The sequence below is a fragment of the Diorhabda sublineata genome, chromosome X (assembly GCF_026230105.1).
Source record: "Diorhabda sublineata isolate icDioSubl1.1 chromosome X, icDioSubl1.1, whole genome shotgun sequence".
In the NCBI taxonomy this organism is placed as follows: domain Eukaryota; kingdom Metazoa; phylum Arthropoda; class Insecta; order Coleoptera; family Chrysomelidae; genus Diorhabda; species Diorhabda sublineata.
The window spans coordinates 28110292-28211668 of NC_079485.1; the positions used below are offsets into that span (position 1 = coordinate 28110292).

General features: G+C 32.3%; 4 protein-coding genes across 9 annotated transcripts; 3 read left to right on the forward strand and 1 right to left on the reverse strand.

Moving 5' to 3' along the window:
• Positions 1 to 10181: 10181 nt before the first annotated feature.
• On the reverse strand, positions 10182 to 64350 carry LOC130451438 (stAR-related lipid transfer protein 13). 5 transcript variants are annotated; one of them, XM_056790455.1, is made up of 13 exons: positions 64213 to 64350; positions 42902 to 43006; positions 27339 to 27635; positions 24032 to 24307; positions 22231 to 22273; positions 21230 to 21301; positions 19018 to 19260; positions 15309 to 15639; positions 15004 to 15239; positions 13300 to 13608; positions 12864 to 13165; positions 12201 to 12814; positions 10182 to 10625 (listed from the first exon to the last, which is right to left on the reverse strand). In XM_056790455.1, the coding sequence occupies exons 2-13, from the start codon at positions 42953 to 42955 to the stop codon at positions 10511 to 10513; spliced, it is 2892 nt and encodes a 963-aa protein (XP_056646433.1). In that variant the 5' UTR covers positions 42956 to 43006; positions 64213 to 64350; the 3' UTR covers positions 10182 to 10510. The 5 variants fall into 5 exon arrangements, with proteins under 5 accessions (XP_056646433.1, XP_056646432.1, XP_056646434.1 ...); XM_056790454.1 differs by having other exon boundaries at positions 10205 to 10625; positions 63911 to 64311; XM_056790456.1 differs by lacking the exon at positions 64213 to 64350 and adding an exon at positions 63564 to 63923 and having other exon boundaries at positions 10205 to 10625.
• On the forward strand, positions 34032 to 42211 carry LOC130451440 (uncharacterized). 2 transcript variants are annotated; one of them, XM_056790459.1, is made up of 2 exons: positions 34032 to 34180; positions 41712 to 42211. In XM_056790459.1, exons 1-2 carry the CDS (start codon positions 34130 to 34132, stop codon positions 42102 to 42104), a joined length of 444 nt encoding a protein of 147 aa, XP_056646437.1. In that variant the 5' UTR covers positions 34032 to 34129; the 3' UTR covers positions 42105 to 42211. The 2 variants fall into 2 exon arrangements, with proteins under 2 accessions (XP_056646437.1, XP_056646438.1); XM_056790460.1 differs by having other exon boundaries at positions 34032 to 34174.
• Positions 64351 to 65448: 1098 nt separating the features above from the next.
• Positions 65449 to 77745, forward strand: LOC130451387 (endoribonuclease Dcr-1). The gene is made up of 7 exons (XM_056790366.1): positions 65449 to 66894; positions 66994 to 67834; positions 67896 to 68110; positions 68221 to 68434; positions 68656 to 69258; positions 69375 to 71227; positions 71359 to 77745. The coding sequence occupies exons 1-7, from the start codon at positions 65608 to 65610 to the stop codon at positions 71827 to 71829; spliced, it is 5484 nt and encodes a 1827-aa protein (XP_056646344.1). The 5' UTR covers positions 65449 to 65607; the 3' UTR covers positions 71830 to 77745.
• A 4070-nt stretch (positions 77746 to 81815) lies between these two features.
• Positions 81816 to 91743, forward strand: LOC130451100 (acylcarnitine hydrolase). Its single transcript, XM_056789903.1, has 3 exons — positions 81816 to 82309; positions 90173 to 90538; positions 90588 to 91743. The coding sequence occupies exons 1-3, from the start codon at positions 81898 to 81900 to the stop codon at positions 91661 to 91663; spliced, it is 1854 nt and encodes a 617-aa protein (XP_056645881.1). The 5' UTR covers positions 81816 to 81897; the 3' UTR covers positions 91664 to 91743.
• The last annotated feature ends 9634 nt before the right edge of the window (positions 91744 to 101377 follow it).

The window sequence follows — 101377 nt, forward strand, 5'->3', positions numbered from 1 at the left end:
GAACTACTTGAAATTGAATGAATAATTTATTAATTTGTAAATTATTTCATTTTAGCTCCATAAAAGGTTATTAGTTTCTCAACTAAAAATTATCAGGCAATTCAAAACAAAATTGAAAAAAGAATTTGCTCCAGTGGCATAAAAAATAGGAGGATAAAAACGGCAACTAACCCTGACATCGCGCCAATGGTTAAATTTTTCCATAGTTTGTTTATGTTAAAATATTACTTAATTAAGGAGCATATTTATCACCACATTTAAAAAAAAATTTAAAGACGTTCTTGATTTATGGCAAATTTTTTATTTAAAATTTTGAACACCCTATATCTCAGCAACTAGGCCTCGTAAGGGTTCGTATTCCCATATCAAAATGAATCATTTATTGAGAGCGTTGTCGGTCGAATATAGAAACACCCTGTATATTTCAAGCTGTTGAATCTAGTCCATGAAAGTAGTGAGAGCTGGATTCTTACATATCAAGGTCAAAGAAGGAGGAACAAGATTAAAATTATTGTTAATATTTATTTATAAAAGGGCCTATTGTGAAGGATACTTCAAAAACGAATAAAGTTTACTATTAGGATGAATGAATTTTTCAAATAATGAACAACTTCTTAGTATCTATTGAAACCATTGTTAAAATTTTTGTTACTAAAACCACAATGGAACATAATTTGATGAACAAGTATTTACTGGGTACGATATTATGTTCAAAACATCCGTGAAAACTGAGTGTCATGTACCTTTATACTTAACACGTAACAGAACAAGTCATATAAAATGCAGATATTTTTATGCAATTTTTATAAAATCTGTTTATGTTTTCAAAAATTTTCTGTATGACATTACATCTTTATATACAATGTGCTAATTTACGAAGAACCGGCAGAAATTTCGTTGCAGCCATGTAACACAAATTATAACAAATTCATATATTAAATGAGAAAATTGAAAACGTAGAGGCGGCGTAGATAAGATGGAATAAAAGGCTAGTGTGGTGGGAATTAGACATTTTTTAACTCAAAAGCAATTAGTATCGCAGAAATAAAAATATAAATTTTCGTATCGCATAAAAAATCGCAATACCTACTAAATTTGCTTTATCGAATAATAATTTAGAAACCGCCTTATTGCCTTATTTCAAACATATATACACTACACGCCGAAAAAGTATCGGATCACTATTATTTCTTATCATTGCTATTAGATAATCTTAACAGACAGAAAGTAATATAAAATTAATTTATTGTATATATGTTAAAAAAATAATTCTGTTAATACCAAATAAATTAATTTAAGTTACGTGTATTGCCTCTCGAGATCTAATTACATCAGGACAACGCCTTGGCATGCTTCTGATCAAGTCCTCCAAATAATTTTGGTCCAAATGTTCCCACCTTTTGCAGTTGTTGATATTTAGATGGTTTCAAATCTATGGATCTCACCCTTGTCCCATACATACTCAATATGGCTTAAGTCCGGGTTGCCTACAGGTCAGCTCAAAACTACAATATTTACCTTACTGGTGTAATATGTGGAACTGCCTATTAAAAGGGCATAAGGAAGAACTTGTGGCTGTATAATGCACACCTATGAGCAGTTAATGATACTATATCAAGCAGAACCAATTCTACGCGAGCCCTTAAATATATTCCACCTAACAACATGTTAGACCCTTCTCCAAAATTTGCTGAAGGTCTTATGTTGCAAGGAAAATACCTTTCATCATCTCTGCTATAAACAGGTATACTCCGTACTGAAGTACGTAAGCAAAATCTGGACTGAAAAGTACATTACCCCAATTTTGAGTATTGAGTATCTCAACTTAGCTGCACAGTTAACGAGCAATGTATATATCCCCGTATTTCTTGAAACGGTTTGATTTCAAACTGCAGCTAACTCTTGTTGAAGTTGTCTTCTTCATAAAGCTTGCAGTCTCAACAATCTATTATCTGCGAGTGTAGTTCCCGACGGCTGATTCTGCACTGGTCTTCTATCATATCCTCCGGTCTCTCGATATCTCGCCACTATCAGTTGAATGAATAATTGGCAACGTACTCCTGACTGCAATAAGTCTACGGCCATGTTCGCGTCTTGGTTGTGGCGACACGAACGTTGTGACCAGGTTGCAGTTTGTTATGTGGGTGGCCATGCTCACGACAAACCACCGCGATTGATTTTGAAAACGCTTTTATGAGCGGTTTTGGGGACGCCGCGACAAAAATGTCGATGATCAGGTCTCTTTTATGCACGCGTTTTTTGTCGCTGGTCGCGGGGCGACAAGAAACGCAGCGTTTTCTAAAAGCACGTTGTTAAATGTGCGCTTTTATGCATCGACGTCAATCAGCCACTCGCCGCCTGTGTCGCGGCGTACTGAAATCCTGTCGCGTGGAATTACAAAACTCGTCGCAACCGGCGTTTCAAAAGTACATTGATTTCAATTGGTGCTTTTGTGCAGCGCGTTTATTATCGTTTGTCGTTGTCATTTTGAACAGTCAGTTTGCAGAGTTGTGTTGATGTGTGAAGAAGTACCATGGAAAATCTGGACGTTGAATTTTTTATTGACGCAATAAAAGAAAAAACATGTTTGTGGGATTCATCATAACAAGATTACAAAAACAGGCAATTGAAAAGAGATGCGTCAAAGGAAATTAATAAAAGCATTATTTCCGAATTCAGTTAAAAATCTTGATAAGAAAAGCAGGAAATTCGTCTATTCGCTAGAGTTGTATTTTAACAACGCATTGTATATCTATTCATTTATCAGCAGTATTATCTATTAGTACAATATAAAAGTACTTACCTCAACGTCATTGATAACATATTTCCTGGTTCAAACGCAAATCCCCGTACCAACTCCAGATTTGTAATAAAAGTGCTTTTTAGCTTTTCACATAGCTCATCAAATGATCCTGTCGACATACGGTAATAATTGAAGAATTTCTCCGTGTTGAGTCTTAATTCTGCATGAAGTGTATAATATACGCCTCTGAGAAGTTTTGCACTATTAATTGGATGCACGTAAAAACACACGGATCCATTTTTAATCACTGCCGTCGTGTGGTATACTTGCAACTGTTGAAATTGATCAAATTTGAAAGTGACACGTGACAAAAAACGCTTGGATGTTGTTTCATAAAGTAACGCCGCGTTTTTTGTCGCTCCGCGACCAGCGACAAAAAACGCGTGCATAAAAGAAGCCTCATGGTAACGATCCAAACGAGGCGTTCGATATTTCAACAGCAACGTAGTGACAACGTTTCATTTAATATGTTAACGGAAAAGTTTGCGAGAAGAAGTTTAAAGTAAGAAATGTTGGATACTGAGGTATATATTTTCGTCTCCTCCGCTTTTTTCGTAAACAACAGTTTTAGACAATAGTTTGATCTAAATTGTAGTAGAAAAACGATTTGATCGCAACGTTTGTGTCGCCGCCACTAAAACGCAAGCATGGCCGTATACTATTTTTCTGAAAATTCAACTAATCGATATTTCTGTTGCCTCGTTTTTTTGTAATTTTAGTTTCTAGTGGTATAACGATAATAAAATTCCACCTGCGCTGATTTTGTAAGCAATTTTGTCATTTTTATTGGTGATGCGATACTTTCTTATCGAAGTGTATTTACGAATCAAATAAAGCTAATGTATTTTGATTTTCACTGTTAATTTGTTTATTTTTTACGATTCCTCATAAGCATATTGTACTAACTTCATAGATTATATTATTTTAAACTAAAAAATATTAAATTGTAGTAACAATAAATTGAAGACTTGCGAACTTGTAGTTAAGGTACATATTTCTAACAGACTTGTAGTTTTGTAAATTAGGGCAATAAATTTGTGATTTTGTTTACGGTAACTATTTAATGCTCTTACGGTTATAGTATACTATAGTTGTTCATCACGATTCATTAACTCCTAAAGTCGTTAAAAATATTTTAGTAGTTTATAGAAAATGCTAGAATTTAAATTATATTAGATATACAGGCGTTTCAAAATAAAATATCGTAATGGGCGATGCCTTAAAGAACTAGGTCCAGTTTACTACCGACCGTTTTGTTTATTATAGTCAAAACAATTCAACTAGTTCAAAGGTCGGCAACATTTTGAGTCAGGAGGATCAAAAATTACTAGTCACAAAGTTTCAAAGTTTTTAAACAGCCACAAATATTTATGTTGCCAATAGTAGTCGCATAAATAAGGTTTTTTAGGAAAAAAACTAACTACTACTAATAAGAAAAAATATCTATTTATTCATATATGTTTTTCACAACAAATTAAATAATATACGTACATATTTATAAGGAATTATTATATAATTACCTACAATTAAAGTAAAAAATAGTCACACTACACCCTAACTTGTACAAATTCAATGGCTTTGTATGGTTTTCAAGTAGAAAATTCCAAGTTTACTGAATAATGTCACTCGTTCTAATAAAAAAAGAGCAGTCCGCACTTCAAATGCCAACATCTTCACCTCATTGTAGCAATTTGGAAGACTGTTGCGTTACGTAAATACATTTCTGAACCTTCGATTCTTCCAACTTGCTTTTCAACTCTGTAAATTTTCCACACCACAAAGCTTTACTTTTTAAATCGATCAATTGCATTTTTGGAGATCCAGTTTCAATTTCAAATGTTTCAATGTAGATTTCGTTATTCAGCAAATTCATCTTTTTTAAATGTGCCGAAATAATGTTATTTTAGCAACCATTAGTCGCTCTTTAATTCATGGTGATTAATGCCTTTTTCATTAGGGAATGTATTTACATCATCACGTACAAAGCAAAACGTTTCAACACCTACCTTTGGAAAACCATCTCACGTTATTATTAAGAATGAGGTCGGTGAAATAGTTGATTGTTTTATACTGTAGTCGACTATCTAAAATATTTTCAATAATAATTAGTACATATCTATGTAAAGAAGGATTGTATCAAATTATTTCAGATTTATCAATTTCACTCGTTTGTGAAAAGTATTTGCCCAATTCTGATTAGTAATTACGAAGAATTATTATATTGTTCTTGTTTATTAAAGAGGCATACTTCTCATATAAATTAAGTAGAAGTACCAGGAAGACAAACGATGTGCGTTGAGATGGGGCTGAAAAGTCAGATTAAAAAACTCTTTAACGCATATTCATACCTTATAGATATACCAAAATACGTAGAATTCTCCCAAATGAGTTTTTGTGTCCCACTTCCCATTTCAACAACCTATCAATACGTGATCATACGAAATTTTATCAAATGAAATAAAACTGTAAGTCTTTTCTTTTTATCATATCGAGACTAACGAGACTAACAGGGCGACGCGCGTTTTGACTTCTCTCTCATAGAGTTAAATTAAAAATAGAGAGAGCGGTATGTAAGTGGAATTGTAATATTCGAAGAGAGAGATAGAGCATCGGTTTAATACTCTCGACTCGCTATTAAAATCAAAACTTGCTATTATCGTCAATTGCCGTTTCCACCACTTGAAACTTCAGCTTCATGGCGATCCAATCAAAATAGAGTAGAGGTAGATAGAGAGTGGTATACCTATGTTCTTTCTTTCTCTATCGGTATTTCAGGAACGATTAAACTAGGTCTCATACCTCGCTCTCACTCTCTCTCTCTCTCTGTCTTTAATATTAACTCTACGTTCTCTCCTCGTTGCATTTGATTTCTTAAAAATCCATAGAAAACTGGCAAACGTGCATTGAACGTTTAGTTATCATCAGGTTTTTGTCGTGTGAGGGGAGTTATGTAATATTGGTGATGAATAGTGTTACCCTTAAGGTAATGCGAACCCTAAGACTTGATTTAGACAGACGTCGCGGAGTGAATAACCGCAGATTTCTCAAATAAATACGTTTAGAAAATGTTGAGACGCCACGCACTATTTGAACGCCTCGAACTTATGAATCGCTACGATCTTAACCCTTTCGATGTAGGAACCTTGTGTCTTATCTTCCTTTTCTATTCTGCGGAATTGAAGCAGCTACTTACTTCATTCCATTTTCAAAATTATGGTGTTTGAAGTATGACATCCTTCTGCTTCTATGTCTCCTTTGAGACTGTCATGAATATCTTATCAATAATATTTGTTGTATATGTTGTCACAATTTTTTTCCTGAAGAACAAGCGTTCCTTTTTCTTCCTCAAGAAATCACTTTTTGACAGTTTTTTTTTCGTAAATATAGCATTCGCTATTTCGTCCCTCACAACTTGGGATTAGATTCAAATTCACTCAGTTCTCAGCCTAACATAAAAAGAAAGCTCATAAATAAAAAAACCTTTCAAAAATTAATTTTCAATACATTATCTCTTCATTTCCACACATTTTTCCGTACGTTTGACTAAAGCTTCTATCCCACTATAAAAATATGAAGTCAACATGTTCGTACGCGTCGTCTCGTCTGTTTAATTTCATCGTCGCTGTTAAATATTTTACCGCTTAACATGGTCTTCAGCTTTGCGAACCTAAAATAGTCAAACGGAGCCAGATCAGGGCTATATGGGGGGTGACCAATCTCAGTGAAGCCATATTCGTGTATACTTGCCTTGGAAAGCGATGCAGTTGGACTGGAGCATTGTCATAAAACAAGTGCTCACCTCGGCTGATTTTTTTGATAACTGCCTTAGTAAGTCAGAGTAATACGTCGCTGTCATGGTTTTATTTGATTTCTTTAATCAAAAGGATATCTTCGCAGTCCTTAAATATTGTATCCATCATTTTTTTGGTACTCTTCGTGACCTTTGCGTTTTTTGGCACGGGTTCTCTTTTCCGATGCCACTCCATGGAATCTCTTTTGAATGTGGGATCATAGGAAAAGATCATGGGTTTATTACCCGGTAAAATTGATCGGATTACATTTTCTTGATCTTCGGGCAAAGCACTAAAAATCGCTCACAACATTCTACTCGACGCTACTTTTGTACTGCGCTGAGAATTCAAGGCATCCACGCTGCACTAATGTTTGTCATATTTAAATGCTCATATAGGATCCTTAGAGCACTTATTTTGTGCTGAAACTTTTTTTGTTTAGGCTGCGGTCACTCAGAGCAATCCCTTTCACTAATTCAATGTTTTCTGGAGTAGTAACCGTCATAGGACCTCCCGTATGTGGGTCATCTACTAATAATTTTCGTTCCTAGAGAAACAGGTTAGACCAATAGTCAAATGTTGAAAATGATGGACAGAAGCCTCCATTTTGTTTTTGATTTGTGTTGGTGTTAATCCGGTATTAGTTAAAAATTTTGTATAATCGCGAAACTCAATTTGAGACATTTTTCAAAACAACGATTGAGTAGTCGTTCGAGCTCTACTATAATAAAGTGGATCGAAACAGCAAGTTGAAACTTTGTGAAAACCTTGTTAAAACTTGTCACTGACCGTATATAAAGATTTTTACGAACGCAGTCTACTTACTATACGAGTCCATAAATTCATGGATCGCACTACGTATATTCATATATATTGAGTTGAGTATAGTAGGAGTAGGAATAGAGTTGAGTGACTATTTAATTTCCACATACTTCGCCATTTTACTAAAAAGTGTACTTCACCCTGTGTCACATTGTCTCCCATCCTTAATGGAAGCTCAGGAAGAAAAAATGAAAAAAAAACGACGTTGGTGGCATACAGACCTTTTCAAAAACATGTATGGTACGGGGTTGGGTTTAAAGCCTCATGAAATTTTCGCATATTAGTAATGAAACTTCTTTCAAACGGACCAGCAGTAATTAAGTGTCGTATTTTGGAATAATTATTAACTTTTTAGCTTCATCCTAATACACACAGAAAATTTAAAAATAAATGGTTAAATAATATGCCTCAAAGCTTGGGCTTTTTAGCACAAATGATTAAATTATTTGGGAATTGCATTTTATAGGCCCCTGATATGCGGTACTATATTTTGGGACGATGTGTACTTTGTATAATTCCATTAAATTGTATTTTTATATTTGCAGTTTTTTTATTATCTATTGTTAGTTATTAAACCCACATTATGAATGTTAATGATGATTAGAGAAGTTTTATGGAATCGATGCAGAATTTTTTAGAATTTATTATTAAATTAGTACAAAAATATGAAACAAAAAATATATTTAAGTTATGTTAATCTTTTATTAAACGATTTTTTATATTTTTAGTTTACTAATTCTTTCAACCTAACTTAATACGATTTCGCTATTTATCAAAATGGGTCAAAACTTCAATTTATACTTCTTTTTTAAAACTAAAAAGAGGCCTAGAATCAAGATGATTTATCATAAAAAAGTTCTGAGTAGTAAAAAGTTGAAGAAAAATATTTATTTATGTACCAAGGATAATATAGCATGGAAATTGATAGATAATTAATTCTTAGAATAGCAGACAGATCTTAATATGAAGTGTAACGATCCTGTATTTTAATTATACTGCAAAATTAAATCAATATTCAGCATGAACGTTCAGTTTGTGCAAATATTGATAGTCATTTTTGATGTCGAAGAAGATACGAGGATAAGTTTTGAAGCAGTTATTCCAACACTACTTCTAGAGTACTTTATTATAACATGATACACATACATCGGGATGCTGAATTGTTAACTCAAATTTGACACGCGTCGCGCATGACGTCACGTTGAAATCAGAATGTTTTCTTGGCCATTGAGACTAGGTTTGAGTTATACGTATTTATTGGGTTTTTGTGTGTTTGTGAAAATTTTTGTGTTTAGCGGCTATTATAGAGTTAATCTCACTGTTATTATTATCTTTTAAAATATTGTACTTTCTATAATGAGATCCTAACGCCGTCGTTACATGCAAAAACACTAATAGAAATGTTGTAGTAATGAAATGAAAGTAGTGATTGTAAATATCCAATTTATTTTTAGTGTAGAACAGGATTAGATAAATTAAAACAACTAAAACATCATTCCATGTTGCTGTCACGCCTAACAACTTACATAAAAAGGTGAATGCCAACTTAATTTTATATTGCATAACAAAAAGAAATACCAATGAAACAGGTATTAAATACTTTGGTTTCCAAAAAAATGAAGACTTGGTGAAGCAGTGGACAGGACACTGTCGTCGACATGATAAATTTAATTTAGAATATGGTAAATAAATGTCGTAAATCACATAATAACACACAAAATTTCTATTTTTTCCAATAATTATACTTATTTTATGTTGTTGTTGATTCACTTGTAGAATTATAAACAAAACCAGTTTCATTCTGGTTGAAAATATTTAGATTCGATATCTCTTATTAATGTTTTTAATTTATTTATTTTAATTAATTTATTTTAGCGCGTATTTGTTCCATTAATTTCGAAGATAGTTCCACATAATGCAAAGTGTCTAGAGTTTAAAACATTGTTGATTTACTTATAAATAATTCAATCAAAGAAATAAATAAAATATAGCCATAAAAGGTATATCAAAAACAATATTATAAAATTATTTTATATTTTAGACAAGAAATTATATTCATAATAAGCTTTAAGAACGTGAAATTTAACTGGTAAATTCAATAATCATATATATATAGACATGCCTTTGTATCAAATGTTACTTTTGGAATCAAAATAAAGCTTTATAACAGGTACAAAGCATACATTATACTCCACATTTTGATTCCAACGTGACGTTACATTATGCGAGAGATCGCACGATTATTTAATTCGGAATGATATCGATTGCTAGCGATTCTCATCCTCCATGTTGTTTTAATTACACAATACTTACGCCAGAGTTGTTCAAAAGTGTGCAATAACAAGTGTACTAGTTCAGTTCTTTCGGTAATTTGAAGTATTTCGCAATTAAGCTAGATATTTTCGAAAATGTATGCACACCAACAACTTGCATTTAAAATTTATACTTAAATAATATAGGTTAAGAACAATTACATTTCGATTTTTGTATCCTTATGAAGACGTATTGAAGCAAATTCTTCCAATGACCCTGAATCATGGTTGAGCTTAATCTGCATAGTGAAGAAAAACTTCTTTCTGAAGATGCCACAATTATTGGAATTTCATATACTTAAGCGCTCCAAGTGCTGACAATCCTTTTAATTGGAGTGATTTGAAGTGATCACATTCAATGCCAGTTATCTGGATAAATAAACGTTTTCTTGTGGATAAGAACTAGGCACTTTTTTGTGATGTAAAAGAGGGATATTGAATAAAACAACCAAAGAGTAACAATAAGTAATGGGTGTTTTAGAAACATTGTATAATACAAAATAGACAATCCATTTATTTAAAAAAAAAATAATACAATATTTTGTCACAAATCTACTTTTTCTAAGTAATGGATAACAAAATGGAAGAGAATTTGTCTTCCTAAATTGTATAATAAATGTTGTCCAAGAGACACCCTGTACATATTTATTTACGATCTATAAAAATATATATATATATATATAATGTATAGAGTGAACTATTATAAATTTTGCTATAAAAATATAAATTGCGACTTTGTCATGTGATGTAAAAACAATAAATTAGCTAAGAATCTTTGGTATTTATACTTGGCTTTCTGGACCATTTGTATTTTGGTAAAATGAACTTTGTAAATGCTTGATAAAAACTGCACATAAATATCCATAGTTTTTGTGGTACCAATCTGGACTTCTTCCCCTAAAAAAACCATAAATTTTGATTATCATCCAAACCAAGAACATCGATTTTTAAATCTCTCAGTACATGTTGTAAAATATTCAAGTTATCTTTTATTAAAAATGTTTGGCATACCAATACATTAGGCTACTTGCCTGGTTCGAAAAAAAGAGTTTTGGATAGTTTATATACAACTTTTATTATAATTTTTTTTCAATTTTTTGATCAAATATTTATAGAGAAAAAATTATTGAAAATTCAAAAATTTTGTAGGTAGTTTAAATATTTCAGTAAGGCCGCCATATTGCGTGACATCATAGGTATAAAATAAATGCTAAACATATGGTACAAAGTAAATGCGACAGTTATTCCCCCGTTTATTCTAAAATAAGAGTCATTATTGAACTTTAATTAATCTGAAAAATGGTATATAAATCGTGTTTTGTGCCAGGATGTAAAAGTACCACGACCCAAATACCAGATAAAGTTTTTTTATGATGCCAAGAAATTTGAATATACTACAACCAAAATGGTTTGAAAGTATTGGTCGTTTTGACGATCCCGCGAGATTTGACTGTTTTTGTTGAGAGGATCATTTTAATGAAAGTAAGATTCAAATTTAATTTAATATTTTATGGTAATTAAGTTTATTATGTTTTCAATTTTTAACGTAATTATGTAATAATGTAAGAACTTTACGTATAAAAGGTTTACTCACTTTTGAGATTTATTTATAAGTAACATAAATAAAAACTGTATTATAACAGCACACGCTACGTTGCAGGCAACGATAAACTCGTTATCATCAGGCAGACAACTGCGCAATGTTTTTATTCAACCTATGACATCACAGCCGAAAACTAATCAGAATCGTTTTCATATGTAGTTAGAAATTTGAAATTTTTGCGATTTTCATTTAAATATGTAGATATTATTTTTTCACTTCGAATTAAATAATATCGTGTTTTAAATTAAATACGTAGAGTAAAATGAATAGGTATGTAATTTGACTTTATTTGACACCAGACCCAATTAACTAATAAAACACATGAAAGAAAATATAAAAATTTGGTCGTAACATTAAAATATTATTGTTACTTAGCACAGGACTGTATCTAGTACAAATAACATTCAAAGGAAAAATCGAAAAAGTCATTACAGCATTATTTATTCTGAATATCCATTAAATTGAGAATGTTCACAAACAAGGTGTTTCTAAATTCATGCGACAAAACTTGGGAGGTGATTACCCATATAAAATTATATATGTTTACTTTTTGAATCACAAAATTTCTTCAGCCTAGATATCACAGTACAAGGTGGTGAGTAAAAGTTTTTATTGATTGAAACTTATTATTTTCGAAATTCTGTGCAATACTAAATGGTAGGTATTATCTAATATTATAATAATATTACATTATAAATAAATTAGTTATTATAAAATTATATTATAGTTTTATAAAATAAAAATATCACTAAAAATGCCTGTCCATTTAATCATTTATTTTTTATTGTCAATATATAGTTTAGGAGATTTTATTATTGGAAATATAAAAAATCAACTCCCAATTTTTATTGTACGTATTTAATACTTACATGGTGTCTACCCTGGAAAAATGGATAACTCTTGATTTTCCCGATCCACAAGGTTCTACAAGATACCTAGAAGCCAATACAATGCCTCTAATGGTATTAGGTAGTTGAATTGTCCCGGGGTACTCAACGGAAGTTTCTACGATAGTACAAGAGTCTTTTGGTAATTTTGACTTCCATGTTCTTATAACGCAGTATTCTTCATTGGGTACAGGTACTATACTTTTCCTGACGTACTGAAATATTTCAGTTTGGTTATCTAGTTGCGCAATTATTTTAGCTGAAACTAAATCAGAATCCCACATATGCCGTTCTCTTAGAATTCTATGCGTGACTTCTGATGGTGGTGCTTCTATTTCTGCGGAAATCTTCCATAATCTTAGCGGTAATCCATCAGCCACTTTTTTATAAAACATTAGTATTTTTGAATTAGGACAAGGTGGGGGTATTTGCACCCAGCCCCGCGATTTCTCTTTCGTCTCTTTTAATAGGTTACTTTGACATTCGTTCAAGTACTCTCTCCAACCTCCTATATCATCACCTATATCTGTCAATAGTTTTGGTTTTATTTCTTTCATATCACTAGAATTGCACTGATTTATGAAATCTCTTGGTATCTGAAATTATTTTTTTAAGCGACCTCGATAAACATAATAATTTACATACCTTGAATATATTCTGGAAATATTTGAGGAAAAACATCAAACATTCTTGTGCTGCTTTATTTTCTGCCAATTCCTTTGGATGTGGTACTCCACCACATTGTAGAGGCTTGGAAAGAGACGCAGAATGGAATAGCGTGGGTGCTAAACACATTGCCAGATTATATTCATTCATTTGATTTAAGTCTGACCTACTAGATATATTCAATAAAAAATGTAATAGGGCTTGAAGAACTTGCACGTGCTCCTCAGGCATCAACAACAGTGCACACGTGACAGATTCCATGCGTAAAAATCCAGGAATATCTGGAAAAATTGGAAATAAAATTCTTAATCTAAGAAAAATTGTGGTATATATATATATATATATATATATATATATATATATATATGTGTGAAATTGATGAATAATACAAGGAATTATATAATAATAAACTTACATTGAAAAATTAAAACGAATGTTTCAGAAAGTTTTCCGGTAAGTAAAGTTTCAGGTAATTCACGAAAATATTGTTTCAACATGTCAGCTACGTCGTAACACTGCTCTTCACTGTAATCTATCATTGAGTTATATTCAATTTTGTTCCTTAACATTTGGATCCTCGATTTAACTCCAGATTTCCTAAATATACCTACTTGATCTGAGGCATTTTCTTGAAGCCACTGCATGGCTTCTTCGATTTGACGAGGCAAAAACCTTCCAGATCTTTGAAACGTTACTGCTAATGGAACACCGAATATGTTTCTGTCTATAAATTAATAATTAATATTAAATTACATTTGACACCTAGAAGGACACTATGAAATGGAATGCAAGATCGACTTATACAAGATATCTTGCAAATCTATCTAGTTAATACTTTTGTAAAACATATTCATCTTCTGTTGTAAATTTTGTTGGTTCGTAATTTTCGTTGCTTCTATTTATTTACTTTACTTTTAATTTTGGAGGATTAGCAAACGAATAGAAGCGACATTTTGCAGTCATCTTAAACTTAAATAAGAAATTTACTTATTACACAGTTTCAATGCAGTTATAGGAATATATTAACAAAATGCGCAGTAGAATTTGTACCAAGACTGGTTATTGATATGAAAACATGCCTTTGCTAACAAATAATTGAAAAAATAAAAAAATCCAACATATCATAAGAAATACGAGGATAGTTCAAATATAAAAAGTCGTAAAAGTAAGTGCACTGGATGTTAGACTGGTCTGTTACGTATCATTATTTGTTGTTTGGTCAAAAATAATGTTAAATCCGCAGTAATTCCTCAAAAATTACTCTAGCAAGACCCCCCAAGATTAAAGTGCATTCCACTTTCCGAAAAGGCCGAGAATTGGTGCCACATGCGCGACGCCCTAGAATAAGTATTACCGATGACAACGTCACCGCTGTAGAAACACTTATTCTGGAAGACTGACGCAGTAGTGTATGGTTGAAGAATTGGGCATCAGCGTAGGTGGTATTGGGCAAATAATTAATGAACCGCTCGGTTACCGCAAAATTTCGGGTGTCAATACTACTAAATTTTGAGCAGAAATTTCTACGTTGGGAAGTTTGCAAGCGTCTCCTGCAGCGGTATGGAGAGGAAGGAGAAAGTTTATTGAGCCGAATATTCACTACATACGAAACTTGGTTCCATCACTATATTCCTGAGAGTAAACGCACGTCTATGAAATAGAAGAAGAAAAGACGAAGGCGCACCAGTTAAAGCAAAGTTTTGAGACATGAGAGGGGTAATTGGGGTTGATTTTCTCACTGAACAACGAATTATGAATGCACAGTATTATAGTTACCTCCTAAACAACACGGTAAAACTTGTCTACATATCAAAACGACGCCATAATCTAATCCGTATCGCTTACTCGGCTTACGACGGAAACGTTGAACGAATTGGATTGGGAAACAGTGGAATACCCTCCTTATAGTCCCAATTTGTGACCATACGACTATTATGCGACTTCATGCTGACACGCCGATAGGTTTTTAAGAAAAAGGCATTCGGAAGCTTCCGGGAGAGGTAAAGGAGTAAAAAATTTAGCTCTGTAACTTGATAATAAAAATTTTTTATAGTAAAATTCCAGTTTATATTTGAACCACCCTCGTAATGGAACTTTTTGTATTGATAATTTACCTTACCTCTGTACAGCGGTGATTTATTTTTCTTTAAAAATTTGGGTAAATCCCAGTTCCATCCGGTTCTATGTGCGGGGCAGTATTTTTCCATGTGAGCTGTCAACTTCAACAGAGCTAACTTACGAAGTACTTGCAATTGAGAGGCACATAATGAATATAAATATGGTCCTTCTATTTCAAATTCAACATCTTTGTCTGGCAAATCTACATCACGGCAAGGTCCATCATTCCAAATTATTCTGAAAAAGATGATTATTCCACTGATAGAACTAGAAAAAAACAAGAAGTTAAAAAAAGGCTTTATTTACCTGTTGATTTTTATATTAGTGGTGGACCAAGTATCTGTTTTGTCCAGCGATAGAGTTCTAGAACGTCTTGACGTTCTAGGTGTCGCCTCCGAATCTGAATTGTGTCTCAAATCGGATACTTTCAATCCTTGTAACTGTGTAAGTTTATCTAGTAAATTATTTTTCTCGCATACTACGATCCCTTCTCTACGTTGCCGGTATTTTATGCTTCCCCTTTTTAGTAACGGTTCTTTTTGAACAGCCACTGGTTTATTTGGAAGTACTAGATTTTTATTCACTATTTCACTATTTACAATTGAAGATTCCTTTGGGACGTTATCACTAGAATGTTCTGAAATAAGCGGTTCGGATTATAAATTTGGCAAAAATCTTGAAATACTAAATTTATAACTTTGAAAGTAGTTGAGTTTAATTCTGTACTCAAATTCGTGATCTCTGAAGCCAATTTATATATATTCAATGATAATAGAAAAGTGTTACACTCAGGAGATAGAATTTATCGACCTTGGTTTCATGTTAACGAAATTACGATATTTGCAAGTAATATTAATTTCCCACGACCCTATAAGAAAGTGTCTATATTCATTCGATCTAGTAGCTACGAAAGTTGGTGATTTCGAACATAAGGCGTTATTTTCCAAGTTTCAAAAGATGTATCAAACCTGATATAATCAGTCGTTGTTTTTCTGCAGCCCTTATTAAATTATTGGACACCAAAACGATAAAATTAAGATCTTTCACTATAATGAATTTTATGAAAATTATAAATATAGTGATTCTAGGCTATCAAACGTAGATGAACTCTGATTTTTTCTTGATTATCAACAATAAAAATGTACAAAACAACCAGTAGGTGTAAAAAAATTTACCGAAAGTAATTATTAGCTATGTGCATTTACAAAATCCGGAGTTATATACTGGGCACAGTTTTCGAAGGTGAATGGCGAAAATCTTGGTGAATGTAGGTAGCAACTATAAGAACCCTCAAGAGACATGAGGATTGGAAACATTTTTATAACTATCACAAATAAAAAGAAATACAGTTGGTTTGTAAATAATTTGGGGGATCGTGGGAAAAATATTATTCATAACTCGCTGGAAAGTGATAAACACACTCGCTCGTTATGTGATATACTATAACGTTTACTCAGAAAAAAAGTTACTGTTTTTGGCGACTTCGTAGATGAATACATGTCTACGCGTCGACAAAAGGAGATGGTTGATGACTACTTGCACCACCTCGTTTTTACCAGTTTAAAGTTCATGGATTAGCAGCGACTAAATCTGTAGAGGGTGGTGTGATTAGGACAGTTTTCTCCTTTAGACCAGACAATTACATGACCCGCTACTATGGCCGAAACGTAGAAAAACACCTAAAAGGATCAACCCAAAAAGAATCTCGCACTATTCTTCTATACTGCCTTTGATTGTTCCAATAGGATCGAAAAGTTTCTCATTGCTTTTATAGTATTGGTAAAGTTGACAACACTTTTGATTGTTTTAGAAGCATCATATATAATTTTCAATCAATTTCAAATAATAAGTTCTAAAAAAAGTAATCAGAAATTAATTATCTTCTGAAAATTCAAATTCTAAAAGAACAGGAATGCTTGAATTGGTAACGATTTTTGAAAAATTGAATTCCCGTTGATAGGAAAGAGAATCGTAGATCCCCACTGGTTGCCGTTTTTCTATTTCCCTGTTTCTGTGCAGAATTGAAAAAGTAGCAGTCCATGTTTAAGTTTTCTCCCTAGCATCTCCTACACATTTTCTATAGAATTTGAGCCTAGTCTCCACGATAAACTATCACCATAATTCAACAATATTTGGACGTTGCGTTGTTTTACTGAGAAGACAGTAGATATATGAAAAAAGAAAGCACAAGCATTTCTGTAGGTTTTAGTGTTCGTAAAAGATGTGTCTTGGTAGCTGATTCCACAGGCTTGTACACCAACGAAAGGAGTCTCGATAAATTGACGTGCTGGGGTCTGTAGACGAATTCGGTATTCATGAGCCACGTCTGTCTGTAAAGTAGGTCTTTTAAAAACGTAAATATTTAGCATACTACAATGGCGACAAGATTATATATATATATATATATATATATATATATATATATATATATATATATATATATATATATATATATATATATATATATATATATATATATATATATGTACTATTAACAGCAATTAGAAATACATTTTATATGAGCTATTCTGTAAGCTTTGGACCTATAGGTTGGTCTTGGAAATGTCTTGATGAGACTTCTCTAGTAAGAAGGTCTCTTGGAATTTATTTGAGATTAATTGGTTAGCTTTGTTTCAATCTTCTGTTGTTTGATTCTTGGATTAGTAGCTGTAGTTATAGATCTGTCTCTTGTATTGTTGGAATACGGAGGTCTTGATGGATCAATTTGTTTGGGACGTACCATGGTGCACTGACTAGTGATCGAAGGATTTTAGTTGTCCTCGTTGTATAAGAGCAATACTAAGTTTGCTGGCACATCTCCATAATTCTTCCTTTTCCGTAGGTCCAGATGGGTATGATGACTGCGTTATATAGTAAGATTTTATTTTTTAGTGAGACTGGCGATCTTCTTCCGAGTAACCAATATAGTTCTCGGATCTTTAGGTTGATTTGCTTTCCTTCCTTGGCTCCAATTGAGTTTAGAGTCTAGTGTAATTCCAGCTATTTTATACAAGAAGTATCACAATGTTGTTAATAGTAACTGGAGGACATTAGCTTTTTCTTATGATAAATGTTATATGCTGGGATTTATTTCCGATAATATTTATTCTCCACTTTTCGAGCCACTGTCCTCATGTATAGCCAGTATCACTGTATGATCAGCAAATTTGAGGCTGGAATGTCAGAAGTAGATATCAGGTATAAGATTGGCCCAAGGACGCTGCCTTGTGGAACTCCACCTTTAATAGGTTGAAATTCAGAGGTCTCATAACGAACTTTTGTTCTGAAGGTTCTGTTTGACAGGTATGACTGAAGCAGTGTGTAGTATGAATTGTGTAGAAAGAGTTTGATTTTATGCTACAGACCTACATGCCAGACTTTAGACAGAAAGGCTGCCGACTACTCGATGACACTGTTGAACTGTGGAATGTTTGTGGCGAAATCCGAATTGGTGATCTGGAAACCTTAGATAATGTTGATAGCAGGCTGATTGGTCTGTATGATGTGACGTCCTGTAGCTGCTTCCCTTGTTTTGGAATGAGGATAATTTTAGATTTTTTTAGTTCTTTGGGCCAGTAGTGTAATCTGAATATGGCATTAAATATGTATGTTAACATTACTAAGGCTTTAGTGGATAGTTCTATAGTTTTAGATTATATGAGTAAAAAAATTGAGAGGATCTAATATACCCATATCTTAACGAAACATCTGTACTATTCGGCTTTCGGCAACAGGCTTCTTCATAAAAATTAGAAGAAAACAAATTTAAACATGTTTAAAGATGAAATATTTATTTTATAATAAACTACTCTAAATATGATTATGATTTTGTCAAAAATAAAGGTCAAGAAACTATTTCTACTGGGTGTAACTAGCACCTAACACAAAATTAAAATATCAAGGATTTGTTTAGAAGAACAAAATCATGAGAAACGTTATTCCGATCTTTATGAGATACGAGGCGTCAAAGTATATACTTTATAATTATATGAGTATTCTATAAATATCTACTTACGAATAGGTGGTTGGTAACTAGTTCTAGACCATCGTTTGATATCACTTTGATATGTCCAGTTATCTGATAAAGCACAGCACTCATCTTCTTCAGAATCATCGGTATTTACAACTTGTTTTTGCTGGTGCAAATGTGCACAACTATTTAAAATTTGTAACCTTCTAAAAAGAGAATGCAAAACGTCTGGTTCGAGTAAGGGATGATCTTGAGAAACTGTAGAAATGTCTATTGGAAACCGGTTTTCTGCAATAATTATCATGTAGATAATACAATTTTTATTTTTTTATTAACGTAAGAATTTCTTAGTGTTACATGCATCGAGAGTGTACAAATGAAAATAATTTTGTTTTGAAATTAAGATTTGCTGGTAGGTATATTCTTGTTATGTAATTCAAAGTTAATGGCGCTATTAAAGTAGTTTATAGATCTATGATTAAGATACGAAATATGCTTTAGAAAATATAATAAAATAGATGAAAAGAAAATTTTTATGACGAAAATAGTTTTTTCTAAATTTACCTAAATCTTCAATGCTTTGTACAGTCACAACCCGATTTTCTTTATATGTTGGCTGCATCAATATCAAAAATGTGTGCGGCCAAGTGTTGATTTGAATTTTTGGAAACCGATGAGAGCTCAAAGTATTACAAAATATATAAACACCACGTGTTTTGTATAGTTGCACCTATGAAGTGAACTTTCACATTTCCAATACTTATTTTTTTTGTGCTGAGTCCACTTAAAAAACACTAATTTTACTCACTACTTCCTTAATGATTCAAGAAACCCTTCTATTTCTTCTTTTCTATGTATATGCAAAAATTTTTTCTTAAAAATAGGGATTTTCGTAATTTAAACAAATATCCTTATTCTTTTGCAATTTTACTAATTTTAACTTGTCATTCACATCACTAAATCACAAAAGATTTCACAATTTCAATTAATTTTCTAACTTTCGCTTTGTTTACTGTTTGATTCAATGGTTTTGTTTGCAGTACTAAGTACCTATAACGGTTTTGTGAAGATAGAAAACTATTAAACTATTAGGCGGCAGAAAACTGTGTAAAATATTTTAGCTCAATTCGACCATCGGAGGTGTCTCAATTCACAATATCAAAATTTAATCTAAGCATCAGACACAAAAGTGAGCTAATAAAAACGTGATAAGAAGGGAATTACTAGAAAATTCATCTGATAAATCATGTATAATATATGGCAGGGAAAAGAAATTTCTTTTTTATATTTTTTGAAGTAAATTTATCAATCCATGATATTGTTCTGATTGATAATTAAAGAGGATGTTTCATGTTTCATATCATGTAGGTTTCAAATGAATGTTTAGATTTATTATTAGAGTTATTAGTGGTAATGTTGTCCCCCTTAGACAAAAAGACCTTCTAGTTAGTTTAATCAGAGTGCCAAGAATATACATTTGACGCAGGTAATTCTCGTTCAAGTTAATACCACAAGGGTTGCCTTGTAGCTTTGTTGCATCACTATATTTGTGAACATTGACGTTTGTCATTGCCAGTGGCAATTGTTGATAGTGAACGTTTAAAAGAAACAGTTTGTGCAAAATGGAAATCACCCGTGAAGACTTACATTCGAAAATTCTTTATGATTTTGATTTTAAAAAAACCTCACTCAAAAACAATGTATAGCTTCTTGCAACTTTTGGTGATCAAAAACTCTCAGAGAAGACTGTTTACAATTGGTTTAAAGAATTTCACCTTGGTCGTGGGTACTGTCAGTGATGAATGTCGAGAAGGCCGGCCAAAATCGGTTGTTATTCCGAGAAATATCGATGCTGTGCGCAACAAAAAGATCGGCATGTGACACAGATAGATAGAGATTCTCTTAGGATATCGCTTACTGCAATCCACTCAGGTTTGCATGAACATTTAGGTGTGAAAAAGATATGTTTCGCTTGCTAGCTCTCATGAAGCACGTCAAACAACTGAATATTTGAAGGATTTGTTGCCTTCTTTGTCCACACTGTCAGAAAAAAGATGCGAACAGCGATTTTCATCACCTCAAGAAGCTGTTTAAGAGAAAATCATGTTTTCACGATATTAGCTTGAGAGTGGAAAAAATATTTCTAGAATTGGTTTGAGTATATGCGATATATGTATACTCGTAGACCTCTTTATTATATTGAGAATATAAGGTAAGTAGTGATTTCTAGATATGAGGTTTAAAAAAATGCTGTTACCTTCATAAAATTGGGCATATTGAGGAAATCCAGTCGCTCGCAGCCATTTACACGCTTCGGCGGCTTCGATTTCTAAAAAAATATTCTAGGTTAGACACACAATTGAAAATAATTAAGCTTTTTCTAAAATTTTTCGAATTATGTTAATGATTGGAACGCAACATTTGAGTACAAGTTAAATGAGTAGCCAGTGCTTGGAAATCAACTTGACTAATACTTTAACCTATTGATCTATTGTGTACCCAAAACTGATTTCCAGTAAGGTGGCAGTCTGTTTGATGCCTATACGGCGTACCTCTTCTGGATTTAATAGTTACCGATGGATAGCCTCGCACTCACAGAGGAGATGTTTCTCCGATGATCTAATTCACAGAACAATGTTCAGTGAGTATACCAGTAACTTTTCTTGGCTCCTCTTTGCTTAATGAAAGGACCTTCTGGATGCATCTAGTAAGATTAAGTTGAAGTTTGAGAAATTCTATTCATGTTAAATTTTCTGTTACACGTTTAGGAAACAGCAATAAGATGTAAATGACAAACGGCATCTTACGTCAATACCAAATATAAACGAATCTTTTTCGAAAATTACGACCAAAATGTCCGAAAAACTATAATACACAAAAATACCTGTAAATTGCATTTTAATTGAAGAGGTGTATAATAAATAGTTGAGCGACAAAAAAGTGTCCAAAAATAAGCTGTTGTAAAATATGGAGTTTCGGAAATATTTTGTATATTGAATTACGTTTGGAAAACGACAAATTTGACATGTAATTCGAGAAATTATATAGTTTGAGCTGGAACGTGGATGAACAAAATCTGGAATGGGATAGATGGGATTATGCAAATATAACCAACCTGCGATTTTATGATTTCGCATGTTCCGCCATAATTGTTCAGCCTTCCGAACAGGCCAATTGTCATTTACTTTAACACTTAAACTACGAAAAAACTTATAATCCTTAACACGAATGGACATATTAGTTGAAACATCTACTCACCAGCTAGATGTCGGTCGGACTGGGAACGACACTGCTTATTCACCTGAAAATATAACGTTAATTGAGCTTGGTCAATCACCTGGATAATCTCCCTGCTGAGTTTGGAGACTTCAAAGCTTTATAGACATAACTTACTTACGCGTTAATAATATCTACATAATACCTAGTCATGATCCACAATGCAAACACTCTTATTTTTCATTTTTAATCAAAAACGAAGTACTGAAAAGGATGAGCGATATAAAGGCACAATATGTTTATCATCACTATGTAAGTACACAAGAAGATCATATAAAGGGATTATTTGTAATAATTTTTCTATTTTAATTTTAGAAACTGCTTCTTTCCTCACACAGTATTCAGATAAGTGTGGGCTTGATTGAAGATATTGACACAAAAATAATTTTTGATTAAAAATGGAGATGAGTGTTTAACTAAAGGAACATAAATATGGGAAGATTGATATGAAACAAAAACTAATGTTGTTAATAAACTCAGGAGCTCTAATAAAAATATCATAGATTTTTTTAATTCACAAACAACGACGGAATAATTTATTGAAAAGCATTGGCATTTCACTGACCATCAATAACACAACATAAAATATGTAGTATATTCCAAGATAATTCGTTTTGTATCCAATAAACATCGGGTAAATTGTAATAATACGAGGACGATTCAAACACGATTGAGACAAACGCTCTGACAAATTTATTTATTATCGAAATCATCAACAGTTGCTTTTTGGATAATTTTCTTTACTAATTACACATTTTTACCACCCCTCCGAAAGATTTTTGGTGGTTTCGAAGAATTCCTTAGCCGTGCACACAAACTCCTGAATTTTTGACCTCCTAGGGCTTCTTTCAGTGGTCCAAACATGTGGTACTCGCGGAATAATAAGTCCGGATTATAGGGATGAAGTGCTAGTATTTCCCACCCCAGTTCAGATGTTGTATCGAGCGTGAGACGCGCGGTATGACGTCGCGCGTAATCCGCTCTTCGCCCTTGATATTCCTCAGTTTCAATCGGGTTTCATGTGTGTTTTCAGAAGGTTAGAATAGTATGCAGCATTTATTGAACGTTGTGTGCGTAAGCAGTCAACGTACAACACTCCCCGTCGGTCCTAGAATGTAGTACGCGGATCTGGTCGTCTTCGCTGACTGGCGCCCCTTCTTCCTCCACTCTTTAGACGTCACGTCACGGGAGTGTAATAGGTTACCCATGTTTCATCTATAGTGAAGATTAGCGTTAAAACCGACCCCTTCCGCTTCGTATTGCCTCAGCAAGCGGCGACAAACTTCTACTACCAACACTAATGCCGAATTTAGTCGAAATTTTTCGACATTCATTCTCCGGTCCTCCAAAATGAGTTGCTCAACGCGGCGAATGTTGTCTGGTGTGCTTCTGGTCCGCGTTCGACGATCATGTGGCTCATTCGTGACGGTTTCGCAATAATCTTTATAGCTGCGTACAATTTCCTCTTTATCACACCAAAAAAACGAATGATAATACGTTGCGCAACGGCGGTCGGCCGTTGACGTTCACTCATAGTCGTAACACGTGCGAGAAACTTGCATTCAGGACCAAAAAACTATACCCAGCTAACACATAATCAAGCCGCGACCTTTAAAACATACAGGCGCGTCATCTACAGCGTTCGTCTGGATCATGTTTGAATCGCCTTCGTACTTGTAATTCAAGGTTGAGCTTTTCCTTTCGATAGAATCCTTCCAGAAATTCAATGTTATGACTACTTGTAAACTAATTCAACTTATTGTCTAAAATTGATTGAACTTACCTTATCATATTTAGTTTTCAAAACTGGCGTGGAGGAAAATTTTGAGCCTAGTATTTGTTTTCTTTCAACATTTTTCACAAACGTTGGTCTTTGTAAAGGGGACGGGGTGAGACTACTCACATCTTCAAATACTTCGTTATCTGATTCAGAACCCGAAGTGAGACATGGCGATGAGGAATAATCTGAGGCCCATGTGAGATTCGTATAACTGGGAGAAAGTGAGTTTGGTGATGTTTGGGTGCTGACGTCATTGCATATACGATGATTTTCGATAAGCTACAAAGAATTGAATATTTTATGATCCTACCCTGTTAAAATTTCAGGGCAACTCAAGCTATTATTTTCACATGTCAATGTTAAAATGAAGGGTTTGCTTTTTAAACAATAATTCATATTGGCACATAACAGATAATTACCATATAAAAGAACTATGTAAATACCACATAAAAACAAAATATTCTTATAATAACTAGAATTGCCACATATTTAAACCATTTAAAAACAAATTACGATTATTACACTAGCCGACAAGATTTTCGTAACACAGGCAAGACCTTTATTTTTAAAATTGAAATACCCGTTCTATAATAGAAAAAAATATTTATTAAACCCTAACACGTACCACTTTTCAATATCCCTGTTTACATTACCAGGTAGGTAATTTTATAAAGGGGCGGTTAATATCGATAAATTTTATGACCGAAAAAATAGCTGAACTGTATTATTCAGAATAATAACATGAAAATAACATTAAAAATTAGTATTCTGTTGAGTTTTATAACAAGTGGTTCTCTGTTCATACTGCAAAAATTGCTTATAAAGACGAAAATGTCGAGTCAAACGCGCCGCAGTTGCAAAACTTCTCCTAACAAATGTTACATTTGTGGAGATTTATGATGAAATCGCAAGCCAGGCCATTTTCCGAGAATGTGAAAAAAGCCTATTTCAATTATTTTGGTACTTTAATTGGAGACCAATACAAGTAGTGGACCCCCACGCGTGCTGTGTTAGTTGTAGCGTGTCATGGGTGGATGAATGCCTTTTGCAATTCCAATGGTATGGCGGGAACCTACTAATATTTTCAACGACTGCCGTAGGGTGCTTATCTCAGGAAGAAACAAAAAGAAAAATCCATAACTTGGTGGCTCAGTTTTATAGAGAGCGAAAAAAATATCGCAGCATGAAAAAATCTGAAGCAGGCGCGCACTTTCATTCCCAGTGGTTTGCCTACGATGCATTAGTATTTCTTCGAGACAAAAACAAAGTCCGTCCATGCAAGAAAAGTAAAGCCGTCCACCATATTCTTCCCTTTTCTTCAAACTTGGACGGACCCAACATTTACGCTTCCGTTTTCGTGAATCACCACACAAAATAAGAAAGCACGCGGTAGCAGTTAATAAGTCTTCCTCCATCATGTCACAAAACTTCAGCAGTGTGGACAGAATGTTGTACTCAACTGAATTTGAGATTCGATGAGTGCAAACATTCATTAACATTGTTGCATTAGAGAGGACAGTTTGTTTTATATCAATGTTTAATGAATTTGAACATCTACCAACTTGTTTCAACATAAAATTGTTGCCACATGTTGCTCCGGTGTGGACATACCTTTAAATGAAGCAAACCAGGTAAGGCAGTATGCTAATATTCTATAAATTCATTAAACATTTATTGTAGGAAAGTGAAACAACTAACCAGATATTATGTAATAATGATGTCACACTAGTATGTGGTATATATTAATCTATTAAAACGTCTTATGTATCTTACAAAATAAATAATGGATACGTGGATATAAATTATTCCTAGACATTTTGTAGGTGTTTTCATGATTACCTTATTATTATGAACCGAGCGATATGAAGTGACTTTTATTGAATACTTAACAATGATGCTGATGAGAACTGGTATTTTGACAGGCCAATAGATACTTAAACACAAATTCGAGTCAGGTCCGGAATGGGATCATTTGTAGCCCTCAGATAAGATTGGAAATCGAGATCCTACCATAAAGAAGTCAGTTAAGGGATCTCTAAGAATTTTTTAAAATGAAGGGCTTGAAATGTTTTAAAGCTTATAAATAATAGGAAATGCATCTAGTTTTTTACACGAATTATATGATTTTCGACTTTGTTATTTATTTGAATAAGCAATTCATAGTATTTGCAAGAAGTCACACGAAACTCATGCTGTAGAACTGCTAATAATTATAAAGGAGTTCAAAATAAAGAAAAGTCAAAGTAATTTGTGTGATAAAAATATTGAAAAACAAATTTTAGGAATCAGAAAAACGAATAACAATCGTTATAGTTATCGGAACGCATGTCAGGCAGGGTAATTGTGAGGGTTGGTGTAGTGGTAGTGTAAAAAGTGTGTTCAGTAAATGTTTAATGTAAGATATCCAATAAGTAATCAAAATTATAAATATGTTTTGGAATTAGTTGTCATGTTTTACAAAAATGGTCACTTTGCTAACAAAAAATGGAAAAAAACCGTGATGAAGCAGTATTAAAAAATCTGTTTACTCGCGTTTATCGATAACCAAATCATCGTCATTATTGACCTTGATTAAAGAAATGAAGGTCAGATAGTGTCATTGCTAGTGTAATGACAGTATGATTAGTATAAATATAACTAATAGTTACCAATATTTATGAAGCAGTACAATAGAAGTTTTAGGCACTTTTAAAGTAAAACACTCCATTTTGTAAGGTGACATATCAAGTAGTATGTCTTTCACCCGGATAAAATGCAAATTTTTTTAAAATATGCCGATTTTTATAATTGAAAAACTGAATATCTTGCATAAAATTTGCTTCACTAATTAGTATATTTGATAGGTATGTTAACAAGCAAAATTATCTCTACTAGAGCGATTAAATTCCGCGACTCTTCACGGAAGGTCATATTGAGTATCCGAAGAAAGTGAACTTTTAGACTTGAATTCTTGGTAATAATATTATTGGACATTTATTTGATGAGGAAAATTTATCTATTGACCTCTAAATCCAGGTTCTGTGTCCGCCTCCGTTGTTCATTGTTTTCGGATTGTTTTTGCTTTTCGATCTACTTTATTATTTTTTTCTATTCCGGTGAATGAAGACCCACAAGAAATTTACATTGGTGGTTGTAATATTGTTAGCAGATTGTCATTAGTGACTTTTGGGAATAGCATAATATTGAACAGTTATAATTTATCTTATAATATGATGATGACCTTATTGGCAGAAACCGAGTTTTCTATAAGCGTCGAACTCTAGAGATACAGTGAGTATCTAAAAGTTCAAGCAAATATGTATCTACTTACCAAGTGATTTTTCGATGAACCGACTTGAGGAATAACTTGATTACTATATTTATCTTTACAATTACGATCCTTTCCATTGCCATTTAGGTTATTAAAAATAGTATCGTTGTATCGAGTGTTTCTACTCAATTCGTTTTTTGCTAGCAATTCGGTTACATCTGATTCTATTTTTTCGTTTAATTTCATTAAAATCCTAATGTCGGTATCGACTTTTATTGTTTCTTCTTTCTCCTTTTTTTCGTACTTCTTGATAGTTTCGGTTTTACAGGGAACCTCAAAGACTTTTGCAATTTCATTCTACAACAAAATATCAATATTAACATTTATAAAGAATAATATGACATGGGATATTATTTTTCACTCGTTTATATCTTACGGATTTATTTGTTTCTATTCCAAGACTCGTGCAAGCCAAAGCGGAGGCGTGCGCGAAGGCGGTGGCAAACAACAGTTCTCAATTTTTAAAATGGATATCGAGGGAGCTTATTACATCGGTTTAACATACAGTAGATACTTTAATAACTATTGACACATTTACAACCTACTGTGCGTAAATGTTGATGACTCATTCCATTTTTATTTTGCTTGACTATAGTGTTAGTACTTTTAGAAGAATTAAAATTTAGTCTTCTATGGATGCATTAACAATCTATGACACATTGAAAAAACATACATTTTTGAAATATAGTAAAGTATAATTCACATACATAGAAACGAGAAGAAAACACGTAAACGATTTTAGATAAATTCATAATTTTATCTTATAAAAATCAAACTAACTGTGAAGAAATTTAATTGAAAGTTACTTTGTTTTCATATACTGAAATGCGATATTTATGGTCAAAGAATGTTTTTATGGGCAAAAGAGATTTTTATATCCGTGTTGTGAGTGTTCTATTGATTGAGATTTAATTCAACGCGGATTTGGCTTAATTAGGCCAAAATCTCGCTTCTTTTTCGATATATCGATACTTAAAGTTATAATTAAACGTAGTTCAAAATTCGCTTTATTGAACAGATGGCGTTCAATACTTACTCATGAATAATTTGATGTTTTTCATAAAAAATTGTCGGTTGTTTTTCAATATTTATAAAATAAAAAAAATATTTAATGATAGTTTGAAGATTTAATTAGTAATTTAATGTAAAAATATCCTCTTTCGAGCAAAAAGTACGTTCCGAATGCTTTCAAAAGTAATTTATTTTCGTTAGTTTTATAATTGAAACGCCAGACTACTGTAGTATTTCGCAATTATCCTGAAAAAGTTCTCTATCAATTATTTTTGCATCATTTATCCTATTTTTAACGACAAAATCAAATGAATAAGAAAAATGACTAAAAAAATCGTTCCAAATCTCCTCGCTCCGAATTTATATGCCCCCAATCGCCCCTCTCCAAACTCACCCGTTCCTCGCGGCATGTCGCTTTTGGGCAGACCAGGGTCTGGCGGCCAGTGGGCGAAGCCCCCCATAAGAATAAGAAATAATAAAACTATAATAATCCTCACGAGAAGAAAATTTTTTATGACAATTTGGGCTGTAAGAAATTCACGATTTTTGAACTTTTTGCACTTAAAGTGCACCACGAGAAGGTTAGGTTGATATATACAAATATTAAATAAAAATAAATTTTTCCAAATTCAAGTATCAATATCTCGAAAACGAAGCCAGATATCGAAAAATTTTATTCTTCATTTTCGACTTATTTTGGATCGATTTACAAAATGGCATAGTTAAATCCAGGCGCCACGAAAATCGTACTTGTGCCATTGATATAATCAAATAAGTTGTCAATTATATTTTGATAAAAACCGAAATTAAGTCGACACGTCAAAAATATTTTCTATATTTTCGAAAGCATCGCCTGTCGTTCCTGAATAATACGCGACGAATACATATTCTCCAAAAAACGTGACGTCGATATGTATCCAGAAAAAAATTAATACGTTGGCGACCCTGGAACTAAGTACACTCCTATACATGTTTAAATATCCATAAAAGGAAATGCACGTTTCAAGCAGCTTGAGCTTCGAGAATTAACAGTCTGTGGAGGAAGGTTGAAAATGGACAGTATACTACTAAAACCATCCCACATACAATCTATGGAATTTGAACTTGGTAATCACGTTTACCAAAATGAAATATCACAGCTAGATTCTTGGGGAAGCTCCTAGTTCGATCTACAATAATATGTGGAAGTGCTTTCTATTGTTAACCAATGTGGGAGCTCATTTAGATACATCAGTGAAATAAATGGCTAGATAATGCCTAGCTGCCATATTGGATCAAAGCAATAATCTCCCAAACCATCACTCAAGCACTCCTGTGCAAACGCCGCTCAACAGCAAACCTAGAATCATGTCGATGACATTTGCATGAACCTTCAGTCAAAGTATGTTTTGTTTTTTATTTCCACATTACAAAATATTATCCACATTCTTTGTCAGATGCCGGTTTTTGTAATCTACTGGAGTATACACTTATCAAAGACTTATCAAAAACATAGAAGCAAGGTTAACTTAAGAAATCAAGCAGGCAGGAACTATAAAAAACATATCCTAAAAAACTAAACTACGTCTATATCAGACAATCCTCAGACCGACAGTACTTCATACTGACAGTACTAGATAAAACGATAGAAAAAAATTAGATGTATGGAAGAGATAATTACTAGGAGGATATTAGAAGGGAAAAAGGATAAAATGGAGAAGAAGAATAAACCAAGAAATAAAGAACTTGTATGAAGAAAAATAAACCAGGAAAATTAAAAGATCCAGAGGGTAGCTGTGACACTTAGAAGAATACCAGAATCAAGAATGTCAAAGAAAAATACTGATATAAATATGACAGGAAGACGATAATAAGGGAGACCCAAAAAGGTAGTATGAGGAGGCAAAATGAGATGTAGAGAGTTCAGGGCTGGAAGGCGAAAACAAGAGATAGAAAAGAATGAAAAAATTATTACCACGCTATGGACCAAAAAAATGTTACTCTGAGAAGCTTTGCCGATGACATAGCATTGGTGGTTATTGATAAAAAGGAGATAAACTATATGGAACAAGCAAGTCTGGGAAATCTGATGATGGTGTCAAATTGGATAGAAAATAACTCTCTTAAACCAGCACCAAAGAAGACAGAAACTGAGCTACTTACTAGGGGAACCCAAATTAGTACTGTATCTTTCAACATCCACGAAACTGAAAGCAACCAAAAGATCATATACAACGTACACCAAAAAAAGTGGAATAGGAATAGGAATATAGCAATATTTGCCTTTTTCAGTGTTATACCCAATGTAGTTAACCCAAAAGCTTCCAAAAACGACTTCTAGCATCTGTTGCTCAATCACAGATCCTCTATGCTTCGCCCGTGTGGGTTTAAGTCACTAATAGAGAATGACTAAGAGAATATTAATAGGGATTCAGAAACTTCCGTCAATTCGAGTAGCTAGCATGTATAGGACAATTTCGGCTGAGGCTTTAAGAGTAATAGCCGGTATCCCCCCAGTGGAACTCTTTATTGAAGAGATAATAGCGACCAGTGCACTTAAATATTTGTACACTTGTTGGCAAGAATGTTGGGCAACTGGTACAATTCTCGATGGACTTACCCAGATATAAAATGGGTATAAATTGATCGTGTAGCGAAGTCGATTATTTCACACAAGCACTATTTGGATACGGCTGTTTAGAATCGTTCCTTTACAAGGGGATGAGATCTGTAACCGATCTTCGCTGGTTTTGTGGAAAGTTGAACGACGAAGAATACACTATTCTTTTGTCCGCGATTTCAAAATTCATATAGAGTAGTGAGAACAATCATAGAGGAGAAGGAAATAGCAATGCACTCATCGAAATAATGCAAGAGCGGTTCCAATGTGGTAAGGCATAGGAAATGAGGAAGAAATGAAGTTTTTAGTCGGCAAGAATCGATATTACCTGAAATAACATCACAGGTGTCTTATGCGAGATTTTATTTTTCTTTTGAAAGTTTTGTGATCCTGGTTATTTAAATAGATGTATACTAAAAACCACGTTTCACGACAAGTTTCTTATAATTTTGATCTTTGCAGGTGGCGATATTTACTTCACCTATTCCTTTGATATATTATTGTATAAATTTCTTGCGTCATAATTTTGTTGATATTGGCCAAAATGTACGTAGGTGCATTAAAAAATATTGAATCTGTAAATATTTGTTTTCAAGCGAACGATTCCCAGGAACTAATATAATAAGATGATAATCCAAGGTTGAATGCTTTATTTTTAAAATTGTTAATAATATTTAACACCTTTCTAATATGTATCCTATTGTTTAATTTTCTAATAGGTATAACAAAGAGTGCATTCATTATCTTACATCTTACTTTCTATAAGCACTAAGAACTATTTCTTTGAATGAATAGTTATAATTGTAGTTTATTAGCGTGTTTTATCACTTGGAATTGTACGAATTGATTCATGGAGGTATCTAATTTCAGTGGTTATCTCTATGAGATTTAAATAAAGACTTTCAGTTTAATAATTTTTTCAGTTGGGCGATCAGAGCTAAGATAATCTGCACCACGTTTGTATTCAATCAATCAATCAATATGTCGTGTGACTAACTAAGAAAAATGCATTTTTTACCAAAAACCGATACAATAATTCCAACGCTTCTCTAACTTCTCGATGCCGTAGAAGATTTTGTTGTTTGCCTCAGAACAGTCTTCAGTTCCAGCAATTGCTTCTTCATTTGCGCTAAATTTCTTACCGGCGAGCATTTCTTTGAGATCAGCGAATATCCAGTAGCCACTGTGGGCTATACGGTGGATGAGGAAGCAATTTGAAGTGTAATTCGTTCAATTCAGCCATCGTTGCCTTCGACTTGTGAATCGGTGCATTGTCTTGGTGAAACAGTGATTTTTTCATATGAGGCCGTTTTTACTTGATTTTTGCATTCAAACGAACCAACAACTCTATTCAGTATTCGCTATTGATTGTATTTCCCTTTTGGGGATATTCGATGAACAATATTCCATGCGCATCCCGAAATATTGAAGCCATAACCTTCCCAGCTTATCGTTGTGCTTTTAGACGCTTCGGACGAAGTTCATCGGCTGCAGTTAGATGATGATCGTTTTGATCTCAGAGTGAAGTGATGGATCCATGTTTCATCCATTGTCACATATCGATGCAAACATTTTTATTTATTACGTTTAAACATGGCCAAACACTGCGAAACTTGTTGTTGTTTTCGATCGACTGTGAGTAAACGCGGCACCCACTTTGAAAAAAGGTTTCTCATGATCAAATTTTTATGCATATCTTCATGGCTTCAGCTATCTCACGAAATTTCAATTTATGATTAGATATAACCAATTTGTGGACATTTCTGATGTTTTTTGGAGTAGCCTCCTCAATTGAACGACCAGAACGTTCATCATCACCACGTTAAAATTCAGTAAATCAACAACAAATAGTTCTGTTCGATGAAGCAGAGTCCGGATAACACTTTTGGAGCCATTGCTGCACTTGTACAGTATTTTTTTCATCAAAATGCAATTATAAATTAACACACGAAATTGTTTTGAATCCAATCCATTGTTTTGAAAATAACAAAAGTAGCTTCAATTGAATGGCTATCTGACTAATCGAAATGTCAATAAATAATTACAGTTTGTGATAATTTTCTTCAGAATGTCTCTTTATGGCGAACGGTTTCCTTGACATGTTCAACGATCTTAAAAGCTACATATAAGGTCTGGCTATTAAATAACGAGATTGGTTATTAAAAAAATGTTTTATTCTAAAAATTATTTTACATTCAAATATACTTCAATATACTTCCCTCCCATCACCAAACAAACTTTCCATACGTTTTTTCCATTGATCGAAGCAGTACTGGAAGTCTTCTTTGGTTAGTACCGTTAGGAGCTCTGCGTTTTTTGCTTTACCGCTTCCATCGACTTAAATCGGGTTCCTTTCAAAGCAGATCTTTTTCTAACCTTTATAACCTTTCAAGGAAATCTGGGCAGACCCGTAGATGCAAGAGCTTTTGATCGGGAGTCAGATTTTTTGGGACGTAGATAGATAAGATATCTAGATACCCAACTCACTACTCGTTTTTTACCCCACCCCTCTAGGGAGCCCTCTAAGCGCGAAGTCTCGTTATTTAATAGCCAGACCTCGTATCTCCTAAACCATGAAGTTTAACGAGTTTAACGAAGGGTACCTCTTTATTAAAAAAGAAAGAGATTCACCTACATCTTTTTTATCTTTGGTTCCTGTTAGATGTTAGGAGCAATTATACTTTTTCAAATAGCGTGAAATATATGTGACATACATTATCATATTCTAAGATTTTCATATTACTTAAAATAATCATAATATACTATTCTTTTAGTAACGTCATCATCATTAAAAATGTTCAAGGTCTGTTAATTAAAAAATGATACTTTTTAGCCTATGTTATCTCGTAATTATATGTTTTATATGGATCATCGATTGGTTTCTTTCCTTTTAATTCAATAGAACTGGTCTCTTCATACTAGGTATTTTTTAAAAACTGTTCAATATTTTCTATTATTTACTTGTGTTTTTATCGAAATTGTAATCGTGTAATGATGTCTCAGTCTTGTTAAATATTTCAAAAAATAAGCCAATTCCCTAAATCCCGCTCCTAATTCAAGTCGACCTCTGGCTATCACAATTTTTCTGCTCTAGAGACCGTAACATACTGTATTTAAACACTTTTCCTTCTTTGAGAAAAACAGTATAAAAGTATCCTTATTGCAGTTATCAAGATAAAATATGTCTGGTCCGTTAAAATGGATTTTACTACTTATTGTAGTCACAGTACGTGTAAGTAAATTTTTTTCTTTTAATTGTTGCGTATTAATGCAGTGGATCGGTAAGTAATACTTTTTTCTTTTCAATTAATAGTTTCTCCTAACTTAAATACTCCCCCCAAATACAAACTAATTATCACGTTGATGAGTAGCATCAGATTTAATCTTGTTTTCTATTTCTTAGAATGACAAAGGCAACCCCAGAATTACCATATTTTTACATAGTTTCGTGAGTTTATCGTCCAATTACTATACCCTTGTCAATGTCACTAAAAGTTTCCCAAAATAATTTCCAATTTTAAATTATATTATACGTTAGCATAACCTAAAAAAATGTTTTTTGTTTTGAAAAAATTATAAATTAAAAAACTCAACAACGAGATTTTATATTTAATCAAATCTAAAAGTAAAAAATCATTACGAAAACCAGAATAAAATGACTAAAATTGTAGTCACATTCACGCCTAGGCCCGCGAGACCCAGGCCTAGGACGGCATGATTTGAGGGGCGGCAAAATTTTTGAAATGCTAAAATTTCACAGACGGAAAATACTAAATCAATTCAGATTAATTTTTGTAAAGAATTTTTAATCACTATGTTTTCATCCACTTATCATTGGGAAACCTTAGTGCCTCCAAATTTAAAAGTTAAGAGTCTTTAACTCGTTAGTCTGCTCGACATGATGTCTTTTACACGTTAGAAAAATAATGGTCTGTAATAATTTATACACTGGAATTTATTGCTAAAAGCAGAGATGAGAAACCGACTACAAGATCTGAAGCTACGAGATTACGGCGAAAGCATTTAGTAACAGCAATTCTAGTCTTTGTTTGGAATGTAATTTTAGATCGAATCAATGTAGCTAGTAAGAAGCTTCAAGAATGTCGAGCTGCTTTATCATCCGTCTCATCTTTAGTTCTCTTGCTCTATTCCTTCAGGACATGAGAGACGGATAATTTTCTGAATATGAAGAAAAAGCTAAAACACTATACGTAGTCTAAGATTATTATCGTTATGATACTCGTCGCAAAACAACCAAAAAATTTTGTCAGGTAAATAATAGAACACCTTTTTTTGGACAAGAAACTTTCCGCATAAATGTTTAGTACCCTATTTTAGATAGTGAGTGTAAATTGGCCGGGCGGAAAAGTGCGTGGTAAAAAAAAATTTAATTTCTTCCATAATTTATCTGAAATAAATACTAGCGAATTGAAAAATATTGCCAATAAACTAGTCGACAGGAAACCTCGCGATTTCGAAGAGACATTAGGAAATGAATATATTCATTTACATTTATTCAAAGATTCCTCAGCAAATACCGCAGTTGTACTCAAAAAAATATGGAATGTATTACATTCACGTAGTCTTCGAGATGTTTACCCAAATGTTGATATTGCTTTACGTATTTATTAATTATAATAAAGACAAAGAGAATAAAATTGCTAAATGATAATATGGACAATTTGGAAAATGACAATAAAAATAATGTAAAATTATATCAACATATAAAGAAACAAAATAGAAATCGAAATGGAACAAATATTAATGAAAAATAATGGAGTCAATATCTCATAATACTATTAACGAAAGTGAATACGAAGAAAATGATATAAGCGATAATGGTACAATACTAGAAGATGAAGAAAAACAGACGGAAGTGGAATGTAATGATATAATCAACAAACTGAAACACAATGAAACAGGACGACCCGACGAAATAGTGAATGAACTAATAAAATATGTGGGAGATAACCTAAGGTAGAAAATATTCAAGATCATAGAAAGAGTATGGGAAACAGAAACAATGCCAAGAGAGTGGTCTACTGGATTGATTATACCAATAATGAAAAGAAGAAATCCCAACGTATGTAATAATTATAGAGGTATTAGTTTGCTTAATACCGTATACAAAATACTAACAACATTAATAAATGATAGACTGAAAAAAGTAGTGAAACCAGAAATTGGGGAATATCAAAAAGATTTTAGACAAGAAAAATCAACATATTATAGAACTAGTGATAGAAAAAATTATGAGCACAATGTTAATATGCAAATGCTATTCATCGACTTCAAACAACAATTCGACAGTCTGAAAGGAGGATGATTATAAAGGACATGCAAAAACTACTCTATTCCAAAAGTTTCTTATTAGATTTTTGGAGTCTCAACTAAGAGCGGTGTGATAGCGCAAGGAGTTTTGCTGACCGTAAAACCTGGAACGAAAAAAAAAATTGAAGAAAATAGACATATATTTGAAATGAAAATTTTTCGTATTCGGCTTAATGGAAAATTATTTTTGATGATCTGTTTAAGCTACCCGAAATTGAAAAAAAAATCATCAGGATACGATGAAAAATAATCATTTTTATCGCGCGCGTGATTTTATAGAGCTTACTCATTTTCTACCTACTCGAGCCGCAAAAAACGGGCTTCTACTTTTTTTTCGAATTCATTTACTGCGCCGATTATTTATTGATTTTGATCAAATCTTTTTAAAAACCTTTGGAAATAGTTATGCTTTTTGAGAAAGTACTGAGTAACGGCTCGTGGTAGCCCAAAAAACTTTGAGTTGCGTTAAAGTATTTACTTATCTAACGCGCACATTTTATTTTCAATGACCACAAATCAAAAAATATTGATAGTTATCGAATCAAACAGCATCTTATGATAAACTATAATTTTCCATTATGCCGAATACGAAAATTTTAATTTCAAATATATGCCGATTTTCTTCCATTTTTTTCAGAAGTTTTCCGGCCTGCAAAACTTCTTGCGCTATCACACCGCTCTTAGTTGAGACTCCAAAAACCTAATAAAAAGCTCGCGCACGTTATAATGTTTTCCAGTACTTTCGATCACTTTTTACGAGGGTTTCCGGCCTGCAAAACTTCTTGCACAATTAAACAACTCTTATTTGAGGTTTAATCCCCACGTTACAAAAGGTTTCACGCGCGCACGTTATGAGGTTTTTCAGCCAATTTTTCCGTTCGGGAAAACAGCCTGGCATTTTCATATCCGACCTTAAAAAGTGGCGTTTGGTGATGTACAAAGTTGGGGCCGCCAGTTTTCAAACCTTATCGACGCCCATTTTTTGTAGCCAACTCCCCGTCTAAATGACAAATAAAACATTAAGAAAGTAAAAACTAATTTCAACAAACAAACATATAATAAATTTCTTCTAATTAGTCCCAAAGAGATCTCCCATAGATTCTATATAAACAAATATTACAAACAAAATCATTTGTTTATAACACTGTTTTATGAAAATGTTTCATTCTAATTTCAAATATGTTTCCAGAATATTTGTAAACTCATTCATATTGCGTAAATTTTCTATATTCTAAGCGGCATTTCTTATTGAAATTCATTATAGTACACTTCTAACTTTTCATGTTAACTTTGTAGTTATTCATTATCTGACAGCGACACTTTATCAGAGTCTGAAGTGTCAAGGACGATGAATGACTGTGAATAAATCTCCTCAAGTTCTTGATTAAATCCACAATTAGTGGTTTGGTGGCTTGTATATTATCGTGGTTTAACTTACTGCGGTTAGAGAATGTAATGGACAAAGTACATCATTGTTTCAAAACAAGACACTTGAGATAAAACGTACACTAATTCGTTCGCAATGTACAGGGTGAAGCTTTCGAAAATTCAAATCAAAACATAAGGTGTAACGATTGCGTATTCTAAAAGTGAAAATAATATATTTGATCAAAATAAACATTTAATTATCAGATATTTTCGATTTTTGAAGATGACAATTAAATTAATATAAAATTTGTATTTTCAATAAATGTGATAATAATAATAACCTTGATCGGCTGCAACGAATAATTGTCATTATTTATTTTGTCCTATTAATTTTTTTAGTAATATCTTACGTAAAATCACTTGATTACGAAAACAAATATTTAAAATTCCCATTAAACACAATAATGTCAAGATCATATTAGTTTTTCTATTAACAAATTTCTAAATATATATGAATATTATTTATATGAATAACAAAGCTGACGTAAAAATAAAAGTTTTGCGTTTTGTTTTTGGTTATTGACATTGATAGCAAACAACTATCGAAAATTCGTTTCATGAAAAATATGATGTTTATTGTTGAGACAATTAATTAAGAAACAAATATTACCAAAGACAAGTCACATTAGCAGCTACGTGGGATGAAATTTGAAAACTATATATTGTGGAAAAATCTTGTTTGTCCAGAAATGAAACAGATGTCCATAATACAGATGGAGAAAGTAGATTGTGATTCGATTTTTATGAAACGAACCGCATCTAAAATTTAAAGTCAAATCTTAGAAATTATAAAAAAGTAATGAGCTACATTGTGTTTTTACTATCAGGTAGACTGGGTAGGGAACACCTGGCCAAATATAAATCAAAATCTTAGACGGTGAAATCTAGTTTAAGCTATTAGTTATGGTGTCATTATGATACTCATATTCTAAGGTGTTGGCTGGGTTCCACTGCTTTATCCAATTAGCAAAACACCATACGAATGATATGCAGTATTACTAGTCAGAATTTCATCGATAAAATCGTTAGGGTTTACGAAACTTAGCTTCAATAATTCGTCCGCAAAATCAAAAAAGGATCTATGAACTGGAAATACTTTGGATCGCCAACCATAAGAAAATTTAAGATTACATCCCATGGATAGAAAAGAGCACCCAGGCGATGGTGGGCCAGGTCTTGGCTAGATGGAACAAGGGGATATATCAGTTCAGCAAGAGAATTATAGGAGAAAATTTACAAAAATTAATTGAGAATGGATGAAGAAACATTAGAAAAATTCCCAAGGAAAATAAAACATAAGATAACTAAGAAATACTTGGTGAGTAGTATTAGAGAATCAGAAACTCATTTCTCCTCAGAATTGCAATGTACACGCAATAAAAATGGCATCAAATCGATAATGTTGCAAGTGCGAGAGATAATAATTAGCTTCAACTACGCATGCTTTTGATCAAGAAATATTGCGTCTTGCATTGCATTGCACGTTGTCTTGCGTCATGCCAAGCGGGGAGTGGAGTTAGAAAGTTATACGCCTTTTTTACCGGAATTTGAATTTCTTTGATGAATTAGTCTCATTTGTTTTCTTAAGGCCGATGCAAGACAACGTGCAATGCAATGCAAGATGCAATATTTCTTGATAGAAAGCATTCGCAGATGGAGTTCCGCTAACTGCATGCAATTTATTGCACGTTGTCGTGAATCATGTCAAGCGGCGTTAATAATAAGTAGTTGCATTGAAATAGAATTTGAGTTTTTTACATTTATATTTGGTACATTTTGTCTCCTCGTTATTTGTAATAGTAGCATTAACACCTACTATTGTATAATATTGTCCTGCAGACATACAAAGTATTGTACGGGAAAATGTGAACGTGATAGGAATTACTGACCTCAATTTAGGAATAATATGATGTCAATACCCTAAAAACATTAAAACTACCGATATAATGAATTCACTGTCGAACGGGGCTATTATCTCTCTTTATATTGTATTGTATTTATTTATGTTTATAGTACCAACAATGATATTTTTGAGTAATCAGAAATAATATCCATTAATTCAGTTTTTGAATCTACGCATTATGTTGTATTAAAACTTACATACAAATGAATAGATAAGGAAGATTTGCACATAATTAGGTTATTATTAATAATCAGTCAGTTATGAAATATATATACAGGGTGGTAACTTCAATTTTATATTGTTATTAAATTAAAAAGAAGCTACATACGCTTATAACAGCTTACTTCTTAATTATATATACAGTGTGTGCAGATACGAACAAAATATGTCTTATTTCCTTTATATAAAAACTATATGTAGCATTTTGAAAATGAATTAATAGTGGAAAAAGGGCCGAGGCAAGGCGATACTCTCTCTATGAACACATTTAATATTATAGTAGATACAGTAATAAGAGAAAGCACAATGCATTCCACAAGATCGAGAAGAGAAATGGGAAAGGTTTTTAGTAAATTTGCGAATAAAGAAGAAAAATTGAAGAGAAAACCATATATTTTCAAAAATATTTTTATCTAAGTAAATGGTGTAGGCTTCAATACAATGGAGGTAGGCGTTGTAAAATAAAAAACAAAGTTGCCAAGTCGATTTTTAAATTGTATATCAAATTATACAAAACAATGAAATTGGTGGCTCAAAAAGAAAAAAATAAGCTACCAAGCAAATTTTTTACAGCTGTCAAAGAGATAAGTTCCAAAACTTACAAGGTAAACTGTTTTTCCTTTTTGTTTAACTTCTAAATCAGTATTTTATACCGAAAAGAAGCCCTTACTATTAAAAATACACCAGCATAGTCAAAAAAACATAAATTATGGTCTCCGATTCAATGAAATACCAATATTTCAAATGATAACGTCATTATTGAAGTATACATTGGTGATAATAGTCGTAATAACTAAAGAATTTTTTCAGAACGTTGTCATATGACCAGAAGTGAAAAACTGAATATCAGTTTTAAAACAGACGTCCAGTAGTCCAAATCTCTCGTTTATTAAAATCTTGTAGCATTTAACATTATAGTAGAAAAAGTAAGAAGAGAAAGCACAATGCATTCCACAACATCTGCTTATAGTGTGTTAGCTAATTTTGACTATCTACACCGGCATAACCAAGTGTGCAACATCATCCACCAGAAAGTGACTAACAAGTTCGGTCTTCTCAATACGTACACACCGTATTACAATTACCAGCCTTAAAGACTGCTCGAAAATGACAATTTTAGGCTCTCACCGATAGACAGATGACGAATAACAGACCTGACATCGTGGTGGTTGATCGAAGAGTCAATTCAGTCCTTCTTGTCGATGTAGCTATTCCGAACACTCATAACGTTCTCAGCAAAAACCAGGAGAAACTGGTGGACAGCGAACATGTAGAAATAGTCCCAGTTATTATGTCAGCAACCAGCGTCGTGCCTAAAACCCTGCACGATAACATCGTCAAACTGGGATTACCAAAAAATACCTTCACAGACATCCAGAAGGCTGTAATATTGTATACTTGCCACACAGTGTGCAAGTTCATTATGTGAACCTACCCTAATCCTTTTGTTACTTGGTATCCGGGATAGGTGAATAATACAGGCTCTAAGCTGAGTAGTGCATAAGTCTAGCTAAGGCATAAATAGTAGCAGTCCAGTTGACAAGTTTACAAATTGAAGTTATAAACAAAACTGTATTAAGATTTTTGCAAATATTTCCAAAAATTAATTAAGAAGTGAAAAAAAGTTTCATCCAGAAAAGATAAACAATAAAAGTAGCCCCTCACGAAATTCTAATTCAATTATCTATAATTGTTATTATTTATTAATTGAATAAATAAATTTTGAGCCTTATTCTATTTTCTTTCTAAAACTACTAAAAATTAAATCATATTTTCAATATATTTTCTATACTGTGAGTAGAAAAATCAATCGTACTGTTAAAAATATAAAGAAAATTCGGTACAGTTTTAGGCGTATCAATGATCTTTATGTTGATTTTAGGCCCAAGAGCCACGTCGCCGAAGTTATTCGCTGTGTCCAAACGACTATTTACATCAGCAAAAACTTGAAATCGATAAATTAGATTGTACCGGTAATAATATCAAGATGAAAAAATTTGATTCTAGTGAGAGCGGTCCTTTTTGGGCAAACCGAGGAAAAAAAGATCCAGTTTATATTCGGGAACCATTGTTTGCAGAGGAACCGGGGTATGCAGAGGAACCGTACTGGATGGTTGTAAGAAGCGATAATCAGGAAGAACCATTTTTTGTCTCTAGAGGTAAAAAGGAGAACGGATTTATCAGTGGAAATTTGAGAGAAACTAGAGAGTTTTTACAGGATAATGATGTCCCTTTTTTTGCAGCTAGAGGTAAAAAATTCAAAATCAAGAATTGATTTTATCCATTTTTTAAATTTATATTTTCAAATATTAATAGTATTAAAAAGAACTTGTCTTTCACAAATTTTGTGTATTAATAATTTCATTAAATCTATTCTAAGTATTAACAATTAATATTTTGTTCTTTCTTCCTTTTCTACAACTTCCTTCGATAAAAAAGATATAGAAACAAATATACATAGATATTATGGAAATTGGAAGATAGATGTTACCGTAAGTGATTTATAGATACTGACTACCTGTAATTCATTATCACCTATAAGTTATCAATGTGAACGAAAAAAAAAATAATGAGGGGTAGAAGGTCATAAATCGTAGTCCACGATAGTCGATCTAAGTGGGTCACGATTTAATAGATTTAGTCAGTATATTTAATGAGGTTGGCAGTTCAAAGATGATAAATTAAACAAAAATTTATAATCAATGTGGAAAGATCAAAGCGTTTATTTTTAAAAATTGATTTTACGTAATACAAAGGTATTTAAGTTTATTTTGAATTGTTTCAATATCATCAATAGAGATAAAATTAATGAGTTTTACATTTTTTTCTAAATTTCACTCTAGATAGATTAATTTTCAAAAACTCGGAAAAACCGTTCCAGAACTACGAACTCTCTCCACGAAGTTTGGAACAATTTTAAATCACATGACAACCCAACTTTCAATAAGACACTGTGTATCTGTTACATTCTAAATTGTTCTTCCAATTTTGATTCTCCGATTATCACATTAATAACTTTCTTTGTAGTTTACGTATATGATAATTTGCTACGTAATACTAATTAAACATTACCTGAGATTCTTCTAAGTATTTTAAAATATCTTGATAATGGTCAGTACAGCTCATTTTTTGAATTTACTAATAAAGATGTCTTGGAATCCATATTATCAAATAAATCTGCAACAAAAAGGCATTAACAACTACTATACTTTTTAGAATGATGATTGTACACGACAATTGAAAGGGTCTTACTAGCCCTAACATTGTTATATACAAAAAATAGTAAATGAAATATTACCTAAAATAGCAAGTAGTGCGTTAAGCAGAAAGTAAAAAGTAGACGGTTCAAACTAAAAGCAAACTGAAATAGAAAGAGAGATATAGATCTCCTTGACTTAAGAAACTGGTGAAATGAGATCATATATATACAAAAGGAAGATAGTAGTAGAGATATTATAGATTAGACTACAAGAAAACAAGACGTTTATAAGAATGAGAAACTAATGGAAGATCGGTGCTAGGTGATTTAAACCAAAGCGATGTAGTCATAATGCTGCAAACATGATTTTCGAAAATTTAGTTTATTCTTAGGGTTTTGGTTAGTTTAGGAATATAAATACACTCAACAGTAAAAAAAACCGGACATTTCATATTTTTTTTATTAAAAGCTAATTTTCAGCAATATGTTTCTGTGGGTATTCTAGTTATTACAGAGAATGTAGGGTCCCTTCAGGATTAGTAAACAAGTAGATAAAACTCAGATTTGATTTATTTGTCTAGAAATTTTTCGCATATTTAAACATCTTTAATTTATTAACCAAGCCTTTTCTGTGATTACCAGACATGTTGTTTTTTATTTTTGTTCAGAATAATAGTTCTTTCAAATGTTGACATAGCTCGAGCTGAAGTCCAAGGGCAACAAAGGCAATAAACGATCGATTTATTGCGCTGTCGGTATTGAGAGACATTTAACGGCTCCTGTGGTTCGGGAAAGGCTTGAAGTGGCTCGAAATACACGTGTAAGTGCAGAGACTGCCAATCAATATTCTCATTGGACCCTGGAGCAATGGGAAACTGTTTTATTTACGGATGAGTCTCGATTTGGTCTATACCACTCGGACAATCGAGACAGAGTGTGGAGACGACCAGGAGAGCGATGTACCGCTCGTGAATTACGGCCGTTTGAAACGAGAGCAGTTATGGTTTGGAGTGGAATTAATTTCCATGCCCGGACTGAAGTGATTTTCATAAATAATGGGGCTCTGACTGCTCGGAGATACATCGAGGAAGTCCTCCTAGAGGCTGTGATCCCATTTGCTCCATTTATTGGTGAGTAATTCATTTTAGTTCAGGGTACAGAATACTTGAAACAAGTGGGAATCAAAGTTTTGCACTAGCCTCCACGATCTCCCGATATGAATCCCATAGAGAGGCATAATTTAGGGAGGCGTGTTAAACGTCGTCATCCTCCTCCTAGTGATTTAAATAAGCTCCAAATTGCTCTTCGAGAATAATGGGATACTATGCCGGTGGAGTACGTAGAATTTAATTTCTTCGATGTCTGACAGGACAGGATTAGAGTCCTTCGCCGTAGCAGATGGAGAAACACCCGCTATTAGAATTATATAAATTGTTAGAAAACCTAATAAAAATGAAAATAACGTTTTTCAAAGATGTGTTAATTTATCATTTTTTCTTTATTTTGTATTTTTTTATAAATAATCAATAAAAATTATTTACTCATCGCAGATTTTATTTAAATAACCTATAAATTAACCAATTCTTACCATTCATTGGAAAGATTAATATATTTAACAAAATTATAAGATATCTACGTGTCCGGTTTTTATTACTGTTGAGTTTACATATTTGTATTAACAACATCATAAGTTTCAGAAGAGTTTATCGACAACAAAATGCTGCAGCTGTCGGTTTATTAGTACTACTTAACTCCTTTATCTTTTTCCCGATTTAATTCTCGAATAATTTATAATAATATTTAAAAAACATGTTTATAACTTTTTCAATTATGGAATTGATAGCGACAATAAAACTTTTTTAGATACATCTACAATGATTCCTTCATTATATTTCTTTATATTATAAGATCGAAAACCCTTTAAAACGAGGTCAAAATTATATTGTTAACAATATCTACGAGGTGTTTTTTTTCCAAATCTCCTAACGGCTTTAAAGATAATATTAACAAAAATATTTTATTACCAAAACTAAATTTATTTCTCTACATAATCTTCTGATGATTAAGGCTTTTGTCATATCTGTGAATGACCTAACCAACCTTCAAGTCACTGCTTCATTTTAGAGAAAAAATGAAAATCACTCGTTGCTAGGTCGGGACTGTATAGTGGGCGTTTCTAAATTGCTGAAGGAGTCGTTGGGTTATACGAGCGCTGTGGAGACGGGAATTGTCGTGGATCCGAACAACTCCTCTTCGTTTGTTTTGAATAGCTCTCTACAAGCGTGACAAAGTTTTACAATATGAATCTGCATTAATTGTCGTTCCAGGCTCTATAAATTTCACAAGCAATACACGTTATTGGTCGCGTGTAGATTTTGAAGAACTATTCGTTCAAAGAAGTAGTTTGATAAACATTCTTTATACATCTCCAGCTAATATTTCAAAATATATTTACTACATTCGATTTTTCAATAATGACAAAGTTTGGCAAAGATTTGATAGCGAGAACTTGATAAATACTTTAGCTGAACTTAAGAACAAATTTGCAGAAAGTGGAGTAGTTCTTAGCAACCAATGAAAGAAAAATATTCACAAAATATTCCGACGAAAACAAAGCAAATTATAATCTAAATTTCTTGTTCAGCAAGCGAGGAGGAAATACATTACATAAAAGGATACCGAATAAATCAAGATTACTACTACAAACAAGACCAAAAGTTGATAGCGTTATACAGTCAAAAGAGAGTAAAGTCAATCAATTCAGTTCATCTCATTGTATCACTATATGAAGACATATCACTATCTGTTTTCTTCGGTTGCAATGATAGAAAAATATCATAGGTTTGTTTTTTTAGCAAAAAATTCGTGCTATAGAGTTTAAATGAATGTGTTCACATTGCAAAAGACCACCGCAACGCATCGCGCCGCTCGAGCTACGATCTTGTTCGTTTTTTTAAGAGGCATCGCCTTTGTGGTACGTTCATGTTTATATTTTTATTCAGTATGGAGTCGAATGCGACCAATCTATACGTTCTAGCTTTAATAAAATGAGATTATTGATCGTGAGTTATTAATATCGGAAATTCAAACCAGGCCAGCCCTTTGGAATGTCTATTTCTATTAAGTTCATGAACGCCTTGTATTTTTTTGCTTTTCTTTCTTCGCAGTCGTACTTTCTAAAAGTAATTATCATTTGGATACCAAATACCATAAAACGACGCTTAACCAATTTGAACAGGAGAACGCGCGCGATGACATCGCAAAAGCGGCATCGCTCGACGCTCACCGTTTGAGCGTCGCCAATGTGAACGTACACTAAGAGAATAAACCTCGTAACCAAATTAAGAGTCTACAAGACTACGATAAAACCGGCGAAAACTATAAGACTAATAAATATAGTCAAAGAATAACTAAGGATTTAGGATAGGAATATTCATGGACTATTGAAAGTTGATGATAATGAGTATCGAAGACATGGTAAACATAATTAAATCGAAAAGCGATAATACATTAAAAGTATGCAAAAAAGGAAGAGGATAAGGAAATTTATAGAATAAAGACCGAACAAGAAAAAACTGCTAGGAAGACCAAAAAATGAACGTGACTGAAAAAGGCAGATGTAGAACAGGAAAAAATGGAGAACAATAGTCGACGCCGTAAAACATGCAAACTGTAAATAAGTAGTAATGAAATGTGGGCTGACCTCCCACAAATTACCAGATCAGAGCACAATTTGAGCGACTAGAATTCTACATAGGATCTATGGCCTTGTATATAAAGCCTTAGTGCTCATGGTGTAGTATAGACATGTATTTTGAAATTTATATTTAAGGAAATACCGCGTAAAATGACAGAAAACATAATTTTCTTAGAAATACTCTGTACTTACTTGAAATCGCTAATCTACATTCTATAACTCACATTTACCGAGAAATTTATGAAATTTAAATCGGTGTTTAACTTCCATCTAATATTACCTGTGGTAGATACTAACATATATTTATAAAGGACTATATATTTACGGGTATGCGTAAACAAACTAAAGCCATACTGCTATGGCGATAACACTATTTGACTTAGATAAGTAAGATACATAGGCGGTCTGCAGGGCACAGTGCTTTCATTAATGAAACAGAAATATGTATATATTAGTGAATATTTAGCTGAAAGGACCATGCACGTATTTTTCACATGTTCTAATATTCGACCTTCTATTTTACTATGTATCAATCAACTGTTTTTTGTAAATAACGAAATAAATCAATTTTTGAAATTAATTTATACATAAATATAATTAATTTAGAGCGGAAACACACGTAAAAAGATTTTAATGAATTTATTTTAATGGTTTGATAGTAAAACATTTTCTTGGGTATGTGTGTGTATGTAGAGAAATGTATTAACTAAGTTAGAATTTTTAGAATCGTTGGCGATATTTATACACAACCCACTGTTCACACTACACAATACAACACTCACAATTACACTATCTGACGCGCGTTTCGATAACCAAGTTATCGTCTTCAGAGACTGGAGAAGGTAAACTGTTTACCTGTGTGACAGTGTAATTGTGACTGTTGGTATAGTGGGAGTGTGAACAGTGTGTTCAGTAGAGAAATGTAATTAGCGATTTTTTATATGAAAAAAAAATACCTATGCCACTGGTTTTAGAGTGATAGCTGTCATAAGAAGTTCACAAACATAATATCTATTAACAACAAAGTTACCCAGAGTTCGAATAAAAGTTTTTGATTACAAAAGAATACTCTGTATCAATACAAAATTTGAAAAAATTGAAAATAAACTAGTAGTGAAGAAAAAATATATTTAATCACATTTAACGTTACATGCAATTGGGTGAATAATAAGGCTTGTATATTCAAATCTCAGTTCTCATGTAAACTATGTTAATGTTTCACAGTTATTAGAGATTTCAGTGACGTACAGACCTGAAAAATTCTCTTGATAGTAGCATATTAGGATGGCCTATAAAGAAAACTCAAAAATTTTGGAAAAAATATATTTATATATATATATATATATATATATATATATATATATATATAAAATTTTCAACGTAATCTATTTTTAGCTCCTCACACTTTTCCCAGCGAAGTTCAATAAATACGTTACCATTTTTATAATAAGAATCGTCAATATAGCCATTAACTGCCGACATAACCTCTTCATTGTTGGTATGAGGTAGTAATTCAAACTTTAATTCATTAATTTTGGCCATGGCAATAACGGATGTGTGAGCTGGTGTATTGTCTTGTTAAAACAACACTTTCTTTTTAGTCAAATACGGATGTTTATGCTTTATTTCTTCGCTCAAACTTCGTAATAAGTTCGCACAATACTCGCTGTTGATAGTTTTATCTTTGTCTAGATACTCAATGAAAATTATTCCACGCGCATCTCAAAAATCCGACACCATGACCTTGCCTGCAGATGGAACGGCCTTTGTCTTTTTTGGAGTCGGTTCTCCCTTTTCGGTCCATTGTTTTGATTGTTTTTTTGTTTCGGGTGTGAAGTGATGGACCGATTTTTCATCCATGGTTATGAAACGGCTTGATTTCTGTGAAACATTGCCAAATACTCGAAAGAAATATCTTCACGACCAATTTTTTGTTCCATTATGATCAAACGCGTCATCCATTTTACACACAGCTTTCTCATGTCAAAATTTTCAGTTAATATGCGATATATCGCATTTTTTGATATGCCTACTATGTCTGCTGGCTCGCGCACTTTCAGCCGATGATCATCCACCTCCACTTTGTGGAGTTTCTTCAACATTTCTGGAGCCTTTGCCTCATTTGGTCGACCACTGCGTTGCTGGTCTTCGCAAGTCGTACGGCCTCGTTTAAACTCTGCTACTCGATATTTTATCGTTGATAACGAAGGAGTATAATATGGTTCAGCTTTTATATTAGTTGGGCTAACGCATTTCAAATAAAAGTATTGTATCACAGAACGATGACCAATTTTTTCATGTTTACAAACAACGTGGCCATCTCTAGGTCAGGTCAGGTACGTACTTCTGGGACCATCCTCGTAGATTGTGAGTCATATATAGGCTAGTTAGCAGTGGTAGATTTACCAGTAGGCTAGGTAGGCTGTAGCCTAGCGAAGCAGATTTCAAATGGCGGCAAATTTTGTTCAATTTTTTTTCGATTTACAAAATTAAAAAAAATATTGTTTAGAGAGGACGAGTTTTGAAATTTCTACAAAAATAAAAGTCAAGAAACGCTAAACGCTTTAGCTCTTTTATGTATGGAATCACACCTAATGGACAAAATTTTATATGATGATATAATTAATGATTTTGAGAATTCAAGGACCTACCAAAACAGTTTGTAATGTTGATACTTTCAAAGAAAGCGAATTCATCCAATATCATATCTTCAAAAGTCTGTACTTATGACAATATTGTAAAAATGTGAACAATTTGAAAAAGCTAGGTTGGAATCCTCCGTTTAAACTACCTTTAGATCATCGGGAAACTTATTCTTAGCCGATTCAATATTGTCCTGAGATCGACGTAAACTTTCTAACCACTAATTCAACAGCGAGGTTTAATTTTGCTGAAATTGTTTTGGAGTAATAAAACGTGTTCGATTTTAAGTGGGAATTTTACAAATATTATTTTTAGATTCTCATTATATCAACAAATGGGTTTTTCTTTGATAATAGTAATAATTTCAATGCTAATAATGCATCAGATTTTAAGATAGACTTCACTATTTCGAGTGCTAATGTATTCATTCAGCTACAATATTTAGAAACTGTTGAGTGGGATTGATTGACTAATTCTGAAATTATTAACGCATTTCACTATTTCATAATATAATTTGTTTAATTATAAAACATACACAGTTGGTGCTTATATCTTCACTAAATTGAAAGATTCCATTTAATAATAATTATAAGCATAAGTAATTACGTTTTATACAAACAGCTATTGTACAATAACGAGACTGAATTAACTTGAAGATTCCAATAACTAATGAAATTTATACTCTTTTCAACGATTTTACAAGTCAATGTCTTCTTGACTTGATATGCATTCCTCGTGTCATATGAATGAACATGAGAGAATCTGTTTATGAGTTTCCTGCAGTGATAAATGCACAAGGAGGATACGATCATTATTTTAAAAATGATTTACACTAAACCATTTCATTCCACCAAAAAAATACAACGGAAATAGTTAAGTCGATGTAATCAAAAGTCACATGTTTTTGTTGTGTTAAACTTTTTTTAATAAATACTAGAACGGATTATATACCGAGCAGGGTCTCAATAAATTATACAAATAAGAAAATAGAAAAGTCATACAAATATTACTTATGGAAATTTAAATATGGAATAACCTTTTTATTGGCAGTAACAATACTGACAAACGAAATGACATTTACATACCAAATTAAAGTTATTTGTATTAGCACAATCTTTTGGCTACCAATTATAGCAATTTTCGCGAAGGGGAAATTTCAATTTTTCTCTTAAATGAATCTTCTGCTTGGCTTGCTGTTAATAATTTGTAAAAAAGTATCTCAACTTCTGGTATACTAATGTATACAAATTTGTTAGTAGTACTATTACTACAAAACACAATACGTTATCATTGTAATATCTAGGAAGATAAGAAAATAAACTAAGAAATATTTTTATTTGTATTAGTCATTAGCGTTGCGACTCATACAATTTTTTCATTAATAGCAAAAACACTCAATTTCTTTGTAAATTATTCATTCCAGCGTCAAACAAATAACAATTATTAGTAAGGAAATAGAAACATAGATCCCCTACTAATTAGTTTAACATTTTAGGGTCAACCAATAGAAAGTAGCCCAGGGTTGGTTGCTCAACCATTGAAAATATTTTTAATAGCAAAGGTAACTCAAGTACTGTAGAAGTTCGAAATGACGATTATTCTAATCGTGTCATTTCCCGTAATTTATTAGTGACGATGTTTGTGTTGAATCATACATCAAGGTTCATAGAAATACAGTTATTTTTTCAGAAGTATAAATCAATAATATTAGTAGGAAACATTGCTGTGCAATATACGAAGAGTTGAAACAGAACTACAATCGTGTGTATAGTATTTGTCTTAGTAAAATCTTGAAGCTAGTAGTATTAGCTTGTAAATTATATATTTAGTGCTAATTAGGGGTAACTGAACCTTATAAAAGGTTATCTGAAAATGGACACAACGAGTGATAAAGCTGCTCAAGCGGTAACCCTATTGCCATAAGGTCAGAGTCAGAGAGAAGTGGCCTGTGCACTGAACATAAGTCAGTTTGGTAATTTCAGAGTTCACCATAATTACTAAGAGTAACTTTCATCAAAGACGCGGTTCCGGAAGAAAAAGATGCACATCCGCGAGAGTTGATCGATTCGTTGTCAGGACATCGCTGAAAAATATGGCCCTCACTGATGTTCAAGTCCAACAAGAGCTCTAACTAGACAGCTAGAAGAAAACTTAAAACACTTTGAGACAAAAAGGCCAGCCACTGGCCCCAAATTAACCCCAACACACCGAGTAGTCCATATTCGATTTGTCAGAGAATACGTTAATTGGACTGACCGTTTTTCTAAGTACGAAAGCAAATTTTGCCTGCATGGTAGCGATAGAACTGGAAAAAGTGTCTTTTGGAGGAGGTTCTTGGATGGTTTGGACGGGCATTTCAATGGAAGCAAAAACTGAGTTGGTTTTTATTGAAACTGGAGGTGGATTAACGGCGAACCGATACATAGAAAAAATTGAAGATTTTGGTGAAAACTTTATCCTAATTCAGGAAAATACCTGTGGACACACTGCAGGTTCCGTACGGCATTACTTACAGGATACCGAAATTGCTGCTATTGATTGGTCGGCGTGTAGCCAGGACTTAAATCGTATCGAGCATTTATGGGATGGACTTAAGAGAAAAGTTCGGTATAGAGATCTTGCATCAGCCACAAAATCCGACTTCATAACGGCGATCATTAAAGAATGGGATAGGATCGAATAATATCCAGCAAAGAAACTTATTCGATCCATGAAAAAGCGTTTGGAAGCTATTATTAGGGCCAGGGGAGGAAGCATTAAATATTGATAGGTTAATTTCAAATAAATTATTATTTTGACGAATTAAAGCTTGTATATTCTTTACTGTTAATGATAACCCTTTTTCATTGTTCAAGATAACTTTTCGTTTGATATTTTTTCTTTTCCGAAAAAAGTTAATGTCAATAATAACAATAGACAACATTCATTATGAAGGTAAAACTAATGGCTGTGAAATACTAAAATCAGAAAAATAATGGAAGCTACATGCCATAAACGACGCCGTCATATTAAAGTCAAAAGACGACTACTACAATAAAGGAATAATTTCCAAAAATATAGCATGGATATGATGAAAAAATACTAGATCCTATATCTCTATATTAAAAATATGAAGGAAATATACACACTAAATAATTAAAGTTTGGATTTCCGTAGAATTAACAAATAGGATCAAAAGATGGGTATCCATTTATGAACCATTTTGCATTACCAATGAGAGCAGTATTGAACAGAGAAAAGATTTTAAGATAAGGAAAGAGTTCGAATAAGTCTGGATAGATAATTACAAAAAAATGAAAAGCTACAAATAATGATTTACAGCTGCAAAATCTGAACCAAAATTTGGCAACGAGAGGTATTCAGAATGTTTAACTAACCTAGGATGGAAAAGAAGAATTATTTATATAAAATACTATAGTAGCTAGGTCCTCAAAGGTACTAGATAAGTCATATTCAGGAAAACATGAAATGTGAAAAAAGTTGAATGGGAGAAAGAAGGTGAAGAAGGAAAAGAAAACATGAAAGAAAAATGATAATGGAAGATCTAGGATACAAAAGTGTCGCAAAAAAGCGAGAGGTAGCAAAAGACGGAAAGGTAAAACATGAGGTTTTTGGCTGCAATCTTGTGATTCAAGACTAAAACCCTTAATTTGGCAGTATAACTCACAAGATACATGACTTTCCCTGATTTTTTATTTAAATTTAGCGCCTTTAAAATAAAGTTCCATTATCTATCGCATCGTCTCTTTAGGACTTATACAGTAACCTCCATTAAGTTCCAACACACACTTGGAGTGAAAGTTTGTTTATTTTGCAAATTGGAACAGTGAAATCAGCCTCATCCAAAGAAATGGCATGAACCTCCGGTTGGGTAAGTTTTCAGTCAATTTACTAGTATTTATCATCTGAATTCAGATTTTTTAAATTATGATTCACCTGTATTGACATGTAAACATCTGTTTTGAATAAAAATTGAATCAATTCAATTGATATTGACATAGAAAATAACGTTTTACCATCTGTATCCTATAGGATACATTGCCAATTCGGCTAATGGTTTGAACATTACTTATGATTTAGGAGAAAAAAAGTCATTACTTCAATAATTATAGTAAATTTACGTGTTATTTTTCAAAAAATCATATTAATTTCAAACAATGGAGTATAATTTAAAAAATCAGATTTATTTTACCTCAATTCAAAATTTATTTAGTTTTATTATTTTGGTTTTAATTTTATTTAGGAATTTGTTAGCATTTTTGTCTTCTCAACCTCATTTTGATGTTTTTTTTTTCGTTTTCAGACCAAAAATTTTTCATTTCAAACTTTCATTACTTCCTAAGCCAAAGGCGGACTCTGGGGATGAGGAAGAAAATGAAGAAAATTTGAAAAGTGAAGATGTATTACTTCAGGCAGCGAGCAAATTTTTAGATGTATGCGTTGAATAACGTTTTGATGCAGAGGATGCATCACAAGCTCCAGTGTCAAAAGTGTCAAAGGATAAGATGATGGACCGGTCGATTGCTGACGAACCGGTACCGGTAGATGAATTCTACACAGACCTCCTGATGAGAGATCTTTGTCCATCTGTAAGCACAATTGATCAGCAGAATGAGCCAGCAACACTCAATGATAATATAGCTACCACCTCACATCAGTCTGGAGCAACTAGTTCTCGGAGACATCAACCCCAAACCATTACTTCTGCCGGCAACCTTAAAAATGTATCCTACAAGATACATATTGCATATATCATTCAAAAATGAACTCAAATTTTTCAAACTTTGAAGTTAGCTTATTTAGACCTTAAAGAACAATTAAAAAATTTTTTTTCAATCAATAAATTAGATCGTTGCCAAATTAACAATTAACCGTGCTCATAGATTAACGAATTTGGACGAATAATGAAATCGATTTTTCAACAGAACTAATACAGGTGTTGTTGTTTAATTGTTTGGAGTTGAAACAAGTCAACAATATTTTTACAGGGGAGATGAAGTTATTTTAATACTAACTTGTTTTATCTTGCTTAAGAGCATCGAATTATGAATTCATCATGATATGAATGCTTATACCAACTCATATCAATCTTCTTTGTAGTTCTGCCCGATGAGCAATACGTTACTTTTAAATATTCGGATATTTTGGTCAAGTTTGAAAACGATTTTCAAGATAAAATCGAGTTGAAGACATACCTATGATATAATCTACTGAAAATTCACTACTATTAACACTTTATAGTATCATATATCCATCTACTATACACTGTATCTTGATTGTACTGAAATCACAACTCGATTACTGTTGAAATATATATTTCATTGAGAAGATTTTATATTTTATCTATATTTGTTTCCTCTGTTGATTCAACATTATAAATAAACAATTCTTATTAATCATAATAACTATCGATGACTAACACTGATATTCAAAGATTTTCGAGCGTTCTGCTCTGTGATTATTAGCGTTGGTATTACAGTACTGCCATGATACGTGACAAGAAAAATGCATGAGTTTTATTCGCAATAAATTCAGAAATATATTTCATAATGTTTGTTTTCTTTCACCTGCATTTATTTTATTATCTAATGATATATCGGAGATATACGGGTACTGTGTAATTGAAATCCATTATGGCATATATAAACACCAATATTCGTTGCTCGAAAGAACCCAAAACGAGCACAAGGTTTTCTCTATCAGTGTATTTATAAAAAGAAGGGAATCAATTATAAAAATAGAAAATGTCGAATGTATTTCACAATTTTTCTCAATAAAATTAAAATGATTTTAATAGTAGAGACTTAAAGTGGAAAATTTCTTATTCTTAATCTCTCAATACCTTAGCAGCCATTTGATGTAATTCGTCGTCATCACATGCTTTTCTTCTGAGCTTCAATAATGATTTCAATAGCGACATATGTAACATTACAAATGATATTTCACATTGTAAACATCATATATTCAACATATAAACAACAGTTGTTGTTCTCATGCCATAGATACAAGGTTAGATCAAAAAAACAAGGTTAATGAATTTTCATAATAGCAATTACGCTTCATCCAAATTAACTAGTATGTCACTTACTCCTAACTTTGCCAGACGTCCGGATAAAGAAAGAGAGAAATGCTTTATTGTCACAAAATGGTTACAATTTGTAGACAAAAGCTTGTAAAAACTAAAAAACAAACATAAAAATAGCTAAACCTTAAGAAAGCGTTCGACACTATAGACTGGAATATGCTCCTGGAATCGACTGGGGGTTAGAGGTCTTGTATGGAATTAGTTTAGGAGTTACCTTGAACGCAGGTACCAGTATGTAAGCTATAATAATCAAAATAGCCCGAACAAGTTTTTTTGTTTTATTGTTTAATTTAAAAAGAAGTTTTTGGTTATTTTTCAGTTGAAAAAATCTTATTTGTGCGTTTAATTATTATTTAAGAAAAATTTAATTATGTAGATAAATATATAAGTATCTAGAATTTAATTTTGATTGTAAAAAGCTTGATTTTACATACAATTTCTATCAACTTTTAAGAAAAAACATTTTTTTTTCAAGCTGTTGACAATATCGAAATTTTTTTGCTGACTGATCAATTTTTATCTTTAATAGACACGTATTTCGAGATCCTGCACACCTGCACACCTGCACACTAAATGAAATTTTGAATATATACAAAGCCCCAAAATACCTATTCTGTCAAAAGTCTGGGAAGAAAGGTTCTCAACAATGTTGATAGGCTCCAAAGAAATTGTTTTGGGTTGTAGTTTCAATTTCTTACTGACCTGAACATGTCTTTGAAACCCAAACCAGTTTTCGTTTTACAGTTTTCGAATCAAATCATATTTAAAAAATCACGAACGTAAGTAATGCATGCAGAGAATTTAACACGCATTTTTTGATCCGTTACTAGTTAAAAATTTTGTTGAGGGATCTGCTCGTATCTCTATAAATTTCAACGCTTCTATGCCGATTGAGGGTTGATAGATGTTGATTATACTGCAGGCAATCAATTAAGATTCACCTTCTTAATGACCAGGTAGTACATTTTTTAACCCAGTTTATGCTAATAGTTCATTTGTATGTATTAACTGGCTTCTTTCAATTAACATAGACTGCACAGGGCTTTTTATGTTGCAAACCTACTCAAAACTCTTTTGAACGACCAATAATCATCCATCGAATTTTAATTTCAAAGAATTTAGGAAGTATCAGGATCAGATGTTTTGACATACCGAAGTTTAAGTTAAGAAGTGAAGAAAAAGTAGAATAAATTTTTGAAATAGTAGTACTTTGTTATTGTATTGTTAAAAGCTGCTGTATCATATTGTTACGAAGAAGTTCGCAAAATGGTTCCCTAGGCCGGCCCTGTCCAGCTACTATGTAACTTTAAAAATTCGGCGAATTCGCTCAGCGTCTTTCAAATTTTTTGTAATAGGCGGAAGCGCCTTTGATGTTTCCTTTCAGAACTTTTTATTATAGCGGGAGGTTTATTTACAGTATTACTTTTAAATAATTTCTAGGAAAGTCTATTTATTTATTTCTTTGGTTTCTTTTTGTTCTAGAAATTTGTCGAATTATATTTGGGGTATATAAATAAGTTTATGTAGCGCAGTTTAGTTTAGTTTTAAATAAATAGTCGCAGTGAAAAGAACGAATTAGTAAAAGAAAACGCAGGGATTATTTAAGTAAATTATTATAAGTTAAGTGTGTAAATAAATTAAGAACGTAAGAGACAGTGTTTATTTATTCACCCCACGAATATAAAAAGTATAAATAAATACGAAAAACGATACAATCTTTTCAATAATACACATACATCGTTTATTGGGTTTGAAGATTTTTTAAAATCATTTCAGAGTTTTTTTTCCGGTACTCAAAATAATTTAAACATATGATCACGATCATAAACGTATTGCCAAGCCAAATACTAGATTGCCTTGAGAAAGATTGTGTAAGTATGTAAATGTAGCCATATAAAGAGAAATTAATATTAAAAATCGTCTTTAACAGATGCAAAGTTATTGAAAGTCTCTCTAAACTATTTCTTGATGAAAACATGTTTTAATTGTTAATAAAAATGTGTCGAAACGTTTCCTTTTCCACGGTCTAATATGTGGGAAAAGAAAATATTATGAAATACCTACTTTCTGAGAATCAGTAGCGCAACAAAATTATTTGTAAAGAAGATTTGACCAATCTTAATAATTTAATGAATTCTCATTTAACAGTCTTACAATATCGAATTTGTATTGACAAAAATAACACACAAATGATTTTATTTTTAAAAATTAATAATACATTATAATAACGCATTCTACTTTATGTTTGGTAAATATATTTTATACTTTTTCATACAAATAAAGTATATGAAAATACTTTATTTCCAACCTTTACTGTGATGCATGTGATAAAACATTATGGGTACCTACTTAACTATTAAACGTACTAAGTTGAAACGGATGATGGAAACGATTTATAATTACTGAACGAAATGCTAGATGTCAGATGTGATGTGAATGTGACAAGACAGTAGACATTCTGACATTTGTCATAGAGATTACAAGTTACAATCGACGAAATTGTACAAAAATTATCCGTTGCTTTTGTTTATAATCCTTTTTCAAGTAAATATTAATGTTTAAAATGACGAGTGATTCTGATAGTTATACACCAACACCAATGACTCCTAAAAAAGCTAAAATGACCAAAGTCTCCTAAAAGTACAAACGTGAATGGGAAAAACAATACAATTGGATTGCAAATGATCTTCAAAATAAAAGTAATGAATTTTACAATCAGTTCAGCTGGCATTGGTTGGTTATCTCTACTTCCAGCCATTGACACCCTTTTACACCAATATGTAATTATTTTATAAGTTTAGGTGATAATTGTTAAAACTAAGTGATTAAGTGATCGACAGGATCAGGAAGTTGTTGAAATTTTACAAGTCAAAGGTTGAATATATTTAATGATATAATAAAACCTCTGGAAGGAAATAATGTAACTTTACTTGATATCTGTAATATTACGGATAATTTAAGATATTAATTAAAACAAAGAAAAACTGATAAGTACTCTGGTTATGAATCAAATTAATTTTAACTTAATTATAATTGTAATTACAAAAAATTGGAAAGTCATCATCCGAAACATTCAATACATTTATCAGTAATTTTTTACTTTTTATTGATATGAATTTAATTTAATTTATTATATCACAAAATGGTTTTATTTTAGCGAAGATAACTGGCTCTCAATACTTCCTAACATGTCTTTGAAAAATGACGTTAAATTTGAACATTTTGAATGGTAATTACGAAGGCCAAGTTACGAGACATAAAGATGGACGATTTATATTCCGAGACAATAAGATCTAAAGAGATCCAAATGTTATTCACAAAAGATGATAAAGAATTTTCAAAGAAAAGTCATCATCATCAAGTCTTTCAATCCTTTGGATTATGGCTATCGCTTGTTGCACTTTAAATTTCTTTTTTGAGGTGGATTAATTCTCGTTTCCTATTTTTGTTTTCTTTATAGTTTATCGTTTATCTTGGCTGCTTTCGTTACTATTTTCAATTCCTTTCGGTTCCTGCATTTTGCCGTCCAGTTAACTATATTAAATGCTCTTATGTCCTCCTCTATTTCGTTTCTCCAAGTCTTTCTCGGCCTGCTTCTTCTCCTTAACCACATTGCGTTATTCTTTTGATCATTTCAGTTGGTTTTCTTCTCATTATATGCCTATTCCAGTTGAGTCTTTGTGCTTTTATGTATCTCACCATATTTTTTTCCTTCTACGGCTCTTTTTTTATTTCTTTGTTTACTTCCTAGCATGTCTTTGAAAATTGAGGTTAAATTTGAACATTTTGAAATGGTAATTACGAAGGCCAAAGTACGAGACAGATTAAATATTCAGATGGACGATTTATATTCCGAGACAATTTAGAGGATCCAAAGGAAATTTACTAATTCGACGAAAATTTGGTTATCGAAACGCGCCTCAGTCAGTGTAATTAAAGTGTTGGTGTAGTGTTGGTGTAAACAGTGTATTCGGTATGAATATTGACAACGGTTCCAGAAATTCCAACTTAGCTTACTAAATGTAAAAAAAATATTATTATCTTATTTACTCTCAGTTCCCGCCCCTCAGTTTTCACTATGAGAGTTTTTTCTGTGATAAATCTAAAGTGGCGATAAGAAAGAAATAGAGCATCAATAAATTTAATTAAAAACGAGCCGTTTATTTATTTGAATTTTGATTGTCAAACTAACTTTGAAAAATTTGAAAAAAGCAAAAAATTGTGCGAAAAGCACACAAAAATACGTTTTTAAGGCAATAAAAACATAAAAGTTGAAAAGTGTTTATTTTCTTCCAAATACTTTTTTAGATTTTTTTAATTCAAACCATTTTCTACGTTTATTTCATCCAAGTTGACAACCCTATCATTTCCTAAACATCTGGTATAATCTAACTTTTTTATTAATAACACGTTCTTACGTCAAAGTAGATGTCATCTTTAACTTCTTGTTTGTTTATCCAGACAGTTGATTTTTTCTTTGAAAGTTGTTTATATTTTATCACTCCTTTAAGATCTCAATAAAACTATTCTCACTGTTTGTTTTGGTGTAATGATACTCTTTATTAAATGTACGTTGAAAAGTTTTTTATCTCTTAGTGTGGGAAACTTAATAATACATTAATTATTTAATTATTGCCCCCGCATACCATATGTGTACATACTAATTTAGCGCATAGTAATTTAAATTACTATCAATTTAAGCCATTTGGCATTTGTTATGACTTTCTAAACCTTTCACATTTTACGACATCTATAATATTTTGGAGAACTGTGCACAAGAATTCATAATATTGACAAAATTATCCAAATTACGTAATGTGACACAAATTAATTACAGTGGAAAAGTTTTTGCAATAAATAATGTCACGAACTTTGCTCACAATTATAAGTACATTTCAAAAGGCGTCTCCAAATTCACACGAGAATGTCGCGAGAAAAACACGAAAAACATTAATGTGGAACCGATCTGCATAATCTTCTCTCGCTTTGTTCTCTGTTTTTATTTCTTGTTTTCGTAACAAGGAAACAGATGAAAGTTTCATTCCACACTCGCATGTTTCTAGGTAGGTACAGAAAAACTTCTTCGATTAGAGCGTAGGATTTGAGCCGGATTTGGATGAACTAACTGTCATTGACATTTGTAGAATATTTTCAAGCAAAAATTTTCAAGAATACTAATCTCAAAAAAATATTAAATTGAAATAAAAAAGCACGTTACGTAAAAAATATTAGTACGTTGATGGCATCATCTATTGATTACTTGGGCAACAGAGAGTATAAAAATAAAGTCAAGAAATCAGAAAAATCTGGGACTGGTGTCGACGAAGTTGGCCAGCTTGTTTAGTTCGTATACGAATACATGGAATCCTTGCATTAGCATGTGTTTAGAATATTGCTAGTGTATATCCAAAGAAGCTCTCTTCCTGATTCTCACTGATATTTATGCTGAAATTATCGATTGAGAATATCATATGAATATGAAACTCTAGACTAAAACGATCGAACATATAACAGTATGATTCCAATAAATTTTGTAAATCTTCTAGTTTTTTCTCTCCATATTAAGTCCATATTTCACAAGTACCAGCTGTGGACCTGATTTTTTCCCTAAATTTGTATTCTGACATCAGCATACTCATTGTTTCATATTTTCATTATCGTAGTTTTCTCGTTACTTTTTTCAATAACTATTTCTTTCGAATCTTTACCTGTTACTTCTAACCATTAATCGTTTCAATTCTTCTTGTATTACCATGTTTTTAGTTAAGCTTTCTTCAATTATTAGACACCTTCCGAATTTTCTGCGAATTTCTGGTGCAAAACAACATTGCTATACATAATCTGTACAACAGGCATTTGTGATTATTAAAATTGAATGAAGTCGCTGTCAAAGCCTTTTTTCATATGACATTTCGTCCTCTTCTGTTCACTTTGTTATTCTTACGAGATATAAGTTTTTTCGGTGGTTTCAAAGTTATATAAAATAATTTATTTCACCTTTAACACATACCTTTCCTGTATCCCTACATCGCTCAATGCGAATCTTCCATTGTTCGAAATAGTGCAGGAAGACTTTTTCGATGTTTTATCCGTTTTTGATGTCGAACGAACGTGAATCATCTTCAACATCTTCTCGGCCAACTTGAAAACGATTAAACCACTCGAAAACACGTAGACGTAATTGTCATACACTTGTTTCAATAAATAATAAGTTTCAACTGCAGTTTTTCCAAGTTTCATATGAAATTTCATAACAATCCGTTGTTCTATTTTTAGATCGATCATTTTTACGGGAAAACAAAAAAAATAGCCCCTATAAAAACGAAGCCACAGCTACAATGGTTTGTCTACAGAGACGGTAAACATCATTTATGTAATACTTCTAAATGGTCAGATTCTATAAGTGGAAGCTGTTCTGACTAAGGAAGACAGAATGATAATGCTTTTTCTATCCTCCGAGGCTCCAGCTCGCTTATGCGCATTCTCAAGAATGAATGAATATTGTCGGCACTTTAATATTGGGACATTCCTTCCCATTTAAACTGTCCATATAGAAGTATTACATACGAGGTATGGCTATTAAATAACGAGACTGGTTACGAAAAAGGGTTTTATTATAAAAATTATTCTACATTCGAACACTCTCCTTCAATATACTCCCCTCCCCTCGCCACACACCTTTCCATACGTTTTTTCCAGTGATCGAAGCAATGCTGGAAGTCTTCTATGAAGAGCGCCTTAAGGAGATCTGCCGTTTTTTGCTTTACCGCTTCCATCGAGTCAAATCTGGCTCTTCTCAATGCATATTTTATCTTCGGAAACAAAAAAAAGTTGCACGGTGCCAAATTTGGTGAGTACGACGGGTGTTCGAGCACTGAAGTGCGCTTACTGGCAAATCTGGCCGTTTTTTACGAATTCGTTTTCGCAGTGTTGCCAAAACTGATAAGTCTGAACCTCTGGAACCCATTCAATCTTCACGATACCGTTAATGTCGAAAAAAACGATCAACATTGCCTTGAATTTTGATTTGCTCTCTCGGCCCTCACTAAACCGCTTATACCACTCAAAAACACACGCACGAGATAGAGAATTGTTCCTATAGGCCTTTTGCTACAATTTATTGCACTCAGTTGGAGCTCCCTCTAGGCGCGCAGTCTCGTTATTGAATAGCCAGATCTCGTATATGGTAAAAATCGGATTCCAAAGAGTAGGCTTCAGGATAAACAGCTAACAGTCGCTAGCCTTTGGCCTCGTATTTAGTTCGATGATTTGTTAAACATTCATTTTATTCATTTTATTTATACTTCAAAGAAATAGATTCACTTTGAATTATTTTGAAAACCATTTTCGCAGATTTCCAAGAATGAATTTTGACACCCACAAATCACAAGATAATCATGAGATCATTTACACGGAATATCGAGTTACTTGCCCACATAGTCTGCATGCATTTAAAAATAATATTAAGCAGCTGCTTAAAAAATTCTACCCAATAAATTAACTGAAATTACCGTCTTATTTTTATGATAAATCTCGTTTTCAAGTCATTAGGATTTACAACCCGATGGCATAGCATTCAAGATAATTTATTTTATTGTAGTAATTACGTACGTTGGAAAAACCTTTCTTGATATTGCTATTAGTCGCTGGTAGTAGCATTTGGGAATTACTTCGCGTTTAAAAAAAAAAATTTAAAATTATTTACCAGCTGAATTAATAAAAAATGAAAATAGTTCCGTCAGTGACAGGGAGTTGTGAATGAATTCAGGATAGAGGAAACCCATATAAAAATAAACCGTTGCAGTTCTTTGAACTTTTCCAATAATTGGTGTGTTTAACTTATATAAATGTCGCTTTGTTGGTTATAAATAAATTTCATTCAGTCTAACTTGATGATTTCTGTCAAAACCAATATATTTTGATTTCAGACTAATGACATGTTTCTATATTTACTAAAAAAACTGATCACTGATAGAATATTCCTTGCACCTATTTATATTTCTAAATATATTTTGATGTGAAAAATCTGTTTTGTTTATTACCAAAGTTATCATAAAAGTTTTATTTATTATGACTGGAAATAAGATTATTTAAATAAATATCAACATACCTTGTTTATCAACGAACTTCACCTTAAAATAAGTATACTCTCGAAATCAAAAGGAATTAAGAATTTGTGGTATTTTCAAATTACCATAATCCCCTAGTTGCGCGCTATGGATCCTACCGATTCCGGTATTACAGGATTAAAAAGAGGTTTACTGAACTGACTACAACCTGCTGTTATAACTGACACCCAAAAACCCGAACAACACCATGATAAAGGTAGAAATTTAAAAACATAAATATTTATATTTTTTATGAATGTTCCCACGAATCGAGAAAATTTAAATAAGAAACAATGACATAATATATATGTTGCAAAAACGCGTTAAAACTCCTGTCGTGCCTGCTTACCTGGCCACCCATTAAAAGGTATGACGTGAATAGTTATTTATACACAAATTTGTAACTAATGTCACTATAACTATTGGTGCGATTTATTCCGCACAGGTATAATTTTTAAGCGCCAAAAAACCGAACGTTCGAACGATATTTTTAGGGATATCCAAAACTGCCGATTAAAAGCGTAGGCTATTTTATTTATAAAAAAATTTTTAGAATAGGTGTGTCACGAGTATATTAGCATCTAATTTGCCGTCGTTAATTTACCTGTCCAACCTACAAGTTACACAAATTCATTCTACGCGTGTACGTACCTCCACACCAATTGTCACATTGATTGTACATATACACAAGATAAAAAATAAACAAACTATAACTGTCTCATTCGTGCATACTTTTCCATTGCCCGAACCCTACTAGCACACTACCAATAGCAAAAGCAACTTACTGGTAAGACGCTTTAAAAGAATGGGAGGTTAAACATGAAACTCAAGTTGAATGTGCGCTGCGATACCATGTCGATTAATATGTGACTGCGATAATAATATTCTTTCTGATTATTCTGTATAGTAGAGCGCCCGCATTTTGCCCTTTTTAAGTGTAGATTAAATCTACTAACGAGGCACTTGTCTGTTATCCAGATGTACCAAATTGTACAAGGGACTGAATAACAAACATCATATAACTATTTCTAATACTCACTTGCCATAGTGATTATGAAAATTCTGTACATTGTCAAACAATCAAGGATTTAGTATAATAAATAAAATAAATTTTATAAATAGTTCTTTTTATCGGGATTTTTCAAACATGTTATATAAGGAAAATTTCACAATAATTCTTGGAATTTTGAGAGAGCACCTTATATACAAACACTGAATTATTCAATCTTTCCTTTGAGCGTCATTTCGTTTTTAATGGTTTTTTAAAAGTTTCAGCTTGTTTTTCATGTTATTGCTTTGGGTAAATTGAAGAATTCATTAATTAGATTTATAATCCGTTAATTCTCATAGACGATATTCTATTCTATCTATATTTTTTAATTATTAGTGTCAACTTCTTCAATAGATATTTAAACCATACTTTTATTGTAAATTTGCTGTTTTTATGAGATACTAATATGGATTTCACAGGGTAATTAACATCTACAAAGTAATTAATCTCTTTCAGATTTTATTGTTTTTTTTTGGAAATGGTATTTATAACACGAACGTATTGAAACAGCTGGATTTTTTTAAATTTATGTTCAAATTATTATTTCTAACAAAGTAATAATTTTATTCTTTAATATTTGAAATTTAAACGATATTTAAATAAATTTGTATTACGTGTTGTCTAAACTAGCAGGGTAACAAATATAGAAGTGATAATTCTAAAGAAAAATTACGACTTATTCTGTACACGATTCTAATTTAAATTACAGCATTAGCAAAATAACTCAGATATTATAATTTATAGATTATATTTTAATTTTTGCAAAAGTTTTTGGAGCAAAAAAGATTTTATTCAATATTATTTGGTTTGTATTATTTCCCGGGTCAAACTTTTTTAAGAAGAAGAAACTAACCTATACTTGACTAACTATTTTTGATAATGTATTGAAAACATGTATTGAAATAAAAAACAATGATTATAAAATAAAATTTGCCCATTATAAATAGACTGAACAAAAATATTAAACATTCACTTATGTTAATATTTCTATAAATATGTCAAGTTTTACGAATGAAAGTGTATATACTCATACGTTTACGCCTAAAGAATATCAAGTTGAATTGTTGGAGTCAGCTAAGAAAAAAAATACAATAATATGCTCCAGTACAAGTTCTTCAAAAGCATTTATTGTAGTTAAGTTATTGCAAGAATATTCATGGCAGATGAGACAGGAACATGGTAAAAAGGCGTTATTTATTTTAGATCCTCAAAATGTTCCTATAATGACGTCTCACGTTAAATATTTAACCGACTTGAAGTGTATAAGTATTACTAGAATAACTACAGAAATTGAATTAGAAGACTTATTTCAAAGATATCAAGTAATTATATCAACTGCAGAAATATGTATTGAAATGGTACATTCATGTCTAATAGCTGATTTCTCTGTATTTAATTTACTTGTTATTGATGATTGCCTCTATGGACAAAGACAGTCCCTTATTAAAGTTATTATGAATAAATACAACAATTTACCTGAAGGTAATAAACCACGTATACTGGGTTTAACTACAGGATTACTTAGCTCTGAGTTACAGCCAGACAGATTAGAAGCAGAACTATCAAGATTAGAAAAATTATTAAATTCAGACGTAGACACTTCATCTGAAATAGTTACTTTGATAAGATTGTCTTGTAGACCCCATGAAACTGTGATAGAATGTCCTAAGTCACAAGTGAGTAGCTTACAAAATGAAATTAAGAAGATAGTACAAGGAACCATAGATTTTTTACATGATCATAGATATGATCCTAGTGAAATATATGATGATGATTTATTAGAAGAATTTAAACAAGTTCCTGATCCACGTATTGTACCATTAGAATTACTACATAATTTCCTGGAAATACTCGAAGATATGGGCCCATGGTGTGCAGATAAAGCTGCACTATACATATTGTCAAAAATTGAAAAACTCAAAGTGAAAGTACCATATGAACGCCATTATCTTTTGTTATGTATGACATCTTCTACATTGATATCTGTTAGAGCTACATGCGAATCTTTATTTGAAAATTCTGAAGAGCTGGACATATTAAAAAAGTATTCAACACAAAAAGTATTAAAGTTTATTGAAATCTTGAAACAATTTAAACCTCCAGGGGATAAACCACCAATAAAAGAGAAAAGTCCTGATGAAAGTTCTCCAGTAAAATTCAAGGGTAGATGCAAAGGACCTAGGAGACCTCTTTTTCAAAGACCACTAACTGAAGATAATTTGTGTTCTTTAATCTTTGTTCATAATGGATATAAAGCAAAAACATTGTTTGCTTTACTTTGTGTGAGTATATTAGAATATATTTCATCTTGTTGTTGGTTATATATCTTATTTTTTTGATATTATTTTACCTACCTACATGAATGTTTTTCCCAATTTCAGACTCTTTCTCAACAAGATCCTGACTTCTGGTGGATTTCAGCTTTATTTACAGTGGAAAAAGTAGCAGATACAATAAGTGAACCTAAAGAGGCTGAAAACGAGCATAAAACACAAGAAGAAGTTCTCAAAAAATTTAGGTGTCATGAATGTAATATATTAGTGTCAACGTCTGTACTAGAACAAGGCTGTGATTTACCAAAGTGTAACTTAGTTATTAGATTTGATTTACCCAAAAATTTTCATAGTTATATTCAAAGCAAGGCAAGAGCTCGAGCATCTGATGCTCATTATATCCTTTTTGCAAATATAGATCAAATTAACATGTTTGTTGAGGACTTGGCTGAATATAATGAAGTTGAAAATACTTTGCTGAGAAGATGTTATAGTTTAGAACCTAATAAACAAGAAGAGATAATAGCAGATCTATACAGTCATTTATGCACACCCTATAAACCATTACCAGATGATGGAGCACCTAGTATTACCTTAACCAATGCAATATCGTTACTTAATAAATATTGTGCTAAGTTACCCAGTGATACTTTCACAAGGCTCACACCAATATGGAGTGAAGAGCAAACTTCTTGTGGAAAGTTTGTTGTCCATTTGAGACTCCCAATTAACTCACCTGTCAAGCAAACTATTTCTAGTCCACCAATGCCAAATAGTTTGCTCGCTAGGAGAGCAGTAGCTTTCATGGTGTGCCGCCAACTTCACAAAACTTGTGAACTTGATGACTATTTGCAACCTATCAACAAAGAAAATTTTAAAGCTACAGAAGATGATTGGGTTAACTTTGCTTTGGATGAACCTGATGATGAAAACTTGGACGTTCGACCTGGTGAGTTTTTTATTTAAAATTAAAAAATGAAATTAATATAACTTTATATATCAATTTTTAGGTACTACTAAACGTAGACAGTATTATAATAAAAGGATAGCAGATGCATTATTGAATTGTCACCCTGTAGTGGGAGAACCAACATACTTTTATAAAATTGTTATGACTTTAACTTGTCCTTTGCCTGAAGAGCAAAACACAAGGGGTAGAGAAATTTATCCTCCTGAGGATTCTCCTTTAGGATTTGGAATTCTCACATCGAAAAGGATTCCAAAGGTTTGAATTTTTGGCAGATTGAATACATCATGTTGACTAAAAATCGGATAATTTGCCTGTTTTCAATTTGGATGATTGATAGTAGAGTATTAATTTTCGTTTATTTTTAGATAAGTGCCTTTCCTATTTTCACTAGATCAGGTGAAGTTAGTGTGGACTTAGAACTAATATCTACAAATCTGGTTTTAACTGAAGAACAAATAAAAAAAACTAGAGAGTTTGTAAACTATACTTTTACAAGTGTTTTGCGATTACAAAAGTATTTGATGCTGTTCAATCCAGATGCTTCATCTAATAATTATTTAATCGTTCCTACAATCAAAAGTAAGTAAATATCTATCTGTAGATGTTTAATGGAACCTCTATAGTTACATGCTACAATAATTAAAATTTGCACTTTTTTACTTTTTTCATTATAATTGTTATTTAAATTTCTTATTGTTGTATAAAAATTTGACCAAATCTAGATTTATCTGAATTACAAAATTATAAACATGAACTATTATTTTATTTTTTGTTAATATATAGTTATGGAAATATTTTAGGGGATAATGCAGTAAAAGTCAATTGGAAATTTATAAATTTGATATTCACTCTTCTAAACAGGATTCCAGCATTCATACCTGATGAAAAAAGAGCCAACTACATTTTTAATCCTGAGCTCTACAGAGATGCTGTAGTCATGCCATGGTATCGTAACCAGGACCAACCTCAGTATTTTTATGTAGCAGAGATGTGTTCCAAGTTGAATCCTACCTCTGCTTTTCCAGGATTAGAATATGCGACTTTTGAGGAGTATTATAAAAGAAAATATGGAATTCAGATTCAAAATCTGACTCAGTGTTTGTTGGATGTAGATCATACTTCTGCACGTTTGAATTTCCTCACTCCAAGATATGTAAACAGAAAAGGAGTAGCACTACCTACAAGTAGTGAAGAAACAAAAAGAGCTAAAAGAGAAAACCTTGAACAGAAGCAAATATTAGTTCCGGAACTATGTGCTATTCACCCTTTTCCTGCTTCTCTGTGGAGGAAAGCTGTAGCTTTGCCTTGTATATTATATAGAATCAATGCTCTACTTCTAGCAGATCAGATCAGAAGAACTGTAGCTAGTGCTTTAAATTTAGGCATATGTGAATTACCTAAAGGTAAGAGTGACAATAATATTGAAAAGATTGATTTTTAGGCCAACATATATTGAATTATATAAGATATTCAGAATTAATAGCAATTTATAAAAATAATAGTCATATATCTATTTCAGAAGTTAAATGGCCATCATTGAATTTTGGATGGAACTTATCTGATGTACTGAAAAAATCCCGTGAAGAAGAGATGCGCAAGCAGCAAGAAAAGTTACTAGTAGCTGAACTCCATTTAGAAGAAAAACTACCCTCATTAAAAATAACCGAAATAAAATCAGATGATGATTTTGAAAATGGCGTCAATGATACAGATGATGAATGCAATAGTCTTGTAGAAATAAGTACCAAATGTGATGACAAATGGATAGAGATAGGGACTTGGTCTAATGAAATGGCAGGAACTATGGAATGTAATGGAAGTTCTTCCTTAATTCGTTATGCTTCACCAACTAGTTGGTTGCAGTCAGATAATAACTATGATGATTTTTCCGACAGCGAATCAGAAATACTTCAGGATGATTCTGATTCAGAGTGGGGAGGTTTGAGGATTGAATTTACAGGAGATAATCAAGCAGAAGCTTTGGATGATGAGGATGATGACAATGAAGACAAAGTATTTAAATTATACAATAATATTGATGCTTGGAAGATTGAAGAAGAAAGTGTGCAAACAGATTTGTTAAGAAAGGAATTTCATGAAGCATGCTCCAATAATAAACACCATATACTATCTAGTGGAATATTAGTAACGGCTGACAATGTTTTTGACAAAACTATTTTAAAAGATAAACAAGATAAAATAGTTTATACAAATAATATCGATAAGAATGTTGATTTTTCTTTGCTGTACAAAGATAATAGAAACAATTCAGTATTAGATGAGAATATTATATCTAATCAATATATTAATGAGTATGATATATCTGAAGAACTATCTTTTAGTTTTGATGAACAACCTAACTTAGCAGACCATCCTGGACCTAGCCCAAATGTTCTTTTGCAAGCTTTAACTATGTCTAATGCAAATGATGGAATTAACTTGGAAAGGCTGGAAACTATTGGTGATTCTTTTTTAAAATACGCCATAACAAATTATTTATATTCCAAATATGAAAATGTACATGAAGGAAAACTCAGTCATTTGCGATCAAAACAAGTTAGTAACTTGAATTTGTATCGTCTGGGAAGACGAAAGTGCTTAGGAGAATTCATGATAGCCACCAAATTCGATCCACATGACAATTGGCTGCCTCCTTGCTTCTATGTCCCGAAACAATTGGAAGAAGCCCTAATAGATGCACAATATCCTGCAAACTGTTGGTCAGTTGCTGACATGGCTGCAACTAGAAACATGAGTTTAGATGATATTTGTGTAATGGTACGTGAACGTGGAGAAGGCTTTGCTTTAACCAATTCCATTCCCTATAACCTAGTCACTCAACATAGTATACCTGACAAAAGTATAGCAGATTGCGTGGAGGCGGTTATAGGAGCTTATTTAATTGAATGTGGTCCCCGTGGTGCTCTGCTATTCATGGCTTGGTTGGGAATTAGAGTTTTACCAAAATTAACAGATGGTACATTTGGAGAAATTACATTGCCTCGATCGCCACTCCTTAGAAATATACCCGATCCCGAGGGGGAGTTAGAAAGACAGCTAGATGGATATGATAAATTTGAAAAACACATTGGATATAAGTTTAGAGATCGGTCGTACTTATTGCAAGCGATGACACATGCGTCATATTTCCCTAATCATCTCACTGATTGTTATCAAAGATTAGAATTTTTAGGAGATGCTGTTCTAGATTATTTGATTACTAGACATTTATACGAAGATCCCAGGATGCACTCGCCTGGTGCTTTAACAGATTTGAGATCGGCGCTAGTTAATAATACCATTTTTGCATCATTGGCTGTGAGAAATAACTTTCATAAGTATTTCAAGCATTTATCTCCAGGTCTTAATGAGGTGAGAAATACATCTTTTCTTATTCCACTCTTTATGGCATAGTTTTTGTTTCTATTACTCATTATTTTAGTCTTCTTTCTGAAGTATTCTCGATTTATTGATATTTTACAGATTAAAACCTTATGTTCTAGGTTGTGGAGAGATTTATAAGACTGCAAGAAGAAAGTGGTCATTCTTTAGTAGACGAATTGTATTTAGTAATAGAAACAGAATGCGAGGAAGTAGAAGATGTAGAAGTACCAAAAGCCTTAGGTGATGTGTTTGAATCTGTTGCAGGTGCTATATTTTTGGATTCTGGTATGTCTTTAGATGCTGTATGGAAAGTGTATTACAGAATGATGAAATCGGAAATAGAACAATTTAGTAACAAAGTTCCAAAATCTCCTATTAGGGAATTATTAGAACTTGAGCCAGAAACTGCTAAATTTGGTAAACCTGAAAAGTTGGCAGATGGGAGAAGGGTTAGAGTTACTGTGGAAGTGTTTGGCAAAGGATTGTTTAAGGGAATTGGAAGAAACTATAGGATTGCTAAGTGTACAGCTGCCAAATGTGCTTTAAAACATCTTAAACGGAGGGGTTTACTTAAAAAAAGTGACAATTAATATATTTTATCATATTTGTATATATCAGCAAACTGCATTTTTTGTTTTTCCACAACATAAGCCCAAATTTATACATTATGTTAAAGTAAGTGCCATGATAGTCCAAGAGAGTTACATAAAACAGCATCGATTTGGTACACGCTGTTTGAGTTTGCAAACTGCTAGATAAAAGTTAGTTATTCTCGAAAAAAATATGAAAAAAGTTTCGGTATCGATTTTCCTTTGAGTCGCTTCTGGCAGAGGTTTTCTAACCAGATAAATTTCTGGCACTATTGCACCGCGCTAACTTGAGGTTCCTACAGTAGTATGAACAAACTTTAACGGGTGTCCCCTATCATTTTTTCCGGCATATTTCTCGTCATAGAAAACAGGCTGCCATTTCGATTTGCGGCCAGAACGAACAGCCAGAAGTACTGTTTGGTGATGAACTAACTGTTATCTAGCAGTTTGCAAACTCAAACGGCGTGTACCAATTCGATGTTGTTTTATGTATATTTTATTTACGTTTAAATAATCAATTTGCAATTAAGGCTTGTAGGAAGAGTTACTACTTCCTACAAATGTTTGATATTTTTATTTCTTTATCATGTATCAACCGGTAATTAGGTTATTTATTATATATCATCTCTCTAATAGTTCCATAGCATGTGGTCGATAGATTTCGCAGCTACATAGGAAGTAAAATAACTAAACATGATGTTGGCCTTATGTTGTGAAAAAAATTTAATATTAATTTTAAAAAGAAAGCATTTGGACAAAATAATAAACAAAAAATGTTTGTTTTGATATGATTAAAAAAAGTATTAACAATCTAGTCAAACTGTTTTTAACAAGAAAGTTGTAGGATAGTTTTGTCTACTTTCTTCTTGAATAATTTTTGTATTTTAAATTTGTATTTGAGCTTGTCTCATATTTGCCGCTAGTCTTTTTCGAATATGAATCATGGGACTAAAACAAAGTATTTGATTGAAATAAATTTTTCGTTTTTGAGTTTTTACTAAAACAAATTCAATCTTTAAACTTTATTAAAAACTAAGGTAACTGAAAAAGAAGAGTTATCAAAATCTATCTCATGATTCTAAATTCATACAGTAAGGTGGAACTTGAAAATAACAAAAAAATCTAGTTTTTTGTTTTGACTTAATACTAAAATAAATGTTCATTGTTGTTCGTCCTCTGGTGCCGCAAAGGTGTTAATATTTGATAACGTAGCAAAAAATACCGAAACTTAAAAAAACGCAGCTTGCTCGTAACAAGCGAAATATTACCTAGAAGTCATCACGAGGATTTGGCTGCGTATCGACATCCATTTACCTCCTACTCTTTAAAAAACATATGTGTTTAATCTGACTAATTAACAACCATCTTGTAATCTTTTTTGGTTTCAAACCAAAACCATCTCTAGCTTCATATCCTGATACAACTAGTGACAATTTTGACACGTCCCCACCATGAAAAATCTGGGGCATCTCCCATCTGAACCATTTTCTTAATTTCTTTATTGGTCAATCGAGACAAGATTGGAGCTTCAGTGCATTTGCAATAATTCCAATCTATTAAATTTGTATATTCAGTTGAATCAAAATGGTGATACTTCAAAGCACCTTACTGAACAAACTGTTTATACCAACACTCACAATTATATTGTCTCAGGCGCGCTTTGATAACCAAGTTATCGTCTTCAGAGACTGACGGTAAACAGTTTACCAGATAATCTTCTAGGACCCATCAAAATATTGAAAAAGGTGCCGTGCCTCAAAGGAAGTTCATTTGCATGTAGTAGACAAATTATCTATTGTGAGGGTTTTTTGAGCCTAGTTTCTAGTATTTTGATAACTTCAGCTCTACCGTTCATAGTAGTACTACCGTAAAATATACGAATTGAACGCATTATCGGGACCAAGGTCAAACCAAACATTTTTAATTAATATATGAGGTAGATTATAAATTAAAGTTATTTTCGATAATTAAGGACTCTCCGGCACCACTAGATTTTATTTTAAAATTAAAACGAACATATTTTCGTTGCGCGGAAAGGAAATGAAATGAAATTTCCACTATTATAAAACATTATTCGAGACTTCGTTGTCAAGTTCCACCCTGTTCTACAGTCTGGAGTCTAAACACAGTGTTTACTACCACATTTCGGTATTTACGCAAAATACCAGGAGTTACGCGACATATGATTTTTATTACATATGTATATTAGTATATTATAAACATTTAAAAAAGTTTTCGAACCGAACTGCTTATGAAGTTCTACTGGTCATATAAGTGCAAAATTTTATTATTTTTCTAACCGAACCACCTGTAAATGCAACAACAAAAAAAGCCAAAAAAACTCTAAAGAATGTCACCTCGAAGACGTTAAAAATCATGCTAACAGTGTGGCAATGCAAGACACTGACTTAAAGAGTTACTGTAACTACCAGAATTTCGCGAAAATATCGGTTCTGTTTACTACCAGTACACCAACAATTATTTTTACATACTTTCTGATGTGTTTGTTAGTCTTCAGAGACGCTCCCCGATCTCTGAAGACTATAACGCGCGAAAGTGTGATTGTGAGTGTTGATATAGTTCAGTTTAAACATTACCAACCAATTTTGAAGCCTGTCATCTTATTCATCAGTTGCTTTCCAATTTATAAAGCACCAAACCCATGGGTTCAACGCACACAAGAATCAATTGGAACCAACTTCGGTGCGCTTTGTGTCAAGTGTCAAATTTTAAAACATACCACACATTTGTAAATTGGTGGCATTCAGTGGACGAAACCGTTGTACAACTTTTATAGAACCCTAGCGGAATCGTTCGGTGAGAGATACGCTAAAAACTCAACACGTTTTGGAGCAGACGCCATGTTTCGGAGAGCTTTTAATTTGTGCTAGGTAAGGGTAGCGGAGCTGAAAAGTGAACAAAAACTGACACAGAACCAGACTACAAATTTGTTAAATCAACTGTTTTCTGTGATCAAGTTGCAACCTTATCAGAAAAAAATTGTTTGATTTCGGTCATGAGAATGAGGAAAATTAATTAAAGAATTTAATTTTGAATCATAATGTCCGTTTTTACATACATTTAAAAGTGATTGAATGCTGAATACACATCGTAATTCTTAGAAAAAAAACTAGTCAAAGTAACACCACATAATGTAACACTCTTAGTTTAAAGTTTAATAAAAATAATTTCGTTTGAATATACTCAACAAAAATGTAAAAAATGTCAAAAATTCATAATTTACATAAATGTTCAAGATACCGATAGGTGGCAGTAGCGCTAAGTGCTACGTCCGCTGAATGCGACCATTTGTTGTCGTATCCGAGATACCAGATACTCGATTAATTTAATACAAAATATTAATACTACAGAAGTACTTCTTGGTAACTTAACTTTTTACTAAAGATTGCCTTCTTTATTAAGTAACAATGCATAATATGAACTTGTTTCTGCATCCAATAATGGTCGCATTCAGCGGATGTAGCGCTTAGCGCTACTGCCACCTATCAGTAACGGTAACGATCGGGAACATGTTGAGCATTAGCTGTACTTTCGTTTTCTGTCTTGTTAGTTTATGACAAATATATTTTCAAAACAGAGACTATTTTGGTTGCTTTTATTGAACTTAACAAGTGTTACAATTAAATGGTAAATGTTCAAGTACTTTGTCTAATTTCTTTTCAAATAATTATGAGGTTTATTCATCTCTCACCCACTTTTGTATGTATATAAAGATTGTCATTATAATTCAAAACGAAATTATAGAGAATAATTCATGCAGTTCTAAATTATTTATTTTATCTTCATCAACGGTTCAATCATTTTTCTTCTATGAAAGTTTACAACCATAGACATAGTTGACGTTTGATCTCAGATGTAACAAATTTCACTTCCGCTACCCCGACCTATCACAAATTTATAGAGGGTAGAGGTAAGGAGAACCATCTCTGTGCTACAGAAAGTGTCCATCAAATCCTTCATGTTAGGGAGGCGCTACTATAGCACAAGTTTAAAGAAAGATAATGACTTCGGCGTACTACTTGAGTTACTTTTCATTTTACGTCCGCTCTGACAACTTTTCACAGAGTAAACTTTTCCCATTATGATTCTATTGTCTATGATAATTGACACTTCATAATTACTTGCAAAAACTCTTACAAATTCACAATAATTAATTAACATTCAGCGTTATCTCACAGTAGCTTTTCTAGGTTATATTTACAAAATTATTTTGGACTACATGAATAGTTTAGTTTCTGTATACCAATATTTAATGAACGACTCTAGTCATTTGAAATATTAAATTTTCTATCTCTGCATACTTCACTCTATCTAAAATAACTAAGTTCATATGGTATCTGGTCCTACAGGAGCGCCATTCTGGTAAAATTTTGAATTATAATTTATCGTCTATAAGCAGTAGACAGTTTTTAAGCTAAACTCCCATATAAGATGGTCCTCCTTACCTCTAACCTCCACATACAAATTAAAAGCGCTCCTAAGCATGGCGTCCGCTCTAGAACGTGTTGAGTTTGTAGCGTATGTGCCACCGAACGATTCCGCTAGGGTTGTATAACGGTTTCGTCCGCTGAATGCGACCGATCTAAGACAATATTTTTTTTATGGCCCGATTACGATTTCAAAACACAAATGTAATTATAAATAACTGCCTACATAACCTCAATTTTACAGTTTGTGTTTAAAGCGTAATTTAGAAGCTCATGAAGCCCAAGCATTTATCTGGTGCTCACGTTCTCAATTGTGTGCTCAAATTGTGCAATTGGAAAGCAACTATTGTTAAACTTTATGTAGCAATCTAGGTTTTAGATACATCGTCAGATTATTTATAGAGAAATAATATCATTTTTAAATGATTCATTGTGAGAAATCAAACTAAAACACAGCTTTCACCCTTGGAGCCATTTTAAGTACAAATGGACTAGTATAAAATACAATGAAACTTGTTCACTAAAGTTCCAAAACGATATGGCCATGTCTAAAGACAGTTCTAAGAAATATAATGATAGTAATTTTTTTGAATACACACCCCTTTCATAATTCACGAGTCGCAACTGTCTGTAGATGTAATTTGAATTTAAACAAGTTTTATTGGACGTCTGCTATTCAGAATATACGAGGAGGTGTGGTTATTCAAATATTAAAAAAGTCAATTTGTTTTAATTTGAAGTAGTCTGAGCAGATCTCAAATATTTTTTATCCTTAGAAATTTTAGTTTTTGAATTTTTTAATAGTACTGATTAGGACTGAATCGATTTTCATTATGTTCGATTTATTTATGTTTGTTATTGTAAGATTTCAAAATCTTTCCAGATGTTCTGAATTTTATTTATATTTTATAGTATTTATAATTCTGTTATTTGACAAACTATAACCTAAAAAATCAACATTTATATAAATGCCTATAAATTAATACATATTTATATTGGTGATGGTTAATATTTATATTTTAATGAACATAGTTATTAGGTACAGGCTGTCAAACGTAAGATGACCCATATACAGTTTGTGGGTCACCTTATGTTTGACACCCTGTACAAAAGGCATATCCTAAAATTTTCTATTGAATGTGGGCTGTGTGTTTTTACTTTTACTAGCCATTAATTTTTTTTCTAATTTGATTTTTGCTTCTTGTTCAACTCCAAATATGAAAATCAGTGTAAACTCAGTTTTTTAGGCATTGTAAGAAAATTAAAAATTTGTGGAGAATCGTTATTTGCAATACATTACCTGTGATTTTTTTGCTACTTTTTGTACATATTAGGTATTGTATCTTATGCGACAATATTCGTCATTACTTGAAAATTTAAAACATCTTTTACAAATTTAAAATTCCTGAATCTTTACAAATATTCTGTGTACGTACATAACAGTTTTAATAAAGATTTTAAAGAAAAAGTTGATTTTTTCTCATTTACATCCAGCTACTGTGTTTAGTATCAGTTTGTGTACCATTAATTGCAAATTAATATTATTTTCTTATAATCATAATTCAGATATTTTTGTTCCATTGTCGCATATCTAGGTTTCCCCTAGCGTTGTATTTTTTATGGTAGTTTCAGATCGATCAATTTTAGATTTTATTGATAGTGTAAGGTTGATAATGGAATAGTGGTTCAGTAGACGCACCCAACGTGGGTGGGCGTTATAAATAATTTTAATCGTCAGAACTTGCTGCACATTTTCTGATATTCAATTTTTTTGAGTTTAAAGCAAGCTGAATAGTTTTCCAAATAACCCCATTACATATATCGTTCAAATTGTCTGTTTCCTCTCGGATTATAGGTACGTTGTACGATTTGCTGCAACACCATTTAGCGTTAAATAAGTTTTTAGCTCATCATGAATGAACGTGACTCGGATCACTATGTTGATACAGACGAGTACCATAGACAGAAAACAAACGTTTTAGGCAGGAAATCACTGATGATGAAGACATATCAGGGCAGGCAAAAGCAAAAGTTAGCATCTATTTGTTGTGATTTTCACAAGGTAACGATCCATTAAAATCGACAATAATTCTCCTGAATGGAGAAAGGAGTGAAGGAGATTTTTGGAGCATTCTTATTATACAGAGTCTTAGACTTTTTTCTCTGGTTGAAACCGAATACCACCACCCACAAGATGGTATGAAAGCTGATCTTCATCATCCCAGCTGCAGCTAGGCAATCATTGATGCAAACACAGGACTAAGTCCTAACGTACGATGAAGAAGAAGAAGACATTAGGTTTCTTCTACTGGTACTGATACAATAAGTAGACAACTTGACAGTTTGAATTGACATCCACAGTATCTGGATCTCCGTTAGTCCCGGCATAACTGCAGTTTTCTGGTTATCATTTTGGCTAAGAAGACCTCTAGTGGTTAATGTGCTTATTTCGATGTGTTCCAGTGTACAAAAAATTATATGAAAATTCTTGTCAATGCTGCGTATAACCAAAGCTTGCATATGGTAGCGGATCAGTAAAGATGTAGACTGGCTTTAATCGAACAACATGGCTGGGGATCCTGCTAAATTATGGTTTTAATACTATTGAAGAATGTGTTAGGAAAAAAGGAAAATACAAGTTTATCAGTATCATCACTAATGCCAAGGTTTTGCTTGTTGTGTACTGCGACCAGAACTTCCTTTCAAAGCCATTTACTTATTAGAGTAAACTACTCTGTTATCTCCAATATGGTTCGTTTTAGTGACTACAATACATTCGGTTGGTGGATAAAACGATATACATAAACAGTAGATAAGATACTCTTGATCTGTCTTCATTGATCAATTCCTAGACTACTTTGATAAGTAATTTTTTTAATTGTATCGAATTCTTTACCGAACTTAATTGCAATTGAATGATTATTAGATACCAGTAATTCATCTATATCTTAATTGCTTTCCTTTGCTCCATCACTGCTAATTCTGAAGCATTTAAGAAGTCAACTATACTGCTCAATTGAACAAGCTCCTCAACTTTAATTACTGGAATTTGTCATGATTTTGAGGAACACCATTTATTGAACTAAGAATCGGTTATCATGACAGCAATAGTGATACAATAGTGATTAAAGTACACTACGACAAAAAAGTATCGCATCACTTTGATTTCTGATCATTACAATGAGGTAGAATCACTATTATTATTAATATACATGTTTTCAGATAGATGTTAAAGGTACTCAGAAATAGAAAAATAATATAAACACTAAAAAATTACAAAGTATCTGAGTCTGTATTTTGAAAATTCTACAGATTTTTTTTAAGAAAGCAAACTATACTGTATTACAAAGGGGTGTTGCATTTGATTTAGAGCAGAACACGTAATCGTATTGCTATTTTTAACTTTTGCTTTTACACAAATCAGTTCTTGATTTCAGAAACAAATCGTGGTAAATTCATAACTATTCATATCCATGTCAACACCCTAAATATGCGTGTACCTATATTTTTCGCATTAACATGAAAACTAGTTATTAGCATCTTGACCTTGTATTTTTTCATGATGTTAATGTAGATCCATATTGAAGATACTCGTAAATTAGCTTGAAAAATATACTATAAAATATTTATGTGACTCATGTTTTGCTGAACACGATATTTCAACATAATTCTCTTGTCTCTGTTTGCTATGAAGAACTTGAAGCAGGTTTAAGCACAATTATGACAATAGCAGACATACTGAAAATACTAGATAATAAGTAGTGAGTAATTCAATAATTATATTGCCATTGTCAAATCCATATGACGTTTATGAAGAACCAACTTTTAAAAGACTATATGTAAAATTTCATTACATTTCGAATAGTCAGAAAAAAGTGACAGCCATTTAAGTGAGGCTACTTTTGTACATAACAATCGTGTGTTAATTTGTCATTACTTCTTGATGAAAAAAATACTGTACAATCTTAGCTCTGCTCTATCGAATTGGTTTGCTGAATTAAAACGTGGTCGTAAAGACACCGATGATGGTGAACGTTCTGTCGTCCAATTGAGGTGGTTACTTCAGATAACATTAAAAAAGTTCACAAATTGGTTAACAACAACGTGTTGATGATTCAGAGCAGTAAGAGATGTTTACACGTAATATATTATCAGATTATTTGCGTCGATATGTGACAATGGATCCATGACTTCACTCCGGAATCAAAACAATCATCATCTGAGTGGAGTGCAGCCGGTGAACCACGTCCGAAGATGGAAAGGTTATGGCTTCAGTATTTTGGGATGCGCATAGAATATTGTTCATCGACTATATCCATTTTGGATATAGAGAGAAAGAGGAAGAAAGAAAGAGAAAATCACTGTTTCACCAAGACAATGCACCGATTCACAAGTCGATGGCAACGATGGTTGAATTGAACGAATTACACTTTGAATTGCTTCTTTATCTACCGTATAGTCCAGATCTGGCCCCTAGTGACTACTGGCTATTTGCTGATCTCAAAAAATGCTCGCCTGTATGAAATTCAGCTCAAGTGAAGAAGCAATTGCTGAAACTGAAGCCTATTTTGATGCAAAAGACAAATCCTTCTACAAGCACGACATCGAAAAGCTAGAGAAGCGATTGTATTGCTCTTGAAGAGATTATAGAGTTGAATAAAATCGATTTTTGGCAAAAAATGTATTTTTCTATAATGTATAATAAAAGAATGGTAATAGTATTTGTGATGATTGCTATTTATATTTTATTTACCAAAAAAAACAAGTATTTATGCTGAACAATAGTTTCATTGTTATTCAAAATATTTTCCTTTTAGACTAATACACTTTTCCATGCGTTTGAACCAATTTTTCACACCTAAAATCTGGAGTTTTAAGACAAAGCGGCTTCGTCTCGAGTAGAAGACCGTTGACCTTGCGGGAAAAAGAAAGAAGTCAGGAAGGGCCAAATTTGCGCTATATTTTTTTGACGTTTTCCGAATTTTTTAACTTCCGGTCAACTTCTTACATGTTTGCTGCTACATGACCAGTTATGCCAATGAAAGAGATAACCATTTGGTTTGATGCTCTAACAACTTTTCAATGCACCATTCGATGCAGCCATTCTAGTATCAGGTTATGCGCGGGTTCAATTAATTTCTTTACAGTAAAATAATGACCTACTATCTTCTTGATGGCCGTCATATTGATGCTTAAACATGTAGTTTCGTATAGTATTTATCAGAGTATCACAGATAGGAGATCAAGTTAATGTACTTTTAAGAAACTGAAGTGATTATGGGCAAAGAAGGAAAATAATAACTTCGAATATACTCAGTGATTTTGTAAATAAGAAATCTACCTTATTTAATCACTAAACTTCAATTATAATGTGACAAAAACATTGTTTTGAGAATCCAGGTGTTTTTCCTGAAAAAGAATCTGATTCATTTAACCCATTTGCAGGAAATTTTCGAATTGATCGCTGTGATTGCAAATAGCAGGGGGAAGGCATCACGCAAGAAATTTAAGACACGATCACGATTCAATGAAATGTGCAGTCGAAACGTGAAACAACCCTCGCTCGCAACAAAATCTCGGCGCTCTAAAAGCCGCCAACGGCGTTTCCTTTCGGTTAAAAATGTTCGGTTTTTTCGAAAAAAATTTTGGGTACAGTTCCTCAAGCTGTTTCTTTATTTATATAACTGTGATATGTTATTCGTTGGCTAAGGATTTCAAAACGCCTATAGATATACCAAACCAAGGAAAAATTCTTGGAGTGGAATTGTCAAAATTAAGAATTCAAAAAATTATCGCTTATTACGGTATACCTTACGCTCTACCTCCAGTGAATAATTTAAGATTTGCTCCACCTGTTATTGAGCCTCTACCAAGTTGGAATGGAATCAAAAATGATACGGATTATCCGCCTTCTTGTTTACAAACTGAAGAGGATTACAAAGAGTCGGAGAAACCTTTTCTGCAATTGATTTCCAAGCTCAATTTCACTTTAGCTGAAGATTGTCTTTACCTCAATGTATTTGTACCTTACGGTGAGTATCTAAAAATATTAATTTTTTTGGTAATGCACGAATGACGATAAAATAATTCATGTTCTTTAAACTTGTATCACACCTCATGACTTTTTTGAAAAGTTTCATCTTGTTTGTGTTTGGTTAAAAACCTTTCAGGAATTCTAAAATTTGAAGATCACCTAATTATAGCGCGTCAAATAATACGAACATGGTTTTCAGTTGTCTTCTACTATTATCTCCAATGGAGGGATTAGGAGAGGCCATAAAATAGCCTAAAATTTTAAATTATTTTTTGTCACTACATTCTAATATTTTTGGTGTTTAAGTGACTAAACTAATGATACTTTTTGAGAAATATTTTTGCGGTATTATCAGTTGCATTTGGTTTACCTGGATATAGTTCATTGAAAACATCATCGAATATACACTGCCCACCAGGAATAGATATGAAAAAAGGTACTTTACACCGAACGCCACATGTCAGTGAAAAAATCACGCTTCAGACAAAAACTCCTCTAGCTCTATTTACGAGGAGTACCTGGCCTGACCTAGAGATGGCGGTAATTGCTTGAAAAATAACACTGTATTAGAAAGTACACAATCTATACAGCATATGTTTCAAGTTTGAAGACGTCACGTTGTTTGGTATTTGCTTGGAAACTATCAATAGAGGACAATTTCAGTGAATTTGGTGACCGTTATGTAAAATATTGATGGGAAGACTCCAGAAATATTGAAGAAAATCCACATAGCGGTACTGGTTGATCGTCGACGAAAGATCAGACATAATAGTCATTCAAAAAAATGCGGTACGTCGCATATTAACTGAAAATTTGGACATAAGAAAGCTGCGCACAAGGTGGGTGCCGCGTTTGCTCACAATGGAACAAAAAATTCCTCGCGAAGATGTTTCCATCGACTGTTTGACAATGTCTCACAGAAATAAAACCGAATTTTTGCACAGTTTCATAATCATAAATGGAACGTGGTTTCATCACTTCACAACCGAAATAAAAGAACAATAAAAAAATGGGCTGAAAAGGGAAAATCGACTTTAAAGAAGGCAAAGACTGATCCATCTTATGGCGTCGGTTTTTTGGGATGCGCGTTGGATAATTCTCATTAACTATCTTCAATAAGGGAAAACTATCAACGGCGAGTATTATGCGAACTATTGCAACATTTGAGTGAAGGAATCAAGCAAAAACGGCCGCGTTTGGGTAAGAAGAAAGTGTTGTTTCATCAAGACAATGTACCAGCTCACATATCCGTTATTGCAATTACTAAAATTAATGAAATAAAGTTTAAATTACTACCTCAAGCACCCTATTGGCCAGATTTAGCCTTCCCGGATCATTTTCTGTTCCCAGATATGAAAAAAAGGCTCGGTGGTCAAATATTTTCCAACAATGAAGAGATGATGTCGGTTATTTTGAAGAGCTTAACGATTCTTTTTATGAAAAGGGTATCGAACTTGTGAAGGGAAAAATATATTTTTGTTGGGCCAAGTACCATCCTCGTAGGTGGCAAAGCAAAACTAACGAAGCAATCTTAATTATTCAGCTTATAGTTGTATACGTACTGAAGATTTGAGGAATATTAGTTTTTGATAGCAGCTGTTGGGGTGAATCTTGTTTTGAGAAAATCGCATTTGAAAGTTTTTTGATGGATGAAAGTTTGAGTATGTAGGCCAATGACTTCCAGAAATAAATGGTGGTGGCAAACTGATACAGAACTGAAACATACATGTTTTGTACAAAGTGCTGGCTTCCTTGACATTTATTGCAATAAATAGCAAAGGTGCATTGGGCTCAACAATATTCAATTCGAAAGCAAACGTTACGACGTCCCATAGAACATCCCAGCAGCCACAGTTTAGAATTTAAGAATATAAAATCAAAAATTCTCAAGCTATTCCGTTAGGTAGAGATAATAATTAAAAATATCTTTGAATTCATTTGTGACAGGTAAATAACTTAATGATGATGATCTTTTAATGAATTTAAGCCTCGTTGTTATCTCATTTACTGAGACAGGCACATCAACTGTCAAGCGTTATCTACTGAATCATTAAGGTGAATGCGATATTAAAGAAATATTAAAATTGATCGTGGTATTCTTGTATCATAATTAACTAACGTAAGAAGTTCAAGGGTCGTTTTTTAAACCATATCGATTACACAGAAGCAGAAAATGCAAATATAATTATAATAATTGTCAATTTCCGAAGAATTGAATCAATATCCATAAGATCGCGACTAAAAACATTGAATCAGGTTATAAACATCGTGCAGTTTATAAGTTTGATGGACTTGTGTCAAAATTACGGAAAATGTTACAGTGCTTGAAAAGTGAGTAAGAGTGCAAACAAGCTGGCTTCTTATATTTTTTTGAAATATTTTATAGTTTAATTTGCATTTCGTGTAAACCTTACAAGTATGTACTTCTATGCAGAATTATTGGAAATATTGCGTGATCTGAAATCACTATCTCACAAAGAATTTTCTACACGCCTTGAAAAATAATAACGCATTGCATTATTATTGAATAAAGAGAAATAATATGTGAAGGAAACCAATTCAGGTTTAAAGAAGCTCGTTTTGGATTTTTTGATCTAGTTGAATGCAAACGATTTTGATGGATATACCTCCTAATTTATTAAAAATATAGGATAATGACTTATACTGTGGCATAACTTTTTTCGATAACTAATGGCATGAGAAGAAGTCAATAATAGTAAAGTAATAATATGATAAAATCCAGAAGAAACCATGACATTATACCGTTGGAAGATTTTGGACAGTGATACACTAGATCAAGTTAACTAGATCAAAATAAATGAAAATAGTGTCTGATTTCTTAAAACTAATATTTATTTGAGTAAAAGACAGACTGTTGAGGCAGAAAATCTGGATTCGTGGCAGTGGAATAATGATTATACTGGTAAACATTGTTTTTGTCACACTACGAGTGTGATGGTGGTGATGATTTTTATTCATGTTGATATACCGTCATTAACGATATATAATTTTGTTCCAATAAAGTCCAGTTTTTATGTGACAACTATTTATTTCTGACCTCATATACACTACCGGTTTTTGCCATCACACAATCCATTCATTAAATTTAAAAATAATACCCGTTGACAACCTTCTCTTTCATATTGTCAAGCGAAGGACGAGACGGTGTAATACAAACCAAAAATAATTGTGTCCGCTATTTGTTTACTTTTATTATTCTTTAATTTTGAATTATTTCTTTGGTGTTTATGATTGTAGTTTAGTCCCAGTTAGCCCTGTGAGACGTACTGTGATTTATACTTTTTGTACCAAGACATCTTTTTGTGAGATTCGTAAACAAATTGTTTTCATTCTTTTTAGACTTTAAAATGGATAAAACTAAGGAACTGTCGGTTGAAATTCGTGCATTCAGGGCCGAGCCGTGTCGGGGGTACAAGGGGTGCATGGCACCGGGGCGACACTAACAGACGGGGCGGCAAAACGCAAAATGTCTTTAATAAAAAATAACAGAACCCAATCATGCAAAAAATATTTAGTCGCAAAGCGCAAAGTGACTTTCTTTGATAGCGGCATTTCACCTAAATATTATTTTCTTATTATTACAACAATACCAAAATAGTGCGTTGTACATTCGGGCGAATCGGGCGGCGTAAAAAAGATAATAAATAGGTAATAATAAAGAATAAGCCGCTTGCCGCAAAAACGACAGAATATATTAACAGGTACTTTTCTATCCGAGTAGACTAGAAATTTACCTTCTTCTTGCACCCGGGCGGCGGATACCCTAGGCTCGGCCCTGCGTGCATTAGTCGCAAGTCTTCATAATCTAGGCAAACGTAGCCGTACCATTGCCGCAAAATTAAAAATACTTCGACGTACCGTGAACTTTTATTGATCAGTAAACGTGATCGAATCACAGGCCCAGATAAAGCAGTTCAGATCAATGAATCTTTATTTGCCTTTGAGTACCTCTACAGAGAAAAGGATATTGAGAGGAGCTCTCCTTTTTGGAAAATTGGCAGTAAAGAAAATCTCTTTATGACCTTAAAATAAAATTAAGAAGTTATAGTGGGCTAAAGATCATAAAAATTAGTCGCATGAAGAGTGGGAGAAAGTTTCATGGAGTGATAAGCCAAAGTTTGAGATTTTTGGGTCTAAGATGTGTAATCCCAACTGTAAAATACGACGGAAGCTTCATGATGGTTTGGAAATGTTTTAGAAGGGCCTGGTAAAAATAAAGAAGGCTTTAAAAAATATAATGAAGCAAAACATGATACATTCTGGTTAGAGTGTATTCATAATTACAGACTGTAGTCTTATTATTACTATATTCTTATCTATATATGCTATTTAAAACTTAAATATCAAAATCGATCGTATTGTTTTTATTTGTTGTGTACCACACAAACTATAGGGTAGGCAAAAACTTCTGATCAGTAGTATATGTGTTTTTTTTTTGAATAACTTTTACGCAACTGTCTTACATCTTATATATGTTTTTTACATCATATACATGCCACAAAATGATCTTACAGTTATAAGTATGTGTGGAGAATTAAAGTTGACATGTTATCGTCGAAATTTCACAGATATATGCCATTTGCTATACTAGTGATTTGGACCGTGCCATAGGATCATGTAAGTGATTGTTATTTTTGTTTGACTCAAACAAAAGGAATTACAACTAAGTCCAAACACACTATTCAGTACCCAAAATGCCGAACTGCCCCTGCCAAAGCCTCCAAATCAGATCAGAAAGTCAGGAGTAGAGCTACGGAACTTGTTAAGTCTGCACGATAGGTATCTGAGGATAGTTATAACCGTCAACTTTAAAACAACTGTACTTATTGATAGAAAGTGATTTAAACGATTTAGTTTTATCTTAAGTAAGGAATACCATTTGTTGATAACGATTGAGAAAATTTTGGTACAAATTGAGGAATAAAAATGTATATATCTTTAATTTATTAACTAAAAAAAGCAAACAAAGTTGGCAAAACAAATATGTTAATTATCGATATTGGATTCATGTATCAAGTAACAATAAGAAATGACTGAAAGTTTTCAATAAGCAATTACATTGACCCGATGTGATATTTCAAACGAATTTTTTATATTCAAAGTTATTAGATTGGCCAAAAACAACTGTTTCTCTATAAATTCTGATGAAGTAGTCGTATAAAGTCTGAAAAGGATTTTTGGCGTTCTTCTTTTCCTTCGCCTTTTCTTTACCCTATTACGGAGCTGAGAAGAGGCAGTTTTGAACAAATCTTCAAAATTCCAACCAAATTTCTACTGATACCACTTTGTTGTTGAAAAAAAAAAAGGCAGTGAGTCAGTATAGCTTATATAGGTTTGATCTATAGCCATGCATGTTCTATTTTCATAAAATCCCATATGTTGACAGGCAGGGTAAACTCCAATATATTCGTGGAAACTTTAAGGGACATATAACTTAATTTTTTCACAGAACTAATTCATACGCTCGTTTCCCCGACGCTATCTACTAAATTCATTGCCACGCATTATTATTACCGTGCAAAAGAGAGGGTATCCAAATGTTAAAGTTGATATTCAAATTGATGGTTTCGTTTACCTTTACTAGAATATTTCTGGAAAGGAATATTCAAATACTGGGTTATGAGATAATTGAGGTAAAATAACAGAGTGTTTCGAATTTATGGAAGTAGAATGCAATTCAATTCATTTTATTACATAAGCTAAACAACCCTAGAGACTTGTTGGTATTTTACTATATATTTTTTCAGATTATATTATATATCACTAGCTGACCCGACAAATGTTGTTCTGACATATAAATTATATCAACGGAACATTTTTCTAATTCAATAAAAATAACTAAATTACTATAAGTGTATAGAGATGTACTTATAATCGAAAGCGTTGTATAGAACATGGAAGTAAGCTTTATTTAGGTTAATTAAGTATACTTTATTAAAGTAACGAATATATTTCAAATTAAAAATTTTGATAGCTGTCTAGACATCAAAAGTAATTATTCACATTTTTACTATCAATTGGGCGACAATATGCCACATATAGTTGTCCAAAAACCATTTTGAAATGAGCCTAATATTCTATATCAGGTTCATACTGGAATGGTAGTCAAGGAAATAAATCTGATGCTCGAAGAATTTGTTGGCATTGTTGGTCTGTTTACTATGAATCTACGCGTTTCTTTTTGTTCTAATTGTCTTTGTTGATTTCGTTCATCTCGTGCCTCTTGTACATATAACCTATGAATAAATCAAATTAAAATACTTATGTGTGAGAAACAGTGACTCAATATTGTATTCCTTTGCTTATTATTTGACTTACCTTCCACAATAATAGAATACGTATATTTATACATACACGTATACGTTTCTGTTTTGATTTAAAACTATTTGCAAAAAAGGTTAAGTACAATATGTACAAGTATGATAATGGCCGTTGTTAGCGGCACCTCACAACACGTGTTTATTTACATGAAAGTAAAAACTGTCTTTTTAGTTATTAATAAATAATTATCGCACTGGATAAAATAAAAAAAATCGCGATGGAAAAATAGGGGTTGATCGTAGAGGGTTAAAAATTTAAGGTTTTATGTATTTTTTAATGCTGTATCATGAAAAAATTAAAACAAAAAAATTTTATCTAAAAAATTTAGGGGTGGATTAACCTGAACATTTAGGGGACTGAAAAGTAGATGTTTTTCGATTCTCACACCTACCCCATATGTACATAAAATTTCACGGGAATCGCTCAAGCCGCTTCGGAGGATTTCAATTATAAACACCGCGACACTAGAATTTTATATATTAGAATTTAAGTATCTTAAATAGCCAACGCCGATGAACAATAGACTTTATTAACATTTTTTAGTTCGTATTCTATGAATTAATGAAAATTCTAACAATCAGGCGCGAATGTTTAATAACAGTAGGATAAATTTAGAAGTGAAAGCAACAGTATTTGAATGTTGTTGTTGTCATAAAGAAGACGAGGTTACCTAAAGTCATGGGCCTCGACTAGTGAACCGCAAACAACCCTCAACCCTTCATTTTAGGTTCAATCGGCACAAAGAAAAGGGCTTTGCGTGCGTGAAAGTCATTACCATTATGCAGATATGCACGAAAGAGAAATTCGTAAGCGGTGGTCGTCATCATCACCAACGTTTGAATAAAAGTTAATACTTTTATTTTCATATAAAGTTTTTCTTGGTTTTCTAGCAAGTTCAGAAAAACTACTAATGATTTACATTTACAATTATGATCCGAAGTCTAGATTACTATATTTTTTTCATAAACATTTAAAAAATATACGTTTTTGCATACGCTCAAACCAATTCTAGACAGATTTTTCCATTCTGAAGCTGATATCGTAGGAATATGGTTTGGAAAGTCTTCAGTAGCTTCTTGAATCGTTGAAAACCGCTGTTCGCATCTTTTGTTTGACAGTGAAGAACAAGAAGGCGAATACGAGCAATGAAACATTAATTCCATGTTTCGCAAAATCGATTGTATTGCAGTCTACGAGAGACGTCTCTATCTGTCTGTCTGATTTGGAATGACAGTCGCACGACCATGACGAAATTCTGCGAACCAGTCTTCTCAGATGGTGCTTCATTACTGAAAGTTACACAAAACGATTCTACATTGTTGTCGAGGAAGGCCTTTTTCAAAATAATAAAAAAATGATCCAAAGTGAGCCTTCACGGGTAATTTCCATTTTTGTTTGATTGCAAAAAGTCAACCCTTGTCTTTAGATGGTTCATGAGTTCTGACTAAATTAGCGCCATCTTGGGTTTTGAAATTCAACTACTTTCTAATAAGATCACACATTATACTTTATTTTTCAGGTGACGAACCTAAACAAGGCTACGCAACGATCATATGGTTCCATCCAGGAAATTTCACTACTGGCACTCCTGCAATGTGGAATCCACACACCCTAGTATATCGTCAAAGGGTAATAATCGTGACAGTCAGTTGGAGGTTGAATATAATGGGGTTTTTCACTACCATGGATGGAGAAGCTTCCGGAAATTACGGATTGATGGATCAACAAGCCGCTATGATGTGGGTTAAGAACAATATTAAATTATTCGGTGGTAATCCTGATAATATTTGTTTAATGGGATATGGAACAGGTGCAGTCAGTGTTGGACTTCATTTGATAAATCCTCAATCGAGGGGATTATTCAATAAAGCCATCGCTATGAGCGGTAAGAAGTTTTATTTTCAATTAATGATTATAAAATCATTCTGTTGCAGGTAATTTTTTATCACCCTGGACAGTGAAACACGCCCAAGAAGATAAAGATCTTTTAGATAGATTGGCGAATAGTTTTGCTTGTAACAGAAGACCAACTTCGGAACTAATACTTTGCTTAAGACATGCTGATGCTGAATCCCTTGTACAACAAACATCTAATGTTAATTGGAGACCTATTTTAGACGGTGAAATCAGTAATAGCAGTACTCCTTTTTTAACAGATTTTCCCATAAAATATTTCGAAAGAGGAGAATATGAAAAAATTCCTTTACTTACTGGTTATACACATATGGAACAGATTCTAGAAATTGATAGCTTAAAAAATATTACTGGTACTTCAAACGAGTATCTACAAGCTTTATTAACAGACCTTATCAGCGGGGATATTCCAGTCTTGAATAATACTGAGTCTTCTTGCGTTTATAATTACGATCATATTATAGACGCCGTAATGTTTTTCTACGGTCCTTCAGGACCAGTGAAAGACGAGGAAGCACTTCGAGAAATTTTAATAAACTTCGTTACTGAAAGAAACGTTGCTTCCTCCGTGGTACAACTAGCATCATTTTTAGGTAAAGAGCAGCCTACTTATGTCTACAGATTTGATATGAAACCTAGTACTGCAGCAGCTATTAGTAACTTACCCGAGTGGGTAACAGTACCTCACTTATTCGATCTTCTTTATATCTGGGGAGTGCCTTATTGGTCAACAAATCAAGATTGGGATATACGGGATAAGAGAATTTCCGATACGATTATGTCTTTGTGGATACATTTCGCTAAATCTTCCAATCCTATAGAGAAGAGTCTATATCCAGTGGTTTGGGAACCTTTCACTGACCAAAATCCAGGTATTTTAATTATCGACGGAAATTTCAATATGAGCAATTCTAGAAATTTGAATTTCAAAGCGTTCGAGTTCTGGAATAAATATTATCCAAAAGTGAAAGCTGTCGCTACACAATGTTGCGAATCGATTGACAAAGCTCATAACATCCAAATAAATTCACTTTTACAGATCTTACAGTTTATTCTAATTTTTTATCAGTTTGTGAGAGTATTTTTGAGGTTGTAAATGATAATATCTATTTATATATTAAATAATTATTGGTTATACTTGTCAGATTACTTATTCGCAATAAATTATTGAATGTATTATATAGTTTTATTTATCCCTTTCCATTTAATTCAGTATCCAATTATTCAAAATTGCGGCCATCTAATTATCAGATAAACCTCGTATATCAAACTCTTCCCGTTCCAGTCGCATGTTCTTTTTTTTACTGATCAATGGAATATTTTTCCGTTTCCAATGTTTCAAATTCTGACATTAAATACCTAGAATTCTTTTGCAATTTGAATTATTTCAAGGACGTCACGAAATAATACTAGGGACTTAATTGACTCCCGACTGAGGATAAAGAGGTCATTTAACTCAAAAATGTATTTTTTCTGTGATATTTGATGTATAGAAATACCATAATCAGCTTTATAAATCTTGATGCCTTTCTCCCTTTTCACGGCTAAGGATTATTGGAGTTGAGTCATTTTGTGCGTTCCCTTTTCTACAGCTTTATTCCAAAATTTCAAATTCTGTACCTTTTGTTTTATTTCTTATTATCTTATTCTTCGTTTTCCTCGCCATTTTTATTTCCTACGTCTAGCTCCTCCTCTGTCTTTCTTGGTTTTGTTCGTATTTCATTATAATTTCATCTCATTATCACCTTGTGGGAGAAAAATAACGTACTGAGAGTTAATCATAAGAAGATCAAACTAATTCTGTTGATAAGAAAATACAGAATACCTAAGATCTTGTAGCTGATATTAAATGGACAAGATCTTTGCCTATCAAAGGAAGCCAAATACTTAAAAACAATAGACTCCAATTTTTCATTGAAAACGAATGTCTAGAAAAACGTGAAAAAAGGAATGGAGACTACAACTAAAGGTAATTAATTGGTTGTATACAGAAATCAAGTATGGGAATCTATGAACAAAGGAACTAACAAAAATAATCTCACGAAATTGCAGAGGATAGCAGCACTAAGAATCATCGGAGCTATGAGAGGTACTGCACAAGTAGCACTAGAAGCAATCTTAAACCTGCAGTTCACTGAATTGTTCATAAAAGATGTAGCCTTGAAAGGCTTTTTTGAGGAAAAAAATTATAGAAATACAGTTATTTCACAGGAAATTGGTGAAATAGAAAGAAAAAGAATAAAGGATCTGTTAGTTTAGAGCACCGACTATAGTTCAATATTCAGTTTTCACAAATGGATCGGTAATAAAATATGGAACAAGAGCCGGCGTGTTTTCAAAGAAATTGAACATACAAAAGTGGTCCAGATTAAAAACTGGATGTAAGTTCAAATCTACGTAATAGAGAAGCCTGAGAGATTGATAAGACAAAGTGGTTGATCAAATGGAAAATAGAACAATCTACACAGACAACCAAGGAGCCTTAAAAACAATAGTAAAATTAAAGGTATTGATGAGCTATTGCGCTTTCCTGGATTCGTGACAATGGAATCAGAGTTAAACAACACGATATATGGTCAAAGAGAAGTGGTTGCATTATATCCAGATCTATTTTGCGAAACATCAATAAAGAGAATACAAAATAGATAACAAGATTTGCAAAATTCAATCTAGAAGACCAATAGAGCGCTGACTGGACATTGTACTGTTGGAACAAAGGAATTGGGAGTGATATTGGACAACTATTGCAAAGAATGTAACGACATCAAATGCTGGCGAACGACACAATAGATTGCCTCTGAAAAATTAGAAATGGAAAAAGTGTAGAACTTTATTCTGGGTTGGAAGTAATTAAAAATAAGCTATAAAAGAAAAAATGTAGGAGGGTGGTTAGTTAGTTAGCTGAGTTTCCAAAACGTGGAGAATGGGCCTTAAGCCTCCTAGTAAACCACGACCAATCTATATCAAGATTGTTTGTACTAACCTAACCTTCATCCAATAAAAGACAACCAACGATTTGTACAATGGGAATAGATATTACCTGTAAAACTGTACTTAAATCTTTGATTTGATTGGCATGATTGGGTTGAAGACCAGTTTCATAGAACACGAAGATTTCTCTTTTTAATAGAAGGTATATATTTGTGGGAATATTATGAATAAAACACATTTGCATAAATGGCATATATAATTGTAATTGAAACTACGCGTTATCATATCAAGATCAAGATATATTGATATCAAAAAGTGCACCACCGAATCAAAAAACTTATGTTAAATATTTATATATTTACAACTTGATATATATATATATTTTTCAACATACAAACGTGAATAAAAAGTTAACAAATTCATTTACAGTATTGGAAAAATGGTCACAGAACAGAAATTTCAATTTCAAACCAACTTACAATCTACCACTTCAATATAATGTAAATTCTAACGAACTCAACTATTTGATTGAATTTCCATTCCACTATTCATTAGAATCTAAATCAAAATGTATCAAAAACGGAGAAGTTTACTTATTGGAATATGTTGAAATGAAATAGTTACTGTTAAAAACAAAAAAAAAGAAATAACGAAAGAGAAGAATTTTATGAATTTATTATGAGATACTAAAACGGACAGGGAAAGTGAAAATAAACATGTTTAATCTACGATTTCGATAAATCGTAAACATGCGCTACTATACGGTCTCAATATGTCCAAAATATTAACGTTTTGGTGAGGTCTTTAGAATCCTGAGTTAGATAAATATTTGCAACTATTATGAGAGCAAATTATTGCTATCACTTCTTGTTAACTTTGAAGAAATTTCGTTCCAGCAAGACGCTTGCCTGCTCATAATAGATTTCTTTGGAAAATACTTTCAGCAATAGTTTTTCTTCACGTGGTGTGATTCATATTGCCAGATCCACGTCCAAATCAGTTTTTTTCTTTGGAGTTATGGATAACAAAATTTTTGTGGAAATGGTTCTTAAAAAGCTGTAAATTTTGACGAGATAAAAATAATCCAACTTTGTAGTATAATGTCAGATATGAGAACTATCGCTTAGATAAAAAAGTTGGATTATTCGATTCCTTGTTATATTTTTTTCATCTCTATTTATCATTTTTAAAATTTTTTTTTCATTATGATAAAAAGACATTAAAACTTTCTTAAATTAAAATATTCATGATATAATTTGTCACAAATAATTTTTTCTAATTCAATAACTTGCTTACTTACGTAGTTACATAATCCTTATGTCAGTATTCTCCTCATTTCATTCGATTCTTTGTTTGTGGTAGCACCTGGTATAGTTGTTTCCTTCTACTCTCAGTAGCTTTGTTGATTTTGGTCTCTCCAGTTTCTTATTATTCTGTTTTCGATTCTTTTTACTATTCTTTCCTCACTCATCCTTTTTGAAATGTCCGAGCCATCTTCTGTGTCGTTGTATTTAACATTTATCTGCATGTTCAGTTTCTTACGTGGTACGAACTCTCAATTTTTCCATTGTTTGTATATTTTTCCCGTTTTTGGATTGTTGTCCACGTTTCAGAATAATAGGTATTTCATTGTTCCTTATAAATTAAGTTTTTATCTCGTTAAATAATTCTCCCGCGCTTGTGATTTCTTAGTATAATTCAATTATCGTTCAATTATCGTTTGAAAATTCTCATTTTTGTGCACTTAATGTACACCTTCTCGCTCTTGTTTTAATATTGATCGATTTATATTCTAATAAATCAGTACTCAAAGATTGGAGTGAATATCTGTAGAAACAGTTAAGTCTATTATAATTTACCACAAAGTTCTATGCAAACTTAAAACTGGTAGATTGGAAGTAAATTAGAATGAAAGAGGAATTCCGTTGAAGTTTCCCCAATATCATACATATGAAAATAAGATGTGTATTACGATAAATCAAATAATAGCTTCAAATGAACTAGCATAACCAGATAATCAAAATAATTTGGAGATATATCTGGTATGAGCAATTTATAAACAACCTATAATCGAAACAGTGCTAAGAGAGGAATTAATACATTTGCTGGGATGATTAGATGCTACGTATTCATCTAGTTCAAATATAGACTGCAAAGAACAGCTTAAATCAAACATAACATTTATTTGCACCACTATGATATCTACACTTGTTTTTAAAAGCTATTCTGATTCCCAAACATCTTTTTTGATTTATAATTTAAGTAGTTAGAGTAAAAATATGAAGTAGACCCGCGGTAATCCAGATTCTCCATAATCCGACATGCCTATCACTATTAATTTATAAAGAAATTGGTAAATCTCAAGGTGAAAGTACTGATAATCTGGTTCGCTTGAATCGTAGCAATTCAGCAAGTGAATACGGTATTAGTCGATTTACAATTTATGATATTAAAAATAACCACGAGAAGCTTGAAACCTCATGTTCTGGCTATGGACCAGGCATAAAGTTGAACATCCAGAGGTGGAAGAAGTTTTTGTACGTGTGCATGATCATCGTATGCGCCGTTAATTTGGTGAATGGACTGAAGTACAAATTAATATTGATTTCCATTCATAATTTTGATCTATTAAGAACATTTTTGGTTGAATAGGCTCGTGAATAAACTGAGTTGTTCCATTTGGAGAGAGCATAATTCACCTAAATTTTTCGGAGCACTGATTGGTGCACTATATGAGTTGACAGACATTGTCCATCTGTCTTCAAAAATGATGATGATCAAAAAGTTACAGTCAATGATGGGGAGGTATATTTTCCTGACATGGGGTTACAGCAAGAACGTTACATGTCACTCAGACGGTGTGATTTAAACCCATTGGATTATTTACTTTAAAAAGAAAAGTGTGTGTGCTGGATATTTGGCTTTTTTTGGTTTATTGCGATTCAAACTTGTGTAAGGGTGTGGGGACAAAAAATCCGTATGTTTTTAGACAGCTTGGAAAGTAAAGTAGGGGTTGACTGAGTATGTTATTAATTGTATCTCGTAATTTGGCAGTTGTAAAATATCTTAAATATAAACATCACGTATATAAAAAAGTTCAATTTCAAGTATGGAAAATCTAAAAGTCTTAAGACTTGAAGAAATCGTTTACGGTAAATCACTTTGTAAGAGTGGGAATAGTCAAATAATTTACGATATCTGTCGGTGTGTTAAGACAGATGATTCGATTGGTTACAGTGGCTCACGGAAAACTGGGAGTCAGTTTGTGAAATTTGGGCAGAAAATTCAAAATCGATAAGAAAAATGGTAAGCAACATGGAAGAGGATGTAGTTCAAAAATCAAGAAAATCGGCGCCCAAATATTCCGAGAAGCAATAAATAGAACAAATATCAAAAATTATAAGTCTCGGTCTTATATATAGGACTTATTGCCAGAAAGACGATGAGGTAAATTCAGAATTGTATTTCGATAACTGTTGGTATGGTTGGCGATATTTGTCCCTTTAGAAATCGCCAAAATATATGAGGAAGAGATCTAGATTGATGTAGTTCAGAAAGAAAAAGCGTCCTGAAGGAAATCTTGTAATTTGGCCAGATATGGCAACTGCTCATTATACATAATTTAATGCAATATTTGAAAACAACAATTAGGAAATTAGGAAAACATACAGTTTGTACGAATTTTTTGTCTCCATATCCAGAGTTGTAAATAACAACCCTTATAACGGAGAATTTTCGTATCATATTTAACAAAACGAATGAATTGTCTAACAAAAATTCTGAACCAGGACGTAATTTGAGTAATTGAAATGATTTGTGGTTAAAATAGATTCTTTGAATTGTAATTTGGTTTGTGGGGTTACCGCAGGTAAGAACATTGTAAAATAAAATTTAGTCGAAATTTAGCATTTTATTTTTACACACCTAAATAGTTTGCGTTGCGCATCTTTACTTTTAATCTTTTCTAAAAAAACATTGATATCTTATGAGACTTCAATTGATGTGTAACCCTCAATTTTTTTGTATAAAATATTGACTTGTGAAAAACTGTTTTCCTAATTAGATTTTTCATATTTCCGATATATATACAGTCGTCAATAATTTCTATTAATTCTGAAACAAGTGTCACAATTATTATTTGCCATTTTTAACTAATTATTTACATTTGGCGACATGTACAAAGATCTATTGATAACTTAAAACCAACTACTATGATACACATTATTTAAAAATGTGGTACACTCTTTGAAATCCTTAGAATATTACATACAACAGGTAAACAACAATAAGTTGACAAATAAATGTGCCTTTTGTAATAAACCTTCACTACACATTTTGTTTAAAATTGAATACGTTTTTACCTTACAATTATTATTTGTTTTAAATGGAAGACTCAGTTTTAGTAGCGTAGTTAAACTTATCAAATAAACATGTATTCAATATCACGAGTTTGTAAATTGGAATAAATTCATTAGTTCAATTAGAAAATTTAAATGAAATTTATCGGAATTTCACAAATGATTCGATTATCTATGCTGGATACTTAGCTCCAAGAAAACGTGAATGTTTGAACAAGGCTTGAAGGAAATCAAGTTACAGAACCAATCTTCTCAATGTAGTATAACATTTCGAATTCCCGCCAGAAAAATTAGTGCTGCAATTTCAGTCCATGACCCGAATAGAGATAACAAGATGGGGTATTCGTAATATCCACGTAGCATCCCAATTAAATTGCCCCTGAGATCCAAAGAAACATTTTGACATTATGGAGGTAAGTATTTGGAAGGTTCTTAAGAACAAACCGATAAATGTTGAGGAGAATGAGTGTTTGTAGACCAAAGATATTTTCAAAATAAATTCCAATCCCGTTTATGATATTTTCAAATAGCGAATTACGAACATCAATGAATTTTATTATTTGATTACTTGTTTTTTATTACTTATTTATCTTTCATTATCTTATAATTGGTAGGAAATAAAAATTTGATGATTAGTAGTTTTCACTTCACAAACTTTAGAAAAATATCTATTTTATCTAAAAAATGTCTATTTGAAGTATTGAATTGATTCCAAATTACAGACTCATATTAAATATATATATATATATATATATATATATATATATATATATATATATATATATATATATATATATATGTTTTTGTTTCTTATACATTTCTACATTTAATTTTCTAAATAAATGTTCCGGATTTTAGGTGTATTTAAAGTTTTTTTAGAGATTATTTTTGATGTGTCGATCTAAATTTGGCTTCTATCAAAATAATACTTAATTCTAATTCATATAACTGAGATATATGAATTAGAAGATCAACTATCACATCAAAATATAAATACAATGACAACTTTCTGTTATATCTTTAATTGTCAGAATTAAAATTTCAGAACCTAATCAGTTACATTAAAATTTTTTCTATCCTTGATAGATTCAAAATTTTGGTGTAAATGAACCTAAAATAAAAATTCTTTCTTTGTATTATCAATTTTGATGAATTCTCCATCTATTTACTAAATATTGTGATATCTGTCCTATAAAAAAAGGAAATTCATATATAATATTACTGCAGCAGTATATATATATATATATATATATATATATATATATATATATATATATATATATATATATATATATATATCAATATATTTCATCCCTAATTGTGCTGCAATACTTAATATAGACGACCCCATAATGCAAACATCATTTTTTTATTTATTTTTTCCTCAAATTTGAAGTGTATTAAAATAAGTTCTACATCTTTAGTGGATTTGTTTTGAAGTATGTTTGGGTGATTTTGATATAGTATGATATAGTAATTATAGTTGGTATGGTCATATTTGATAAAGACTAAAAGAAGTCCAAACGTTGAAAAAAATTCTTTCAATAAAACTCACATAAAAAAGACCCAACATCAAGAACATATAGTCAAAAAATTATATATATAAATATATAATAAATATTATTACAGTTTTTTGTCTACAAATGTACTATTACTTCTAATGTATGTACTAATTTATATTCCTTATTCGATTTTTTCACTTACAAACAATCTAATAACCTAAATAAATATCAAAATTGTGCAACTTCATGAAAATACTTTATAAAACTCCTCTAGGTTCCATCATGAAACACTTTTCAGTACTAAAATTCTGAAACACAATAATGAATGATAACTAATTTCAAAATCAGTCATAAACGAATTATATAAACATTCCTAGAAAAGTAAATAAGAATAAAAAGTTCATATACGAGGGTGGTTCAAATATAAACCTCGATTTTTAGTCTAATTATAACCATAGCGAGAAGGATGTACCAGTTTGTTGTGTAACGCATCATTATTCGTTTTTTGGTCAAAAATAATGTAAAATCCGCGGAGTACCTCTCCAAGACTCAAGTGTATGAATGGTGCTCCGTTTTCCAAAAAGGCAAGAAGGGGTGGCAAGTGGCGCCCAGGAATAAATGTTTCGGATGAGAACGTCAGCGCTGTAGAAAAACTCGTGTTGTGTTTTGAAACATGATAGGAGTAATTACAGTTGATTCTCTCACTTACATAGTCTGGTCAAATTAGATCAAAAAATAAGAGCTAAGAAATAAGCTACATAAATTCCCATCAAGCTGAAAATCAGTAAAATTGTTTAATATACAATTGAAAATAAAATTTGAATGTTCCCTATCATTTCCGTGTATGGGAAAAATTTTATTCAAGGTCCAAGGTCAAAAAAATGAGTTTTTCGCGATTATCAGCAAAACGGTAAGTTGTAGCATAGAAATACCTCAGATAAAAATTGTAGATCATAAAATTATTTACAAGAAACGTATCAATAGTTTTTTTTCTACGAGCCACCATTTCTGAGATATAACGATTCAAAAAGTTGTAAAAGTTATAATGTTTCAGATTTACTGTCTTATTTAATAGCTATAATGGTTGCACGAGAAATACCAAAGCTGCAGAGCAACATCCTCGAAATTTAGCAACATCTTCGTCAATTGATAATTTATTTGATAACAGTTCCCACCAGTCAACAGAAATTTCTTACAAATACTCACAAGTTTCGGTTCATTAAAATGTTTTAAGTAGTTTACTGCTGAAAATATATTGGTGAAACCATTAAATGCGACAACTTTTACAACTTTTTGAATCATTATATCTCATAAACAGTGGCTTGTAGGAAAAAAGTATTGATCTGATTTTTTTGAACTTTTTCCATACACGGAAATGATGGGGAACATTCAAATTCTATATTCAATTGTATTTTAAACAATTTTACTGATTTTCAGCTTGATGGGAATTTATGTAACTTCGAATGTCTAAATTGACTGGATTAACAAAGGAACTGTGAACGCACAGAATTATAGTAACCTCCTGAAAAACACGTTGAAATCCGTAGTGCTGCCAGACAACGCCAGACTGCATACGGGCTTACGATGGAAACGATGAACGAATTTGGTTGAAAACGCCTATTTATAGTCCCGATTTGTCGCTATGTGACGAGATTTTTACGAAAAAGGCATTCGAAAGGTGGGAAAAGTGTGTAGAATGTCACGGAGACTATATAGAAAAAATGTAAAAAATTCCGGTTTATATTTGAACCACCCTCGTATTACAGGGTTATTCATCATCAACTACTCATCTCTTATCAACTTCCGAGTAGTTATAAAATTTTTTAAATGAATTTTTGTTTCATATTTTTTATCTTTTTCCTTAGAACTATAAACTTTTAATTATTTCATAATCGAAATGTCAATTATTACATATTAGTTGTCATTTACAAAACGATGTGATAATATTATATATATTTTCGAAATCTTAACACCATATAAAAATATACAGTATATTGTATTTAAGGAATTATCCTCTAA

Coding starts and splice junctions, on each gene's coding strand:
- LOC130451440 (XM_056790459.1), top strand. CDS start 34,130: ATGTCTGGTCCGTTAAAATGGATTTTACTACTTATTGTAGTCACAGTA. Junction 34,181..41,711: donor TTATTGTAGTCACAGTACGT/GTAAGTAAATTT, acceptor TGTTGATTTTAG/GCCCAAGAGCCACGTCGCCG.
- LOC130451438 (XM_056790455.1), bottom strand. CDS start 42,955: ATGAGCTGTACTGACCATTATCAAGATATTTTAAAATACTTAGAAGAA. Junction 24,308..27,338: donor GTTCATCGAAAAATCACTTG/GTAAGTAGATAC, acceptor AATTCTTTGTAG/CTTATCGAAAATCATCGTAT. Junction 19,261..21,229: donor ATATGCCCAATTTTATGAAG/GTAACAGCATTT, acceptor TAATTATTGCAG/AAAACCGGTTTCCAATAGAC.
- LOC130451387 (XM_056790366.1), top strand. CDS start 65,608: ATGTCAAGTTTTACGAATGAAAGTGTATATACTCATACGTTTACGCCT. Junction 69,259..69,374: donor CATATGTGAATTACCTAAAG/GTAAGAGTGACA, acceptor TATCTATTTCAG/AAGTTAAATGGCCATCATTG. Junction 71,228..71,358: donor TATCTCCAGGTCTTAATGAG/GTGAGAAATACA, acceptor CTTATGTTCTAG/GTTGTGGAGAGATTTATAAG.
- LOC130451100 (XM_056789903.1), top strand. CDS start 81,898: ATGTTCGGTTTTTTCGAAAAAAATTTTGGGTACAGTTCCTCAAGCTGT. Junction 82,310..90,172: donor CAATGTATTTGTACCTTACG/GTGAGTATCTAA, acceptor TTTATTTTTCAG/GTGACGAACCTAAACAAGGC. Junction 90,539..90,587: donor TAAAGCCATCGCTATGAGCG/GTAAGAAGTTTT, acceptor ATTCTGTTGCAG/GTAATTTTTTATCACCCTGG.